A 144,179-nucleotide genomic window follows, 5' to 3' on the forward strand; every position below is an offset into this window, starting at 1 on the left:
CAACAACGATCTGCACGAGCAGATGGCAACGTTTGCAGCAGCATGGACTATCAGCTCAGAGACCATGGCTGCGGTTACCCATGACGCTACATCACAGACAGGAGCGCCTGCGATGGTGTACTCAACGATGAACCTGAGTGCACGAATGGCAAAACATCACTTCTTCGGATGAATCCAGGTTCTGTTTGCAGCATCATGTCGGTCGCATCTGTGTTTGGCTACATTATGGTGAACGCACATTGGAAGCGTGTATTCGTCACTGCCATACTGGCGTATCACCCGGTGTGATGGTATGGGGTGCCATTGGTTACACGTCTCGGCCACCTCTTGTTCGCATTGACGGCACTTTGAACAGTGGACGTTACATTTCAGATGTGTTACGACCCGTTGCTCTACCCTTCATTCGATCCCTGTAAAATCATTCATTTCAGCAGGATAATGCGTGACCGCATGTTGCAGGTTCTGTACGGGCCTTTCTGGATATAGAAAATGTTCGACTGCTGCCCTGGCCAGCACATTCTCCAGATCTCTCACCAATTGAAAACGTCTGGTCAATGGTGGCCGAGCAACAGGCTCGTCACAATATGCCAGTCACTACTCTTGATGAACTGTGGTATCGTGTTGAAGCTGCATGGGCAGCTGTACCTGTACATGCCATCCAAGCTCTGACTCAATGCCCAGGAGTGTCAAGGTCATTATTACGGCCAGAGGTGGTTGTTCTGGGTACTGATTTCTCAGGATCTAAGCACCCAAATTGCATGAAAATGTAATTACATGTCAGTTCTAGTATAATATGTTAGTCCAATGAATACTCGTTTATCATCTGCATTTCTTCTTGTTGTGGCAATGGCCAGTAGTGTATATGTTGGATGACAAAGAGGCACTTTTTTGAATTCACACAGAGGCGTGTAGATTGAACACACTTCAACAAGTTTGTCAGCCAGCTTATATGTCCTCCAAGTGTGTTAGAAGAAACAACAATCTCATACAGATATCATATATTCGAAGATGGCTGAAGCGTTACAAAATCTAAGCAACATAACTATAAACTCATAGAGGTCATCAGGAGTTGTGAAGGAAGTCTTTCCCCAGACAGCCTCTCCTACCTCGATTTGCCAGTATCCTGCTACATGTCCATAGTTGGAAATACTTGTTCCTTCCAGTCAGTCTAGGGTGCCATTGATGTGCAGCAATGGATATACATCTCTCTCCAAGATTTTGTTGAGTTATCAGTATTCAATGCAGAAACATCATGTTCCATTCTTCTTCAAAAGTCCCCAGTGAAGGACTGTTTTATCATCTCACAACATCTTCTCCACTTCCCCACATATTATCTCTTGTTCAGCCAGCAACACTCTGCACAAGGGCTGACTAATTGTTAGATGAATGAAATGAGCGAATGGCATCACTAACCGGGAGGCCCCATCTGGGGGAGTTCAGTCGCCAAGTGCAAGTCTTATTTCAATCTACACCACACTGGGCAACTTGTGGCCAGTGATGAGGATAAAATGATGATGAGGACAACACAACACCCAGTCCAAGAGCAGAGAAATTCTCCAACCCGGCCGGGAATAAAACCCAGCCAAGTAGGCGGACATTGGTAGGTGATCACCAGTGTTAATACAGTATCTTACCATGAAGCCCCATCTGGGGGAGTTCAGTCGCCAAGTGCAAGTCTTATTTCAATCTACACCACACTGGGCAACTTGTGGCCAGTGATGAGGATAAAATGATGATGAGGACAACACAACACCCAGTCCAAGAGCAGAGAAATTCTCCAACCCGGCCGGGAATAAAACCCAGCCAAGTAGGCGGACATTGGTAGGTGATCACCAGTGTTAATACAGTATCTTACCATGAAGCACTTGGTCAGTCTTTTCTCCTCTCTGGATTTGAAAGTGTCTGAAAATAGGTGCAGAACACCTAATACTTGTCAACATTGTTCCTCAATCAGGCCAGATCCTATTGGCAGTTCAATAGTAACTTTCTCCCCTGAGTCATCTGTAGTCATAGTAAAGCAAGATTCTTTGTCAACGACACTAAGCCATCCTTCCTGGGCTGGTTCGCCTGTTGCTATATACATACTTTTTGGGATGAGTTGTGGCTGCTCATGATAGATAGTGAGCCAAAGTTCTCCTTGATCACTTGTAATGCAAATGATTGTTGCTGCCACATATATTTCTTTCATGAGCCTCAGTAGTATTTTGCAATACAAAAAAGTGTCACAGGTTAACTGAGCATCCAAACAGATCACATGAACTCATCTCATTGATGATGGTAGGATAACTATGTCTTCAATGGCAAACAACCACACAGAACAGACTTCATTATGAATGTGTGTTGGAATGGTTGTCAGTCTGGAGCTCTGATCTTCCACAGTCTACGACTGCCTGTGATACTTGCAAGAAATCCCATCTGAGAATAACATTCTGCTAAAATAATGGTGATGCTGAGTTGCAGATAGGCACAACAGAAAGACTGTCACACAGTAAGCTTTCGGCTAACAAGGCCTTTGTCAAAAAAGACAACAAGCGCGCGCACGCGTGCACACACACACACACACACACACACACACACACACAACTAGTACACGTACGACCACATTCTCTGGCAGCTGAAGCCAGACTACTAACAGCAGTGAATGATGGGAGAGGCAGCTGGGTGGGGGTAAGGAAGAGGGTGGGTCAGGTAAGGGGAGGGATAGCAGCGTAACAGGGGAATGGTAAAGTGCTGCTGCAGGAGTATGCAGGGGTGAGGTGGAGAGAGGGTAGAACAGTTAGATCCAGTTGGGGGGTGAGACGGTGGTTGGCGGAGAGTGGGGGAGGGGGGGGGGGGGAGCAGAAAAGTATGGAAGTGCAGGGTCCAGCAATAAAACATCACTCATTCCTCATTTTAACGATTTGTCACAGAAAAACTAAATATGATGGAGAAAAATTACTTTTATTTATGAAAAATACATACTTTGCCATTTTGGAGTATTCGGTTTTAAAAATTATATCTACTAAATGACATCCTCCTTTGTTGGCACAGTGATGAAGTCTGTCCCAAAAGTTCTCGATACAGCTTCATGTCATTTTTCTTGGATTGGCTGCCACTTCTTGGGTAATGGCCTCTTTAAGTGCTTGCAGTGTTGTGGGACGATGTTTGTACACTTATCCCCAAAGAAAAATTCACAAGGTGATAAATCAGGCGACCTTGAGGGCCACATGATGTCTCCTCCTAAAGCAACAAGATGACCAGGAACCAATTCATGCAACACTTCCATAGAACGCCGAGAGGTGTGGGATGTTGTTCCATTTTGCTGGAAACACACTTCTTGATCTTGATGATCTGCAATAAACTGGTTTAGCCTAGGTTGGAGGCAGTTGTCCAGCATGTGACTATAACGGTTTAAGTAACTGTTACCATGTGGCCATTTTCTTCAAAAAAGTATTATCCCCACACAAAACATTCAGCAATGGCACACCAAACTGTCACATGAGGGCTGTTTAGTGGCCGCTGATGAGGGTCTTCAGCAGCCCAGTAGTGGAAATTCTGTTTGTTTACAGTTCCTGATAAGTGGAAATGGGCCTCATCTGAAAAAAATAAATGAAGTGTCAGGTGGAATGTTTTGAAGAATTTCTTCACATGCAGCTCTGTGAGTTTCAAAATCTCTTTCGCTTAGTTCCTGGGTAACCATCATTTCGAAGGGGTGCATATGAAGTTCTCTATGAAGAATTCTTCTTACACTCCTATCAGATAATCCCAGGGCAGCTGCATGTTTAAGTGGTGGTGGTGGTGGTTAGTGTTTAACGTCCCGTCGACAACGAGATCATTAGAGACGAAGCGCAAGCTCGGGTTAGGGAAGGATTGGGAAGGAAATCGGCCGTGCCCTTTCAAAGTAACCACCCCGGCATTTGCCTGAAACGATTTAGGGAAATCACGGAAAACCCAAATCAGGATGGCCGGAGACGGGATTGAACTGTCGTCCTCCCGAATGCGAGTCCAGTGTGCTAACCACTGCGCCACCTCGCTCGGTTGTTTAAGTGCTGAATGAATTGGTGATTGTTACACAGACACTCTCACACGCACATTTTCCGGCATTGTTGCAGTCCAAGGATGGCCAATAGGTTTTCTTTTCAGTGCTGAACCAGTCTTTCAAAAGTTTGACACCCACAGTTGAATCGTTTTTCTATCCAGGACACGATCATGTTGACTAAGTTCAAATTGTCTCCAAAATGCTCACTGAGTACTAATCACAGAACCACCATTACGAATAAAATCCTCCACAAAAAACGCTTGATGCTCACCAAGCCACAGTATGGTGCATACTGAAAATGGCATGTACGCTGCTTTCAAACAAAATACACTCCACATCAGTATCCTCACTACAACTCACACGCTGGCTACATCAAATGCAGGAGGTTTTATTGCTGGACCCTGTAAAAAGACTGGATGCGTTGGTGGAATAGAGGGCTGTGTAGTGCTGGAATGGGAACAGGGAAGAAGCTAGATGGGTAACGACAATGACTAACAAAGGTTGAGGCCTGCACGGTTATGGGAACATAGGTTATGGGAACATAAGATATATGGCAGAGAGAGTTCCCACCTGCGCAATTCAGAAAAGCTTTTCTGAATTCAATGTTTGTTAGTCATTGTCCTTACCTATGTATCTTCTTCCCTGTTCCCATTCCAGCACGAAACAGCCCTCTATTCCACCAATGCACCCAGTCTCTTTACTTCTGTCCTTTTCTGCTGCCCCCCATCCTCTCTCCCCTACCCCCAGTCTAACATCCTGACTGCACTTAGCTGCCCTACCCTCTCTCCTCCTCATCCCTGCATGCTCCCACAGCAGCACTTTACCATCCCCCACCCTTACCCTGCTATCTCTCGCCCTCCCCACCCTTGCCTCTTCCTTATCCCCACCCAATTGCCTCTCCCATAATGCACTGCTGTTCATAGTCTGGCTCCAGCTGCCAGAGGCCATGGTCTTGTGTGAGTTGTGTCTTCATGAATGTGTGTGTGTGTGTGTGTGTGTGTGTGTGTGTGTGTGTGTGTGTGTGTGTGTGCTGTTGTTTTTTGACAAAGGCTTTGTTAGCTGAAAGCTTATTGTGTGACAGTGTTTTTGTTGCTCCTATCTGCAACTCAGCATCTCCAGTATATAGCGAGTAGCAACTATCCTTATCATAACATTGTCACATTCCATCCTGGATGTTCCTGTTGGCTGGATGTTTTTCCCATTTACAACCTTCAGCACAATCCCTTTCATATCATGTAACATAGCCTGCTTTAGCTAACATCGATAAACGTTTGACATTACAGAAAAGGAAGCCCAAGAGACAACTAGATTGTGGACAGGTTGGCTGTTGATGATGACATCAAAAAGATTTCCTGGCATCTTGGTGACTTTTGTTCATGGAGCATTTTCATCTGTGGCAGCTTCACATCCATAGATGGTCACCTCACCCTGATTTCAGTGGCTAGGTGACGTGCTGGTACCTCTGTATGGTGGTATGGAATGGCTATAGCATGCCAGAGTATGGCAAATGGCTTCATCCAACAGCTGACTATAATTGTCCAAAGTTAACCGGTGTGGATACAGCTGATGTAATGGTTGATGTTGTGTGGTATAACAGGCAATGAACACATGTCTTCTCTCTCTCCAGTAGTGTACATTTTGTTGGATTCTGTACAATTCAGTTTCACATTGTGGCATAGGACCAAAACATTCTGTGTGTAGGACTGTGTCATTTACCAATGACACTGGGCACTGTTCTTCAGTTGTTCTGCTAAGTGGGCTTGGTGCTGATTGTCATCAAACTTTTCTTCTGCTTGGCCTGGTATTTGTTGCAGTGATTGAGCTTCTCTTTTTTGTTCTAAAATCACTGCTGGGCTGTGCCATCCAAGTAAAAGTACACATTTGCCAAACACATCATGTCATCCCATCCGTTGTATTTGGCAACTTGGTCAAGACAGAACCATTGTCTCTGCAATACAGTGATGGATGTCTAATTTGCAGCTGACTTACTGCTGTTTTAGAATCCACTTGTCTCCTGAACATACTGATATTAAGAATAATGTACTTTTTGTACTTCAGTTCCTGTCCATGTAGGTTATCGCTTTTACATTATGTAGTTGGAGCCGTGGCGATGTAGATACTTTGAAATACCTGGCATCCCCACCAAAGAATGTCCCATTGAAACCACACTCAAGTTCATGTCTGAAAGGGCCATCAATGAGATACAACACTTAGCACTGAAAGCATGTTTGATAGACCACCACCTCATACTCATCACAGAACTGAACTGCTGGGCTGAGGATGCAGCTATTTAGACAAACATAAAATATCCCAGGATGCTAGTGTCCATACAAAAATCAAATGTTGCAGGATATACAAACATTATGTACTTCAAGAACCTCCTAGGAATGGCAAATACAGAATCAAAAAATAATTGCTGGTGGTTGGGTTTATACTACCAACCCTCATCACACCAACCAATTGTGCTAACAACTCCACCACACTGCATGCACCATTGGTTGCAGCACTATTCCAAGATTCCTCATTTAAAACTTGTTCTTGAAACTTTTGCAAGTAAATTTTTATGGTATAGTGTCCACCTATCTTCAAATATCTGCCAGTTCAGTTGTTTTAGCATCTCTGTGGTTCTCTTCCAGAGGTCAAACAAATGATCATTTGTGCTGTGCTTCTTTGTAACTGTTCAGTATCCCCTGCTAGACCTATTGCACTTGAACAATATTCTGGGATGGGTTGCACAAGTTCTTTGTGAGCTATCTATTCTGCAGACTGATTCCATTTCCCAAGTATTCTGCTTTACTTATGACTGAGCCTGATGTGATTGTAAATGATTAATGGAAAATCTCATATAAAGATATGAAACAAATACTAACAAAGAGATAGAGGGGCTGGCCAGTACTTACCTCAGCTCAGTACAGCCGATAGATACACAAAAAACAGAACCAAAATTTACATTCCTAGCTTTCGGAACAAATGTTCCTTCATCAGGGAGGAGAGAGGGGAAAGAAAGGGAAGAAGGGAAAGTAGATTCAGTTACTCACAACCCAGGTTATGAAGCAACAGGGAAAGGAAAACAGGGAGGGTAGCAAGGATGGAGGCATGGTTGTCAGAGGGAAGCCAAAGATATTCTACTGTAAGTACCGTGCCAGCTTCAAACCAAAGAGGATGCATACAGAAGTAAAGAGGTATATACTATAAAGATAAACACAACTATGTAGGATGAAAAGATGCGTGAATGGCTAAAGAGGAAAGGGAAAGAGGAGAAGACTGAAGAGTAAATGGGAGTGAGGTGGTTTAACGTAGGTTCAGTCCAGGGGGATGGCGGGATGAAAGGATGTGTAGGAGTGCAAGTTCCCATCTCCGCAGTTCAGAGGGCTGGTGTTGGGTGGGAGAAGCCAAATGGCACATACAGTGTAGCAGGTTCCTAGGTCCCTAGAATTATGCTGGAGGGCATGCTCCGCTACTGGGTAATGGACATCTCCTAGGCGGACAGTTCGTCTGTGTCCATTCATGCGCTCAGCCAGTTTAGTTGTTGTCTTACCGATGTAAAAGGCTGTGCAGTGCAGGCATGTCAGTTGATAAATGACATGTGTAGTTTCACATGTGGCCCTGCCTTGAATTTTGTATGTTTTACCAGTAGCGGGGCTGTAGTAGGTGGTTGTGGGGGGATGCATGGGGCACGTTTTGCAGCGGGGTCGGTTACAGGGGTAGGAACCGCTGGGTAGAGAAGGTAGTCTGGGAATATTGTAGGGTTTAACAAGGATGTTACAGAGGTTAGGGGGGCGACAAAAGGCAACTCTGGGTGGTGTGGGGAGAATTTTGTCAAGGGATGATCTCATTTCAGGGGTTGACTTGAGAAAGTCATATCCCTGGCGGAGTAGTTTGTTGATGTTTTCGAGGCCAGGATAATATTGGGTGACAAGGGGGATGCTTCTGTGTGGTCTGGGGATAGGAACATTGTTGTTGGACGGGGAGGAATGTATTGCTCGGGAGATCTGTTTGTGGACAAGGTCTGCAGGATAGTTGTGAGAGAGGAAAGCACTGGTTAGGTTATTGGTGTAATTGTTGAGGGATTCGTCACTGGAGCAGATACGTTTGCCACGAATACCTAGGCTGTAGGGAAGGGAGCGTTTGATGTGGAATGGATGGCAGCTATCAAAGTGAAGGTACTGTTGTTTGTTTGTGGGTTTGATATGGACAGAGGTGTGGATGTGAGCTTCAACAAGATGAAGGTCAACATCCAGGAAGGTGGCTTGGGTTTTGGAGAAGGACCAGGTGAAATTCAGATTAGAAAAGGAGTTGAGGTTATGGAGGAAATTAAGGAGTGTTTCTTCACCATGAGTCCAGACCACGAAGATGTCATCTATAAACCTATACCAGGCCAGGGGAAGCAGCTGTTGGGTCTTCAGGAAAGCCTCCTCCATGCAGCCCATGAAGAGGTTGGCATAGGACGGAGCCATCCTGGTTCCCATGGCCGTTCCCCTGATTTGTTTGTAGGTCTGGCCTTCAAAAGTGAAGTAATTATGGGTGAGGATGAAGTTGGTAAGTGTGATAGGGAACGAGGTTTTTGGAAGATCTTTGGGTGGGTGTTGGGAGAGGTAGTGCTCAAGGGCAGAGAGACCATGGGTATGTGGGATGTTTGTGTAAAGGGATGTAGCATCTATGGTGACAAGAAAGGTTTCAGGTGGGAGAGGAGTGGGAATGGATTTGAGGTGTTCTAGGAAGATATATGTAGATATATAGAAGATTCCTATGAAGGATAATATATAGAAGACCACTCCCAGTACTTACCGCAACCTACATACTTCTGAATCTCCTTATTGTATTCATCTCTTGGTCTCCCTCTACAATTTTTATCCTCTACGCTGCCTCCAATGCTAAATTTGTGATCCCTTGATGCCTCAGAACATGTCCTACCAACCGGTCTCTTCTTCTTGTCAAGTTGTGCCACAAACTCCTCTTCTCCCCAATTCTATTCAGTACCTCCTCATTAGTTATGTGATCTACCCATCTAATCTTCAGCATTCTTCTGTGGCACCACATTTCGAAAGATTCTATTCTCTTCTTCTCCAAACTATTTATCGTCCATGTTTCATTTCCATACATGGCTACTCTCCATACAAGTAGTAACCAAGTAATACACAAACCTGATCCAAGTAACACAAATATCGCTTTATTCATAAATATCTGAACAGTAATGGAAATAAGCCTCTTGTGACTCCACATATAACAATACAAATGAACCACAGAGAAGGAGCAACATACATGATACACAGAACAACTGGTATGAGCAGTGGAAACTAAAAGAACATAATGATGGTGAGTCAGCAATGCTCAACACATGCTTCGGCATGAGTCACTGGTGTGGCAGAGACCATACCATGTGTATGCTTCCTACAGGCAGCCTCTAGGGCTGATCCATGCTGATTTAAGTTCGCATGCGTGGTGACACTGCACTTGGCACAGTCACACGCAGTAGCAGTAGGATATGGCACACTGTATGAAGGGGGCACACAGGCAATGGAGGAGATGCTGGTAGCCTGAGGAGAGACACATCCGTCTGATATGGAGTTGTGGCAGCTGGTGCTGACTCTGGGGGCATGATGATGTGCTGGGTGAGCACTGGAGCACAGGGTTGGAATGCATAGGGGGTGTGGGCATGCCAGAGGGTGGTGAGGCCATGAGGAGCCTGATGACACATCTGGGGAGGAGAGTGCCATTTCCATCTCTGCATCATCACCAGCAGACAGGTCCCAGTGCAGAGGAGATGGGGCTAGCTCCACCAGCAACAATGGCAGAGGCAATGATGATGATGGGGGGGGGGGGGGGGGGGGTTGGTGCAGGTGGCCCAAACAGAACAGCAGGAAACAAACCTGACCCCCAGAGATGCAGTGGCACCCAACACTGGGAAGCTGGGATGAAGCTGGGACCCCAGGGTGGTGCACATGGAGGAAGCAGCCAATGGGATGTGGGCCCCTCCACAGCAGGCGATGACAGGCTCGAGGCGGAGGCTGCATCCGCGGACTGGTACCTTCTGGCAGTGAGCAGGGGCACAGCTAATCAAAGTTGTGCATCATCAGCCCATCGGCTGTACAGATGTCACAAAGATAGGATACCCAGCAGTGGACAATAGTAGTTGGTATCCATTTGGGCCGGCAACCAAACCCTCACACCCACACCGATGATCCTGTGCGAAGTGACGAAGTGACCCAACAAACCCGATCATGGCAGGTACAGTGCAAGATACAGTAGGTGCAGGAGCATTCATGGCTGCCAGCCATGAAGCAACTCAGCTTGGCTCCACTCCCCCGTAGGTGTGAAGTGACAGGTGCTCAGAAAAATGAGAAGGACATCGTCTGGCAAAGAGTCCCACATCAGATGTTTTCATTTGGAAGTTGAACATATGCACTAGTTATTCCACCTCACCGTTTGATTGAGAATGGCAGAGCTGTAACATGACAAATGCCATGATGGGAACAAAACAATTGAAAGATGTGAGAAACGAACTGGGGTCCATTATCAGAGACTTAGATACAGGGAAACCTCTCAGTAGAAAAAACCTTCAAAAGTGTATGAACTGTGGCCTCAGCCAATGTCAAAGCATACTGGAGAATGTAAGGAAACTGGGAATATGCATCCACAACCAAGAGTCAATAGGAATTGAAGAAGGGACCTGCAAAGTGTACATGAATACATTCTGTTAGCAGGGTGCCCTTTTCCTCCAATCCACTTCACCCAATTCGTCAGTCTTGATTCAAAACCATATCCCTCTCCACTCTTCCCTCATCCCTCCTCCAAACATCTACCCACACAAATCCCTTCCTCCCACCAACTTTAAATGCTACATTCCCATGATACACTTATCCCATGGTACCTCATCTATGTACCTATTTTGATCACTCAACACATCAGCTTTTCCATTTTGCCTTACGCAACTGTCTCTCTGCTTTTATATATTCATGTCTGTAACTCATTTATCTGTGTCTACCTTTTAATGAATCACCAAATCATCTTTTTACATTTTAACTTATGCAACTGACAACCTGACTTTTTATTGCACAAAATGTATCCAGCTTTTATATTATGTCTTCAAAATTGAAGCGTGGCAAATTGCACCCCCTGACAGCACATCCCTGCCCATACAGGACAGAGAGGATGAAATAACAAAAAGGAAACTGTCAGATTAAAGCTTCCTACTTTGTAAGAAATGCATTCATGCCTTACCATTTGGGCAGGTACTGTGTTCATATAGTTTTGTCTTTGTGATGCCGGTGTCCCTTCTGTTACCACTATACATAAAGCAATGGTATAGATCATTTTCTACATGGATGCATCTGATCCAGTTGTAGATCATCCCTTCCTTTGGGTTCACCTACCTCTTCATTTTCCTACAATTGTAATATGGTACAGACCATTATTTCCATGGATCCACCTGTGGATCCACCTGACCACGGATTAGACCATCCTCTTTCTACAGGTCCACCTATCCCTTACTCTGCAACACCTAATAGCTGGTTAAAGTCAGTAGGCTAATGGAAAACTTGGTCAGGCAAATTTGTAAGAACAAGAGTGTTAAGCTGTGCATACAGTTTCAAAGATTTTAGATAGGATGGACCTAATTTTATGTAAGTGGATGGAGTTCATGGTCAGGCCAGGGAAGGTGATTAAAGTTTCATTGGGAGAGGATGTGAAAGGAGTGGAGGTGTATTGTTGTGGGAATGTGAAATTATAGTTGTGGTAGAGTACTGGAATCAGTGAGCAGGGGGGGAACTAGGGGGTGGGTAGTGTCAAGTTTATGGATATGTAGGATATTCAGAAGTGTTCAAGGTGGAAGCGTAGGCTGAGAAATTTTATAGGTTGGTAGAGGATGTGGGTGGGGAAGGGTAAGCAGATCCAAAAGGCTAGGTGAAGTTCATGGCATTGAGGATCTGTAGGTTATGATAAAAGGGGGGTGGAGCAGAAGTCCATGCCACATTGGCACAGCAGAGGACGGTCCGAATCAGGGCTTTATAGATGTGGAGAATTGTGGAACTGTGCAGTCCTCATGTTTGGCTGGTTGGTGGGTCTAGTACTAGTACTAGTCTATTGTGGACTTTTTGTTGAATGGTTAGTAGACGGGGCTTCTACATTAGTCAGCAATCAAATATTAGTCTGAGGTATATAGTGTGTTAGTTAACTGGATAGGATGGTCATAAATGGTAAGGCAGTGGTGATGGGGGAGCAGGGGGGGGGGGGGGGGGGTGGTTTGGGTGGTTCAACCTGTAATTATTGCCTTGGTTTTGCTTTTGGCAGGGTTGATTTTGGGGAGCCACTGGTTCCACCAGGAAGTGAAGTGATTCAGGTGCAACTGGAGGGATTGTTGGGATTTCTGGAGGATAGGTAGAGGAAGGCAGTGTCATTGGCATACTGGATGAGATGACCAGGAGGAAGGGGCTTTGACATATCGGCACTGTTGAGGAAATACAGGTGAGGTGAGAGGACAGAACATTGGGGCATACCTATAGTGGGCTGCTAGGTATTGGAGTTGGTGTTGTTGATAGCGACATAAGATGGGCAGTTAGAGAGAAAGCATGTGATGAGGTGGACATAATTTTTGGGAGTTGCATAGATATGGAGCTTAAAGAGGAGCCCAGAATGCCATATATGGTCATAAGCTTTCTCAAAATCTAGGGAGACAAAAATGATGGATTTCCAGTTGTTGATTTGGTGGGACAGGATATGAGTAAGGCACAGGAGCTGATAATCAGAGGAAAAATTGAGATGGAAGCCACATTGATGGACAGGAATGGGTAGCCATTGTTGTAGGAATTAATCGATACGTCAGGATAGGGTAGACTCAAAGATATTGTTAAACACAGAAGTGAGTCTGATGAAATGGTAGGTGAAAATGTCAGTAGCAGGTTTATTAGGTTTGAGGAAGAAGAGGATTTGAGAGGTTTTCCATGGCTCAGGATAGAAACTCGTGTGTAGGATTATATTGTAAATGGTGGGTAGGATTTCCAGGAACGACAGAGAACAGTCTTTCAGGTTTTCCATGGGTTATGCAGTTGAGCTGTGCTGCAGTTGTGATGTAGTATACAGTGAACGCCTTGTGTTATTATGAGAGAACTGAGTTCTGTCTGTGGGAGATTGTTAAGGTACTGGAAGCTAGGAGTGAGGGATGGGAGGGCATACTGGTAAGCTCATGGATTGTCAGGAATAAGGAGTAATTGAAGGGGGGGAGGGGTCTTCAGGGAGTCTTCTGTGATGGTGAAGGTGTCAGAAGAGAGGTGAGATGCAAAGTGTGGTCTGACGCCATATTTGTTTACAAATGTAACAGTATACATGTGATGTGTTACGACAGCGAAAGGAACCTGTGACCACTGGAGGCAGTGCCACTAAGTTCCTCCAAAAAATCATAACACAACACACACACAAATGTCATACTAACTAATGTAAATCCACCCAATGATGGAGGTTTAAACCTTTGAAATGCATCATGGAAATAAATAGAACGGTGACTGGTAGCAGTAATCTTGTTGTTTCGTTTAGTATTAACTTTTCAAAAATTGAATAACTTTAGGAATTCAAGTGTATAAGAGAACAAATCATTTATCCTATTATTTTCTGCATCCACATTAAATTTTGCTCTTTGTTGAATGTTAGTTTTAGTCTAGTTACCCCTAATGCATTAATATTTACTTCACAGTTTTGTCTTAGTATAAGTATTTTTTCTTTAATATTGCTAAATAGTATTTGTACAAAATGCAACAGCATAATTACATCTGACAAAATCTAATTTTTTTGTTGTGAAAAGTGACCTTTTTCAATTTTTTTCAAGATGAGTTAGTGTTAGCTTTTGCCTAAGAGAATGCCAAGTATTCTTCTCAGTTAACTTCAAATCAGTTAAGGAGTCTTTTTGACTTGCTTATCTTGCAATTTTCTCATGAAATAATTTACATATGTGATTAGGGAACATTGGATTCTGAAGCTGATACACTGAAAAATGTTGTAGGAAATACACTGGGAGCTGTGTCCACTCCTAAAAAATCGCCAAGACCATCAGCAGTATGAAGAACCATCAGACACCACCCTCCAATTCAGCTCATGCCAGACGCCTCTTTTTACCAGCCTTCAACTATTCAGACCACAGAAACCTACGATAATATTTTGAAAACACCTGTTTTACTTATGTTCTACTTTTTAAATTTGTAAACATCATGCATGCCTCCATTTGGACCATGTATATTCTCAAATTTACGATCTTATCCTTTTTTTGATCTTATTTGAAATGTCTTAAACTCTGACTATATAGTAGTATACGTCGTGCTAACACAGTTATCCCTTCGATTAAAAAACAAATTTCATAAAATTATTGTACTACAAAAAGATATTTTTTTTTGTTATATGAATATATGTTATAATTTTTCTATTGTGCTGTTGAGTAAATGTCTTTCCCCCCCCTCGATTTAATGTTCTAAGTTTCAATCTTAGTTCGAATATATCTTTACTGATGTACTTTGGAAAGATGTTTACTGGGTGCAGTTTGCTTGCATGTTGTGCGTGTGGTGGGAAGGAAGGAAGAAGAAATGTAAAGTTTCTGGAGTTGCATACAAATGAAATGTATTTCACTGAGTGAACATTGTAATTTATGGTAGCAAGGCATCTAGGACTATTAAATATGAAAATTACATATGAGTCAGTTTTGTCATCTACATTATTCTACAAACCTGTCGACCTATAGGGCCTCCAGACCTACAAGAGAAATGGCTTCCAGGCAGAAGAAATTCAAGCAATGGATTTAAGGAGATCCTCAAGAAACGAGATGAGTATTTTTTCTTTAAAACTACCACTAGACCTATCAAACAATATTGTAACTCCATGAACAATTATTACAATTAACAGTCATCCAATGTGTGTAACAGAGGAGGTCATTAAAGTCTGTACAAGACTTTTTTAAAGGGAGAAGTTTGACAACTCATTATAAATATAATCAATGAATCTGAGTAGATGACAGGATAAAGGAAGCTATTAAAGGACAGAACATAGTAAATAAAAACAAAGATGTGGATGAACACGCACAAACCCATGGGATCAAACCAGTAGATGTTCAGAAAGTGTCCACATTAGAATAGGCTTGTAGGGACAAGAAACTTAGGGTTAAAAAGGTTTTGAAGGAAGGAAAGGAAAGATGTTGGGAAATATTCACCCAAAGCCTAGAGGAGGAGAGAAGTGGAAACAAGAAAATGCTATATGGATTGGTAAAAAGCAAAAGATCAGATAGAAAATGCATTAACATGATAGAAAGAAAAAATCTGAGTATAGTCCAGGATGCAGAAGGGATCAGAGAAGAGATGAAAAAATACGTCGACACATTACTGATTGGGGCAGAGATAATAGAAGAGAAACAGTAAATAAAATATTTACCCGAACCTTAAATGATAAAACCACCTTACAATGCCTTGAAGCAAATGAAAGGAAACATGTCAACTGGGTCAGATGAACCATGGTGCAGGGAAACAGTAGCACAACATAGACAACATATTTATTCATTTTTCATTATTAGATGGACATTTTGTTAGAAAAGGGTGTATGGCCTTTCAGACCACGATTCACAGATGTTAACACTAAAGATTTTTGTACTCAAACAAATGTTATATACAGTTACAGACTATGTAGAAAAGCTAATCCAATGGCAATAGAGAGTGTTTTAAACCTCATTAAGGAATAAGAGCAGCAGGACATTTACAGTGCCAATAACATACGTGGATCATTCAATAACTAAAGAGACAAATTGGTCTGGGGAAAAACTGTTAGTAGCGCAAGTTTTGTACCTCTATTGCTTTAAGTTGGCATCACTGTGCTAAGCCCTGATCAACTGATGTATCAACATTGTTACGTTAATAACCTCAAAAATACATTTCAAGATGACAAGTCCGCTTGAAACGTTCACATTAGTTCAAAAATGTTCAGCTATTTGTTTTTTACTCACTGAGTGTGAGAAATCAGTGACTGTATATGTAGAATGTCTAAAGTTTATGGTGAAGGTTGTATGAATTTTGCAAATTTTTACAAGTGGGTAGAGCAGTTCAAAAATGGTCACGACTCAGTGACTGCGAACACTGTTCTGGCCGACCAGTTGCAGTTTCAACTCCCCCACTTGAAAGTCAGATTGATGACATTATTTATGCTGACTTCCATGTGAATGTGGAAATAATAGTTGATAAGGTTCAAGTTAGTACTGGTTCAGTTGGTAACATTATTTCTAACAAGCTGAAGTACTGTAAAAAACGTGTAAGATGAGTCCCAAAGGAGTTGACACAGCTACACAAGGAATCTGGGTTGAGAGTGTGCACAGAGCCAAAGGAAAGAGAATGTGAGAACTTCCTCAACAAAATTTTAACTTGTTATGAAACTTTGGTTCACTATTATGAGCCAGAATCAAAAAGACAAAGCATGGAGTGGAAACACAGATGAACCAGGGTGAAGGGAAACAGTAGCACACACATAGACAACATATGTATTCATTGTTCATTACTAGATGGGCATTTTGTTAGAAAAGGGTTTATGGTCTTTCAGACCATGATGCACAGATTTTAACACTAAAGGTTTTTGTACTCAAACAAATTTTATATACAGTTAAAAAAAATTCAAATCCCAAGCCTCAGCAGGAAAAGTCATGTTGACAGTGTTCAGGGAGGCTGAAGGACCAGTTTGTTGTGATTATCTCTGAGAGCTTTTAAACAAGTTGAAGGCATCCATGAGAGAGAGGTGTGACTCCCCTGCAAGACAACGCACATCCTCATATTGCTCAACTAACCCATGAAACCGTCGACAAAGTAGGCTAGGAAGTACTGCCTCATCCTACTTACAGTCCTGATTTAGTGCCTAGTGATTTCCACTTGTTCGGTGCACTGAAGGAGGCATTACATGGGAGGAAATTCCAGGACAATGAGGACATGAAAAAGTTTGTGGGAAATTGGTTCAAACATCAAGATAAAGAGTTATTTGCACCCAGAATAAGAAAGCTTGTGGCCCATTGGAATGAGTGTATAAATGTTCAAGGGGATTATGTTGAAATGTAGAAAAAGTATTGTTTTGTAAAAAATCAATGGTTTTTTCTCCAGACCAATTCATCTCTTTACTTATTGAATGACCCTCGTAGATAACAAATATAATGCTTTCCTTAACACATTTCTCATGCTCTTTGAGAGTTGCTTTCCATTAGAACATTTTAAACAGGGCACTAGCAGTAAAAGGCAGCACATGTGGCTGACTAGTGGGATAAGGATATCATGTAGAACAAAGTGGGAATTTTATCAAACTGTTAGAAGTAGTCACAATTAAGCTACAGTGGCCCATTACAAACAGTACTGTAAGGTGCTGAGAAATGTTATTAGGAAGGCAAAGAGTATGTGGTATGCAAAGAAAATAGTAAATTCACAGGATAAAATTACAACCATATGGTCAGTTGTGAAGGGAGTGTCTGGTACGCAGCACAAGGTCGATGATATAAAGTCAGTTCATGGTAAAAATATTTCTTTTACTGATAAATCAGATATATGTACAGCATTTAACGATCATTTTCTAAGCATTGCTGGTGAATTAAATAAAAATTTAGTTTCTACAGGGAATCATATAACTCCCTTGGCAAATATCTTTCTGAGATTGATGTCTAAAATGTCTGTGATACAGACAAGGGGGAGATTGAGTCAATAATTAAATCACTGAAGACTAAGGACCCTCATGGTTATGATGGAATGCCTAGCAGAATATTAAAGTACTGTGCTGCACATGTTAGCTCAGTATTTAGCCATATTTGTAATGTTTCCTTTAAGAATGGTCAGTCTCCTGAACGATTAAAGTACTCAGTAGTAAAGTCATCTTATAAAAATGGAGAAAGAGATAATGTAGACAATTTTAGACCTATTTTTATGCCATCAGTGTTTGACAAAGTTATTGAAAAGGCTGTGTACATGAGGATAATTAATAATTTTATTTAACATAATTTGCTATCAAATGTACAATTCAGTTTTAGAAGAAATCCTATATTCTCTTTTCTCTGTGAAGTATTGGATGGATTAAACAAAAGGTTTCAAATGCTAGGCATCCTTTTTTGATTTAACTAAGGTGTTTGGTTGTGCTGATCACAAAATATTGCTCCAGAATTTGATCCATGTGGAATACGGGGAATAGCTCACAATTGGTTCACCTCTTACTTTAATAACAGACAGAAAAACATCATTCTCCACATAATGGCTATAATGTGAGGTTTGAGTGGGGTACGGTTAAATGGGGGAGGGGGAGGGGTTGCCATAGGGATCGTTGCTGGGGTCACTTCTGTTCCTTATTTATACAAATGATATGCCCTCTAGTATTTCAGATGATTCTAAAATATTTCTATTTGCTGATAACACTAGCTTAGTAGTAAAGGATGTTGTGTGCAAGATTGGCTTGGTTTCAAATAGTGCAGTTCATGACAAGTTCATGGCTTGTAGAAAATAAACTCAACTAAATCACAATAAAACTCAGTTTTTACACTCAATTCAACATAACCTGATATTTTAATTTTACAGAATGGGCATATTATTAGTGAAATTGAATAGTTCAGATTTCTAGGTGTTCAGGTATATAGTGAACTGTCGTGGAAAGCCCACATTCAGGATCTTGTTCAGAGACTTAATTCTGCCATTTTTACTATTCGAATGTTGTCTGAAATAAGTGATAGTTCAACACAAAAAGTGTTCTTCATTTTCATTCACTTGTGACATATGGTATTATATTTTGGCATAACTCTTCCCATTCTCAGAGGATATTTTTGGCTCAGAAACAGACAGTTCATCCTGTAAGTGGTGTAAGTTCATGAACTTCTTGTTGACACCTGTTCATTAATCTAGGTAATCTGACAGTGGCCTCTCAATATATACATTCTTTACTATCATTTCTTGTTAACAATATCACCTTATTCCCATGAATTAGCAGATGTCACTCAGTTAATATGAGGCAGAAATCCAATTTGCATTTGGATCGCACTTCCTTGATTCTTGTGCAGAAAACCGTGCAGTATACCGCTGCATCCATAATCAGTAAACTACCACAAGAATTCAAAAATAGTAGCAGTAATCCATTAACTTTCAAATTGAAACTGAAGAGTTTCCTTGTGTGTCACTCCTTCTATTCTATCAAGGAGTTCTGTGAAAAATTAAGCTGATTCCTGTGTTAGATTGTTCATTGTGTTTACATAAACTTATGGATTGTTTTTTTAAGTTCATAAACATTTTATTAGATCTGTTATTACTCTTATGTTGTATTTTCATGTGCTGACACTTTCCATGCCCTTGGAGATTTACTCCTCAATTTGGTCCTGCAGAGCTAGATGTGAAAAGTAAAAAACATGATCAAGGTAGCAGGCATCCAAGGAATACAGTAACTACCTCTAACAGTGGGAGTCATTTGGAAGGAAATAAAGTCTCAAATGACTGGAACAAGGGGCTTGTAAAACCACTGTTCACAAAAGGAAGAAGGAAAAGTGTTTTAATTACAGAGGAATCACCCTGTTATGACACTGTCTTAAGATAGTGGAAAAAATGATTGAAAAAAGATTAATTTTGTTGTTAGAAAACCAATTTGAAGAGGAACAACATGGATTCAGAACTACAGGAACAACAGACCTCATATTTGTACTGAGACAGTTAATGGAAAAGTATTGGGAAAAGAGTAAAGAGCCCTGGATTTGGAAGAAGCATATGACAGTGTGTTAAGGTGTTAAATTTGGGAGTGTTTAGAAAAACTAATGGTTCCAAGTTCCTAACAAGGGAGATGAAACTGCTATATGAAGGCAAAAAAGTTGTGTGCAGTGGGTACTGACAGAGCAAACTGGTTCAGGTCAGAGAGAGGAGTGCAACAGGCTAATGTACTTTCCCATTACTTTAATCCTCTTATGGATGTGATTATAAAGGAAATTGAGGAGATAGGAAATGGTGTTGTTGGTGTTTTACACTTTGCTGATGATGTAGCTATTTGGGGAGAAACAGGACTAGAGGTACCAGTACAGGGAAGATGATATGAATGGAACTCCAAGTTTAAAGAGTAGCAGCTGACAGAAAGCAAGAGCAAACATCTAGCAATGATTATGCACTGGACATATGCCCAGGCAGCCTGATTCTGGATGGAGAGAAAATTGTATGGGTGGAAGCTTTCGATTACCTGTGTGACAGAATATCAATGAATGGAAATGGTGTATTAGAGGTACAAAACAAAGTAAGAAAGGTATCTAATTTTTTCAGTAACTGGGGAACCTTGTGGGGGACAAGGGAGTTTCTGCAAGAGAAAATGTTTGAAACATACCTCCTGCCAATTGTGCCACACAACTTGAGCATGCTGCAAAGTTAGCAAGACAGATTTGAGCAATTTACAAGTATGTGAAATGCAATTTCTGTGATCAGCCTTGCAGAAGATTAGGAGAGACAAAATTAGGAATGAAGACCTCTTTCAGTGAGAGACTGAGAACTGCATGGTTCAAGTGGTTAGGACATGTGAAGAGGATGAAGGATAACCACCTGCCAAAAATACCTAGATAGAAATGTGCAAGGGAAAAGACCAATAGGGTGACCCAGAAAAAGTTGGCTGGATCAGATTAAGAAACATCTGAAGACTAGAGGAGGAAACTGGGAAACAATATCAAGACAACAAGTGTATCAAGATAGAGTAAAATGGAAGCAAATTGTTCCTAAATACCCTATCCTACCCACTAGAAGGGTAAAAAGAAGTAGAAGGATCTGAGTAGTGATTCTGTAGAGAAGTAGTAGAAAAGTGTAGTTTTAAGACTTTTCTAATAAATTTGCTTTAACTGTTCCGATATATTTTATTTATGGTCTCATAGAAGTTACTTTCCAGTAATCCCTTATGTAATTCATATTTACAACCAGGATAATACAAGATTAAAACTTCATTATAATGGACCTGTTGCTCCAGATTATCTTTCATTTTCTATTACTGTGTTTGTCATATGGTCTGTATATAACATTAAGCAAGTCTTTAAAAGTATATAGAAAGTGCATAGTGCTGTGATGGTGAAACTGGCTTGTTTGAAAGACCCAGTCAATTTCCCCTCCCAATCTGCACTTGTGCTCCATCTCTGAAGACCTCATTATCAGCAGTATCAACAGGATACTGCTTCTCGCCTTACAGAATGTAAAGTCTGTGGTAGAGCCATGGGTGTCCAGCAGAAATTTGTCAAATGTGGGACAAGATTCTAAAATTGCCATTGTTTATATAACCGATTTAGTGAGTTTGAAGATGTGTCTTTACTGCAAAAATTAAGTTTGACAGAAAGTACACAAAACTTATTGTATCTCAAGTGCTGAGATTGATTCACACAATATGTTTTTGAAGGTGGACTACTGTTGTATCTGAAAAGTAAGCACATTTCATTATGTGACTCTTCAAGCTTTCCTGGCAGATGTGGTGTAAATAGTCTTCACATGTTTGCCACTGGATCACGTTGTGCAAATTCCACAATATTTCCTTGGAGCAACTGCCCGACATCTTCAGGTGGTTCAACCTTGCTGGTGGCTAGGTACGACTGACTTCAGTTGTACCTAGCCACCAGCAAGGTTAAACCACCTGAAGATGTCGCATACTTGCTCCGAGGAAATATTGTGCAATTTGCACAACATGATCCAGTAGCAAACCCGTGAAGACTATTTACCACATTTCATTAGTTTATGCAAAGTACACAAAAGCATATACAGTACTTGAGCTAGTGGTGAGAGGAAATCAAATTAGTTCCATGATGACTGGTGAAATAGTTTTAAGATTTCATGACACATAGTTCTGGGTACACTTACTGTTAGTCAGTATCCTCAACAGGTTGATGCTATTTTGCTTATGCTGTATACACTTATCAAAGTACATCTTTTTACATTATCAGTATCATTAAAGAAGGCACTTCTTTCAGATAATAATCTGAAATTACTTTCTCATCTGCTTATGTCCGATACATCATTTGAGCTAGGAAATGAAAGTTATGAATATTCAAAAAGACATTTTTATTCATATACCGGTCCAAATAGCCCGCCCAGTTGGCCGTGCAGTCTAACGCATGGCCTTCCAGGTGGGAAGGAGCGCCAGACCCCGGCACGAATCTGCCTGGCGGATTTGTGTCGAGGCCCGGTGAGCCGGCAAGTCTGTGGATGGTTTTTAGGCAGTTTTCCATCTGCCTTGGCAAATGTGGACTGGTTCCCCTCATTCTGCCTCAGCTACAATATGTCAGCAATTGCTGCGAAAACAAGTTCTTCACATTCTCATACACTACCATAACAAACTTGTCTGGTGTGAGATGTTCCCCGGGGGGTCCACCGGGGGCTGAACCATACAATAACCCTGGGTTTGACGTGGGGCGGCGGAGGGGTGAAGTGGACTGCCGTAGCCATCGTGGGGTTGCAGACCACTGCGGCTGCGGCAGGGACGGAGTCTCTCCATCACTTCTAGGTCCCTGGTTAAAATAACATAACATAACTGATCCAAATAATGTTACCTGAAATATTAAAAATATGAATGACCCAGAAAACACTGTTAAACATTAACAAGAAATGTGGGAAAGGTTCCTTTGATTAATATTTTTAAAAATTGATAGGGGAAAAATGCTTATTCAACTATGCTGCCAAACTTCATTTGCTTACAAAACTACTCATCTGATCTTTTTACTGTTGACTGAAATATTGTAAGTTAAATATATATGTTATTTAACAGGATAAGGCTATATCATGATAGTCCTCCTGTCTACAATTTTGACACTTTACCGCTCTGACTGTGTACAAGAATGACATATGTTAAACATTTAGCAAATTTTCAGATTTTCAATGCTTTAACATGTTCCTAAGTTTCCTTCACACTACAATAACAACAAAAAACTGAACACCCATAATTAAGACCTACTTTGTCAGTGGTCTTACAACACCATATGCTCGAGCAATGCAGACAAAGACCGTTGAGCCTACATCTGTGTATACAAGGATTCAACATAGATGAGCAGTATATAGCTCTTTATAAGCACAATAACTAACAACTCATGGCTTATTGGTGAATTATTTATTTTCACGGTAGATCTAAGCATCTGAAACTTGGGAGCAGCAAAAGTACTGGGTGGAGGGTGTAATGCAATAGATCAAGATGAATGAATAATGGGACACAACACATTTGATTTATAAACTAAATGATAAACTCTTTGTAACACATTTTTATTTCCAAGTAGCTTATAAGTGACATTTTATGAACACAGCACAAAAAGGACTAGGTTCAGCATAATGTAGATTCGGATAGATACAACTGAAATGGATCCTCCTGATCTAGTATGAATGTCGTAAAGCAAGAGTCTGTTGTGATGAGGATCATGATGAAGTCATGATGTAGATAAAGACAGTAGTCTGCCATGACATAGGTCGTGACAGTAGGTGATGGATACAGGTTCACATAGAAGAATACCAGTTGTAGAAACACCAAATTGGGGGAAGGCCAGCGTCACAGGAGGCAAAGCCTTTGAGGGTGATAGCTAACTGATTAGTGCAGATTGTTCTGTGTATTTTTTATGGATGCCCACTGAGATGCCAAGAATGGTGAAGGCCATTGTCAAAGGAGGGAAAGGCTCCAATGGTGATAACTGGCAAGTTAGCATGACATGCCTAGTGTGAACTCTAGAAGAGCAGGCTGCTGGGTGCAACCAGAGATGCTCCCATGGATGGGCTACTGCTCACAGCTGGCATAAAGTGTGGAGTATGAGCCTGAGCTCATGCTGCCTGCTTGTTGAAAGTAGTGTCTTAAACAGGCAGCAGGTGGAAGGACGTGTGTGCAGCATTTGATGAGCATGTGCCCCGCAGGTGTAACATAGTGCAGTAATGGCAAAGCCATTATTGCCGGTGTGCACACTGATTGTCACTGAGGTTGGCACCTCTGGTGATGCCTTGAGTGGTTAATGTGTTAATAGCTGTGCTTATTTTTGTGGCCTGTGTGGTGCCAAACATGCTGTGTAATTGTGTTGCTCAGCATTTGTCCTGTCTCTAGTGCAGAATCACCTGAGGCTCTGGAGCAGACTACATGCTGATCACAAGTGTTGTGCCAGTAAAAGAGCAGGAGGAGATTCGTGTTTTATGTCCCATCGACAATGAGACCATTACAGATGGGCCACTAACACAAGTGGCCAGCTGTAGCTGGATGTATGGCATTCCTTCCTGCTTAAGGAAAAGCTGGTGATGCCATCTTGAAATTAGCCACAGATCTTACGTCCCCTCCACCATGGGGGGAGGTGGAGGGGGGGGGGGGAGAAGGGACTGCCAACCCAATGATGAGGAATGAGGAGCAGTGTTGATAGGCATCCACAAGAAAGCATTGCCTGCCCACATCAATGTGGTGGATGGCAAAGTGTGTGGGGTCCTCTTCATGGCTGTAACCCTTTTCCTGAAATCTGGGTTCCAGAGTTATGAAGTGGTTGTGGTTGTAGAGGAACCAGGTGTGGCTACAGAGGATATTGGTAAGATGCCTGAAATGAGAACAAAAATGCAGGAGTGTGGTTGCAGTGATGAGAATATGACATGCTGTGCCATCCTTGTGAGGAAGGCTGGCCACGGCTGCATCATTTTAATGAAGGCACGATGCTGTGGGAAGAACATTGGATGCAGCTGGAGGAGGTGACAGGAGAATGATGGTGCTGGCAAGCTGGGTCTACCTGTGGTGTTCTGTGCATCTTTTATGGACTGTATGAACTGCCTGTCCAACATATGAGAGGCCACATTGACATGCATGCACTCCGTCTTTAGGCCACAAGCGGCCCATCGGGACCATCCAGCCGCCGTGTCATCCTCTCCCAGTCGTTACGATGGTTTTCTTTGATCGGAGAAACTACTATTTGGTCGAGTAGCTCCTCAATTGGCATCATGAGGCTGAGTGCTCCCCAAAAAATTGCAACATCATCACATGGTGGCCCGGATGGTCACCCATCCAAGTGCCGGCCACGCCCAACAGCACTTAACTTCGGTGATCTGACAGGAACTGGATTATCCACTGCGACAAGGCCGTTACCCACATTCACATGGATTCTTGTAAGGTCCATCCTTCCAGAGCATCAAATCATTTTTAGTGTAAACCAACAGTGCACTGTCTTTGGTGGAGGATGAAAAATCACATTTACTTAGTACTTGCTGAAGATTCGTCCTATTTTGAGGATAAGCTTCCCACATATGGCAGGAAAGCCATGTATTTAAATCTTTCAGTACATTGCTTATGGCCACCTTTGGTTTCATTCATAGTGCCTTGTGTGTTTGCTGTGGCAAATCTCCTTTGGCTTCAAAACACTCTCTTTAAGTATAGGAGTTTGTCCTGCAGACTGTTCTCATCAGAACAATGTATGCATTGTGAACTAAAGTTCTGAGAACACTCATTGTCTGCAGAGGATGGTGGCAGCTATTTGCATGTAAATATAAATCTGTATGCATCAGATTCCAATACACTTATGTCCCAAGGTGCCATCATCTTTGTACTGAAGGAAAACATTCAAAAATGGAAGGCATCCCTCCTTTTTAATTTCCATTGTAAACTGGATTTGTGCATGGATAGAATTAAGATGTTTTAAAAATTCTTGTAATGTGTCTTCACCATGGGGTCACACTACAAATGTGCCATCAAATTTGTCCAAAATATTGAGGGCTTTAAATAGCCTTTTCCTCAGTATCTTCCCTAAATAAATCAGCCACCAAAGGAATAAGGGACTATGCATGGTGATACCACCATTCTGTTCAAAAATTCATTATTAAATAAAAAGTATGTTGAGGTCATTACATGTCTAAACAAAGCTTAAATACCTTTATCAGTACTTCTGTGATAATGATTCTAAAAGAAGAATCTTTGTGAACAAAAACATCACATCGCAGCTGACTAATAAATCAGAACTGTTCAGTTTCAATGATTTTAGCTTGCCATTGAATTCCCAGAGTTCTGCGAGTGATTATTACATATTTCCATAAGAGGCCTTTATAACAGCGCCAATGTTACTCACTACTGGATGCGTAGGAACTTCTTTCTTATGGATGAAAATGAATGTGTGTTTGCATTGTTAGTCTTGTGCACTGTCTTAGGGGGAGAAGCACTGGAAGCTCTTGAGCAGACTGGATACTGTTCACTGGTATTGTGCCAGAAGTTGAAGTGGCTGGCCTATGACGGGATATATGCCACATTGATTGTTTGTCATATAAATACATGTTGTATGCTTAATCTTTTTTATAATTTGAAGTAGAACAAAACACATGAAATGACAGTATACAAGGTGTGATTGGAAAGTTTTAAGAACGGATCTGCTACTGCTTACAGGTTTGGCGGGCAGGTACACGGAGGGTGGGGAGTGAGTCATTGCCTTGTCCTTGAAACGCCCTCTGACAGGAAACTGTATTTCCATTATTCAGTTCACTGTGGCAGCTGTTAAGGTGTGGGTCTGTTAGGGCTTGTTGCCAGATAGTGTCTGCATGAAAATGGACATAAAAATGGAGCAACGAGTTTGTGTGAAATTTTGTTTTAAAACTGGGAAGTCAGCTTCTGAAACTTACAAACTATTAAAAACAGATTTTGGAGATAATTGTATGAGCCCATCAAATGTTTTTGTCTATTTCAACAGATTTAAAAATGGCTGTGAATCATTTGAAGATGAACCACAGTCTGGTCGTCCTTCCACCTCAAAAACGAATGAAAATGTTGTAAAAGTTCGCCACTTAGTGCACTATGATCATAGACTTACAATTAGGGAGTTGGCTGATGAACTTAATTTAAGTTTCTATGGAGTTCAGTCAATTTTAACTGAAGATCTGAACATGCATCAAGCATCCACAAAATTCGTTTCAAAAGTGTTGTCAAGTGACTAGAGACAATACCGACTTGAAGTGTGCCAAGAACTGATTAATCAGACTAAAAACGACGCAGATTTGTTAAATAGGGTAATTACAGATGATGAATCATGGGCATATGGATATGATCCTGAAACCAAAGTGCAGTCTTCGCAGTGGAAGACTCTAGGTTCACCACGACCATAAAAAGCACGACAAAGTCAGTCGACAGTGAAGACAATGTTGGTGATTTTTTTTTTTTTTTTTTTTTATTCACTGGTATTGTGCATCATGAATTTACCCCTGGAGGACAGACAATTAACCAGCAATACTACAGATGTGTCCTTGAGTGTTTGCACGAAAAGGTGCGGAAAGCCTACATTGTGGAAAGACAGGAGTTGGGTGCTACACCATGACAATGCTCTGGCTCATCATGCCTTCTCCATCATTGAATTTTTGACCAAATTCAAAATTCCTGTGCTTCCACAACTGCCATATTCCACTAATTTGGCCCCTGCGGACTTCTACCTGTTTCCTAAACCGAAATTTTCACTGAAAGGGAAGTGATTTGACTCGATTGAAGACATCCAGGCAAATACAGAGAGCGTCCTTAACACACTTCAGGAAAAAAAATTCCAGGAATGTTTCCAAAAGTGGAAACACCATTGGAGTCAGTGTGTTTAGTCAGAAGGGGACTATTTTGAAGGAGATGCATCACAGTAGCATGTAAGTACCACCATTGTAAAGTTACAAGCCCATTCTTAAAACTTTCCAGTCATACCTCGTATGATTGGAATTTCAGATACAAATGTTAGAAAAATGAAAGCTTAAATAATTATATCCCTAATTAAGAATTTATAATTTTAGTTGTTAGAAAAACAATGTAAGAATTGATGAAATGCAAACTTATTAGATCTCACTAACATTCTATTATTTTAATTGTTAGTGATACACACAATGTGAGTTTTGGTTTGAAGAAATGCAAACTTACTAGATCTTATTATGGAAATTTTAATTTTTTATTACTATTTGTAATTATAAGAAAATTTAAATGTTTTTGTCAATAAAGCATGTACTTATTCACAGTGTTAAAATATTTTTATACTTCTGAGAGTGCATCTACCAACCAGTACCAGTATTTGCAGAAGAGTACAAGTCAATATAGGGCAGTGAATATCAGGTTGCATCTGTGTAATCTTTGTTTCACAGAAATGTGCTTAAAATTTTATGAAATGAGCAAGTGAACTTATTTGAGATGTATAAGTTTTTATTTAAAAATTATCCAGTCACAAGTGACAAGTAGAGTGGTGGCAAAATTCAACAGGAATGGCTTCAGACCTATCTTATTGCAACAAACAGATACAAACAACTAATTTTCTCAACAACTGGATATACAAGTTAGTATTATTTTACTGGCTGCTTGAAGAGACTAACATTGCACAAAGTTTAATAATAATTTTGGAGCAACAGCAATTAATATGCTGATTTCATCCGTATTGTAAGCAGGGGATGTTACAAAAGACAAGTAAATTACATAGCCTCTCCAGCCTTTTTGCTTATTTCCTCCATTGTCATGTCTTGCTCCACTTCTCTGTCAGCAGAAACCAGTAAAAATCAAAAGATTTTGGTCAAATAGGATATGTGCTTCAGAATCTGCTATCCAATCTCAGAGATCCTACAATACCATAGCAAAATAGCAGCAAGAATTTTATATTTTATTGTTGAATGTTAGTGAACTGTGTAGATGGCAGCTGCCTGAACTGAGAGCACTGCTGCCACACAAACCACATTAGCAATAGATCTCTGTTCAGAAGCAGAAGTTTCCTTAGGATGCTACTTGGACAAAATGACATTGTGACAACAGAATGCAGTTACATAGTCCAGGGAAAGGGTTGTTCTTATAGACAGAATATAGAAACATGAGAATAGAACTCCTGTACCTCTCCTGGTTGATTTTTAAACCATCTCTTTCTCCTGGTCAGTTTTTGCACCACCTCTTTGCCTTTGCCTCTGGCCAGGGGTCTATCCTCCTACCCATTTGATGCATCTACTCTCATGAGTCAGTTCTCTAGCTGTTTGAGGTAAGTTTAAGAAAAGATGTTCTGTACAATCTCATGCAAATATTTCTCCCTAGCCTCTATTTAATAACATGAATGTATAGCTGGCAAGTGGAAACCTCCTCCTATTAGTATAGCATGATTGGGAAGTTTACCTGCAATATTCTTCAGGTTTCTCTGAATCATTCTGCCACTGTAACTGCTGAGACATATGTCTACAAAAACCCATATGTAATGTTTATCCTCACATTATTTGCATTCAAAAATTTGTAATAACTTCCCCACTTACTACTAAGTTTCCTACATCAAAAAATACATACCTTTGGTGTACAGCATAGCTTTGCAATACATTTTTCAATTAGAGTTTAAGATTTCACTATTATTTATTTCTGGTTTCTGTCAGCTTTCTATTCCTAATCTATATGGTTATTATTACTGTCAATAAATAGGAGTATTTATAATACCTTACCACAGACGCTCTTGCAGTTAAGTAATGCAATGCAAAAATTTCCTCTTTCTGATCTGTAAGGAGAAACCTTTTCATTTGCATGTAATTTTGGCTCACCTACACCTTTCTTTGATTACAAAAGTTCATCATTGACATGTTGACTGCTGCACACACAGTGATGGACTTTTCATCAGCGGGCTAGGCCAGGCTATGGCAACAGGCACGGAGCAGTACTGTGGCAGCTGGAGATTCCTCTAGACCAAAAAAGCAACCATGTGTAGACAACACACACTTTTGTATCTGAATAATCAGTTCCTTATCTAGTAAAGAGGGCCTTACAATTCTCCACATGATTTTAGATTGTCACAGAACTATCTGAGATTCTAATGTAAACCCTACATTAGGCTCAAAGCCAGTGGACCACAATAAAGTCTGAGTGTGATACTGCAATTTGAAGGTGGTGCTTCCATCTGTATGCAATGCTAGCTGCCTTGACTTATTAAGCCAGTGGTATAAAGGTATCAAGAATTGTCCTTGAATGCAGGTTGCAGGGGTCATGTGTGTCAACATGAGGTACTATGTCCAGTTGGTTGCACCGAGTGTATTCAATAGCTACCAACAGAGCCCCCCTCCCCTTATCATCTGAGGTGGGGTCTCTTAGCAGACAAGTGTCCACTGTCCTTCCTCTTCAACCAGTCAAATATTTTTCGGAAGTGCTCCTTTAGCCAACTAAAATTATAGATCCTCAGTGCTTGTCCAAACTTTACATGAAATTCACCCACAGGCCCTACAGACAAAGAATTTTGTGCTCAGTCTGATGTGCTTCTGTCAGTGAGCAGCTGTGGGTTTTCTCAGCCAACAATACCATACAACATTTATACCTTATATCTTTTGCTAAGGAATATGGGACATTAGTGCCACCAGTACCCTCATTTGCTTTCCACCCAGATATTTGTGAAGTTAGCATAGTCCAACATTTCCAGGAATGCTGAAGGTGCCATAGCTTTTGCCACTGTAACTTACGGGTATCTTGAACATGTTTATCTTGATCATCCCTGCTTTTAGTTGTTTCCAAACAGTGGACAACTATCCTTGTGTTAGCACATCAAAAGTACAGTATCTATCCATTCCTCACTGTTCAGAACCATGTGATTACATGAGATTTTGTGCTAATCAAAGCAATTAGAGAGTAACAGAGAAACTTCAAAAGCTCTACTTTGTGGTCCAGATGGGCCAGTTGGGGCCAATCAACTGCTGTGTCACCTTCTGCAAGCACCATCATTTGGATTGAGTATTGAGGGGCACAGGGTTACCACACTGCTCTCTTGGCTGTTGTTGGCTTTCTTGACCTCAAGCCACTACTTTCAGTAAAGTAGCTTCTCAAATGGTATCATGGGGCTGAGTGTACCCTGTTCTATTCCTCCCACCAAGGACAAATCCCTGACAGTACCAGGAATTGAATCCAGATCCCCTGCATACAGCCAGACAAGTTGATCACTGAACTATGGAGTCATTCAGAGAAACTACAAGGAGACTGTTATAAGTAGAGATCAGACTGCAGGCCTGTTGCACTGTATGCAGTGCAAAGGTACACTGCTAAAATCATGATCTACAAAGAATTAATACAAGAAAATGGAAATGAACCATGATGCTTCTAGACAGCAGTAATGATAACACATTAAGTTCTTCTTTGAGAACTGAACCTGAAGTTACTGAGAATGACACTGACACTACTGCATTGCACACTGACTGTGCAGCTCTGTAGGTTTCAGAAAAAAACTAGGTAAGAGTTTTTTGTTGCTTGCAGTATTTTTGGGGTGAATATAGGCAACTATCTTGAAGGAGTTTCATCGAATTTACAAAATTTCAGGTGAAATTTCAGTTAATGTGCAGTGTTGCTTATGTTACATTGCACACTAAAAGTCTGATTGTGTGCCCTCTGGTATGAGAAGGTGAATATTCTTAAACAAAAGGACTGAATGAATAGTATGTATGTAACTCTTTGAGCCGAGAGAACTAAAGTAAAAGAAATGAAGATTCTTGCAACCATCATTTCTACATCTACATCTGCATCTATCCTCTGAAAACCACTGTTGGAGGGTAAAATTCATTCTACCATTCCTGTATGGAGCATGGGAGGAATGCTTATCTGAATGCCTCTGCATGTGTAGTAATTATTCTAATCTTATCCTCATGGTCCCTGTGTGAGCAACACATAGGGGGTTGTAGTATAGGCCTAGAGTAATCATTTAAAGATGGTTCTTGAAACTTTGTTAATAGACTTTCTCAGTGTAGTTTATGCCTGTCTTCGAGAGTCCTCCAGTTCAATTCCTTCAGTATCTCTGTGACACTCTCCCACAGATTAAATAAATCTATCATTCATGCTGCCCTTCTCTGTATACATTCAGTACCCCTGTTAGTCCTATCTGGTATGGGTTCCAGAATCAGTTGCACCAGTGATTTATAAGTAATCTCTTTTGTAGACTGATTGCACTTCCCCAGTTTTCTACCAATAAATTAAAGTCTACCACCCACTTTTTTCATGACTGAACCTATGTGCTCATTCCATTTCATATCCTTACGAAGTGTTATACCCAGGTATTAATATGAGTTGGCTGATTCCAACAGTGTCTTGTCGATATTTTAGTCATAGGATGCTACATTTTTTTCATGTTGTGAGGTATAAAATTTTAGATTTCTGAACATTTAGACAAGTTGCCAATCTCTGCACCCCATTTAAATCTTATCAAAATATTTATGCAGCTGCTTTCAGATAGTACTTGATTACAGATAACTGCATCATTTGCAAAAAGCATGATTTTTACTATTAATATTGTCTGCAAGGTCATTAATATACAACATGAACAGCAAGGGTCACAACACACTTCCCTGGGGCACATCTGAAGTTACTTCTACATCTGATGATGACTCTCCATTTCACTAAATTCCAATTACTCTGCTTCATCACATAAGACAACACACTCAACTTAAATATAATTAGCCTTTTTTTTTACCTCTAAAGCAGATTCATTTCCTGGATTTATCTTAGATGTCATTTTGTACTGCGTGCTGAGCATTTTTTATCTTTGGAGATGACTTTTGTTTTCTTAGAAATTTTGTAATGTACGTGAACTCTTGACCACCACTGTTTCTTGATATTATATGTAGTCTTCTCTTGGCTGTATAAAATATTTTTAGCTCTTAAACCCAAGGTTTGGACACAGTTAAAATACTTACCTGGCTGATTATTTACCATATCAACTTTAAGTCCTCATATAACTTTAAGCTATGCATACACACACACACACACACACACACACACACACACACACACACACACATATATATATATATATATATATATATATATATATATATATATATATACAGTTCATTTTTTATACTTGCCATTTTAGCATCATAACTTGTTTGGCAAACAAGCTGATCAATATATTAATACTGATTCTGTTTGTTTCAACAGTGAATTGTAGGGAAAATGTGGTTAGCTATAATGCTTTGGATGTTTCACAAACTCAGTTACTTCATAAGCTAAGTCAACAAATAAGACTTCGCTCATTAAGTATGAGGGCCATTTGGAAAGTAAGGAACAATAGGTCACAAAATGGAAATCACAGCGAAAATCAAAACTGTTTTATTTGCAATGGTTAGCTACACTTTCCAGCTACTTCTCTACACAGTCGCCACTCAGACTTAGACATCTGTTGTAGCATTGTACCAGCTTTTCAATTCCCTCATTATAGAAGATAGTCACCAGTGCTTTTTGACAATTTTCTACTCTGGACTGCAGCTCGTTGTCTGTGTCAAAATATTGTCTTCATAGCCAGTGGTTCATTAAAGCAGATATGCACCTCAGGGGTAGCCAATCTGTGCAAAGCTTCATCAGATTGTTCCTTACTTTCTGAATAACCTTCGTATTTTTAAGGCCTTATATAGACTTCTATGACAAATATGACTACATGATCTTTTAGATGTGTGAGTCCTCTACTGCTTATGACAGTATTGTGGGTGATCAAACACTTCCCATCGAAAACGCTGCAGGAGCATCTTCATTGCCCCTACAGAGTACGGCCGAGAATTGTCATATAGAGATGTGTGAGTCCTCTACTGCTTATGACAGTATTGTGGGTGATCAAACACTTCCCATCGAAAACGCTGCAGGAGCATCTTCATTGCCCCTACAGAGTACGGCCGAGAATTGTCATATAGAATGAACCGCATGACAGTTATGTTATGTGGATGGCATAGCTTCAGGTGAAATCTTTCACCAGGCCCTCATACATGGCAGGAGACACTAATTTCTAGCCATATTTATGTTCTCACTGTGAGTTCAGAATGGAAAAGAGTGACACGAAGCAATCGATGGGTGTACTAGACACAGTGTCCAATGCATCTGTGCTAAGCTTTATCAGATTTTCACTGTATTTTCCATTTCGTTACCAATTTTTCCTTACTTTCCGAATAACCTTCATTATTTTTAAGGCCTTATATAGACTTGTATGACAAATATGACTACATGATCTTTTAGATGTGTGAATTCTCTTCTGCTGATGACAGTATTAAGTTATCTTCCAGTTTTATTTAACTAAGAAATAGTTTACAAAATTGATACTGAATTTTCTTAACATTTATTGTAGACTCTTGCCTGATATAAACTACAATATTTGCCAGATACAAATTATCATGGCACTTGCAACTAGTAATAGAGGAATTCATCAATCCACAGTTGAACGATGGCATTCTAGAGGAGAGTGATAGTGCATGGGGAGCAGCCATTGTTATCATGCCAAAGAAATCTGATGATGACGGGGGTGAAGAAATATATGTTTTGTTGCAATTACCAACAACTGAATGCAAGAATAGTGGCAGGTGCATATCCTACATTGAATATAATGGAAACATTGGACAACCTAGGTCAATTTAAATACTTCTCCATGATGAATTTAAAAAGTGAATATCGACAGTTGAAAGTTGTTCCAGAAGACTGGGTGAAGACTGTGTATACCAGTCCATGGGGTCACTATCAGTGTTGACAGATGTTTGGACTTAAGGATACACCAGCTATCTTTCAAAGATTATCAGACAGAGTGCTAAGGTGATTAAAGCCTTGTCAGTGTATGATCTATTTAGATAATATTATTATGTTTTTTAAAGATTTAGAGGAACACACACAATGGCTGGAAGAAGTTTTTAAGAGATTTTGTTTGGCATATTTAAGTTATATGTAGAAGAGTGTCATTTCATGTCCACAAAGTTAAACCATGTAGGTCAAGCGATTAGCCAAGACAGTGTGAAGACTGACATAAGATTAATATGGGCTGTCCATCATTTCTTATGTCTGCAAATAATGAAACAACTCAAATCATTTTAGGTCAAGGGATTTTCTGAAATCTTTAAACTGTTAATTTCCTTGTTAAAAAAGGTCTGAAATTCTAATGGACAACCAAATGCCAAACTGCATTCAAGAAATTGAAAGAGATGCTAACAACTAGCCTGGTATTAACATTTCCAATTTATGGAAACAAATTTAGCCTATCCTGTGATGCAAGTAACAGATAATTCAATGTATTCTGAGTCTGGACATAAATGGCAAGGAAAATCCAGTAGCATATGCATCAAGGCAGCTGAATAAAGCTAAACAGAATTACTCAACCACAGAGAAAGATATGTTGAGTGTCATATATGGTATTACCTATTACTGTTGTCATCTGTACAGTAGGGAATTCAAAGTTATAAGAGATCAGGCAGCATTAAAGCAAACCACAACAGGCATACATTTTCAGGAAAATCTATGTGTTTCTCCATTTACTTGTCAATAGTTATAAACATGTTTGCCCTAATAATTAAATTTAATTAAAATTAGTAAGTAGTCAAATAACATGAAATTCACTAAAACTTCTTGCAAATACAGATGGTTCTTCAAAATTGTATTATCTCTCAAATGTCATATAAAAATACGATCAGTGATAAAAAACAAGAAAAGAAAAAAAATTGCAGCAGGAGCCAAGCCGTCACCTAACAAATGTTTGTCTTACTATGCTCGAACCCTTATCGCTTGACCTCCATAAAAGCTGACCAATGGCCTTCACTCCTTTCGTGACAACACCACCGTACCTAACATGAATAAAAGTCTAATTCTTTGAGGGATGTCTTACTAGTGGTCTGCTGCTTGATTCCAGTCACCATCACCACTATCAGTGCACATTGAGGAAAAGGACCTTCTTACAGTTGTTTCTTCCCTCACTGACGAGGTTCGCCTACCAGCCCCAACAATGTTAACATGCTTCTCTTTTTCAGAAAAGAATTTATTGTTGTTGCAAGTCTGTGTATTTTATGTACTGTACATCTGCTACCATCAGTTATTTTGCTGTTCAAATACTATATCTCATCTACTGCTTTTAGTGTCTCTTCTCTAACCTAATTTCCTTATAGCTATAGAATTAAAATGCCTGATTTATTTTGTCTGTATCCAATATCCTTGTTTCACTTTTCTTGATATTCATCCTATTATCTATTTTAAAAATGATACCCAGTCTAAACATCCTGTGAATGTTGAAGTTCTTTTTATTACTGTGCGTGTTAATATAAATTGGAGGGAAATTTCATTTTATGCAAGACACAATAATTTTATAGTTTTTCCTTCACTCATACATGTTTCACCATTATTTGTGCTATCTTCAGTGGGTTTATTTGTTTATTTCCTTTCTGAAAAATTGGTGTTTCGTGTTAACCTTTACAGAAACTTCTGATACAAAATATTTACATTTGTAAAATGAGCTCTTATTATCAAGTATTTTAAAGTAGTGCACATACAGTACTGAGGTGAGACACATATAAATCAGCCAAGGCATTCTATACTGTTATTTTACAACAAGACTAAATGTTCTAGTTTTATAGTAAATTTTGAAATCAAGTAGGTGTATGCATTTCTTTACACACCACACATGAAACTGTTGGTTGTTTATGCTGGTAATTTTAGATCGGCTACACAATTTACAGCTTGTCATCTGCAAACAAACATCCTGCAAGACAAATGGACACCACACAACCATAACCATAACAACATGTAATGGTGGCAGAAACTCTATGCTTGGTGAACAAAAGCATATATAATGACAGCAGCAAAAGAAATAAGCATACTACTTTGGCACAAATACAGGAAAACACACCACAACATCAAAAAAATGTAAGCAATATGCTAAAGAATCTGATATATAACAATTCTCAGTTTTAAATGCATAAAAACAGAAAATAAACAAAATATTTTGCTGTTTACAGATGACAAGCTGTAAATTGTGCAGTGGATCTAAAGCTACCAGCATGAACAACCAGTAGCTTTGTGTGAAGTGTGTAAAAATATATATAGATTCACTTCATTTTGAAATTTAGTATAAGAATAGAACCTTTAGACATACCATAAATGAACACCATAGATTGACTCAACTCACCAATACATATCTCAGCTGTGTACTGTGTACAGATTAATGTAAAATATTTGATACTAGTCACTCATGTTACAAATGTAAATATTTTATACAAGTTTCTTTAGAGGTTAACATGTAACAAAAGTTTTGCAGAAAGAAAATGAACAATAAACCCATAGGAGATAGCAATAAAGTGTTGAAACAAGTCTGGGTGAAAGCAAAAACTATAGAATGGGTTCCCATCTAAGATGGAATTCCTCTCCAGTTTCACTAAGCAGTTTGTTTGTTCTATTGATTTTCCAACCATTTTACCATCTCTGACAGTACTACAATGTCATTGGAAAATCTCAAAGTTTTTATTTCTTCTAACTGAAAAAAATTCTTATTCCAGATTTCCCCCTGATGTCTTGTAGTGTTTGCTCAATGCACAGATTGAATAACATGGGAGATAGGCTACAAAAGTATGACTTTTAATATGTCTGTTCATCCTAAATATGTAATGATGAGCTTTATGTAGTTTAACATCCATATGTACCAAACTTTTAAAGTGTTTTAAATGTCAGGATTGTGAACATGTTGCACTAGCATGGAAGGGTCAGACAAATTGTGGTGAAGCCACCCACGAATTTGGCAGTACACACAAATTTCCACTATAATCTATAAATTTTGGGGAGTCACCCAGTCTGGAGGTGAGATTTTTCTATTTACTTGGAGGAGAAGACAACTCAGGAAATTAGTGTGACCAAATGAGCACCATGTAGTGAAGCAGAAAAGACTTAAAAGGCACACCAGACACATATCTTTACAACATCAAATGCTGACACAGGAAGTTAGCAAGCTGACAGACTGAGACCAGTGATGGAGAAGAAAATGCACTTGATGAGGCACAAAGCAAATTACTTCCTTGAAGCAAATGCCAAAGGTCACAAACAGTGTACTGCAAACCGCTCCTAAGGAATGAACAAAGACTGAATAATCATCATATATACAATAGTTAAATATCCATCCCATCTTTAAAAGTTATGAATGGTGCAAAAAGCAGTACATCTAAAAGACTGAACCCACAGGTACGAAATTTCTCATTCCAATTTTGTCTGACAACTGAACAGGTGCTGTGGAATATAAAGTTTGTCTCTTGGACCACTGAGCTCTTCATTCAACCCATCACCTGGTTTAGGTTCCCAAACACAGTGGAAGGATAAAGTGAAAGACAAAGGAAAAGCTCTCCACTATGATGGCTCCCATACTGCAGTGGAACAGAAATGATTCAGGTCCCATGTAGAGGGACTGAAACTCCTAGCTAAGCTTGTGTTTCCAAGAAACAATTTTTAGCTCACTGACATGCCTTGCTAAAGGGATTTCCACCCACAACAGTAATGGCCTTACTGGTGAAAGGGCCAAAGAGGGGGAGGGGGGGTGGTTGTGTTTGTGAGTAACACATATCACTCCTCTAATAAACTGATAGTTACTGACCTCTAAGCAGTTACTGTTGAAAACCATGGGGCTCTTTACTTACCGCTATAAGAGACACAGGATTACAAAGCTCTCAAAGATAATACAACTCCCCCAATCATTCATCATATGTTATGGAGTTCATCCTCTACCTGTCCAAGGGTTTTGGTTTTAGAAGGTCTCATAATGTACCAGAAGCTGCGTATCCTCAATAATGTCAACCACATATATTTGTCCTTTTTGAATGACTCCAGCCTAATGGCCTGACATCTAGATTAGATAAATGTAGTTTCCTTGAGGCAAAAGTGCTGCATATAGGCAATATATTAAGCAAAGAAGCTCACTAGTCTATGCTGGTACATATAGATACTGTAGATGGTCTACCACCTCTCAAAACTGTCAAAGAATTGGAATAATTTCCAGGCAGATTCAATTACTACACAAAATTCATCCTCAATGAAGCTGACATTGTGCATCCAATTAACTATCTGTGGGAGAAAGGTGTCAAATGTTGTTAGTCAGCAGCCTGCCAGACATCTTTTCTGCATCTAAAGCAGTGACTGAAATCTGTGACACTGGTACAGTCTTGACATATTAAAATGCCAGCAGTTAAATTGTTAGCTAAGTTGCTATAAGGGGCTCAGGTAAACTACTCCAGATAGAGAAAAAAGTCTTAGCTGTAGTTTATTGAGTCAGGAAATACCATGTATATATCTTTACAGTGCCCATTTTCTACTGACCAGAAACTGCTAAACATGTTATTCAGTTGGAAAGACTGGGCAGCACTTACAACAGTCACCTTATGCCTCACCAATTACCATTATGATATTTACTAAAGACTCATCTATCAGTATGCCAGTGCTAGATACCAATGTGTTCAGATGATGAATTCAACATGAATGAGGCCACATATTTGTCACAGACAAATTTCCAATCACTGACCATAAACTAGCCCAATAATGCATTGGATACATCTTTGGCCATGTATTGTTCAGTTTCTCCATCAAAGGCACAGTGGAATGTCACACATTTAGGCACTAACTCATCACAATGTGTGTAGGTGAGGTACTGACACTGACATTGAATGGATGTTGTGGACCTGCTATGCATTCACAAAATACCCTGTCCTAAACCTGAGTACCCTTTGCAACCTGTTCAAGGGTGGAATGAGACTGCTGATTATAATAACAGTGCCAAGATGTACTACAATTCAGGCAATTTCAGTTATCTTTACACTTGGGAGAACATTCAACACAATAACATCTGACAACTAGCATTAATTTATTAGCACACTGTTCAGGTACTCCTGTCAGTGCAAAGGCACCCAACATCCAAACACTTCTCCTTCCTTTGCAGTTTGTATAGTATCTAATTCCAAGATGAAATGGTGGTTCACAAGATTTCAGATAAAATCTTGATGAAAATGTTCTTTACATGGCTTTACAATCACTTTTTTCTGTTTGCAACACTTCAATTGTAACAAATAGATAGGAAATGTATACCTTTGGCACAACAGGCAACTTTTCGAACTAAAGGATAGTTACACTGTGGGAAGAATTTGTAGAAGTGAATCATTCAAAGAGATGAGTAGAGAAGAAAATATTTTTATAAAATCTGCCTCATAATTAATATCCCATCCTCATGTTTGTATGTGGTTGCTCTCTTGATTCAGAGCTCTCTTCCTCCCTTCTCTGTCTGCCATCACCATTTTATAAATTAACCTACACATCCAATACATCAAAATTGATCTGTTGCTGTTGTATCCACCCACTTTGCTTCCTTTCAGGCTTGTATTGTAAGTAACATTTAACTACTGTATCTCAGTAACATGTATATACACTATACATTTATTTACATCTAATTGCATTTACATTGCAAAATAATTTATTGTTTAATAAGACAGTTAATTACATAAATGAAACACACATTGCAGCTGTTTCTCAATATATTTGCTTTCAGTAAGAATGTTAGCTATGTAACAGTGATATTTAAATAAAATGAAAAATATGATGCAAAAGCTGAATGATTGTAGATGATATGTTAGTGATTCGATGAACAGTTTCCACCAAGCTACTTCTTGCCAGTGACATCATCATATTGTTTCTTAAATAGCATAACGTGTTGACGATAATTTTCTTCATATGACTTCACTGCTGTCTTTGCTCGTTTGAACCATGCATCAACATTAGGATATTTCTTGATGTTAAAACCAACAGCCTGTAAACAGTAAACTCAAATTAATTAGTTAATGCATTTGTATAACTAAAAAAGGATACCTTGCAGATATACTAATGAGCAATAAACTAAATTTCAAAAATTTCTGCTCAGATTTATGTTTTGAACAGACTGCTTTACAGTTTTTAGACTAAATATAATTATTATTTCTGTATACCATTTGGCACATAGAAAATTTGAAAACATTATTGCACAAACAGAATATTGTTTATGTAACCTGGCACTTCTCATGCCAACAGTAGCATTCTGAGATGATTTTAGTGTACATGTAGAGGACAGAAGGACAAAAGGGAGAGTTCCTTGAATTTAGTAAACACTTATGAGCTACTTCCAACAACTGGTGATCCCTATCTGAAACCATTATCACAAACATAGATAGCAGGAATTTACAAATTAAGTGTAGCTATTCAAAGTTAGCAGATTACAGTGCACTAATTATGGAACTACACACAAAGGCTATGAGCAATCAGCAGTGAAATATACAGCAATCAAATTATGAGTTCCACAGAAGAGTTGTTACAAAGGGAAAACTAGTTGCACTCAGCACTGCACAGTCTGAGATTGACTGTGGACAGAAAATTGAAGAAATGGTACCTAATGAAACATTAAATTGCTGTTCCAGAGACTTGAAAACCTAGTTAATGATGTGTTTGCACTGATACCTAAAAAAGTCATATGGTCAAATAAAAAGAAAGACAGAAAATTATCAAAGAAAATATGGGATGACTATAATTAAAGTGCAACTGCTCACATAGGTCCGGTGTGGGCTGTAATTATCATATGACAATGAAATTAGGTAGACATCTACTGTGTTCGAGTGGAACCAACTGCAGATCTGGCACTGTGCACTGTCTGTATGACAGTATGACATCTATACTCTCAGTTGACAAGCCATAGTGTGAGTGAACAACATGGCTGATGAGAAGAGGGACTGTGCACTGTTAGTGAAACTACACACATCAAAAAGTTTTGCATCACCCTGGTTCCCAGAACTCCTGAAGGTAGACATTGACTGTCGATATTGTATCACAGACACAGTCCCTTTGACTGTCCAGAGATGTCACTAAAACCACCCAAAGATGTAAACAACCATGCATGAGCAGCGGCTATTAGACGGAGGGGGTCTGACAGCTGATCAGTTCCAGTCATTCCACCAGGAAGGAAGTACACGGCTCCTGTTGTCTGTAGTTCAACCATGCCTAGATAGTCAATACTGTGGTTTGATCATGTCTGCACTGTTACTTTGTGCAACGAAATGCGCTCAACAAGGGAAGTGTTCAGTTATCTCATAGTGAATCAAAGCGATGTTGTTCGGACGTGGAGATGATACATAGAGACAGGTACTATCGATGACATGCCTTGCTCAGGCCACCCAAGAGCTACTACTGCAGTGGATGACCACTACCTATGGATTATGGCTTGAATGAACCGCGACAGCAATGCTACCACGGTGAATAACACTTTTCGTGCAGCCACAGGACATCAAGTTACGACTCAAACTGTGCGAAATAGGCTGCATGATGCACAACTTCACTCCCTATGTCCACGGCAAGGTCCATCTTTGCAACCATGCTGAATGGACCACTCAGGATTGGCATGATGTTCTCTTCACCCATGAGTGTCACATATGCCTTGAACCAGGCAATCATCGAAGACACGTTTGGAGGCAACCTGCTCAGGCTGAACGCCTTAGACATGCTGTCCAGAGAGTGCAGCAAGGTCAAGGTTCCCTCTTGTTTTGGGATGGCATTATGTGGGACCGACGTATGCCGCTGGTGGTCATGGAAGGCACCGTAATGGCTGTACGACACATAAATGCCATACTCCAACCAACAATGCATTCATATCAGCAGCATATTGCCATGGCATTTGTCTTCATGGATGACAATTCACACCCCCATTGTGTACATCTTAAGAATGACTTCCTTCAGGATAACAACATCACTCGACTAGAGTAGCCAGCATGTTCTTCAGACTTGAACCCTATCGAACATGCCTGGGATGGATTGAAAAGGGCTGTTTATGGAACAACATGACCCACCAACCACTTTGAGGGATCTATGCTGAATTGCCATTGAGGAGTGGGACAATCTGGACCAACATTGCCTTGATGAACTTGTGGATAGTATGCCATGACGAATACAGGCATGCATCAACGCAAGAGGACGTGCTGCTGGGTATTACAGGTACCAGTGTGTACAGCAGTCTGGACCACCACCTCTGAAGGTCTCACTGTATGGTAGTATAACATGCAATGTGTGGTTTTCATGAGCAATAAAAAGGGCAGAAATGAAGTTTATGTTGATCTTGAATCCAATTTTCTGTACAGGTTGCGGACCTCTCAGAACCAAGGCAACACAAAACTTTTTTTGATGTGTGTATTTTATGTGAACAGCAGTAGTTGCATTACTAGATTGAGAAAGATCACCAAATGAAATGTATGAAGAGAAACATGATTTCATTATTGGGTTTAAACCAGACAATAATGAAATTTGAGAACACAGGTGAGCGTAGTGTAGAGGAAGGCACTCTATCCCAGTGGAAGTTATGGACAAGGCTGCTGTTGCTGTAACTGATCATACAGTAGGTGCTGCAGGCACTACTAGTGTTCAAGCAGTGTCAGGAGGTTGTCCATCCAATGGTCAACAGTACAGAAAGTTTTCTGGTCTATTTTACACTGGTACCCATACAAAATCCAGACAGTCCGGCAACTGAAAACTCAGGACTCTTAGCAGCATTCTGAATTTCCTCTTTGGTTGCCACTTTAACAATATGGATCTTCATTATATTAACATTAATTATTATAGACGTAATATTTCTTTAAAAATACTGAAACTATAAAGATATATCTAAAAACAAAGATGATGTGACTTACCAAACGAAAGCACTGGCACGTTGATAGACACACAAACAAACACAAACATACACACAAAATTCTACCTTTCGCAACCAACGGTTGCTTCGTCAGGAAAGAGGGAAGGAGAGGGAAAGATGAAAGGATGTGGGTTTTAAGGGAGAGGGTAAGGAGTCATTCCAATCCCGGGAGCGGAAAGACTTACCTTAGGGGGAAAAAAGGACGGGTATACACTCGCACACACACATATCCATCCACACATATACAGGTGTCTGTATATGTGTGGATGGATATGTGTGTGTGTGCGAGTGTATACCCGTCCTTTCTTGAACCAAGTGTTGGCGATGATTAAGTGGTGCTCTGTGCAAAATTCTACCAGGCGGCTTCCTCTTTCATTTCTTAGCCCCAACCCATATTCACCTACTATGTTTCCTTCTCCCCCTTTCCCTACTACCGAATTCCAGTCACCCATGACTATTAAATTTTCGTCTCCCTTCACTATCTGAATAATTTCTTTTTTTTCGTCATACATTTCTTCAATTTCTTCATCATATGCAGAGCTAGTTGGCATATAAACTTGTACTACTGTAGTAGGGGTGGGTTTTGTGTCTATCTTGGCCACAATAATGTGTTCATTATGCTGTTTGTAGTAGCTTACCCGCATTCCTATTTTTTTATTCATTATTAAACCTACTCCTGCATTACCTCTATTTGACTTTTTATTTATAACCCTGTATTTGCCTGACCAAAAGTCTTGTTCCTCCTGCCACCAAACTTCACTAATTCCCACTATATCTAGTTTTAACCTATCCATTTCCCTTTTTAAATTTTCTAACCTACCTGCCCGATTAAGGGATCTGACATTCCACGCTCCGATCCGTAGAACGCCAGTTTTCTTTCTCCTGATAACGACATCCTCCTGAGTAGTCCCTGCCCGGAGATCCGAATGGGGGACTATTTTACCTCCAGAATATTTTACCCAAGAGGACGCCATCATCATTAACCACACAGTAAAGCTGCATGCCCTCGGGAAAAATTATGGCTGTAGTTTCCCCTTGCTTTCAACCGTTCGCAGTACCAGCACAGCAAGGCTGTTTTGGTTACTGTTACAAGGCCAGATCAGTCAATCATCCAGACTGTTGCCCCTGCAACTACTGAAAAGGCTGCTGCCCCTCTTCAGGAACCACACATTTGTCTGACCTCTCAACAGATACCCCTCCATTGTGGTTGCACCTACGGTATGGCTATTCATTTAGCCAATTTCCATAACATGGTAGAAACATCAACATTTGATTAGTTTCCAGATAACTTACACTTTTGTGGGTGGTGTTGTTTAGTTAGCTATTTTTGCAGTTTTCATCATCAAGGCTTACTTCAGTCGAAACTCTTATTGTAACATAAAGTTCACACCAAAACCAATTTTTCTGCACTACTCAATTAATTTCTAATTGTATTATTGAAATTGTTTATTTAACAATGTGAAACTTTAGTAGCCATTTTTGCAAAGCTATATAAGCACTGGACCTGAAGCCATTTTTAAAGTCAGTCTGTTCTGAGAGTGGAATCTGTGTCAGTCACAACAGCAATAAGGTAATGATGCAATGACATGTTGTTATGAATAAGAAGACAGACAGTGACAGGGATAATAAACAATGACTGCTGATTAACTGTAATATAAAAGTGCTGCATGTATTGTTCATTGGAGTGAGACTGCTGTTGGTTGGTTAGGTTATAATGCATAGTGACTATTGATGTGTTATTAGAATGTGCTGTATGTGCATGCTTTGTAAACTAGATCTACCTGCATAATTAAGACACAGACTGGCCATAATTATTTTAGTGAAGGGTCTGACATATATGGAAGTAAAACTGGTAGAACCAAATGTGTGTGTGTTGATCACATTATTGGATACAGACAGTGCTGTACCCAACCATAATTACAGCCAATTTCTCACCATGACTGCTGCCACCAAGGAATTACAAGCTGATTTTTGACCAGGTATGTTGCAAACTGTCCTCAGATACAGAAGAAGAGCTTAGATCATGCATAGCTACAAAAATACTAGCACCAATGATCCACATAACAATCCTCCATTACCAGTCATCTTTATCTGTACCAGTATTACATATCATACTCTGAGTACAGACATAACGGCCAATATGAAAATAGTGATGATCACTGTCAAAACCTCTACTGATTCTGTAAACATAAATCACGTAAAGCCAGTTTGCATTCTTCACGCTTGATGCCTTAAGTGCTAAGGATAGAGGTATGAAGGTGGGTTTGTTATTTCTGCTCTCTCAGAGCTTGTGATGCAACACCACGCAAGTGCCTAATAAATGAAACATAATGCATAGTGCTGGATGGAGAGCCATCCACCAACACAGAAGTAATATCTGGTGTGGTTCAGGGATTTGTAACAGGACAGTCCTGTTCAGGTAATAATACTTGCAGTCCCAGACTCCTTGCAGATGATTGGTTGTCTGTAAGGATGAATCATTTAATAAGAGTTGTGGCATTGTACAGTTATTTCTTGAGAAAATATCAGCTGGATGTAAAAGCTGCCATCTATCTATAAATGTGGAGAAATGTAAACTTCTGCAGTTTACAAAATATAAAAATTGTAGCAGCCTTATATTATGTGATTAATGAATGTCATTTAGTCTGACATATTATAAAAGTAGCTGGGAATAGCAATATATAAAGGTATTATCAAAACCAGTAAATAAATTTAGTTTTTGTTAGACGTGGGATTACTTGTAAGATACTGAAAAAAGAACAGTTTGTCTATAAACAAGGTTTATTATAGAACAGTTATATGCCTTATACAGAATACTGCTCAAGTGTGCAGTATCTACTTTAGTTCAGATTAAAAGGTGACCTCAAACATATACAATGTAGGATGGGGCAAATAGTCACAGACATGTTTGAATAGTGTGAGAGAACAGAAATATTGACAAATTGCAGCTGAGAGATGTTAGAAGAATGTACAGTGAGTATCAAGAAAACCTCCTTACAAATTCAAAGAATGAGGTTTTGGGATGGAAACTATGAATACTGAATGTACGGTTCTTGGGTCTGACACTAGATCACTTTTTGTGGATTTGATAGTATTTATCTGAGGCAACTCGTTGACATACTTAGATGGTTGCTGCTGATTAACCATCAAGGGAATATAGTGGAATTTATATAGTGTGCTCCAGCAACTGTTCTAAGAGCAGTATATTCAACAGAAGTGTCACAAAATAAAAATTTTCTTCAGCTCCCTCTGCATTTATCTACTAGAGGTATGCTGACAAAACAGGAGTAATAACGGCTTGATCAGAGGTACACAAGCAGCTGTTCTGGCACTAGTCATAGTATTATTCATCTGAAGATCACGTTTGCAAGAACAGCAGTAATAGAGTGTGCACTGAAAGTTGCCTTCAAAGCATTGTGGCACATGATACAGCAATATTGAAACTGCATGCATTGCCATAGCCCAAGGGTGGTACTGAAATGAAATGATTGCATGGCATTGTTGGCCAGTATGTCCCAGTTAGGTTCGGCTGTCAAGTGTAAGTCTTATTTCAGTCGGCACCACAATGGGTGACTTGCGGCCAATGATGAGGATTAATTGATGATGAGGACAACACAACACCCAGTCCCTGAATGGAGAAAATCTCCGACCTGGCTGGGAATTGAACCTGGGCCCAATGCATGGGAGGCAAGCATGTAACCACCCAGCTAAGCAGGCAAATTAAGGGTGGTACTTATCATGTACGAATCCTTTTACTAAAGAAGAGGCATAAAGGACATCAATAGATGTTGTGTGATGCCTTCACATAGCAATTCAACTTGCACAGTGACTCATATTACTACAGACCAGACAACTCAGTATGAGTAATGCATCCCATTGGCCATTGCTTGACAAGCATCAGCTGGAGACCAGAATCATACTTGCTAGGGTGTGTGGGTTGAAATCCTTTAACCTAGAGTGTCCCATGAATGTTTAATTGGATGTAAGTTTGGAAAGCAAGATAGTCAGTCTAGATACATGATGTCTTCATGGATACAGGTGCTTTTCCTTTGGGTCGATGCTGTGTTATCTGTCAGGAAAAACGTGCTGTGGCTCACATGCTCATAATGTGATTTTGAAGCTGTCATATCTGTCCATATGACTTAAATACTGGTATGCCAAACACAAACAATATACAGTCACAACCAGTTGATCAAGACATCTGCGCACACATACTGTTGTCTGCACTCATAAGTCTGGCTTCAGCTGCCAGAGACTCTGGTGATGTGTGTGAGAGTTGTGTCTGCATTTATGTGTATGTGTGTTTTTTGTCTGTTTTTGACAAAGGCCTTGTTGGTTGAAAGGTCATTAAGTGACAGTATTTTTGTTGTGCTTATCTGTGACTCAGCAGCTCCAGTATATGGTGAGTAGCAATTAACCTTTTCATAATATTGTTACATTCCATCCTGGTTTTTCCATTGTTTGATATAGTAATGGTAGATGTTTGTAGGAGAAGTGGCTTATCATCCATATGAGATAGCTGAGTGTATTATGTGAAATGTTAACACTATTGTATGTGTAAGAGCAGTGCAATACATGTTATGGCATGTAGTTTCTTTAGCAACCTGTCAGTATTTAGATTTCACCTTAGTTTACAATCGCTGTGATTATAAAAGAATTCATTTAAATGATAAAATCTATAACACATAGTATTATTCACAATGTTTTCACAAACAGTACTTACATCTGCAGTACTAACTGATGTCAAAATTGCATAATCAGCAATGGTCATTGATGTACCAGCTACCCACTGCTGTCCCTCAAGAAATGTATTCAAGAATTCATAGGCTGTCTCCAATTCCTTTAGTTTCACAGGATCAAATAGTTTTGCTCCCCAGAACATTACAGGATACTGTTAACAAAATGATTTGTATTATTCCAAATGAAGAATAATTTAAATTAGAGACAAATACACTATAAAAACTCTACACCATCATCATCATCATCATCATCATCATAAGTCATTTGTCATCTTACTGGGGTCATTCTGTTAGTTTTCAACACTTTATTTCTAATGTACTAAAACAATAAATATAATAACTTTTGAACTGATTATGTGACTTAGTTGTTAAATTTGTTCAGTTTTCTTTCTGATGGGTTGATTATACATTATTACGATCTTCAAATCAAGTTTGATTCCTTCTTTCGCTACTATGCTCTTCCATTAGTTGTACTTGTTTGACTGAAGCAGAGGAAAATAGTGCAGTGCCATCAGCAAACTGAAGGTGATTCAAGTATACTGCTTTGAAATGTATTTGTTTTTTGTTTTTTTTTTTCAATTTATGGGTGTGAAGACATCCCCTAGGTCTATTGACAATATGTTTCATTATATGGAATATCCTCATCTGACTATTCCATCTTCTGAATTTCCTATTATAATTATGAAATCTGATGGAAACCATAACAGCACTGATCAGTTTTGGGGTAATTGTGTACCTCCAACAACATTGTGTACATAATTTTATAAACTCCTTTTGTATCACTTTGCCTTCAGCTTTAATCATTTCTAGTGAAACACCATCCTCTTGAGGCACCTTCATCTCATGATATCTCCAATAGTTTTCTACATTTCACTTTAATTACTAATTGCCTTTGTCCCTTGATTACCTCTTGAGCTTTAAAAACATTTACAGAAATCTTCAAATTCTTGTTCAGATTTCCCTCTGTTGGTGGCTTCTGTGACATTTCCCACATTAACTCTTTGAACATGATGTCTATCCAAAATAGTTTTCTGTTTTTAGTTTTAATTCTCTAAATGTTTTCAGTTGGTCCTCTAATCAAAGTTGCCTTACACCTTTTCATACCATCTTGAAGATACTATACAATTTTTTTAAATTTAATTCTCCATATTCTATGTCAGTATTATCACTTGTGTGTAATTCTTGTCACCTCTTTAATAGGTACCTTGTTACATTTGAGATTTTCTTTTGTTTAACCTTCTTGCTACTTGCCAACTCTTTTGCTATGTGCCTAAGTAACTCTGTTAAATAATATCACATATGTCTCTATTATCTTTTAAATTATGAGACAAAACTGATGGCCACTACTTAAAGAGGCAATATTTGTAGTACTGCTGATAGACACATACAAAAGTAAAGGTGATAACAGTACACTAGCTTTTAGAATTATTAGTGCTGCCCTCAGGGAGGGGAGGGGGTGGTTTGGGCAAGATAAATAAGGGAACACATGCCAATGAGAGCAAGGAGCAAAAGAACACACCCATAGTGAAAAGGAAGATAGGCCAATAAACTGCATTTTCCAAGATGATGGAGTTGTCATTTAATGTAGTCTAATATATCTCCCTATTTTTATTGTAAATTTTCATAATCTACATTTCCCATTTTCTGCCTGATGATATATTTTCTATCCAGCTTTTTATGTAATTTCATTGTGCATCTAACTAGTCTATGATCATTTGGAAATTGAAATAGTTTCAGTTGACTTGAGTGGACTACGTTACATTATTTTTGTAATAATCAGTCAATGATTCAGGACATATCTTTTTGGCATTCTTAAAGATGCTGTACTAAACCTACATAAAAAACTGCAGAAAAGTGAATCACCTTTAAGTAGAGCCCTCTTCACTTCTCTTGGTGTTTTCAAAAGTTTTTGAGGGATTGTTCTAGAATATTGACTCATGTTTCTGAGCATAACTTGTTAATTGCTTCTCTCTTTGGTTTCTGTGAAGAATTCTCTATGGAGGAAGTCATATAGTAACTAACATACAAAGTCCGGGTAGAGATAAACAAGAAAAAGTATCCTGTTAGGATGCTCTGTGATTTTGCCAAAGCCATTGATTGCAAGGAGCACAAAATTCTATTTGGAAACAGTAAAATATTGTGTTATCAAAGGCATCCTTCTAGCATCAAGAAGTATTACCTTCAATGTAGAAAGCAGAAGGCTGTATTTGTAGACTGTCACATACATGGAACTGACAGCAGAAAAGGAAACAAAAATATACATTGGACCACATGGGACAGTACTGAGTACACTCTTTTACTTAATCTTTACAATCAGTCATCCAGTGATTTTAAAAAAATGTCCAACTGTAATGTTTGTTGGTAGCATAAGCATGTGACTCAGAGATCCATACTGAAACTTAGCTCTCAAGTGCTAGTCCCATAATGACTCGCAATGTGTAATTCTAAACATGCAAAAATTGATCTGCAAACACCAGAAATAGACACTAATGTCCATATATTAAATGATACACCATAAGTAATGTTTCTTTGATGTCCAGTTGGATAACAAGGGAAAATAGTCAACACATAGAAAAACTAATCAAGAAGCCCAGTTCACCAAGTTTCTCTGTTGTGGAAGTAGTCTATCTCTCACTCAATTGATGTAAAGGCAAGGGTGTTGGTCCATTTTGTATATTTTAATTTTTTGTTGTCCCATGGAAGTATTTTCTGGTGCAGTGCACCTCCAGCAAATACAGTATGTATTCATCAGAAGTGAACAGTGAGAATATTGTGTAAAGTGGACAAATGTTCATCTTGCAGAGATCATTTCAATGATATTGGTATTCGTACATTCACTTCCCAGTACATTTACTTTGCAATAGTTTCTGCTGTTGAAAATAAAAATAAGTTTCAACCAAAATGTGATTTCACCGTTAGAATAGAAGACACAGTACAGCAGTGGTATTCTAGTGTAAAAGAATCCAGCAAACTATTATCTAACATAAAGCATGAAGCCAAGTATCCCCACCAATTCAAAATAAATTTAAAAATGTGCCTCATAAATGAAAATTCTTATTAACTACTCTTCTCATTGATAGTACCTAAACAGAAGCTTTTAGAAATGTTTGCATTCCTAAGGTCACTATTATTTCTGTTTTAACCTAAGACACTCTTTCTCATACCAGCCTGTAAGTCTTTCCTGACTCAGGGTTCTGGGTGATTTTTCCATAACTCTCTCAATTTTCTAAATGTCACCAGTCCTTTTCCTTTATCCATCGTCCTTCTCATTCAACCCTTCTGCCAAAACAAGGAGCCACTGGCTCCAAAAGCTTGCACATTTCCTTAACTTCTGTATGTTTCTGCTCCTCATTGTAAATGTGGTGAAGGGAAGTCCTGGGAGAAATACAAAAAGTGGAAGGAGTAAAGGTAACAACTCACTGTTTAGTTAAGGGGTGAGCAGTCAAAAATCACATGAAAAAGATGGGAAACTTTCAACCAATATCTTCCGTTGGAGTTAACTAAATCAGAAAACTCTCTCTCTCTCTCTCTCTCTCTCTCTCTCTCTCTCTCTCTCTCTCTCTCTCTGACACACACACAGACTACGAGGTGCATTCAAGTTCTAAGGCCTCCAATTTTTTTTCTCCAGACTGGAAAGAGATAGAAACATGCGCATTGTTTTAAAATGAGGTCGTGTTCATTGTCAATACATCCCAGAGATGGCAGCACCATACAGCAGATCGAATTTTACAGCCAGCGGCGAGAATGAGAACTGTTTTAAATACTTAAAATGGCGACGTTTTCCTTACTTGAACAGCGTGCAATCATTTGTTTTCTGAATTTGCATGGTGTGAAACCAATTGAAATTCATCGACAGTTGAAGGAGACATGTGGTGATGGAGTTATGGATGTGTCAAAAGTGTGTTCGTGGGTGCGACAGTTTAATGAAGGCAGAACATCGTGTGACAACAAACCGAAACAACCTCGGGCTCACACAAACCGGTCTGACGAAATGATCGAGAAAGTGCAGAGAATTGTTTTGGGGGATTGCCGAATGACTGTTGAACAGATCGCCTCCAGAGTTGGCATTTCTGAGGATTCTGTGCACACAATCCTGCATGACGACCTGAAAATGCGAAAAGTGTCATCCAGGTGGGTGCCATGAATGCTGACGGATGACCACATGGCTGCCTGTGTGGCATGTTGCCAAGAAATGTTGATGCGCAATGACAGCATGAATGGGACTTTCTTTTCATCGGTTGTGACAATGGATGAGATATGGATGCCATTTTTCAATCCCAAAACAAAGCGCCAGTCAGCTCAATGGAAGCACACAGATTCACCGCCACCAAAAACATTTCGGGTAACCGCCAATGCTGAAAAAATGATGGTGTCCATGTTCTAGGACAGCGAGGGCGTAATCCTTACCCATTGCGTTCCAAAGGGCACTACGGTAACAGGTGCATCCTACGAAAATGTTTTGAAGAACAAATTCCTTCCTGCACTGCAACAAAAACGTCCGGGAAGGGCTGCGTGTGTGCTGCTTCACCAAGACAACGCACCCGCACATCGAGCTAACGTTACGCAACTGTTTCTTCATGATAACAACTTTGAAGCAATTCCTCATGCTCCCTACTCACCTGACCTGGCTCCTAGTGACTTTTGCCTTTTTCCAACAATGAAAGACACTCTCCATGGCCGCACATTCACCAGCCGTGCTGCTATTGCCTCAGCGATTTTCCAGTGGTCAAAACAGACTCCTAAAGAAGCCTTCGCTGCTTCCATGGAATCATGGCGTCAGTGTTGTGAAAAATGTGTACATCTGCAGGGCGATTACATCGAGAAGTAACACCAGTTTCATTGATTTCGGGTGAGTAGTTAATTAGAAAAAAAATCGGAGGCCTTAGAACTTGAATGCACCTTGTACATTGCACTGATAATGCAGCTTGACTGCAGTGAGGCATTGTTTCTGGTGGAATGCGTGAGAGGAGAAAAGAGGTGGGGGAAGGGGGAGGGGCACAAGGGTGGTGACAAAGATAGCTGATGGATGAGAGAGTGAGATAGCCGGAAGATGGATAGAAATGTGGCATGGTGAACTCGCTCTGGCACAGGCATGAAGGGAGCTGTGTGTGGCACATAGAAAGTATAGAAATGTAGCTCTGCATGTGTGTGTGTGTGTGGTTTTTTTTCTGCATCAGTTAGCACTAAAGAAGGGGTTTTCTTCTGGAGGTTGAAGTGCCTATGTTTACTTACAAATATGTTGTTTTTGGATGGGCTCCAACTTGAGCAAACACAATTTTTTCTTATTTTACCAAGCCATATTTCATTGTAGTTACAGCATTGTCAGTGGATTTCATTTTCTTTCTATTAACAGAGAAATTGTTCTTTGAAGCAGGAGACTGTCTGATAGCTTAGCAACATTTTTGACCTTGTTTATGTGCTTCTTGATTGCTTGATACCTCAAATATGAGGGGTGCTCATAAGTCATATGTTTGAAAAAAATTAATCCTGCTTTTCTGTTTGGGTCCATATGACCCAAAATGGTTATACATTTCATTTCTTATTATTTAAGTATCAAAATAACTTTATGAAATTTGGTGATTTTGTCTGAAAGTGCAAGGACACTATGTAGTTAAATAAGATTTAAAATATTTTAAGTCATCTGGTCATAAACCTAAAGAGTTATATATGTAATGTTTGGGTCAATAAGACACAATATTAAAATGGCTATTCTAAAGTTAAATACTTTCTGGTTGCCTTATATTTTTATAGTAGTAATGACTTTCATTGTTCATACTTAGTCTCAACATTCAACAAGCTAACAAAGGCGCTGCATCTACTACAATGGACTTGTTATTATGACTTTTCAACTCATCGAATTATCCATTGTTTCTGCTCAGGTTGTGTTCTCTATTGTTTGTGATCAGTCTGAATTGTGACATCGTGGCGATTACATCATTGACTGATGCTGAGTTGGAAGAATTAGTAAATAGCTCAACAGACAAAGGATCACTTTCCAAGTTCGAAGATCATGTCAGTAATGCATCTGAAAGTGAGTGTTCTGATGACATTGACGAAAGTCCACAGCCTATTCAAAGTAGTGTACAGGCTCTATTTCTAAAAACAGGAATACAGAATGGCAGTTGCAACCACTAGCACAACGCGACTGCCTACCTGCTTTGAATGTCATCAGGAGTACCCCAGGAGTTATCCAGGTATGCAAGCAGTAGAATAAATGATGTAAAAAGTTCATTTGAAGTATTATTTTCTACAGCACTTCAGAGTGAAATAACAGATATGTCAAATATTGAGGGGCAATGAGTTTATGGTAAACAGTCAACAAACATTGATGATTCCCTTTTTCACGCATACTTTTAGGATTCCTATTCCTTGCAGGTGTGTATCATCACTTGAGGCATCCACAAAAAGTTTGTGGGATAAGGATACTGGGCAGAACGTATTTGAAGCCACCATGTCCCTACAAACATTCTGTAAAATATCACACATCTTGCGATTTGATAAGAAATCTGCAAGAGAGGGAAGATGACATACTGAAAAACTCACTGCAATTCACAGTGTCTGGCAGAAGTGGTTAGAAGTCTTTCCTAAACTGTACAATCCAGGGGAAAATTTCATCATCAACGAGCAGCTGATAGCATTTAGAGGCTGCTGTCCATTCAAGCAGTAAATCCCAAGCAAATGGGCAAAATATGGGAAAAGGATATGGACTTTGTGTGACAGCAAATCTTCATATGTACTGAAAGCCCAAATTTATACAGGAAAGGAGAGTGGAGTGGCACCAGAAAAAAATCAGGGAATGAGAGTAGTTGCTGATCTTATCTCTGATTTGCAAGGTCAAAATGTAACATGTGACAATTTTTCACATCATACAAGTTGGGACGACAGTTGCTTCTGAAAAGGAAACTGACAATGTTAGCAACCATACATAAAAATAAGCCAGAGCTTCTACAAAATATGGCCAACAAGGAATTTCACAAATGACACTATGGCACTCAATTATATTCCTAAGAGAAATAAGAAAGTTGTACTAATGAGCACTCTCCACCATGGTGGGCAAATAAGCGACAGGGCTGATAACAAGCCAGAAATGATTTTAGATTATAATTCAACCAAAGAGGCTGTAGACACTTTCAATCAGCTAAAAGGTACATATACATGCAAATGAAAAATCAATAGATGGTCCATTATAGTTTTCTACAATATTCTTGATGTTGCTGCTGATAATGCATGTCTCTTGTGGATTTCAATTGACCCTAACTGGAGTGCTTGAAAACTGACTAGAAGGAGAATATTTTTGGAGGTAGGTGGAAAGTTATTGATTCCAGAGCACATTGCATTGAGGAAGCATTGTCCAAGAACAGAAGGTTCTTTGAGAATGGTCAGGAGCATCCAGAATCCTGAAGGAATGGCAGATGTGTCTAAATCAGTAACAACAAGAAACTCTACTAAATCTGCACACTGTAAGTTCTGTCCTTCAAGCAATAACAATAAAAATAACATGTTGTGCGGAAAGTGTAATAAACATGTATGCAAAACACGTCCCCTACTTGTGTCCAAACTGCAGTGAATAAGAAGGAAAGAAAGTGATATGGGCCAACAGGAAGATGGTTGTTGAGAATGATTTTTTGGTGGAATGTCTGTTGATCCTAATATACCTTGCATGAATATTAAAATAATAGATTTTCTTAGTGACATTCTGTGTATTATTATTATTCTTTCCTTTCTCAGATGTTAAAAATGGCAAGTGACACGGACCTTGATCAAGCATGACTTCCTTTTAACTGTACGGTATATGTTACATTGCATTTAGGAACTTTCAGGTAATTGAACATGTATCAATAATTACAGATTTCTGTAGTTGTATACATATGTTTTGATGTAGCTGTATTGTGTTGATGTACTGGTGGATATTGTGTGGTATGACTCCAGTAGTTGATAGTATAGTTCGTATAACGTCAACTTTATCCTGATGCCACATGTCCTTGACTTCCTCAGCCAGTTGGATGTATTTTTCAATTTTTTATCCTATTATCTTCTGTATATTTGTTGTATTGGGTATGGATATTTCAATTATTGGTGAGTATGATGTTTCATCTGCTATAATGGTTCTGTTCCAGTATAATTTATATTCATCATTCACCAGTACAGTGTTGCATACTTGTATGTGGGAACATGTTGTTTTATTAGTTTATGTTGTATGGCAAGCTGTTGATGTATTATTTTTGCTACATTGTCATGTCTTCTGGGGTATTCTGTATTTGCTAGTATTGTACATCCGCTTGTGATGTGATTTACTGTTTCTATTTGTGGTTTGCAAAGTCTGCATTTATCTGTTGTGGTATTGGGATCTTTAATAATATGCTTGCTGTAATATCTGGTGTTTATTGTTTGATCCTGTATTACAATCATGAATCCTTCTGTCTCACTGTGTATATTGCCTTTTCTTAGCCATGTGTTGGATGCATCTTGATCAATGTGTGGCTGTGTTAGATGATACGTGTGCTTGCCATGTAGTGTTTTCTTTTTCCAATTTACTTTCTTCGTATCTGTTGATGTTATGTGATCTAAAGGGTTGTAGAAGTGGTTATGAACTTGCAGTGGTGTAGCCAATGTATTTATATGAGTGATTGCTTTGTGTGTTTTGCTAGTTTCTGCTCATTCTATAAAGAATTTTCTTAAATTGTCTACCTGTCCATAATGTAGGTTTTTTATGTCAATACTGTCCATGTTCTAGGACAGCGAGGGCGTAATCCTTACCCATTGCGTTCCAAAGGGCACTACGGTAACAGGTGCATCCTACGAAAATGTTTTGAAGAACAAATTCCTTCCTGCACTGCAACAAAAACGTCCGGGAAGGGCTGCGTGTGTGCTGCTTCACCAAGACAACGCACCCGCACATCGAGCTAACGTTACGCAACTGTTTCTTCATGATAACAACTTTGAAGCAATTCCTCATGCTCCCTACTCACCTGACCTGGCTCCTAGTGACTTTTGCCTTTTTCCAACAATGAAAGACACTCTCCATGGCCGCACATTCACCAGCCGTGCTGCTATTGCCTCAGCGATTTTCCAGTGGTCAAAACAGACTCCTAAAGAAGCCTTCGCTGCTTCCATGGAATCATGGCGTCAGCGTTGTGAAAAATGTGTACATCTGCAGGGCGATTACATCGAGAAGTAACACCAGTTTCATTGATTTCGGGTGAGTAGTTAATTAGAAAAAAAATCGGAGGCCTTAGAACTTGAATGCACCTTGTACATTGCACTGATAATGCAGCTTGACTGCAGTGAGGCATTGTTTCTGGTGGAATGCGTGAGAGGAGAAAAGAGGTGGGGGAAGGGGGAGGGGCACAAGGGTGGTGACAAAGATAGCTGATGGATGAGAGAGTGAGATAGCCGGAAGATGGATAGAAATGTGGCATGGTGAACTCGCTCTGGCACAGGCATGAAGGGAGCTGTGTGTGGCACATAGAAAGTATAGAAATGTAGCTCTGCATGTGTGTGTGTGTGGTTTTTTTTCTGCATCAGTTAGCACTAAAGAAGGGGTTTTCTTCTGGAGGTTGAAGTGCCTATGTTTACTTACAAATATGTTGTTTTTGGATGGGCTCCAACTTGAGCAAACACAATTTTTTCTTATTTTACCAAGCCATATTTCATTGTAGTTACAGCATTGTCAGTGGATTTCATTTTCTTTCTATTAACAGAGAAATTGTTCTTTGAAGCAGGAGACTGTCTGATAGCTTAGCAACAGTTTTGACCTTGTTTATGTGCTTCTTGATTGCTTGATACCTCAAATATGAGGGGTGCTCATAAGTCATATGTTTGAAAAAAATTAATCCTGCTTTTCTGTTTGGGTCCATATGACCCAAAATGGTTATACATTTCATTTCTTATTATTTAAGTATCAAAATAACTTTATGAAATTTGGTGATTTTGTCTGAAAGTGCAAGGACACTATGTAGTTAAATAAGATTTAAAATATTTTAAGTCATCTGGTCATAAACCTAAAGAGTTATATATGTAATGTTTGGGTCAATAAGACACAATATTAAAATGGCTATTCTAAAGTTAAATACTTTCTGGTTGCCTTATATTTTTATAGTAGTAATGACTTTCATTGTTCATACTTAGTCTCAACATTCAACAAGCTAACAAAGGCGCTGCATCTACTACAATGGACTTGTTATTATGACTTTTCAACTCATCGAATTATCCATTGTTTCTGCTCAGGTTGTGTTCTCTATTGTTTGTGATCAGTCTGAATTGTGACATCGTGGCGATTACATCATTGACTGATGCTGAGTTGGAAGAATTAGTAAATAGCTCAACAGACAAAGGATCACTTTCCAAGTTCGAAGATCATGTCAGTAATGCATCTGAAAGTGAGTGTTCTGATGACATTGACGAAAGTCCACAGCCTATTCAAAGTAGTGTACAGGCTCTATTTCTAAAAACAGGAATACAGAATGGCAGTTGCAACCACTAGCACAACGCGACTGCCTACCTGCTTTGAATGTCATCAGGAGTACCCCAGGAGTTATCCAGGTATGCAAGCAGTAGAATAAATGATGTAAAAAGTTCATTTGAAGTATTATTTTCTACAGCACTTCAGAGTGAAATAACAGATATGTCAAATATTGAGGGGCAATGAGTTTATGGTAAACAGTCAACAAACATTGATGATTCCCTTTTTCACGCATACTTTTAGGATTCCTATTCCTTGCAGGTGTGTATCATCACTTGAGGCATCCACAAAAAGTTTGTGGGATAAGGATACTGGGCAGAACGTATTTGAAGCCACCATGTCCCTACAAACATTCTGTAAAATATCACACATCTTGCGATTTGATAAGAAATCTGCAAGAGAGGGAAGATGACATACTGAAAAACTCACTGCAATTCACAGTGTCTGGCAGAAGTGGTTAGAAGTCTTTCCTAAACTGTACAATCCAGGGGAAAATTTCATCATCAACGAGCAGCTGATAGCATTTAGAGGCTGCTGTCCATTCAAGCAGTAAATCCCAAGCAAATGGGCAAAATATGGGAAAAGGATATGGACTTTGTGTGACAGCAAATCTTCATATGTACTGAAAGCCCAAATTTATACAGGAAAGGAGAGTGGAGTGGCACCAGAAAAAAATCAGGGAATGAGAGTAGTTGCTGATCTTATCTCTGATTTGCAAGGTCAAAATGTAACATGTGACAATTTTTCACATCATACAAGTTGGGACAGTTGCTTCTGAAAAGGAAACTGACAATGTTAGCAACCATACATAAAAATAAGCCAGAGCTTCTACAAAATATGGCCAACAAGGAATTTCACAAATGACACTATGGCACTCAATTATATTCCTAAGAGAAATAAGAAAGTTGTACTAATGAGCACTCTCCACCATGGTGGGCAAATAAGCGACAGGGCTGATAACAAGCCAGAAATGATTTTAGATTATAATTCAACCAAAGAGGCTGTAGACACTTTCAATCAGCTAAAAGGTACATATACATGCAAATGAAAAATCTATAGATGGTCCATTATAGTTTTCTACAATATTCTTGATGTTGCTGCTGATAATGCATGTCTCTTGTGGATTTCAATTGACCCTAACTGGAGTGCTTGAAAACTGACTAGAAGGAGAATATTTTTGGAGGTAGGTGGAAAGTTATTGATTCCAGAGCACATTGCATTGAGGAAGCATTGTCCAAGAACAGAAGGTTCTTTGAGAATGGTCAGGAGCATCCAGAATCCTGAAGGAATGGCAGATGTGTCTAAATCAGTAACAACAAGAAACTCTACTAAATCTGCACACTGTAAGTTCTGTCCTTCAAGCAATAACAATAAAAATAACATGTTGTGCGGAAAGTGTAATAAACATGTATGCAAAACACGTCCCCTACTTGTGTCCAAACTGCAGTGAATAAGAAGGAAAGAAAGTGATATGGGCCAACAGGAAGATGGTTGTTGAGAATGATTTTTTGGTGGAATGTCTGTTGATCCTAATATACCTTGCATGAATATTAAAATAATAGATTTTCTTAGTGACATTCTGTGTATTATTATTATTCTTTCCTTTCTCAGATGTTAAAAATGGCAAGTGACACGGACCTTGATCAAGCATGACTTCCTTTTAACTGTACGGTATATGTTACATTGCATTTAGGAACTTTCAGGTAATTGAACATGTATCAATAATTACAGATTTCTGTAGTTGTATACATATGTTTTGATGTAGCTGTATTGTGTTGATGTACTGGTGGATATTGTGTGGTATGACTCCAGTAGTTGATAGTATAGTTCGTATAACGTCAACTTTATCCTGATGCCACATGTCCTTGACTTCCTCAGCCAGTTGGATGTATTTTTCAATTTTTTATCCTATTATCTTCTGTATATTTGTTGTATTGGGTATGGATATTTCAATTATTGGTGAGTATGATGTTTCATCTGCTATAATGGTTCTGTTCCAGTATAATTTATATTCATCATTCACCAGTACAGTGTTGCATACTTGTATGTGGGAACATGTTGTTTTATTAGTTTATGTTGTATGGCAAGCTGTTGATGTATTATTTTTGCTACATTGTCATGTCTTCTGGGGTATTCTGTATTTGCTAGTATTGTACATCCGCTTGTGATGTGATTTACTGTTTCTATTTGTGGTTTGCAAAGTCTGCATTTATCTGTTGTGGTATTGGGATCTTTAATAATATGCTTGCTGTAATATCTGGTGTTTATTGTTTGATCCTGTATTACAATCATGAATCCTTCTGTCTCACTGTGTATATTGCCTTTTCTTAGCCATGTGTTGGATGCATCTTGATCAATGTGTGGCTGTGTTAGATGATACGTGTGCTTGCCATGTAGTGTTTTCTTTTTCCAATTTACTTTCTTCGTATCTGTTGATGTTATGTGATCTAAAGGGTTGTAGAAGTGGTTATGAACTTGCAGTGGTGTAGCCAATGTATTTATATGAGTGATTGCTTTGTGTGTTTTGCTAGTTTCTGCTCATTCTATAAAGAATTTTCTTAAATTGTCTACCTGTCCATAATGTAGGTTTTTTATGTCAATACTGTCCATGTTCTAGGACAGCGAGGGCGTAATCCTTACCCATTGCGTTCCAAAGGGCACTACGGTAACAGGTGCATCCTACGAAAATGTTTTGAAGAACAAATTCCTTCCTGCACTGCAACAAAAACGTCCGGGAAGGGCTGCGTGTGTGCTGCTTCACCAAGACAACGCACCCGCACATCGAGCTAACGTTACGCAACTGTTTCTTCATGATAACAACTTTGAAGCAATTCCTCATGCTCCCTACTCACCTGACCTGGCTCCTAGTGACTTTTGCCTTTTTCCAACAATGAAAGACACTCTCCATGGCCGCACATTCACCAGCCGTGCTGCTATTGCCTCAGCGATTTTCCAGTGGTCAAAACAGACTCCTAAAGAAGCCTTCGCTGCTTCCATGGAATCATGGCGTCAGCGTTGTGAAAAATGTGTACATCTGCAGGGCGATTACATCGAGAAGTAACACCAGTTTCATTGATTTCGGGTGAGTAGTTAATTAGAAAAAAAATCGGAGGCCTTAGAACTTGAATGCACCTTGTACATTGCACTGATAATGCAGCTTGACTGCAGTGAGGCATTGTTTCTGGTGGAATGCGTGAGAGGAGAAAAGAGGTGGGGGAAGGGGGAGGGGCACAAGGGTGGTGACAAAGATAGCTGATGGATGAGAGAGTGAGATAGCCGGAAGATGGATAGAAATGTGGCATGGTGAACTCGCTCTGGCACAGGCATGAAGGGAGCTGTGTGTGGCACATAGAAAGTATAGAAATGTAGCTCTGCATGTGTGTGTGTGTGGTTTTTTTTCTGCATCAGTTAGCACTAAAGAAGGGGTTTTCTTCTGGAGGTTGAAGTGCCTATGTTTACTTACAAATATGTTGTTTTTGGATGGGCTCCAACTTGAGCAAACACAATTTTTTCTTATTTTACCAAGCCATATTTCATTGTAGTTACAGCATTGTCAGTGGATTTCATTTTCTTTCTATTAACAGAGAAATTGTTCTTTGAAGCAGGAGACTGTCTGATAGCTTAGCAACAGTTTTGACCTTGTTTATGTGCTTCTTGATTGCTTGATACCTCAAATATGAGGGGTGCTCATAAGTCATATGTTTGAAAAAAATTAATCCTGCTTTTCTGTTTGGGTCCATATGACCCAAAATGGTTATACATTTCATTTCTTATTATTTAAGTATCAAAATAACTTTATGAAATTTGGTGATTTTGTCTGAAAGTGCAAGGACACTATGTAGTTAAATAAGATTTAAAATATTTTAAGTCATCTGGTCATAAACCTAAAGAGTTATATATGTAATGTTTGGGTCAATAAGACACAATATTAAAATGGCTATTCTAAAGTTAAATACTTTCTGGTTGCCTTATATTTTTATAGTAGTAATGACTTTCATTGTTCATACTTAGTCTCAACATTCAACAAGCTAACAAAGGCGCTGCATCTACTACAATGGACTTGTTATTATGACTTTTCAACTCATCGAATTATCCATTGTTTCTGCTCAGGTTGTGTTCTCTATTGTTTGTGATCAGTCTGAATTGTGACATCGTGGCGATTACATCATTGACTGATGCTGAGTTGGAAGAATTAGTAAATAGCTCAACAGACAAAGGATCACTTTCCAAGTTCGAAGATCATGTCAGTAATGCATCTGAAAGTGAGTGTTCTGATGACATTGACGAAAGTCCACAGCCTATTCAAAGTAGTGTACAGGCTCTATTTCTAAAAACAGGAATACAGAATGGCAGTTGCAACCACTAGCACAACGCGACTGCCTACCTGCTTTGAATGTCATCAGGAGTACCCCAGGAGTTATCCAGGTATGCAAGCAGTAGAATAAATGATGTAAAAAGTTCATTTGAAGTATTATTTTCTACAGCACTTCAGAGTGAAATAACAGATATGTCAAATATTGAGGGGCAATGAGTTTATGGTAAACAGTCAACAAACATTGATGATTCCCTTTTTCACGCATACTTTTAGGATTCCTATTCCTTGCAGGTGTGTATCATCACTTGAGGCATCCACAAAAAGTTTGTGGGATAAGGATACTGGGCAGAACGTATTTGAAGCCACCATGTCCCTACAAACATTCTGTAAAATATCACACATCTTGCGATTTGATAAGAAATCTGCAAGAGAGGGAAGATGACATACTGAAAAACTCACTGCAATTCACAGTGTCTGGCAGAAGTGGTTAGAAGTCTTTCCTAAACTGTACAATCCAGGGGAAAATTTCATCATCAACGAGCAGCTGATAGCATTTAGAGGCTGCTGTCCATTCAAGCAGTAAATCCCAAGCAAATGGGCAAAATATGGGAAAAGGATATGGACTTTGTGTGACAGCAAATCTTCATATGTACTGAAAGCCCAAATTTATACAGGAAAGGAGAGTGGAGTGGCACCAGAAAAAAATCAGGGAATGAGAGTAGTTGCTGATCTTATCTCTGATTTGCAAGGTCAAAATGTAACATGTGACAATTTTTCACATCATACAAGTTGGGACAGTTGCTTCTGAAAAGGAAACTGACAATGTTAGCAACCATACATAAAAATAAGCCAGAGCTTCTACAAAATATGGCCAACAAGGAATTTCACAAATGACACTATGGCACTCAATTATATTCCTAAGAGAAATAAGAAAGTTGTACTAATGAGCACTCTCCACCATGGTGGGCAAATAAGCGACAGGGCTGATAACAAGCCAGAAATGATTTTAGATTATAATTCAACCAAAGAGGCTGTAGACACTTTCAATCAGCTAAAAGGTACATATACATGCAAATGAAAAATCTATAGATGGTCCATTATAGTTTTCTACAATATTCTTGATGTTGCTGCTGATAATGCATGTCTCTTGTGGATTTCAATTGACCCTAACTGGAGTGCTTGAAAACTGACTAGAAGGAGAATATTTTTGGAGGTAGGTGGAAAGTTATTGATTCCAGAGCACATTGCATTGAGGAAGCATTGTCCAAGAACAGAAGGTTCTTTGAGAATGGTCAGGAGCATCCAGAATCCTGAAGGAATGGCAGATGTGTCTAAATCAGTAACAACAAGAAACTCTACTAAATCTGCACACTGTAAGTTCTGTCCTTCAAGCAATAACAATAAAAATAACATGTTGTGCGGAAAGTGTAATAAACATGTATGCAAAACACGTCCCCTACTTGTGTCCAAACTGCAGTGAATAAGAAGGAAAGAAAGTGATATGGGCCAACAGGAAGATGGTTGTTGAGAATGATTTTTTGGTGGAATGTCTGTTGATCCTAATATACCTTGCATGAATATTAAAATAATAGATTTTCTTAGTGACATTCTGTGTATTATTATTATTCTTTCCTTTCTCAGATGTTAAAAATGGCAAGTGACACGGACCTTGATCAAGCATGACTTCCTTTTAACTGTACGGTATATGTTACATTGCATTTAGGAACTTTCAGGTAATTGAACATGTATCAATAATTACAGATTTCTGTAGTTGTATACATATGTTTTGATGTAGCTGTATTGTGTTGATGTACTGGTGGATATTGTGTGGTATGACTCCAGTAGTTGATAGTATAGTTCGTATAACGTCAACTTTATCCTGATGCCACATGTCCTTGACTTCCTCAGCCAGTTGGATGTATTTTTCAATTTTTTATCCTATTATCTTCTGTATATTTGTTGTATTGGGTATGGATATTTCAATTATTGGTGAGTATGATGTTTCATCTGCTATAATGGTTCTGTTCCAGTATAATTTATATTCATCATTCACCAGTACAGTGTTGCATACTTGTATGTGGGAACATGTTGTTTTATTAGTTTATGTTGTATGGCAAGCTGTTGATGTATTATTTTTGCTACATTGTCATGTCTTCTGGGGTATTCTGTATTTGCTAGTATTGTACATCCGCTTGTGATGTGATTTACTGTTTCTATTTGTGGTTTGCAAAGTCTGCATTTATCTGTTGTGGTATTGGGATCTTTAATAATATGCTTGCTGTAATATCTGGTGTTTATTGTTTGATCCTGTATTACAATCATGAATCCTTCTGTCTCACTGTGTATATTGCCTTTTCTTAGCCATGTGTTGGATGCATCTTGATCAATGTGTGGCTGTGTTAGATGATACGTGTGCTTGCCATGTAGTGTTTTCTTTTTCCAATTTACTTTCTTCGTATCTGTTGATGTTATGTGATCTAAAGGGTTGTAGAAGTGGTTATGAACTTGCAGTGGTGTAGCCAATGTATTTATATGAGTGATTGCTTTGTGTGTTTTGCTAGTTTCTGCTCATTCTATAAAGAATTTTCTTAAATTGTCTACCTGTCCATAATGTAGGTTTTTTATGTCAATAAATCCCCTTCCTCCTTCCTTTCTGCTTAATGTGAATTCATCTGTTGCTGAATGTATGTGATGTATTCTATATTTATGGCACTGTGATCGAGTAAGTGTATTGAGTACTTCTAGGTCTGTGTTACTCCATTTGATTACTCCAAATGAGTAGGTCAACGTTGGTATAGCATAGGTATTTATAGCTTTTGTCTTGTTTCTTGCTGTCAATTCTGTTTTCAGTATTTTTGTTAGTCTTTGTCTATATTTTTCTTTTAGTTCTTCTTTAATATTTGTATTATCTATTCCTATTTTTTGTCTGTATCCTAGATATTTATAGGCATCTGTTTTTTCCATCGCTTCTATGCAGTCATTGTGATTATCCAATATGTAATCTTCTTGTTTAGTGTGTTTTCCCTTGACTATGCTATTTTCTTACATTTGTCTGCTCCAAAAGCCATATTTATATCATTGCTGAATACTTCTGTTATCTTTAGTAATTGGTTGAGTTGTTGATTTGTTGCTGCCAGTAGTTTTAGATCATCCATGTATAGCAAATGTGTGATTTTGTGTTGGTATGTTCCAGTAATATTGTATCCATAATTTGTATTATTTAGCATGTTGGATAGTGTGTTCAGAGCAAGGCAGAACCAGAAAGGACTTAATGAGTCTCCTTGGTATATTCCACGCTTAATCTGTATTGGCTGTGATGTGATATAATTTGTTTGGATATTAAGTGTGGTTTTGCAATTTTTCATTACTATGTTTAGGAACTGTATCAATTTAGGATCTACTTTGTATATTTCCAATATTTGTAGTAACCATGAGTGGGGTACACTATCAAAAGCTTTTTGGTAATCAATGTATGTGTAGTGTAGCGACCTTTGTTTAGTTTCAGCTTGATATGTCACCTCTGCATCTATTATCAGTTGCTCTTTACATCCTCATGCTGCTTTGCAACAGCCTTTTTGTTCTTCATTTATAATTTTGTTCTGTGTTGTATGTGTTATTAATTTCTGTGTAATGACTGAAGTTAATATTTTGTATATTGTTGGTAGGCATGTTATGGGGCGATATTTAGCTGGGTTTGCTTTGTCTGCTTGATCTTTAGGTTTCAGATAAGTTATTCCATGTGTAAGTGTATCAGGGAATGTGTATGGGTCTGCAATGTAACAATTAAATAATTTAGTTGGATGTGAATGTGTTGAGGTGAACTTCTTTAGCCAGAAATTTGCTATTTTATCTTTTCCAGGGGCTTTCCAATTGTGCGTAGAATTAATTGCTCGGGTGACTTCATGTTGCAAAATTATCACTTCAGGCATTTGTGGTATCATCTTGTATGTGTCTGTTTCTGCTTGTATCCACTGTGCATGCCTGTTATGTTGTACCAGGTTTGACCATATGTCGCTCCAGAAGTGTTCCATGTCTGTTATGTTTGGTGGATTGTCTATTTTAATGTGTGTGTTATCTATTGTCTGATAAAATTTCTTTTGGTTTGTGTTGAATGTTTGGTTTTGTTTCCTTCTATTTTCACTTTTTTTGTATCTTCTAAGTTGTTTGGCCAATACTTGTAATTTCTGTTTCTTTTCATCTAATTGCTCTATCGCTTTTTGTTGTGAGATTTTACCTAACCTTTTTTGTTTTTTTTCTGACATTTCATTTCTTATAAATTGTGTTAGCTGTCAGATGTATTTTCTCAGCTTTTCTATTCTGATCTGTAGCCTGTGTTGCCATGCTGGTTTTGTGGGTTTCTTCTGTGTGTTGGTTGGTTCTCATCTCTGCCTAGTGTGTATATTTAGTGTAGTGAGTGCTTCTATATAAACCAGTAGTTGTAACTTTTCCATAGTTGTATTTTCATTTATTTTGTTGTGTATGATTGTGTTGATAGTTTTTATTGTTGTTTCGACTTGTGGGTTATATGGTGGTCTATGCAAGAATGGCCTAATGTCTGTATTTGTGTCTTTGTATTCTATATATGTCAGCTGAAATTTCTCTTCTGTATCTAACATGTGCGTCACTTCGTGTTCTTTTTGTGCTTGTACTGGTGGCTGTCTTAAGATTTCATTTTCCTCTGATTGTTTAATTGATGCGTGTTGGTCTTTGTTTGTTTGCTCTGGGATGTTTGAGTCCATTACTGTATTTTCTTCTTTTTCTGATTGCACATTATTTTGTTCCAGTATTTGTTGTACTTGTTGTTTGATGTTTTCTAATTCTGACTGGGGTATCCGGTTATTTTTGATTATTACACTGATCTGATCAGCTAGTTGCTGTTCTGTTAAAAATTTTAATTCTGGGTATCTGGTAATAAATGTTGTGTATACTTGTGATCTGTATCCAGTTGTGTTGGTTCCTAGGTTTGTTGCTTGGTAATAACAGAACATGAGGTGTTGATTAACTTCATCTGACCATCTCATCCTCTGTCTTTTTTTTCCTTCTAGGGTGGTTGCAGGAAGCATATCCTGCAAAACACCTCTATTAGGATTTAAATCATTTTCCAGTTGGCTAGCAGTGTCGTTACCATTGTGGGCGGGCATAGGGTTCAAGCGTCATCCCCGACCATGACGGCACTTGTCCGAGGCTTCTTTAGTTCTGTCCTGAACCAAGTAATCACCCTAAAAGGGGGGTTAGCCCTATTAGTGGTTTGTTCTCTTCGTCGCCTTTTACAACTGGCAGAATATACCGGAGGCCTATTCTTTTCCCGGGCCTCCACAGGGTTTATTATTATTATTATTATTACTATTATTATTATTATTGCTTTGATCATTAACAACATACTGTAATATAACAACAATGCCTTTGGCATATAACAGTACGGAAAATACATGTGAGTAGAAGTTTTTTTCAGCTTTTTATTATGTCGGGTCGTATTGACCCAAACAGTACATTTGTTTAGTAAATGTGAAGAGAACAGCAGAGTTAAATACTCAATGGATTTCTTGTTGAGCTGAACACATTTGTGGCATCTTTCTTCCAGCATCATTAACCCACCTAAAAGTCTTATAGAAACAAGATTTTATTCTCAACTTTCCTTTGCATTTGGAGATCAGTTATTGCTTGAATTTGTTGAGAAGTTGTACTTTGCCATTATGATTTTATCATGTTGTAAGTAATCAATAAGCAGGATTCCATCTCTATCCCAAGAGGCACATGAGAGCATCTCGCCTACTGATCTTAGTGTTCTGAACTTCTTTGGATGTTGTTAGCCACTGTGTCTCTCCATTATACAGGCTTTCTTTGGTCTCTGGATCATTCTTGTATATCCAAGTTTCATCCACTGTGATGAGAAAATCCAAAAACCCCACAGGATCCCGGTAAAACTTGACAACATGGACTGTGAAGCAACCATTCATTCAAGCTTTTGGTCTGTATTGAAACATTGTGGAACCCATTTGGCTGAGAGCTTTCTCATATCCAAAATGTCACAAATAATATGACCCCCATATTCTCAGGATATTCCCAGGGTCTCTTCTATCTTTTTAGCCATTATCCTTTGGACATCCAGGATCACAGAATTAACAGCATCTACAGTTTCCAGAACTGTGACTTGAGTTGGCCTTCCAGGATGCTTATCCTCTTCACTTTTCAAATGCCCTGTTTTATAAGTAGCAACCCAATTCTTGATAGCAGAGTAAGAAGGGCAGTTGCTGCCCAATGTACCAGACATATCATCATAAATTTGTTTGGCCATATCCCCTTTTAAATAAGATGATCACAGCATGACTCTCTTTCACTGTGAATTCTCTATTTTCTTGCAACATATTTATTTCAAACCTGCACAGGAAGAGAGAGAGAGAGAGAGAGAGGGGGGGGGGGGGGGGGGGGGATCGTTACTGCTATGCAATTACTGTCACATGTAATGTAAAAAACAACATTTAACACAAAAACATTGGAATGAGCCTATACCTATTTTAGCTAGGAAAAGCCAAAGACTTATCAGCACCCACTCATAATCTCTGTGTGTTCTGAGAGTAAATCATCATCAGTGTACTCATTGCTGAGTGTCATGATCCCATTATCCAAGTGTCTCCATCTTGGGTGGTTACCCACTTTCTCTTAGATTCTGCTGAAGATGTAGATTGAAGAGCTTCTTGATATGATCCATCATCCCGCTCTTCCCTTCACTCTTGTGTTGTCAGTCTTTCCTTCCATAAGTATTTTTTCTAGACTTTCTGCATTTCATCTCAGAGTATAGCCAAAGGACTGGAGAATATTTTGGTTCAATGAGTGGAAAGCCACCAGGAGATTAAGTTACTTGCTAGTGTACATATTAGTTCTTATTTTTTTCTGTTTTATATGCAGCATCCTGCACCAGCACCAAAGCTAAAATCTGTCAATATGCTGCTTGTCTTTGCCCTTGAGGGTACACTTTTCATATCCATAAAAAAAGACAGAAAAAAACAAGTATTTTGACAAGCTGGATCTTTGTAATGTTCCTTGTCACTGTCCTGCCAGATATCGGAGAACTTCTTCATAGCCCTCACCCTAGCATAATCAACCGTCTTTATCATCATTGCAATTTCCTGTATGGTAGGTGGCTGTTGCAAAACAGCTCGAAGACTGTCCAGCATCCAAATCCTTTAACTAACCTGTAAGTTGAAGAGGGGCAGCAGCCTTTTCAGTAGTTGCAGGGGCAACAGTCTGGATGATTGACTGACCTGGCCTTGCAACATTAACCAAAACAGCCTTTCTGTGCTGGTACTGCGAACGGCTGAAAGCAAGGGGAAACTACAGCCGTAATTTTTCCCGATGGCATGCAGCTTTACTGTATGGACAAATGATGATGGCGTCCTCTTGGGTAAAATATCCCAGAGGTAAAATAGTCCCCCATTCGGATCTACGGCGGGGACTACTCAAGAGGACATCATTATCAGGAACAAGAAAACTGGCGTTCTACGGATCGGAGTGTGGAATGTCAGATCCCTTAATGGTTAAAGTTAGATATAGTGGGAATTAGTGAAGTTCGATGGCAGGAGGAACAAGACTTTTGGTCAGGTGAATACAGGGTTATAAATACAAAATCAAATAGGGATAATGCAGGAGTAGGTTTAATAATGAATAAAAAAATAGGAATGCGGGTAAGCTACTACAAACAGCGTAGTGAATGCATTATTGTGGCCAAGATAGACACAAAGCCCATGCCTACTACAGTAGTACAAGTTTATATGCCAACTAGCACTGCAGATGATGAAGAAATTGATGAAATGTATGATGAGATAAAAGAAATTATTCAGGTAGTGAAGGGAGACGAAAATTTAATAGTCATGGGTGACTGGAATTCGAGAGTAGGAAAAGGGAGAGAAGGAAACATAGTAGGTGAATATGGATTGGGGTTAAGAAATGAAAGAGGAAGCCGCCTGGTAGAGTTTTGCACAGAGCATAACTTAATCATAACTAACACTTGGTTCAAGAATCATGAAAGAAGGTTGTATACATGGAAGAATCCTGGAGATACTAGAAGTTATCAGATAGATTATATAATGGTAAGACAGAGATTTAGGAACCAGATTTTAAATTGTAAGACATTTCCAAGGGCAGATGTGGACTCTGACCACAATCTATTGGTTATGAACTGTAGATTAAAACTGAAGAAGCTGCAAAAAGGTGGGAATTTAAGGATATGGGACCTGGATAAACTGATTAAACCAGAGGTTGTACAGAGTTTCAGGGAGAGCATAAGGGAACAATTGACAGGAATGGGGGAAAGAAGTACAGTAGAAGAAGAATGGGGAGCTCTGAGGGATGAAGTAGTGAAGGCAGCAGAGAATCAAGTAGGTAAAAAGATGAGGGCTAGTAGAACTCCTTGGGTAACAGAAGAAATATTGAATTTAATTGATGAAAGGAGAAAATATAAAAATGCAGTAAATGAAGCAGGCAAAAAGGAATACAGATGTCTCAAAAATGAGATCGACAGGAAGTGCAAAATGGCTAAGCAGGGATGGCTAGAGGACAAATGTAAGGATGTAGAGGCTTATCTCACTAGGGGTAATATAGATACTGCCTACAGGAAAATTAAAGAGACCTTTGGAGAAAAGAGAACCACTTGCATGAATATCAAGAGCTCAGATGAAAACCCAGTTCTAAGCAAAGAAGGGAAAGCAGAAAGGTGGAAGGAGTATATAGAGGGTCTATACAAGGGCGATGTACTTGGGGACAATATTATGGAAATGGAAGAGGATGTAGATGAAGATGGAATGGGAGATACGATACTGCGTGAAGAGTTCAACAGAGCACTGAAAGACCTGAGTCGAAACAAGGCCCCAGGAGTAGACAACATTCCATTAGAATTACTGATGGCCTTGAGAGAGCCAGTCCTGACAAAACTCTACCATCTGGTGAGCAAGATGTATGAGACAGGCAAAATACCTTCAGACTTCAAGAAGAATATAATAATTCCAATCCCAAAGAAAGCAGGTGTTGACAGATGTGAAAATTATCGAACTATCAGTTTAATAAGTCACGGCTGCAAAATACTAATGCGAATTCTTTACAGACGAATGGAAAAACTGGTAGAAGCCGACCTCGGGGAAGATCAGTTTGGATTCCGTAGAAATACTGGAACATATGAGGCAATACTGACCTTATGACTTATCTTAGAAGAAAGATTAAGGAACAGCAAACCTACGTTTCTTGCATTTGTAGACTTAGAGAAAGCTTTTGACAATGTTGACTGGAATACTCTCTTTCAAATTCTAAAGGTGGCAGGGGTAAAATACAGGGAGTAAAAGGCTATTTACAATAATTTGTACAGAAAGCAGATGGCAGTTATAAGAGCGAGGGGTATGGAAGGGAAGCAGTGGTTGGGAAGGGAGTGAGACAGGGTTGTAGCCTCTCCCTGATGTTATTCAATCTGTATATTGAGCAAGCACTAAAGAAAACAAAAGAAAAATTCGGAGTAGGTATTAAAATCCATGTAGAAGAAATAAAAACTTTGAGGTTTGCCGATGACATTGTAATTCTATCAGAGACAGCAAAGGGCTTGGAAGAGCAGTTGAATGGAATGGACAGTGTCTTGAAAGGAGGATATAAGATGAACAGCAACAAAAGCAAAATGAGGATAATGGAATGTAGTCGAATTAAGTCGGGTGATGCTGAGAGAATTAGATTAGGAAATGAGACACTTGAAGTAGTAAAGGAGTTTTGCTATTTGGGGAGCAAAATAACTGATGATGGTCGAAGTAGAGAAGACATAAAATGTAGACTGGCAATGGCGAGGAAAGAGTTTCTGAAGAAGAGAAATTTGTTAACATCGAGTATAGATTTAAGTGTCAGGAAGTCGTTTCTGAAAGTATTTGTATGGAGTGTAGCCATGTATGGAAGTGAAACGTGGATGATAAATAGTTTGGACAAGAAGAGAATAGAAGCTTTTGAAATGTGGTGCTACAGGAGAATGCTGAAGATTAGATGGGTAGATCACATAACTAATGATGAAGTATTGAATAAAATTGGGGAGAAGATGAGTATGTGGCACAACTTGACAAAAAGAAGGGACCGGTTAGTAGGACATGTTCTGAGGCATCAAGGGATCACAAATTTAGCATTGGAGGGCAGCGTGGAGGGTAAAAATCGTAGAGGGAGACAAAGAGATGAATACACTAAGCAGATTCAGAAGGATGTGGGTTGCAGCAAGTACTGGGAGATGAAGAAACTTGCACAGGATAGGGTAGCATGGAGAGCTGCATCAAACCAGTCTCAGGACTGAAGACCACAACGAACAAAGTTGTAATCATGCTCCTCAATAATTATCTTGGATTTGGACATGATGAGATTGATGTCTAATCCCCATGATAGACTAACCCCCTTTACTTCTGTCAGTAGCCTAGTAAGTTCACCTTCGCTGCTTACTAAAGGCATGGTGTCATATGCAAATCAGAGTTTGTTAACATTTCTTCCACCAACTGACACATTTTAGAGCTTCCCTAATGAGTTTCTGGCATATATGTTGTACTGTTAGGTGATATGACACTTTTAGATACTTTGGAGAAATCAAATGTTTCAGCACTGGAGCACTGGTCTTCACAGTTGTGAGGCTATCAGTGTATAGAATTCTGACCAGTGCTATCAAGTGCAGTGGGACATTGAATATTCTTAGATGTCTTTGTCACCTTTATGTGTGTATATGAGAGAGAAAGTAAGTCACGAAATTAACAGACTCAGACCCTTGCTTTAGAAATGTCATACACAACAATGAGCAGACCTACTAAAATCATTGTAACAATGAGAGGAATTCATTGCCACTAATACAATAACTGTAGAATTATTATTATGGAAATTCATATTGCCAAATATTATACTGTTATTGACATATACAGTTTTACTACTGCTCTTACATAATATGCAGAAAAACGTCCATAAAGTGTTGACACATTAAAGAAGAGTCGCTGGTTCACTAGAGCCCGTTTCTTAGCATCTTTAGGATACAGAGAGTCATCTTTTGCATACTGATCCACCAAGTATGCAATAATAACATGGCTGTTAAAGTAATGGAGTGTTATTAGAATTATTTTAATAACATAGAAAAAGTTAAATATTCATCAAAATCACACAAAAAATAGACAAAATGGGTGACAGAACGAGACTGAATGAACAGTTCATTTCAATTTTATTTTAAACAGCACATAAAAAAATCCTTATCATTCTAGGTACATCTCAAGTAACTAAAGTATGATATTATTCAGAAGAGGGGAGCAAACAGTACATTGCATAAAATAGATAATCACACTTCTTACAGTGGTCTCTCTAAGGATTTTGGAATACTTACATACTTCTCAGTACACTTTCTTCTGAAAATTCTTTGTTGCCAACAACAAATATCAGTTTTAGCTAAACTATGATTTACAAATTATAATACCAACCAAAAAAATGATTTTCTTACAGGCTTCACCATTTGTGTAAGATTTAGACTGGAGTTATTAACTCTGCTGCAAAGGTGTTCAACAAGCTCTCAACTCACATGAAGCAAGAAACTGGGAGTCAATATAACACGTATCATTAGCCACTTGGTATAAAAATTATATGATTATCTGCATTCAAGGAGTAAAATTTCGAGGTAGCTACATGGCAAGTCGCAATGTTTATTCTAAAGTAGTAGTCTTTTTTAAACATACCTTTGCAGTTAAAATACAGTGTTTATTTTCATTGAAAAATACCAGTACAATCCAGTAAATATTATGCTATCAATTGATAAAAAATAATATTTATTTAATACAAGTTAGGAAGCAGATGCTTTAACAAAAATAGTGGCTTTCTCTCTAATTTACTAGGTTACATTTAGCTGATGTGATCAAATTCACATATAGTATTAATGCAGTGTACAGATTAAGTTTCTATGAACTTTGTACAGTAGGAACCAACTGAATGAGGCAGTGTAGTTGTTAAGACACTGACTCCATATGTGGGAGGATAGAGTTTGGTCTGACTCGGCATCCTGATTTAGGTTTCCTGAATCATTTTGGACAAATATAATTATTATTTCAGTAAGGTATCAGCTGACCACTTGTTCTATCCTCATATATATACTTATATATTCTGTAAGTTGATGATACCTCCCAAGGGGATCACAACACTTCGGTGAGTTCATATTTGGCTACCATGGGGGCCCAGCTTTTGCAGCACGTCTTCTCTTTCTGCGCTACATGTCTACCTTCTTGCTATTCTTTTTTCCCTTGGGAAACATGTCTTGCATTTTTTCAGGAATGTGTGTTGCAGCTTGATAGCCCAGCATTGTAACCTGTTTTTCTTTCTTTCTTCATTCTCCATCTCCTCTCCTTCCTTCCTTTTGGCATTTGAGGTTTCTCTTCGTTTCTTCTTCCTCCCTGTGAGCTGGCTGCTACGTCTGATGTGTAACAGGTGACTGTGTGTGATGTGTGATTTCCAGCCCAGGTTGCACATACCCCCTGGTACAGGTCAGGCCGAGGGAGGGGTGATAGCCTGTGCTGTTACCTTCCCAACTGCCAATTGGTCCCTCTGTCAGGAGTTCGAAAAGTGTGACCTTCTGAGGTGTAACAATCAACTAAGACTTGTGAGTCCCTCTCTGAGGGAGGCCCCCAGTTGGAAGGAGCTTGCCATCAGAGATGCTGGCAATCATGGTAGCTATTTTTGCAATGAGCCAATAACAATCTCAGTCTATGTCTGCTAAATTTAAACAGAATGAGGCTAAAGATCCAAAGACTCTCCCAGCTGCATGTTGCTTCCTCACAGTATCACGTACTGAAGATAGTCCTTATCTGTAGTTAATACGTTTATTACTCAGGAAGGTGTTGATGCAGTTGCAGGCTGTGTGAAATCCTGTTCTCACTTAGGTAATGGGACTTTGCTTCTAGAGACCAATTGTGATTCTGAAGCCCAACAGCTTCACTTGTCCATGGCTATCTGGTTCGTGTAGAGGCCCAGCAAACACTGATTTCTTCACATGGTGTTATTTACACTTGGCTGCTTGATGGTCTGACAGAGGGAGAAATCCAAACTTACTCTTTGATCAGTGTGTCACTGTGCTCCATGGAAAATGTTAATGCAACCTTGGTTCCTACATGCACTGTTTTTCGTATGATTGATCGAGTAGTGCTTTCATCAGAGAGCAAAGCAGGCTATGAAGTTATCACAGTCTGATTATACTTTCCAAACTTGAGTTTCCCACCAGAGTCAGCGTTACTACCACACTCATGTGTCCTGTCAAAACATGGTCAAATTTGTTACTTGTGGTAGGGACACTCTCGAGGGTGAGGGCCCACTTCCTACTCCCTGCTGTATCAATTGTAATGGTGACCATACCACCTCATCCGTTGAATGTCCCATATGTCTTAATGAACGAGCCATCTATGAGATCTGGATGAAGGAAAAAGTACCTTACCCTGTCACTAGCAAGTTATTGCTATTCGAAATACCTGCATTTTTATCATCCGGCAATTTTAGTACTGTTCTTGCTATGCCTTGCCTGCTGAAGGATGTGGTCAGCCAGGTTTACAACTTCCATTTCAGCACTGCAGTTGTCAAATCACTCAGTATCATGGTAGCATCCCCACCTCCTTCTGCAGCTGCACAAAAAGCCACCAAATCTTTGCCCCCAGTAGCAAAAACAGCTGCTACACAACTGGAAGGACAGAAAGGATAAAAGGAATGCTCCTGCAATGACTTTTTACATCCCTCCAGCCAAAAACTATCTGAATCTTTGTCTGCCAACCAGGAAGGCCTTAAGAAATCGAATAAAGTCAAATGGTCATCTCCTTCCTTGACTCAGAGATCCTTTTCAACGGTGTCACCGCATGATACCCTCACCCGGCTGCTCTCCATTTTGCCAGTAAGCACTGCCTATCATTTTTCTTCCCTGGAATCCGCAGTCTGACCCAGAGAGAAAGCCAATGCCTCTGCAAATTTCTTGGAACAGGGTCCTCCAGCCTCTGAATCCTGTAGCAATGCATCTTCGAAGGCTGGCTCTTGGCAGCCCTTTCCTTTGTTCCCTTCTCCCCATTCCCCTTTGTGACTCCTCTCCAATGGAATGTTTGTGGCATTATATCCAACAAGGAGGAATTATGGCTGCTCTTGGAATCACAGCATCTGGTTGTTTTCTGTCTCCAAGGAACAAAATCACATCTTCGCAACCACTTTGATCTCCCATGTTTCTTTCCAGTTTGCTTTGACCTTCCTCCCAATGACAACATTCCATCTCATGGGGGAGTTATGCTGCTCATCCAGGATGATCTCCATAGCCAAACCATCTCACTGAACACTGACTGCAAACTGTTGCAGTCTGCATTTTCCTTTCTTGCTTCAACTTTTTTCTTTGAAATGTCTACATCCCTCTGTCATTCACTGTCACTAGAGCAGAGTTCCTCCAGATTATTGGTCGACTTCCTCAACCCTTTTTTGCCCCCTGGTGACTTTAACATGCACCATCCCCTCTGGGGCTCTTCAAGATCCTGTTTGAGAGGTGCCTTCTTGGCTGACCTTTCTAATCAACTCAACCTCATCTGTCTTAGCACTGGAGCTCCCACATTCTCTCCAGACTCCATGTACACTTATTCCAATCTGGACCTCTCATTCTGCCCTGCCCAGCTTGCCTGTCATCTCAAGTGGCCCATTCTCTCTGACACGTACTCAAGTGACCATTTGCCATGTGCTCTCCATTTGCTGACTCCTACCACACCTATGTACAAATCAAACCGACAGCTTTCTAAGGCCAACTAGGGCTTCACTCCTGTCTCGCGACCTTCAATGAATAACAAAATGGTTCAAATAGCTCTGAGCACTATGGGACTTAACTTCTGAGGTCATCAGTCCCCTAGAACATAGAACTACTTAAACCTAACTAACCTAAGGACATCACACACATCCATGCCTGAGGCAGGATTCGAACCTGCGACCGTAGCAGTCATGTGGTTCCAGACTGTAGCACCTAGAACCGCTTGGCCACACTGTCCGGCTCAACGAACAACATTCTCCCAGCATTCATGACTAGGTAGAGTACCTTATGAACATTATCCTTAATGCCGCGGAGCATTCCATACCTGGCACTTCATCTTTACCGCCCCTTGTCCCGCTCCCCTGGTGGACTAAGGAGTTCCGTGATGCGATTTGCATGTGGAGATGTGCTCTCTGCATTTTTTATTGTCATCCTATGATAGCAAACTGTATTTGATGAGTTGCGTGGACAGTGTCATCACATTCTTTGGGATAACGAAGAAGCTAGCTGGATTTCATTTACTAATTCCTTTAACAGTTTCACTCTCTCTTCTATCATGTGGGGCAATCTCCATTGGCTATCTGTGATCAATTTCATTCTCTGATTTCTGGCCTGACCATAGCGGATAATGACATTGTGGACACTATTGCTTTCTCAAACACCTTAGACCGCTATTTTGCGGAGATTTCAAGCTCCACACACTAACACCTCACCTTCCTTCCTCAGAAACATGTGCAGGGGGCTCAGGTGATACCATTCTCCTCCCAGAATCGTGAATGTACAAAGCTGCCTTTACTTTGAGGGAGTTAGTCATTGTCTCCTTCTTGTTGTACCTACAGTAGAAGCACCTTTTTGCCACCATCCCTGACAATCAGACTCAACCAAAGACCAATGCTGAATCCTGCCTGACTCAGTTCACTACTTCATCCAACTGTGATCCACCCCCACTGCCCCCTAAATGCTGCCATTAACTTTCCACATTTCTTAAACTCAAACCTTGCCTCATCATCAATCCCTAAATCCCTTGACATGCAAGCTAACCTTACACTGTTCTGAACCACAGAGATTACTTGGCAGAAGGACTCCGCCAGCTGTCATTAAGCCATCTACAAATCCTGCCATAGTGAGCTCATTTGAGAAGTCCAGCGGGATCTTCAGTCTTTCCTCAAATCCTAAGGCCCATCCCAGGACCTCTCCCAGGAGTACATCTCTCTCCTCACTCCTATCAGTCCCCTCACTCCTTTTACACGCTTCTTAAAGTCCATACATGCAACCACCCAGGATGCCCCATGGCAGCTGGTTACTGTGCCTCAAATGAGAGAATTTCTTCAGCCTGTCATCCACAACCTACTCTCCTACATAAAAGATACCAACCATTCCCTCCACTGACTCTCCACAGTTCCTGTTCCTTTACCACAAGCTGCCCTACTTGTCATTATTGATGCCACCTCTCTTTACACTAACATCCCTAATGACCATTGCCTTGCTGCTGTTGAATATTACCTCTCACAGTGCCCAATGGATTCCAAACCTACAACTTCTTTCCTAGCCATGATCAACTACCATATATCATCACCCTAATTACTTTTACCTTGACAGCATCACCTACAATGAAATCCAGGGTACAGCAATGGACACCCGTATGGCATCATCCTATGCCAACCTATTCATGGGCCATCTAGAGGAATCCTTTCTAACCACCCAGAACCTGAAACCCTCACATGGTTCAGATTCATTGATGACACCTTTGTGATCTGAATTGAGGGTATGGACACCATATCCACAGTCTTCCAGAACCTCAATGCCTTCTCCCCAATATGCTTCACCTGGTCCTCTTTAACCCAACAAGCCATCTTCCTTGATGTTGATTTCTACCCCAAAGACAGTTACATCAGTACCTCTGTCCATATCAAACCTACCAACCACCAGTAATACCTCCACTTCAACAGCTTTCACCCATTCCATACCAAGATGCCCCTTCCATGCAGCCATGGTCATTGCATCTGCAGTGACAATCAGTCCCATCTTAAATACATTGAAGGTCTCACTGGGACCTTCACAGACCGTAATTACCCTGACAAACTTGTAGAGAAACAGATCCCCCATGTCCAATGCTTTATATCTCCAGCCACCACCCCCACTTCCCAAAGTACCACTGTCTGCCCATAGATAGTGGGAATTCCCATCATGACTCAGCACCACCCAGGACTGGAGCAACTAAATCACATTCTCCACCAGGGTTTCAACTAACTCTGAAATGAGGAATGTTCTACTCAGTATCCTTCCCACCCCTCCCACAGTGGTATTGTGTTGCCTACTGAACCTACACAATATCCTTGTACAACCCTACCCTGCTTCCAGACCCCTTGCCTCATGGCTCATATCCTTGTAATAGAAGTAGATGCAAGACCTGTCACTTACATCCTCACACCAGCACCTACTCCAGTCTTGTCACAAGCATCACGTATCCTACCTGTACCTGTGAGATGAGTCATGTGATCGACAAGCTAAGCTGCAACCACTGTACTGAATTCCATCTGGGCAGGACAACCAACAAACTGTCTGTCTGCATGAATGGCCACCAACATACTGTGGTCAAGAAACAGCTGGACCACCTAGTTGCTAAGCACGTTGGCCAACCCAGTGTTCTCCATTTTAATGACTGCTTCACAGCCTGCACCATCTGGATCCTTCATATCAACACCAACTTTCCTGAACTTCAAGGTGGAAACTCTCCCTGCAGTATATCCTACGTCCCTACAACCTTCCTGGCCTCAACTTTTGTTAGTATTGTCATACACCCACCTATCCCATTCCTGTTCACACTCTGGCACTACACAGTCCTCTATTCCATCTGCATATCAGTTTTGTGACAAAGCTGCCTGACTTATGACTGTGGACCATTATGGAACTCAACCTCCAGGTATTGAATGTACCTCACAATCCACCAACCTATGAAGGGAGGGTCAGAGCAATGTCAAATGTTGATGTCACTTTACCAAATATGCAGCAGCATGCTGCGTGAAAGGCTGGAAGGATGCGAGTGGAATGACATTGAGTGACCACAATATCATACACTATACCATCACTGGAATGGAAATCCAAGACTCCACAGAAAACACGCTTAAAAGGCCCAAATAAAAGCTCGAGGACACTAACTGGGAAGAACTAAGAAGAATTTTTCAGTGTCCAGGAAGTATATCACTGGGTGATAACGTAGACGTTAAAGCCCAAGAATTGACACTGGCTCTACATAGAGTGATGGAGGCATCGATAACTGTCAGCAGAGGTCTTCTAAAGGAGTACTTTGCATCTGGACCGAGGTGCTGCATAAATTAAGATGCTAAACATGAAGAGTCAGAGAGCTATAACAGAACACCATAACCCAAGAAGAAAAAGTCCAAAGGTTGCATAGATACACATATGTCAAACAAGATTTTAAGGAATATTTGTGGAAAACAAAAAATGGAGTGATGGAAGCAATTTGTGGAGGCTAACTTAGAAATCGATCCCTGGGTGTACAATATAACATAGTCTGGGAGAAAGTACAATCACCAACAGTCTCATCCATGCTCAGAAGGAATGATGGGCTGATATCAGAAAGTTGGGAAGTCAGCTGCCCTGCTAGGGGAAACACTACTTCCTGATGATGAAGAAGAAGGCAATAGCTTAAGTTACAGAAAATGTTGTGGGAAGAACATAGAAACAATAAACTTGTGTACCCCTTTGCACAAGAAAAAATTAGATAAATAATTTTAAGACTGAAAAAGGCAAAATTTCCAGGACCAGACAGCATCCCTGCCGAAGTAATACTAGTCTTATGTGACCAATTAGATAGTTACCTCTGTGATATGACAATGAGTGTCTCTGGCAAGGAAGGGTCCCTACACCATGGAAGAATGCTGAAGTGGTAATGATTAGTAAAGGGAAAAATAAGGATCCAATGAAATCCGAATCCTACATACCAATTTGTCTTTTGAATGTTCTTGGCAAGATATTTGAAAAACTATTATGCGAAAGATTACACTACGGGTCTAGAAGAGGCAAGTGAACTGAAGACAGAATTAGTAAGTCAATTTCACTAGTGACAGGCACTCATTCTACGTGTGCTCTAGAGATAACCTACAATGGTCGTCCTTCTTTGGTCGCCCTAGAGATTTGGAGTGTCCAGAAGCACCGTATAATTGCCTGAGAGATTACTGCCACAGATGATATGCTTCTTTAGCATGCCCAGGAAAGAAAGTAACGATGACAATAACAAAAGGCTGCCCATAGGATCAGTGTGCGGTCCAGAGTTTTGGGATGTAGCACTGGAGTCTACACTGCAGAAGTTACATGACAGCTGTAACATAAGTGGACTGATGGCATTAGCAGATGACGTGCTGTTCATTGTAAGTGGTGACTCTGCAAGAATCATAGAAGACAAATGTAATGCGGCGCTCCACGAACTTGGAGGCTGGTGTTAAAGTGTTAAATTGTCACTAGTACCACATAAAATAACGTAACTCTTGCTGAAAGGGAACTTAATAAGAAACCCTAAAATAAAATTAAATGATGTAACCGCTAGGAGAAGTGCAGCAATGAGATATCTAGGGGTATTTCTGGATGAACATTGTAACTTTGCACATCTTGTAGAAGAAGCAGGCAGAAAAGTTACAAACATGATGAATAAAATTATATCCATTGCAAATACGCAATTTCGGCTACCCTTGAAGACAGAGTATACCACCAGACCTGTATATGTTAGCATCAGTCATGGGGTATGGTGAGAGCGTTTGGGCTCATAGATTGCAGCTAGTGAAGCCAGCCTCAGTAGTGAGAATAGTTGAATGAGGTGTGCTACTAAGATTAACGGCCGCCTACTGCAAAAGACGCTTTGTTAGTAATTCTGGGAATATGCCCACTGGACTTGGAAATTAGGAAAAGGGGAGCCTTCAACTGGCTAAAGAATGGTAATCAAATGGAAGTATGAAGGGTGCTTTGAACTGAGGCCAGTTCGAAAAAGGCAATTAAAGATTACGAATTACAACTGTGGCAGGGATGAATGGGACACTTCAGGCACAGGCAGGAGAATTTAAAATTTCTCCCTAACTTCAGGGTGAAATTAAAAGCGATATTTCTTAATCCATAGAGTGTTTGATACATTACCTGACTGCCCATGGCCCTTAAGCCATGTATCTATCGAAAATCATAAGACAAATGAATGATAGCTGTGCCTGCGCCAGTGTTGGGACACCAGAACACACACTGTGGAACTGCATTCTCTATGAAGATGCAAAGGGTATTAAGGATGTTGGATCCCATAGCAGCACCAAGGAGGGAGTCGACCTGATGCATCTTGGATGATATTGCAGCCGCAGTATCCAGGAAAGCCAAGGAAGACTTCACGAGGCGTCCAACCACAAGTTATCATACTGCCATCCGGCTAGACACATACTCTGCAGATAGAGGGAAGATAATTGATGTCGGCGACCACCGACTTAAATACTGTCCCAAGAATGAATACTGTATCATGGAAGTGTGGACTTTAAGAAGTAACAGTGATGGTGGTTTGCCTGCAGTAGTGGAAGCGGTGCTGACATGCTGCCTGAATCCCACGGAATCCGGCAGACTATGGTAGTTGACTGGGACAGTATGAAAGCAGATCCAGTAGTGGAGACAACCATCTATAAGCTAAATGCACCAAAATAAATGAACAAACAGAGAAAAAATTTTGTAGTCAGAATGAAATTTTCACTCTGCAGCCGCGAGTGCACAGATATGAGACTTCCTGGCAGATTAAAACTGTGTGCCGCATTGAGACTCGAACTTGGGACCTTTTCCTTTAGTGGACAAGTACTCTACCAACTGAGCTATCCCAGCACGACTCACGACCCATCATCAGGCCTTCAATTCTGCCAGTACTTTGTCTCCTACCTTTCAAATTTCACAGAAGCTCTTCTGTGAACCTTGCAGAACTAGCACTTCTGGAAGAAAGGATATTGCGGGGGCATTGCTTAGCCAAAGCATTGGGGGGTGTTTCCAGACTGAAATTGTCACTCTGAAGCTGAGTGTGTGCTGATGTGAAACTTCCTGGCAGATTAAAACTGCCTGCCACACTGAGACTCGAACTCGGGACCTTTTCCTTTAGCAGGCAAGTACTCTACCAACTGACCTATCCAAGCACGACTCACGACCCATCATCAGAGCTCCAGTTCCGCCAGCACCTTGTCTCCTACCTTCCAAACTGCACAGAAGCTCTTCTGCAAACCTTGCACTCCCCTAAGAAAGGATACTGCAGAGACACAGCTTAGCCACAGCCTGGAGGATGTTTCCAAATTGGAATTTTTACTCTGTAGCGGAGTGTGCACTGATATGAAACTTCCTGACAGATTGAAACTGTGAGCCAGACTGAAACTCGAACTCGGGACTTTGCCTTTCAGAGGGCAAGTGCTCTACCAATTGAGCTACCCAAGCAAGTTTCATATCTGTACACACTCCACAGAAGAATGAAAGTTTCATTCTGGAAACATCCCCTAGGCTATGACTAAGCCATGTGCACACAATATCCTTTCTTCCAGGAGTGCTAGTTCTGCAAGGTTTGCAGGAGAGCTTCTGTGAAGTTTCGAAGGTAGAAGACGAGGTACTGGCAGAACTGAAGCTGTGTTGGCGTGTCGTGTGTCGTGCTTGGGTAGCTCGGTTGGTAGAGCACTTGTCTGCAAAATGCAAAGGTCCTGAGTTTGAGTCTCGGTCTGACACACAGTTTTAATTTGCAAGGAAGTTTCAAATTCTGTAGTGCTTGTAGTAGATTAGTAACTAGGTAATTGGTTAAGGGTTTTAACATAGTTTTGTAGTAGTAGAAGTAGTATTTTTTAAACTAATTTGTTACCATCCAAGGAAATGTGATTTGTATGACCTATTTTAGCTTTTCAGATAATAGGCTGTAATTATGAAGAATAAATAAATAACTAATACACACCCACAGTCTTTTTACTTCTCTCCTTTTCCATCTGATGAAGCTCTAGCATACTTCTTTGCTTTGTACATATACAACTCCATACACAGTCAGCCTATCTGAAATGGGGCATGGACAGTGGTATGGTACCATTATTGATCTCTTGGGGTTACCCAGTGATCTCTGTAGTGGACACTCACACTTATGACATACACTGGAGTGGACTCTAGTAGTCATCACTGGTAGGAGTGGACATATAATTTTTGAAATAGCAACCATACAAGAGCACTTCATGTGACACTGCAGTCAGCTCAGGGTGCACTAGCTAACTGATATTCGCTCACTATCTGAGCTCACCTTGGCCTAAGTAATCACCCAAGACTGCCACCATTGCCAACTAAACCTCCCAGTCAGCCCAGCTCCTGACTCTATTTCCCAGACTTCCACATGCTGCTCACCAGCAATCTTCTACTTTGTGCCCAGCTTGGTTTAGGTGTGACTTCTGCACACACCAACATCCATCATGACAAGACCACAACTGCCAATGGACTTTATGGCACTTATAGAGTCTGAGCCACTGCTAACAATTGTGAAAGTTGACACGTCGCTGGAGGAAGATATCCCTGAGGTCCTGCCATTGTCACTAGTTGTTAACGAGCCATTGGCTGGGATGCCCGTCTCCTCTGCTCCCTGCATAGTTGTTCATGAATCCAACCTAGGCACCCCTGTTCCTATGGATGAGTAAAACGAGAAGGTATTTAATACCATATCACTCCAATAATGTGGAGAGGAACACAAAGAATGACCACAATATTATCTGTATGGCTCTCAGTTCTGCCTTTGGCAACCAAACGTTTAGGAGACATGGCAGACATATCACGCAGAGATGACTATTAGCCCTCTATGAGAAACAAGTACCATGCACAGTGGGTAATCCTACAGATCATATTTCACTACTGAAGCTACTGTTACACCAATTCTCAAATACAGATTTGACCTTGCTTTCTGTACCTGGACTTTGATTTGGATCACTGTGTGGTGTTGTGTAAGACAAATCTGATTTTCATTCATCAGAGCTGAGTTGGACTTGTGACAGTCATTTGTTATCAGTCAGAGAGAGAAGTCTGATTGTGGGATGTGGTTCAAGGCCACCCGCATGGCAGCCGGTGAGGCCGGCGGCGGAAGATGGTGAGCATTTGGTCAGCGGCAGATCGCTCCACGTGGACCACTCAGTTTCAAGCGGCTGGCAGTTCCGTGACTTCATGAGGGTTTACCCCATTCCAGCACACGGCTTGAAGACAATGCTTAATCCACGCTTGCATTGACTGCACACAAATGCAAACTAGTACAACAAAGTACGATACGGGAAATGAAAGGGGAATTGAGACGAATCATCCACAATGCTGATACGATTTATACGAATTTTACATCAAAAGATATTAAGTAAACAAGTCTGCAACATGTTTTGTTTATGTTTTGAATCAGTGTAGGTACAGAGTAAAGTGGGCACTCGTTTTAAAGATCTTGTCGAAACGCAACAATTGACAGACATGTATAATTTGCAGCATTAATACATCACTGGTAAAAAACCAATTATATTAATTTGCTTCTAATAATTAATTAAAACAAATAATACAAGACAGATACACGAACAACAAGGTAGTGTATGGTAGCGGGTGTCATTATACACATTTCAATATGATTCGTTTATGATATTTGCAATTACTATGATGTGTTGCCCTTTTAATTAATAAATCTTGCATAGTTTTGGCGATTTTTGTTTAACCTTTGGATACATGTAAATTATGATCAGCATTCAGAAAGAACGCTTAGAATCCATGCAGAAGAATAATATTGTTTAGTGGCGCAAATGGGCAAAAACTATTTTTGCACTCTGCAAAGATAATTGCAAAACATTAAAACATTAATTCTGGGCAAACTATTGCAGCTACAAATTTCTGTAACATGTGTTTAGTGATGGGAATTTGAGGAGGCATATAATGGTGCAAACATAATTAAGATTGCTCTTCTATGTAAAATATTTTGCAAAGAAGTGGTGATCAATGGAAAGCAGTTAGGTGACGTAGCTTGAGTAATTTCGGATTGAGGGTATTTAATCGGAGCTGAGACAAACCTCCAGGTCAGAGCCCTGTGCACCCTGCGCACCTTTGCTGACGTCGGACCTGTGTTGCTTGACACGACAGTATGGTGACGCTTTTACGATTCCAGAAGTGTTGAACTTAGCTGAATTTCGCGTGTGCAACCAAATGGGAGATATAATTATCACAAAGAATCTGGACTTAGGATATTTTCAATGTAGAGTACAGTAGGGACTGGGTTTTTTCATGCGATGTGTCTTTTGGTGATTGTTTTTGTAAGCAAATGGAACTTTGCTCCAAAATCGTACCTGTGGGACTCTGTTTACATTCGATTGCTGAAGCGCTACTGTAGGACTCTATTTTTGAGGATTTCGAATTGTGTTTTGGGATACCAACGGGACTTAGTTTCCACGTTAGACTCTAATTATTTTCACCAGGTTTAGGTGGTGGATTCTGAAACAGTACCATTGGACTTTAACGGTGTTTAAACGAGTCGCATCTTTGAATATTTTGTGGCATCTGACACTTATGCTTTTGGGCCAATGTCAAGTGAATTTTAAATCATCGGCATTAGGCCATGTTTGAGTGAACTGATCGTTTGCTAAATTTCAATCGACGTTATTCAGCATTCAGCAATTTTTATTGAAATAAGCTTGTTCAGTATCACTATTAGAAGATCGAGCAATAGTTGAAATGGCACGTATCAGTTTGGAAGATACCACAAGTGAAGGTAACACATTCGTTTGATTCGTCATTCGACTTCAGTCTCATTTGCTTACAAAAACAATCACCAAAAGACACAACACATGAAAAAACCCTGTCTCCAGGACCTATTGAAATAAGCTTGTTCAGTATCACTATTAGAAGATTGAGCAATAGTTAAAATGGCACGTATCAGTTTGGAAGATACCACCAGTGAACGTAACACATGCGTTCGATTCATCATTTGACTTCAGTCTCCAAGACTTGTACATTTGTACTTGTCAGACAGCAGAGATCATACCTGAGTTGCACGACAAGAGTCAGAGAGCAAAAGCATTTACAGCCCCATTCCCACTCCGCCAACTATCTCAGTTGGGGGCTCATCCCATACTGAAGCATTTGCAACCCTAGTCCCATTCCACCGACCATCGTAGACTCAAGCTACTTCTGATCTTAACATTCACTTTTGATTGTATTTTTGGTTATCAATGTATAGTCGCTCTTTGTGGCCGAGCGGTTCTAGGTGCTTCAGTCTGGAACCGCGCTGCTGCTATGGTCGCAGGTTCGATTCCTGCCTTGGGCATGGATGTGTATGATGTCCTTAGGTTAGTTAGGTTTAAGTAGTTCTAAGTCTAGGGGACTGATGACTTCAGATGTTAAGTCCTATAGTGCTCAGAGCCATTTAAACCATTTTTTTATAGTCGCTCTTGGATTCCATGTCATAAATGTTTTATAGCTGCTATTTGCCTAGTTATCATAGGACTATGACACATAAATAATCATTTTGTTACTTACCATATACCCTCATCTATAACTCAAAGTGTTGTCTGTAATGACTAGTACTATTAATCACATAGCTAATATGAAGGAAGACCTGAGCGGACTGGCAGTTGTCGCAAATGGTAAATAAATGTAATTTTTTTCTTGCAAATAGGTGGAAAGACCATTTCTTATTCAGTTATATGACCGGTAAATAAATACTGAAAATATAATACTTGTAAAATGTCTACGAATATGTGTCCAGAGTGACATAAATTAGAATGTCTAGCTGCAGGAAAAGCACATATGGGACACTGATTCAGTGGAAAAATCCTAAGAAAATGAAATCCACACATCAAAGAGGTAGCTTATTTAAAATAGCCCTGCTTAACCAATTCCTCAGTATTGCTCAGCAGTCTTGAACTTTACCAGGCAAGATTAGATGAGGGGATACAGGAGATCCAAAGAAGAGTCATGATTTTGTCGACGGTTCATTTAGTCAGCACAAAAGTATCATGATGAAGCTCACCAAACTCAAGTGGTAGCACTAGAAGAGCGGTGTTTTATATTGTAGAAAAGTATATGAGTAAAATTCCAATAACATTTGTTTGTGATTATGAATGATAGTTACAGTGGTGACATATACCAGAATAACAGTGTTATTTATCTACAAATCCTTGGTAAAAGCCTTCTGATATGGTCTGACTCATACAGTTTACTGGCTCATTTTGACTACTTTCCAGTCACATCACCACAACAAGTTAATAGCTATCAGTATGTCAAAGGTAGTTTGTTAATAATTAAATTTTGCTAGAAGTGTGCTCTATCTCTATATACATTCTCACATAACATGATAAGTTGTCTTTATTGGTTAATTCAAACATAGAATTCAAACAAGAGACAAGCCTGGCAACTTTTCTCCCACTGGTATGAATCATATGAAATTAAGATCATTGCAATTTGGCATTGAAATTTACAACACCCATTTTGCTGTATTTCCACATACTGTAATATTTTACACATGCACAAGCAAATACAGAATATCTCAGTGAAGTGCAAATTATCTCACCTCTCTGAAAGACAGAAACCATTATCATTTAGTGTTGGGACTGTATGTTGAGGATTCATTTTCAAAAACTCTGGTTTCAGATGGTCACCTGCTCGAAGATTGGTGAACTTTATGTTCAGCTTCACACCTATATCCTGAGCCACCATTTGAACTGTCATGCAAGGAGCACTGCCTGGCCAGTAGTAAAAGTCCATGGATGCCATTGTGAGTCTGTAAAAGTGAAAAAAAGACTTCAAAGAACATACAACTATGACGAAGCTGCTAATAGTTTTCGTACTGGGAAGACATGTGTGAGATCATTTTGGAGAGTGGACTTCTTCATAAATTGAATCTTTTCTAGAAAATTGTTGCAGGAGTATTTTTCATCCCAAAAAATTAGAGTGTTTTCATGCATCGCTCATTTATTCATTGTGTTCCATAGGTTCAATAAAGAATGATAACCTTCAGGGATGGGGTCACTCTTTGCTGCTTTGGATCACGTTCAGATTCCATCATATTGTTTCAAACGGTCCCTAGTGGTTCCATCCTTTACACAAGGGCAAAGGTTTTGGTCATACTACACTCCAGAGGACAATCAATTTGAATAGATGGCAGGTTCATCGTGTCCTTAGAGAATGGATGAATCATCCAGAGTGTGTCATCAATGTTAACATTTTCCAACACAATCGGCCCATTGTTCATTGCACTCTAAACCGTCATTTTCATCTGTGAAATATGTGTGAGAATCAAAGCCCCAAGGGAAGGGATGGTTTATTAACATCTTTGATGCCACCCCCTGAGGCCTTTTTGTGTTGATTCTGAGTGGTGGTGTGTCTGAAATGTTTTTCTCCTCTCCCTCCCCCCCCCCCTCCCCCCCCCCCCTCCTCCCATTAAGAAAACCACGTGATTTCAAAACTGGGCATCACGGTTCTGACCTCCATCACAAAGGAATCAAGAGAAGGTGTGAAATATAGGTAAGAAAGATTGTGACAACTTTCCCATCAAGTGACATAGCCACAGTGCTGTTGGACAAACTTTGGTGAAATTTGATGCTATGTGAGATTAGTAACCCACCTCACATGAAATTCTGATCTCTGGTGTCTTTTCCTGTATGTGTCAACACACTGCTGTCCAAAGCATTGTCAAGCTGGAGGGTGACGTTGTATGGCACCACACCTTTGCACGATTGTGGAGAAAGGTTGTAGACACCTTTGATACAAATTTCAACCTTCCGCATTGCAATGGGAGACAAGTATGGGGTTTCTATAAACTGACACTTTAATTCTGTTGCACATTGTATATGATCAAACAATTTGTGGCAGTGGCTAATAAAGTATATTTTTAATTCACTTGTGAATGGCTTAGAATTACCAATTTCATGTTTTGTATTACTTGGTAGTTTGTTGAATATCTTTGTACCAGACTACTTAATTCCACTTTGAAACCAACATAATTAGCTGAAGATCACATGAAACTTCTTTGTCTCTTATTCTAATTGTAGGAATTACATTTTGGCCAAAACTGATGTTTATTATCAGTTTCAGTAATAGAAAGTTATAAGGAGTAAAACTTCTGGGAAGTGGGTGTAAGAATTCCAAGATAGTTAAAGAGACCTCTGCAAGATGTCCACTTATCTACTTTACACAATATTCTCATAATTGCTCATTTCTGTTGAATAAACACTATTCTTGCTTTATGTTCCCTACACCAGAAGACAATTCCATAAGACAATGTGGAGTAAAAATAAACATAGTGAGCCAAAACCTTCATCTTCACATCAATACAATGAGAGATAATTCTTAGTGTAAAAGATGCTGAACTGAGTTTCTTCTTTAGTTTCCATTTTAGCTTTTCCTCCATTTGGACTCTTAAGAAAATTTACACAAAATTGTAATGTGGCTCATCAACAATTCTAATCTGAAATTCTTTTTTAGCTTTAGTAAATGGTATAGTACATGATGATACAAATTTTCAGTGAATTATCTGACAGTGAAAAAATTTACGGTACTGGTATTCAGTAAGTATTTATTTTTTGAACCACACTGACATGTTGATCAATTTGCACTTCAAAATAGCACATTGTTGGTTAAAAAATAGATGCCCAGTAGCATATGAGGGGGTACCCCAAAAAAATGGAATTACTTATAAAAACAAATTATTTTCAAATTGTGTACAAAACAACTTTATCCTTTTCAAAATACTCTCCATTACAACTAATAGATTTGTCCCGGATCTTGGGCATATCTTCCTCAATCGACTTCGAAGCTCTTGCTCGAGCGCAAACAAATGGTGACTCCTTGGCGAGCCTTTTATCTGAGAATAATCACTCTCTGCGCCTGGCGCACAAGATGATCACCGGCACATGCTCGGAGCTATGATGTGACACTTCCACTGGCGTGCCACGCCCCCTCATCCCCTCCTCTTTGCATGGCTCGGTGTTTGACGCACTGCACAGTCTCGGCCACCCGAGCATTTGCGCAACTACGCACATCATCGCCAAGCGTTTCGTAGGGCCTTCGCTTCGTAAAGACTGTCGCGACTGGTGTCGCACTTGTTTTTCGTGCCAGTGGTCCAAAGTCAGACGCCACTCCACACCCCCCCTCAGGCGTCTTCCACTCTCCTTCTGGAAGACTCCATCATATCCACATCGACATTGTCGGCCCCCTTCCCCAGGTGGATGGTTACCGATACTTGCTTACTTTTATCGACAGAACAACTAGATGGGTCAGGGAACCCCTCTGGCCGATATTTCGGCCGAAACAGTCGCCAACGCTGTCCTCTCCACATGGGTCACACGTTTTGGCTGCCCCAAAACCATTACTACATACCAAGGTCGTCAATTCAAGGCTGTCCTCTTCACAAAAATGTGCAAGCTCTTCGGCGTTGGCCGCATTCGCACGTCAGCCTACCACCCCAAATCAAATGGCTTAGTGGAGCGATGGCACCGCACATTAAAGACGGCGCTAATGTGCCACGAGGAACGGTGGTTACATGCCCTCCCGTGGGTACTGCTAGGCCTCCGTTCTGTATATAAAGTTGGCCTGCAGTGCTCAGTGGCTGAACTGCTCTATGGCGAGCCGTTGACCCTACCAGCCGAGTTTGTCGAGCCTTCACCACTCCAAGATACCATCGAATACCCAGTGCTAATCTAGAACATACAGCAGACGATACGAGCACAGAGAGCACCCACTCCGAAAGCACATACTCCGCCTAAAACATTTGTGCACGCCGATGCTTAGGGACGATACAGTGCACATCGCTCTGCAACCCCCATACACAGGCCCTTACAGGGTACTTAGGCACTCGTTGAATACATTTGACATCTGTATCAAAGGCAAACCCTCGATAGTGTCAGTGTCTCGACTAAAGCCGCCGTGGGTCACTGCAGACAACACCTCCAGCGACTCGATGCCACCGACCACGACGGACGATGACCTCCACACCGCCGCCTCCTCAAGGGACGACACGCCGGCCATGCCCCCTTCCCCAACGCCAGGAACCCTCACTGGGCAGAGACCAGGGTCCACACCCTTCACCCCACCCTCTCCTGCTACGCCCGTCACACACTTCTCACCAGACATTCAACAACCCACTACCATCCCCATCGACATCTCACACTTTGCACCATCTGACATCTGTATAACTACCACAAATGATTTTCTCTTAAACATCCACGCTCCCCCCCCCCCCCCCCCCCCTTCCGCCAATGATGAGACACCAACTTTCCGTTCTCCACTCCTCACCAATCCCCAATTCCTTAGATCCTTCCTTCCCACATTCAACCTTTCATTGAAGCCATGGGGACACTGTACGTGTTGTACCCCGTGTCTCCGTCTATTCTCCCCACCCCCTCTGTCATCACCTCACGAACCGGTCGCCACATACTCCCACTGGTGTGGCACCATGATTACATTTTTCCATCCAAACGGCTCGAAGCCCGGCCCCGGCCCGCCCATTTCCCCCTCCGGACGAAGACAGCGCAACACGTGCACCATCCCCCCACAAGAGCCAGAGCCTCGTGCTCCGCACTGCAAGGGGAGGGGGGGGGGGGCTCTGTGGCAACACTGATTGATGTGCCATAACATCTCTGGCGCACAAAAATTCTTCGGGCCAAGGCAGCCATTATGTTCTGTCTATGTGATACTTTCGATGTGTAATGACGTATATCTGAAGTGTGACAATAAATATGCTCATTGTTTTAACAAGTGGATCAACGGGTTGTTATTTATACCGATAAGGACCCAAAATTCCACAGGCTGATTTCCAAAACAACTCAGTTTTTTAATCACAAATACGGAAGAACGAAAAGAGGAGCTTCAAATCTTAGTGAAATGAGTATATAAAGAACCAATTACAAAAAGGTTATGTGCATGCCTTATTCTATGTACAGTAGTATAAGCTTTAAACGTACATCAGTGATCAAATTTGTGCTAATAACTGTATGTTTCAACATTTAAACCATTTATATACACATGTGGCGTCTCTGGTGCAGAGTGCTCTATCTTTGGCACCTTCCTTTTTTGGACTGGTTGTTCTTGTGTAAACTTTCAGCATGTAGATGTGTAACAGCCATTCTTTGTTATATGTACAAGTGACCAGTAAATGTGTATTCAATATTAAGTGTGTTATCTCTCAACTAATCTTCCGTGATAATCACAGTGGTGGCCCTGGCACGATCATCGTCTCGTGTTATTTGTGCTTGTTTTCGTCATTCTCAAACATCATGTACCAGACTGCATTTTTTCCACCACAATGGATGTACCAATGTCTTTCAGTGCAAGGGTAATGGGTCCCATCAACTATGCCGCTTGCGACCATGAGTGGACAAGTGTACCACCTGCTTCGAACTCGGTTAAAAGTAAATAGTTATCTATCCCTGGCCACGCCAGCAGCCACCTAACCTTACCCAGTTCAACATGGCCACCGCCTGGTGTGGCAGCACAACAGCCACAACATGGACAGTGCCTGCCACCTAACCACAATGTGGACGACCTTCCAGTTAAAGACACTGTGGTTTATCCTTCACATACGTCATTACCTTTGGGATGGCTTGACGTGCCAACAAAGTTCCAGGACTGTGAATCGAACATTTCTATACATGGTGTAGCACATTTTAATTTACGTAGTATCACAGCACCTCCCCCCGCACACTGTTTCAGTGACGACGGTTGTCTTGACTGCATTGGTTTCTGTGACTGTCACATCGTGGTTGCACCACGACCGCCTTCCGCTCACTTCCGTAACAGCACCAGCCATTCCACCCATGCTGGTTACCGGGTCCGCCATCCCATTACTCCACCATAACTGCCCCCCCTCTCTCTGTTGCATTGGTCCTGGCTGCTACACCTGCACTGTGTTCTTTGTCAGACTTGCCAATTGGACACACCTTGCCAGTTTATACGCCCACTCCCTCCATATCATGTGCTGCATATGGCCACTACCCCACCCAGACCTCAGGCAATGCACCGTTCACCACTACTGCACTCCCAGTGTCAGAGGCATCCTGCTCTGCCCGCATCAATCATCTGCCAGAGCTTCCTCAACATGTGTTACCAGGCAGGTTCCCTAAGCTTCCTGCATTGCAAAAAGACAACCCAAAAACTTGGTTCGCCTTCGTAGACCACCACCTGGACATCCACAGCATTTCCAATGACGGCGCAAGTTTTGTCTGCCTGGTGAGCCATCTCCATGCACATACGGACTCATCAGCGACTTGCTCCTCTCCACCTCGCACAAATATTCGATGGCTAAATCACTGCTTATTGAATGCCTTTCCTGCCTTCCAGCAGTGGCTATCCATCACATCATCCAAGAGGAGCATCTCAATTACCGCACTCCTTCACAATTTTGGCAGCACCTATGTGCATTAATCGACGACCAAGCATTGTTTGACACTGCCCTTTGGACGTTGTGGATGGTCAAAATGCCTTTGGATCTGCAGCTTCATCTACTGTCTCACATCACTGATCCACTCAAGGTTTGGTTACACAAGGCGGATCAGGCTTATGCCACCATTCGTCAACGATGCTGCCTGTCACTACCGACATCTTGTCCACCCTCAATTGGCTCACCTGTGCCTCTGGTTCCGCACTCTGCTGGCAGATGCTGGTGCGCTCACCTCGGCGCCTCAGATGCCCTTCAGGAGCTGCCACCTAGCAGCCTACAGGATCTACTGTCAGTGGGCTCCTGACAGCCTCCGACCTCGCCCGAGCAGTGGCCCAATCGGCTACTGGCCCCACTGCAGTCAGCTGCAACCCCCACCTACACTGCATCGTCCTCCAAACTGGCCTACCCACTGTGCTGGTTCCACGCTACTTACGGGGATGCCACTCGCAACTGCCGTGCGCCCTGCACCTATCCAAACAAGACTAGCAGGCACGTTTAAGTCCCACATCCCACCATGTACCTTCACGGTGCCTATCTTCTGACGCTGCACCACTCACTTCAGCGACTTCACGCCTCTATGCCACAGATGTCTCGACTGGCATCTGCGTTCTCGTCAACACTGGTGGCTGACGTTAACATCATACCAGCCAAGCACGATGTCGACGCGCTGTCCCCCTCTACCCTCACCTTGATCGCCGCCATCCATTCTCCTATTGCATTCCAAGCCTCCATCAAGATGTCACTCCACCTCTCACCAGTTCACGCCTTACCTTGGACCTTCCACACTGCCGATGTCGATAAACCTGTGACTGGGTTGGACTTTCTACACCATTACGAACTTTCACCAGACCTGCAGGCCACTGCACTCCACCACGTGTCTGGCTCTACAGTTCCATGCACACCTGAGTTCAGCACCACTCCACTCTCTGCTTCCTTGGCTACACTTTCCATGTGTAGGGACCGACGACCGTCGCAGTCTGGTCCCTTTAATCCCACAAACCAACCAACCTTTCCATGTGTGGTTCCCTGGTCAAGTGCACAACCACACAGCTCTCTGATTTGTTGTATGTGCACTCCCAGATTGATGAACTCTGCACCCAGAAAGATGACTTAATTGCCATCACCTCTGACAAATTGTCACATGCACAGCATACCATACATCGCCTATCTGCAGGCCCACAGTGAGGCGGCCCTGCACATGCCTCTACAGCGTCTTCTCGCCAACCTGCTCCAATGTCGAGCATTCCACTGACTGTTGTTTTCTTCACATCACTGCGGATGAATCTCCAAGATGCTCCTGTGTGCGCCCCTCCAGATTCTTCACTCTGCTTCACTCCTGCATTGCGCCTTCTGTTGCCAACTGAAGCTGACGCCCTGCCTATGTCACCCTGATTCATCAAGGAGAGTGAACTAATGTTGCCTGTGGGTACCTTCTTGGTCCCTCATGTTGACTTCCCTACGCGATTATTGGCTATCAATAATGGCACTTGCTATAAGATATGCACCACTGATGGCCGACCTGTTCGTTATAAGGCCAGGCGCCTTAACACTTCCAAACTTTTGCACACTATGGAGAGCATTCGGGCATCCTCCATTCCCCCGATAGCAACTGGTCTTCCCATGTTCACCTTGTTCCCAAAAACGACAGCTCCTTATGCATGTGTGGGGACTACAAGTCCCTTAATGCCAGCACCATTATCAATAACTACCCCATACCACACATCCAAGATTTCACACAGTTGCTTCATGGTTCTACCTTTTTCTCTGTATTAGATTGTTCCAAAGCATATCACCAGATTCCTGTGCGTTCACCGGATATTCTGAAGATGGCCATCACCACACCCTTCAGCCTATTTGAATACTGTTACATGCCTTATGGATTGAAAAATGTTGCGCTCCCTCTGTATTTTGCTTACGCTTACTTAGACATCATCCTTACCTTTTCCTCCTCTGCTGAGGAGCATCAAGTTCACCTCGCTTCAGTCCGTTTGGACCTCACTGCCAATGGCTTCGTGATCAACCATGATAAATCTTAACTATGTTCCGCATCTGTTACCTTCATTGGCCATTCCATCTCTGCCGACGGCCTCCAACTGACGAGTTCTTGTGTCGAATTCCCTCTGCCTGACAGCTCTATCATTTTCTGAGTATGGCAAACTTTTACCACCGACATATTCCTGAAACTGCCTTCGTTCAAATGGCCCTCACTAACGCTCTCTCTGCCAAGCACATTACTGGAAAATGGAAGTTGGAGTGGACCCAGCCTATGTTTGACGCTTTTGGTAACCTTAAAACTGCCCTAGCCAAATCCATAACACTCACCCACCCTGACCCTGAGGCCCGTGTCTCAATCATGACTAATGCCACTGTCTCAGCTGTGGGTGCTTTTTTTACAGCAGCACACTGCCAACTCCACCCAGCCCCTCCGCTTCTTTTCCAAGAAACTGACTAAGAGCCTGTTCAAGTGGTCAGCATTTGACCGTGAGCTGCTCACAGTGTATGAGGCTATTAAACATTTTCATTGTGACCTTGAGGAGTGACCCTATATCGATCACAAACCACTCGTGGATGCTGCTTCTAATCCTGTTGAAGACCTTCCACCCAGGCATTTCCGCCATTTGAACTACATCTGTCAGCACTCTTCTGACGCATGATATATCTGTGACATGGAGAACATTGTGGCAGACTACCTTTTCTGCATCTGCGTGTTAACCGCATCACTGGACCTAGAGGAGCTCGCCTGACTACAAGCTGATGACGACAATATACAGCAACTAAGATCAGACAATGGCTCATCGCTCTCTGTCCAGCCCCATATACTGTTACCTGATTCAGCAATCCCTGTCCTTTGTGACACATCTATAGGCGCACTTCGCCCCCTGGTCCCCACCACCCTTTGTCACTGGGTCTTTACCACCTTGCATGGCTTAGCTTACTCTGGGACACAGGCCATGACGTGGCCTGGTGTGAAGCACGACTGTTGCACTTGGAGCCATGCATGCGTTCCATGCCAGTGCAGCAAGGTTGGCAGGCGAGCCCAACCTCCTCTGGACATGTTTAACATCCTGAACGGGCATTTTCAACATGTCCATATTGACGTCATTGGTCCCCTTCCTCTGTCTGAGGGCTACAGATATATCCTATCAGTTCTCGACCGTGTGACCCGTTGGGTTGAGGTGGTCCCCCCTTACTGACATCACGGCCGAGACTGTCGTCCATCCCTTCAGCAATTTGGGTTGCTCACTTTGGCTGTCCCCTATCTCTCACCAATTTGAGTCCACCCTGTTCACACGACTCTGTGTACTCTGTGGCATCGCCAAGTTTCATACCACACCTTACCACCAGCAGGCGAACGGCCTCTTTGAGTGGTGGCACCGAAGACTACCCTAATGTGCCACGGGGGCCTATGGTCAGAAGCATACCCTTAGGAACTTTCAAGCACCTAAAACAAATAAGGTAGTTCTAATTAAACACATATTTTCAGTGGACAAGTATTTGTTCCACATATTTACGTGATGTTGTTGATCAGCTTTAACATCAAACTGTCTAAGTTACCATGTAGTATTGTATGAAAGCTATGAGAGAAGACATTATAGAGCAGAAAGATCTTGGGTCTCTTATAGCACTGCTGCTGATAAATAGCTTATAACACCATTTCCGTCTATTAAACAAATGAAACTCCAGGTAAGAATATCAACAATATAGGAAAAGAGAGATTACTACTTACTGTAAAGAAGACACATTAAGTTGCAGACAGGAACAATTAAAAGACACTTGCATAAAGCTTTTGGGCACAGCCTTCATCAGCAAAAAAGAAACACATGCCACCCATACAAACAAGCAAGCACATCTCATGCACACAGGACCGGGCATTCTGAGCTGAGGTGCTGGAGTTGGTGCTCATGTGTGCAAGATGTGTACTTTCTTATTTATGTTGATTCCAATTCCTTCAGATATATTCCAAATTTAACACTGTTTCAAGAAATTTTTATTAATTTACGTCTTTTGAACAAGATTTTTTGTTATGAGATCTCAGGCTCTGGATACAAGATTTTTTGTATTTTTAAACTATGTTCAGTGTAAAGCGTGCAGTAATTACTGATGCCATTGGTTAGTTCACACTATTATCACACACGTGTGGTTTAGTTAGTCACCTTATTTGTTTTTTGTACATAAGCTTTTAAAACTATAAAATAATAAATAAAATGACAAAGCATATGAATTATAAAATAAAGTTAATACATGTTGTTAATCCATCTGACATGTAATCCATCATACTAGATTAGTATGTCATACACTGAAACCAGCTCCACTACGCCTATTTATAGATTCATGTAGGACAGTATAAAAAAATTATTCACAAAATAATAAAATACAGGTCACTTACGTTAAAAAACACAAGAAATTAATTACAAACTGATGTTATTTTGTTTGACTTTTTTGTCGATTTCTTAGTGAGGTTTTGTACTGGGTTGTACATGTATGGGTGGTTTTTAAACACTGAAATTTCTCATATGTTTCCTATCAAAGCCCACCAAAATACTCCCAGAAACAATTTTTTTTCCGTTGAAATATTTGGTTAAAACATAACCTTACAGCAATAATATACCTCTTTAGACACTGAAACATCAGAGAAAGAGTAATGAGACTACTGAGTTTCTGAAGACTTATGGTATAATTACAATCTCATTTTTCTTACAATACGTTTTTGAACAGCAATATTTCCTAACTTGCAACATTTTGGGATAAGGTAAAGTGCTCTTTTTATTGGGAACTTTAAAATGCAGCATATTATTTCTGTGACATACACTTACTAGTCAGGTCAAAATGTTGTGTGTGCGTGTGGTCTTATAAATCCGAATATTTATTCCAATACAACATTTGTGTAAAAATTTTTGTATCGTGGTAATCAACGAAATGTTAATTTTATTTTAACCTAGAAGAACAAGAAAAATACATTTTGAAGGTTGCTCTTCCAATTTCATGTAACTATTGTGATAGACTAGAGAGTAAAGGGACAAAAATGCGTTTGTGTTAGGAGTGATACTGAAGCAAGTGCGTTGTTGCACCTTGTTTCACCATGTTCCATTTAGTGCACTTTCGCACTGACACCTGTTTCTGAGACAGGCATTATGCACTGCCCCCTCTCCCCCCCCCCCCCCCCCCCCTCCCCGCGTGCTCCAAATAACATTTTCACAAAAGCATGTACATTTTTACAAGTACGAAGCAAACACACAGAACATTATCAAGCCCTATATTCCCTACCTAAGAAAGGAACAATATACTTTGCAGAAGCCACCACAATCAGAGAAGCACAAAAAAAAGTTAAAAGAAAACCAGCTTCCTGCCTTCTGCCTGCGAAAGGAAGGCTTTCCTCAACTGTGAATATGCGTTATTGGCAAAGTGTCATTTCTACAGTTGTATTTCATCCTAGTAGCAAAGTCAATTACGGAACAGTTGTGTATTGTCAAAATCGTTCAGGTGGCGACATTGCGTTTGAATCACACAAGGACTGCTGATATTTTTAAAAACATCAGGAATCCGATATATCGATTTTCATGAAAATATCGCTACTAGCCCTCGATGTCTCGGAAGAAGCTTCGATATATTTCGTTAAATCAATGTAGTACATTGATTATGTACCATCTTATGAAAATATCGGCGCGCATTGTAAATATACGTCCGAGTTTAGAGCTATATATTTATGTATTGCATTATTATTATATATTCCTTACATCAAACAGCTAGCAGCCTGTTTATCCCCCTTAGAGCAAGGTTTTCAAGGAAACCGATGCACGTTCACGCTTAGTGATAACCACTTTGCTAACAGTGGTAACTGCATCAAAGTGGCACAATAAAAGTTGTCCGATGTATATGTCGTTTGGTTTCGCCACGTACCGGATTTACCCAGAACACCTCATGTCGACTTCCCTGTTTTATCATTTCTGTAAATTCTGGCGACCTAGCAGTCGTAACATCAAAATGGCATGAATGTTGCAGTTTCTGCCAGTAGCTCCAAGTGCGGATTGCATCAGCATTTCCCCTCACACGTCTCGCTCCATCGCTAAGACCAATCCTGTCATTTAGATTTTTGTTCATCATTTTCAGCAACTGTTTCTGGTCGTCCTTCAGCGTTGGTAGCTTCCATCTGTAGGACAATTTTCGCATTTTGAAGCCTTCGTGCAGGATTGTGTACACAGATCAAACGGAATATCAGCTTAGGAGGCGGTTTGTATCACATTCATTCGGCGATCCTCCAAAGCAACTTTCTCCACTTGCTAAATCATGTCGTCACACTGGGTGGTGCGACCTCGAGATTGTCTTGGTTTGTTGTCACGTGACGTTCTGCTTTCTTTGAACTATCACATTCGTCAACACACATTAGACACATCCATTTATCACCCAACTGGTGGGAAATTTCAGTCGGTGTCACACTACACAAATGGAGAAAAAGAATTATTACATACTTTTCTTGTAATGAAAACGTTACCATCTTCGACAGAAAAACCAGTCATCACTCTCGCCACTGTCCCTAGTTTCCTTCCCTGCTCACTGATCCTTGTCCTCTGCCGCTCCTCCACCACCATATTGCCCTGTCAGGGCTCTCTTCCCCTTCTAATTCCCTCCATACACTCCCTAAGTCTTGGTTCGGAACTGGATCCCACTCCACTCTTCCCCCATCCATCATCGAAACATTCGCCCAAACACACCCTCTCTCACATACTACCTTTAAATGCTACGTTCTCACGATACCCTTCCCCCTGGCATTCTATACCCACTCATCTTCAGTCATCTATGTATCTCTTTTAACTAGTCACTCATCGACCTTCCTGATTAATTTCCTGCCACTGTCTATCGTTTTTTTATCTTTGTGTACGACTCTCATTTTCCATTCATGCGTATCCATATTTAAATTCATCACTGAATCAATCTTCTAGGTTTTAACTGATGTAACTGGCGTTCTGTCTTGTCAAATGCCATGTCCAACTTGTTTTTTTAATTTTTGTCTCATGTGGCTGAAGAGCGGAAAATTGTATCCACTAACAGCCTCCCCTCCCCCCCCCCCCCTGCCCATATGGCGACAATAAGGGAAAAAAAATCTCGCCACTGTTACTAGAGTTTTGTGTGCCATACAGTGCTGCAATCTGCGCCACGCATTCACAAAGAGTGTGTACGTATTGTAAAACAAACCACATGTTTCTATCTGAAAAAAATCAGAGGTTTTATAACTGGAATGCAAATCGTATATGTTCTGTACCCGTTAGTCATATTTGGTACTGGTTCCACGCACTTGAGGAGATTCGAAAATGGGATGCACAAATTATTTGTAAGCCATCTCCTTTGCAGACTGACTGTATTTTCCCTCTATCCTGCCAATGCACCGATGACTCCAACATGCTTTACGTATGACTGAGGCTATGGGACCATTCCACTTCATGTTTCTACGAATTATTAAGCTCATGTGTTTATATAAGTTGACTGATTACAATTGTGAATACACTGATATTTCTGTCCTAGAATACTTTGATTTTACATTCTGAAAAGCCTCAGTTTTGAATTTCTGGCCATTTGAAATAAACTGGTAGTCTCTGCGTCACGTTGAAGTCATATCAAGATCTGACAGAATTTTTTTGCTGTATTATTCAGATACGAGGGTAAGTCCATTATTATCCGCAATTTAGTTATATTTTTGTTTATTTTGGTAGAACTGTCGTTTTACGTTGATAAGCATGCTTATTTGTTGTTAATCTTTGCAATTTTCAAGCTGCTTGGTTAGTTTCGTTACCGCTGTCGTGCTGTTAATCATGACTACTCCTCTGTCTATTTGCACCAAAGAAGAGCATCGTTCAGTGATGCGTTTTTTGTGGTCGGAAGGCGTATCAGGGGCCGAAATTTATCGCAGACTTTCGGTAGAGTATGGGAACAGTGTTTTGCCACAACGGAGTGTCTACGAATGGATTGAAAAATTCCGAAATGGTCGCACAAGTGTTAGGCACGATGAAGGAGCCGGACGACCGTTTACCGCCACAAATGAAGACACCATTGAGCGTTCACGTGAAATGATTCTCTTCGACAGACGATTAGCATTGACGAATTGGCACATCGTCTCCAAATTAGTTACGGTTCTGCCTACGAAATCATCCACAACAGACATGGGTTTCATAAAGTTTGTGCAAGATGTGTCCCAAAACAACTCACACAGTTGTATAAACAAACACGCTTGAACATCTGCAAAAAAAAACATTTGGATTGCTATGGTAACGAAGGGGACAACTTCTTGTACAGGATATTTACTGGTGACGAAGCATGGATCCATCATTACGAGCCGGTGAGTAAACGGCAGAGTATGGAACGGAAACATCCAAATTCGCTGTGCAAAAGGCTCAAATGGCTCTGGGCACTATGGGACTTAACATCTGAGGTCATCAGTCCCCTAGAACTTAGAACTACTTTAAACATAACTAACCTAAGGACATCACACACATCCATGCCCAAGGCAGGATTCGAACCTGCGACCGTAGCGGTCGCGCGGTTCCAGACTAAAGCGCCTAGAACCGCTCGGCCACATCGACCGGCCAAATTCACTGTGCAAGAAAAAGTTCAAGACCCAACTGTCAGCAGGAAAACTGATGCTTACGGTTTTTGGGATGCACAAGGTCCAGTACTGGAACATTATGGGGAAAGGGGCACAACAATAAACAGTGTACGTTACAGTGAGATGCTTCCGCCAGGCCGAAGCCTGTAATTTGAAGCAAACGCCGAGGATTGCTGTCAAATGTGTTGTTGTTGCACGACAACGCCCGTCCGCATACTGCTGCCCACACTGCTGAAACGCTCCAGGAACTCAAATTTGAAGTACTAGATCATCCTCCATATAGTCCCGATCTTGCCACTTCCGAAAAATGGCCCTGAGCACTATGGGACTTAACATCTGAGGTCATCAGTCCCCTAGAACTTAGAACTACTTAAACCTAACTAACCTAAGGACATCACACACATCCATGCCCGAGACAGGATTCGAACCTGCGACCGTAGCGATCACGCGGTTCCAGACTGAAGCACCTAGAACCGCACGGCCACACAGGTCGGCCGCCACTTCCGACTGTCACTTGTTTGGCCCACTCAAACAGGCATTAAGGGGCCGTCGATTTGCCTCGGACGAAGCAGTGAAAGAAGCGGTGCATTCCTGGCTCGTAGCTCAACCGAGAACCTTCTTTTACGAGGGCATCAGGAAGCTTGTACAACAATGGACCAAGTGCCTTGAAACGCAAGGAGACTATGTCGAAAAGTAATGTTCTTGTAAGTTTCCTATTTGATTGTTGTTGTTGTTGTGGTCTTCAGTCCTGAGACTGATTTGATGCAGCTCTCCATGCTACTCTATCCTGTGCAAGCTTCTTCATCTCCCAGTAACTACTGCAACCTACATCCTTCTGAATCTGCTTAGTGTATTCATCTCTTGGTCTCCCTCTACGATTTTTACCCTCCACGCTGCCCTCCAATACTAAATTGGTGATCCCTTGATGCCTCAGAACATGTCCTACCAACCGATTCCTTCTTCTGGTCAAGTTGTGCCACAAACTTCTCTTCTCCCCAATCCTATTCAATACTTCCTCATTAGTTATGTGATCGACCCATCTATTCTTCAGCATTCTTCTGTAGCACCACATTTCGAAAGCTTCGATTCTCTTCTTGTCCAAACTATTTATCGTCCATGTTTCACTTCCATACATGGCTACATTCCATACAAATACTTTCAGAAAAGACTTCCTGACACTTAAATCTATACTCGATGTTAACAAATTTCTCTTCTTCAGAAACGCTTTCCTTGCCATTGCCAGTCTACATTTTATATCCTCTCTACTTCGATCATCATAAGTTATTTTGCTTCCCAAATAGCAAAACTCCTTTACTACTTTAAGTGTCTCATTTCCTAATCTAATTCCCTCAGCATCACCCGACTTAATTCGACTGCATTCCATTATCCTCGTTTTGCTTTTGTTGATGTTCATCTTATATACTCCTCTCAAGACACTGTCCATTCCATTCAACTGCTCTTCCAAGTCCTTTGCTGTCTCTGACAGAATTACAATGTCATCGGCAAACCTCAAAGTTTTTATTTCTTCTCCATGGATTTTAATACCTACTTCGAACTTTTCTTTTGTTTCCTTTACTGCTTGCTCAATATACAGATTGAATAACATCGGGGAGAGGTTACAACCCTGTCTTACTCCCTTCCCAACCACTGCTTCCCTTTCATGTCGCTCGACTCTTATAACTGCCATCTGGTTTCTGTACAAATTGTAAATAGCCTTTCGCTCCCTGTATTTTACCCCTGCCACCTTTAGAATTTGAAAGAGAGTATTCCAGTCAACATTGTCAAAAGCTTTCTTTAAGTCTACAAATGCTAGAAACGTAGGTCTGCATTTCCTTAATCTTTCTTCTAAGATAAGTCGTAAGGTCAGTATTGCCTCACGTGTTCCAATATTTCTACGGAATCCGAACTGATCTTCCCCGAGGTCGGCTTCTACTAGTTTTTCCATTCGTCTGTAAGGAATTCGTGTTAGTATTTTGCAGCTGTGGCTTATTAAACTGATTGTTCGGTAATTTTCACATGTGTCAACACCTGCTTTCTTTGGGATTGGAATTATTATTTGATTACAATAAAATTTGATAACTACTTTGCGGATAATAATTGACTTACCCTCGTAGTATTTCATTAGATTACATTAGATTTACTTTTACGTCCAACTTACCTATAGTGAGGGGGTCCTCATGCATGTAGAATATGTCGAGAACCACAACATACAATCGACATTTACAAAGTAGAAAAGATATGTCAATGTACCTCCCATAGACCCCAAGTGAAACGGCGTGCGGAATAAGTCAGAACCGAGCGGTCTTGGGCGCTGCAGTCATGGACTGTGCAGCTGGTCCCGGTGGAGGTTCGAGTCCTCCCTCGGGCTTGGGTGTGTGTGTTTGTCCTTAGGATAATTTAGGTTAAGTAGTGTGTAAACTTAGGGACTGATGACCTTAGCAGTTAAGTCCCATAAGATTTCACACACATTTGAACATTTTTGAATAAGTCAAAACATCTTAAACATATTTTCAGTTAAAAGTTAGCAATCAGTTAGTCACAAAACATGTAAAATGTACAATACATTGAGGTGCATATCATAATTCTTAGGCTATTGTAGCCACGCATCATCGAAGAGGTAAATCAGTCTACATCACTTGTTTTCATTCAACACATTACTGCGCTGGAGATGAACATAAGTCAGATTACACATCATACTCAGATTATTTCATATTATGAATACAGGGGTTGGACAAAAATATAGAAACACCGTGAGAAACGAATACTTGAGCGTAACTGGAGATGCTAGCCATGTCTGCAGTTGGCACTGTTCTATTTTATCGCGAACGGCACCTTTGCAATGCCCTGAATACTTTGCAATTATCAGTGGTGGTTAGAATAATGTTCTGTGTACTTGGGAGTGCGCTATGTCGGAGCTAAGTGGATTCCAACGTGGGCAAATTAGTGGAGCTTGTGTGGTGGATGCTTCTGTAACCACGATAACGAAGTGTTTGGTGTTTCAAGAACCACCAAGAGCAGATTTATATCGCATACAGGAAAGCTGAAAAACCAGAATAGCAGGGCGGGCTGAAATTCTTCCCCTAACAGGAAAACGTGCTGCCGAAGCCATAAGCCATGAATCTTAGACAATAGACCAATGGAGGAAACCTACTTGTCGAATGAGGCTTGTTTCTCACTTTCTTCAACTTCTGGTAGAGTTTACGTATGGAGTACGCCGTTTCAATCCTGCGATGCAAACTGCTTGCTGCCAAGAATGAAACTTGGTAGAGATTCGGTGATGATTTGAGCAGCCTTGTCATGGTATTCCATGAGGCCCAGGGTTACTATGCAAGGTCACATTACTACTAACAATTACGTGATCATTTTGGCTAATCAGATTCGTCCCATGGTACAACAGTTGTTCCCCATGCAGTGTTCCAAGACGACAGGACCCTGTTCACACAGCTCGCATCGTCCAGGGCTGGTTGTTTGAGCACAAGGATGAACTGTCCCATCTTCCATGCCCCCATGGTCACGAGATCTCAATATTATTGAGCCTTTGTGTTCTACTTTGGCGAGAAGGGTGTGTGGTCGTAATCCACCACCATCATAATTACACTATGTGATCAAAAGTATCCGGACACCTCGCTGAAAATGATTTACAAGTTCGTGGCGCCCTCCATCGGTAATGCTGGAATTCAATATGATGTTGGCCCACCCTTAGCCTTCATAACGGCGTCCACTCTCGTAGGCATACGTTCAATCAGATGCTGGAAGGTTTCTTGGGGAATGGTAGCCCATTCTTCACCGAGCGCTGCGCAGAGAAGAGGTATCGATGTGAGGCCTTTCACAAAGCTGGCGTTCCAAAATATCCCAAAGTTGTTCTATAGGATTCAGGTCAGGACTCTGTGCAGGACAGTCCATTACAGGGTTGTTATTGCCGTGTAACCACTCTGCCACAGGCAGTGCATTATTAACATGTACTCGATCGTGTTGAAAGATGCAATCACCATCCCTGAATTACTCTTCAACAGTGGAAAGCAAGAAAGTGCTTAAAACATCAATGTAGGCCTGCGCTGTGATAATGCTACGCAAAACAGCAAGGGGTGCAAGCCCCCTCCATGAAAAACACGACCACACCATGACACCATCGCCTCTGAATTTTACTGTTGGCACTACACACGCTGGCAGGTGATGTTCACCAAACATTCGCCATACCCACGCCCTGCCATCGGATCGCCACATTGTGTACTGTGATTCGTCACTCCACATAACGTTCTTCCACCGTTCAATCGTCCAATGTTTACGCTCCTTACACCAAGCAAGGCGTCGTTTGGCATTTACTGGCGTGATGTGTGGCTTATGAGCAGTGGCTCGACCATGAAATCCAAGTTTTCTCACCTCCCACCTCACTGTCATAATATTTACAATGGATCCTGATGCAGTTTGGAATTCCTGTGTGATGGTTTGGATAGATATCTGCCTATTACACATGACGACCCTCTTCAACTGTCGGCTGTCTCTGTCAGTCAACAGACGAGGTCGGTCTGTACGCTTTCGTGCTGTACGTGTCCCTTGACCTTTCCACTTCACTATCACATATGAAACAGTGGACCTAGGGATGTTAAGGAGTGTGGAACTCTCGCGTAACGCGTATGACACAAGTAATATCCCAATCAACTGACCACGTTCGAAGTCCGTGAGTTCCGTGGAGCGCCCCATTCTGCTCTCTGACGATGTCTAATAACTACTGAAGTCGCTGATATGGAGTACCTGGAAGTAAGTGGCAACACAATGCACCTAATATGATAAATGTATATTTTTGGGGGTGTCTGGATACTTTTGACCACATAGTGTATCTATTTTGCAGGAATAATGGTATAATATTCCATTGAAAACCATACAGGATCTGTATTTATCCATTCCGAGACGACTGGAAGCTGTTTAGAATGCCAAAGATTTTCCTACTCCTTGTGAAGTATGGCAATACGTTATCTTTTGGTATTCTCATACTTTTGTCCACCCATTGCATATAAATCTGTCGGTTCTACTAAATTCATTAGTAGAGTGGAAGAAGTTGGCAACCAATAAATCCTTTAGGCTTCACTGAAACTGAACTTTACTAGTAGTTAAACTTGGCTGCTAGCAAGTTACTGAACATGTTTTCCTAAATAACACACGCTTTTCTGGACCAAAGGAAGTGATTTTAGATCTTTGTGAAGTTTAGTGTTGTTTCTACTACCGATTCCACGAACTGAGCTGTTGGTTTTAAAAAAAGAGATTTAGTACTTTCGATAAATTTCAGTAAGGAATAAATATATTGGGGAGCAGTAGTTAGTATTCCTGTTTCCTAGAAAAGGGCCCTGCAGGACGTTTCTGCGTCCGCTGCACAAAGCAAGTACGCTAGCGTTTTTATTTTTATATCCCTTGTGTCTGACAGCATTCCCATCGCAAATAAAAATTTGTTCAGACGATTCAGCTGTTGAGTGTTGTCCTTCTCCAAGGTGAAATTTTAGAAGCTGTACTCCTAAGAGCTTAACATTGCCAATCTCTTCTATTTGCTTATCGTCATATTTTAGGTATATGCTGGAGGGGGGGGGGGGGGAGGGGGGGAAGTGGACTTCTCACAAGTTCTGGGCCAAGTTTTGAATTGTATATACTATGTATTTTCAAAGTTTAGTCACAATGAACCGACTAGGAACCATTCATTAACGTTCTTGAAAATTTCAGTAATGGTCTTTCTAAAACTCAACTTTACATTCTATATATTGTGATGTTTATATAGCCTAGAAACGAAAAAAATTTGGCATCTAATAATGTTACTGATGATAGATAGTTGATTGTTGTTGTTGTTGTTGTGGTCTTCAGTCCTGAGACTGGTTTGATGCAGCTCTCCATGCTACTCTATCCTGTGCAAGCTTCTTCATCTCCCAGTAACTACTGCAACCTACATCCTTCTGAATCTGCTTAGTGTATTCATCTCTTGGTCTCCCCCTACGATTTTTACCCTCCACGCTGCCCTCCAATACTAAATTGGTGATCCCTTGATGCCTCAGAACATGTCCTACCAACCGATCCCTTCTTCTGGTCAAGTTGTGCCACAAACTCCTCTTCTCCCCAATCCTATTCAGTACCTCCTCATTAGTTATGTGATCGACCCATCTAATCTTCAGCATTCTTCTGTAGCACCACATTTCGAAAGCTTCTATTCTCTTCTTGTCCAAACTATTTACCGTCCATGTTTCACTTCCATACATGGCTACACTCCATACAAATACTTTCAGAAATGACTTCCTGACACTTAAATCTATACTCGATGTTAACAAATTTCTCTTCTTCAGAAACTCTTTCCTTGCCATTGCCAGTCTACATTTTATATCCTCTCTACTTCGACCATCATCAGTTATTTTGCTCCCCAAATAGCAAAACTCCTTTACTACTTTAAATGTCTCATTTCCTAATCTAATACCCTCAACATCACCCGACTTAATTCGACTACATTCCATTATCCTTGTTTTGCTTTTGTTGATGTTCATCTTATATCCTTCCTTCAAGACACCATCCATTCCGTTCAATTGCTCTTCCAAGTCCTTTGCTGTCTCTGACCGAATTACAATGTCATCGGCGAACCTCAAAGTTTTTATTTCTTCTCCATGGATTTTAATACCTACTCCAAATTTTTCTTTTGTTTCCTTTACTGCTTGTTCAATATACAGATTGAATAACATCGGGGAGAGGCTACAACCCTGTCTTACTCCCTTCCCAACCACTGCGTCCCTTTCATGTCCCTCGACTCTTATAACTGCCATCTGGTTTCTGCTGATATTCACAATAAAAAGTAAAGATCTCAAGATGGACGTGGAATACCACAGTTGGATGATTCCTGACAACTTATACAGGACTCTTTCCTACTGACACTCTTTGTTTCGTGGCACAGGGATACAGCCTGAACCATTTTGCATCATTTCCTGTTATGCTACAGAATTCTGATTTACTTAAGAGGCTATTATGTCTTATACAGTCAAATGCTTTTGACATGTCACAGAATATACGAATAACTTGTAAGTTATTGTCCAAAGAATTAAGTATATTCTCCCTGTATGTGTTATTACCCTTCGAATTGTCAGAACCCTTTAGAATTCCAAACTGTGGCTTTTACAATATATTATTGGAAGTGAGGTGGTTAAGGAACCGCTTATGTATTACCGCTTTCCAAAATTTTATACAGTGCTGGCAAAAGAGAAATTGGACGGAAGATTGGCGGTATTTCCTTGTCTCCTTTCCTATACAGACGCTTAACTTCAGCATATTTCAGCCAAACAGGAAAAACGATAAATTTCTGGTTACATAAATAACTGAATGTGTTACTAAATTCTGAAGAATATTTTTAATTCACTTTGTTGATATTTTATCGTAACCACCACACTTATTTGATTTTAACTATTTATGGTGAACCTTACTTGCAACGGTGTAGTAAAGATCATATTCATATTGCTGGAGTTATCTGTAATGGTTGGTCTGCGATATTCCGTGGAAACATCTACAAACAACTCCATCTTTTCAGTAACAGTTGTGAAATGCTTTTTAAACTGTTTTGCATTGTTGCATACTTCTGTTATCAATGTATCATCTGCTCTTAGTACTATGCGTCCCTCTTCATCTCCGATTCTACCAGCCACCGCTTTTACCATTCCCTACATTGTTTGAATTTTGTTACATGATGTGACTATTTTATTCTCACCATGCATTTGCTTTAATGTCTGTGTTTTCGTGTTCAATATTTTGTAGAATTTGCCCCTAATGAGCTATAGCATTTATATCAGAATTATTTCGGATTTGGATTGACAGATACAGCTTCCTCTTTGTCATACAAGATAAATATATTCCTTGAGTAATCGGTGGCTTCTTAGTAGACTTTGGTCTAATCTGGGTGACTTTTGGCGCAAAAAAGCTTTCAAATAAAGTAAGAACATTATTAATGAAAGTACTGTACTTTAGATTCAAGTCATTAGCATTGTATACGTCACACTAGCTCCTTTTTTAGTGGAATTTTCTAAAATAATTTTTGACTTAGGTCTTTACTACCCTTTTGAACTCTGATATAGCAGATTTTGTATTCTGATCAGTAACATTAACGACAGGAACTGTATGTCATGATCTGAGAAGCAATTGAATATTATTTCTGTAATGTAATTTTGTTCATTAGCCCATTATATATGGATATCATCAATGGCTGGTTTTGAGCGATTATCTAACCTAGTTGAAAAGTTTACCGTAGAAATAAGATTGAATGATAAAGTTACTGACGGAAATAAATTCTAAGTGGAAGAGTTTTAAGAAAATCGATATTAAACCCACCAGAAAGTACGATTTTTTTTACTGTACATTGGGCTCTTGAGCTTCGAGGTGATTGAAGAACAGATTAAAATTACCTGTTGGCGCCCTATACACTTACCATTATAAAGGATTCATCATAGATTTATTGCAGACAACTACACCTACTGCAAAAAATCTTAGGTAACTATTAACTTCCAAGCTATTAATATACAATAAGAACAACAAAGCTCCCAACACACTTCCCTAGTGTGCACATGAAGTTACTTCTACATTTGGCGACGACTCTCCATCCAAGACAACATCCTGCGTCCTTCATACCAAGAAATCCTCAATTCAATCACAAATTTCTCTTGATACACCATAAGTTCGTACTGTCGATAGTAGGCTTAGGTGTGATACTGAGTTAAATGATTTTCGGATGTCAAGAAATATTGCATCTACCTGCCGGCTTTGAGCCATGGCATTCAGGATGCTATTTGACAAAAGTGCAAGTTGGGTTTCACATAATTGATGTTAACGGAATCCAAGATGTTTGATTTGGAGGAGGTTTTTCTGTTCGAGGCATGTCATTATGTTTAGGGTCAGAATACGTTCTAAAATTCTACAACAAATGGATGTCAAGAACACTGTACGGTAGTTTTTCAGATCACTTCTGCTATCCTTGTAAACGAGTGTTACATGTACTTTTTTCCAATCATAGGGCATAGTTTTTTGCTCAGGTGATAATGGTACGAGGGTCACTCCAAAAGAAATGCACACTATTTTTGTAAAAATACAGTTTTCATTCTGCATATGTGAAAATTTTACAGTGTGTAGATACATCCTTCCCGTTTGTTTTCAAACTTAGTTCAACCTGTTCCCGTGAGTGGCGCCATCACAGGATGTCTTCAAGATGGCTGCTGCGCTTGACGTTCGTCAGAAGCAACGTTCTGTCATAGACTTCCTGTGCTGTGAAAACTAGACAGTGGGAAATATCCACAAGAGGTTGAAAAAGGTGTATGGAGATGCTGCTGTCAATAGTAGTACAGTTAGTCGGTGGGAAAGCAGGTTACATGATGAAAGCAGGCACAGCAATATTGAGGATTGTCTTCGCAGCAGCAGGCTCGTACTGCACACACTCCAGACAATGTGCAGAGAGTTAACGAATTGGTGACTGCTGACAGACGCATCACAGTGAACGAATTGTCACACTTCGTTGGGACAGAGGATGGTAGTGTTTGCAGAATACTGAAAGTGTTGGCGTTAAAAAAGGTTTGTGCCAGGTAGGTTCCCAGGATGTTGACAATGGCTCACAAAGGAACAAGAAAAACGGTATGCAGCGAACTTTTGGAACAGTAAGAGAATGATGGAGATGAATTTCTTTGAAGAATTTTGACAGGTGATGAAACATGGCTCCATCATTTTTCACCAGAGACGAAGAGGCACTCAATGGAGTGGCATCAATGCAAACTCACCCAAGAAAAAAAAATTCATAAACACACATCTTCTGCTTGAAAAGTTATGGCTACCGTGTTTTTCGGTTCCGAAGGACTCTTGCATTTGGAAATCATGCCAAGTGGAACCACCATAAATTCTGATGCATATGTGACGATACTGAAGAAACTTCAAGCTCGACTGAGTCATGTTCGACCACATCGGCAAAAGCAGGATGTTTTGCTGTTGCACGACAATGCACGGCCACATGTCAGTCAAAAACCCATGGAAGTAATCACAAAACTCGGATGGACAACACTGAAACACCCGCATTACATCCTGATCTGGCTCCATGTGACTATCATCTCTTTGGGAAACTGAAAGACTCTCTTCGTGGAACAAAGTTAGAAGATGATGACTCCCTTGTGCACGCCGCCAAACAGTGGCTCCAACAGGCTGGTCCAGAATTTTACCGTGCGGGTATACAGGCGCTGGTTCCAAGATGGCGTAAGGCAGTTGAGAGGGATGAAAATTATGTGGAGAAATGAAAATATTGTTCCTAAATCTTTCAAACATGTAGAATAAAAGACAGATTAAAAAAAATAGTGTGCATTTCTTTTGGAGCGACCCTCGTATATTGTAGTTAAAACGAGGGCTAACTGAAATCCAAATTCTTTGTAGAATAACACAGGGATTTCATCGGGTCCTGGAGCCTTGTTCAGTTCTACTATTTTAGCTATTTTCGACGCCACTGATACTAATGTCTACAGCACTCTCGGCAGCGATGCGTGAAGTACAATGTGGCAGTACTTCTGCGTCTCCCTTAGCATAGGAATATTTAAAACCAGTGATCAGCATTTCACATCTTGCTTTGATATCGCCATTGTGTCACTTGACATAGAGTCAGAATGTCTTTGGCTTTTGTAAGAGATCCTTTGCTAATATTCTGTCATGGTAGTTGTCTATGGCTTCAGGCATTGCCCTCTTGACGGCGAAACGATTTTCATTCAGTACCTCCTGATCTATAGCACTTTGTTTTGCACGTATTGCGCTGTAGTGTCTGTTTTTCTAGAAGCTGCTTTGTAAGGACTGTATACCGTTTAGGGTCCGTCTCATCACAAACCATTCTTCTAGGTACTTATCTGTCAAGTGCATGGTCAATTATTCTTCAAAACCTATCCACTGTTCTTCTACATGCTCTTCTCTACAGCTGAATGTTTGGAGTCACTCAGTGAGATAGAACGGTACTGTTCTTGGTGAGCACATAAAACCTTCTACTGGGTTAACTGCTGTTTATACTTTGATAATGGTTGCTGCTCATGGGCACTGATAGCAGTTTCGTCTTCAAAGACGTCTGGTCTATTTGATGCATTAGGGGTAATATGTTTTTATCGTGAGTGGGCATCCGAAGTCTCTGTTGTAAAACAGTTTTCAGAGAACGCATTTACTAATGTTTCGTAGAAGGTCTTTTCACGCCCAGCACTTACAAAACTGCAATCATCCCAAGCGATTGTTGGATGATAAAGGACTTCTGAGTGTATGTGTGTTTAATGTTTTCAGTTGTATTACATACAAATAAATCATTGAAAAGTGTGCATTTTGATCCATTGTAAAGTCGTGTTGATTTGAATAAACGAATTAACAGATTAAGCAGCGCTAATGATTAAACAAAAAATGAGAAGACTTTGGCAGGAGGGGGAGGGAGAGGAGTGCGGAAATGGCAATGTCGAAGTTGTCGTCGATACCTTTTACCGCTGTTCCTATCCCATTCACAGTATAATGCTTTCAACTATGTCTTTTCTATCCTAAAGCGAACCAAGCAAATATGGTGTTTTTACGAGACGACTTTAGACATGTCTCGTTTTCATTAGTACTAGCGATGAAAGAAGACTGTCAGTTCAGCATATTCTCCTTAATAAAGGCATGTTTCTCTCTACGTTTACGATGTGAATGATTGCTTACCTAATTGGAGGAACGGCTGCTGCAACTGCTGCTTGGGCGCGAGTGTTAACTGATCAGTCACTCTTCTCTGCACTCATTTTAAGTTCACCTACTATCAGTTTGCGAATGTATGATACCGCGTTATCATTGCGTCATTGTTATGAAGCTGAGGTGTGTCATTCGACTGATAGCCAACGGAGTAAACACGTAATTTTTACACAGAAAGAGATAAGATTTGTGGAACTGTCACCAACCACTACCTGGCGACGGTGCGTTATCTAAAACCAGCTGACATCTAAGTGTGCCGCCGCTTGTGGAGAAGATTGGTTGTTTTGGGGAAGGAGACCAGACAGCGAGGTCATCGGTCTCATCGTATTAGGGAAGGAGTCGGCCGTGCCCTTTGAAAGGAACCATCCCGGCATTTGCCTGGAGCGATTTAGGGAAATCACGGAGAACCTAAATCAGGATGGCCGGACGCGGGATTGAACAGTCGTCCTCCCGAATGCGAGTCCAGTGTGCTAGCCACTGCGCCACCGCGCTCGGTGTGTGGAGAAGACGTTGACGTGTTATTTGTCGTAATGGAGTTTCTGCGATCCACAGCCTATCCATTAAAGCTCGTTTACGATCACTCACAACATTTCACTAATTTGGAAAATTGGAGCCCTTCTCTGACAAGTCGGGTGGAAGATCAATAATTTAATGGTGGATAACCAAGAACGCACAATTCTAAAATAATGATGGACGCAACTTATGTTTGCATTGGGTACTGGCACTGATGAAATTTCTGCAGATTTGCTGAAAAATTTGGGCAACAACAAAAAAGAACAATTATTCAGTGTAATGCAAATGCAAATGAGCGTTTGGCGTCATTGGCCAGGAGGCCCCTTGCGGAGCAGGTCCGGCCGCCTTGGTGCAGGTCTTATTACATTCGATACCACATTGGGTGACCTGCGCGTCGGATGGGGATGAAATGATGATGAAGACAACACCCAGTCCCTGAGCGGAGAAAATCCCCGACCCAGCCGGGAATCGAACCCGGGCCCATAGGACGAGAATCCGTCGCACTGACCACTCAGCTATCGGGGCGGACATTCAGTGCAATAAATGACTGCTGCGAAAGAGGAATCGGGCCACAGGACTTCACACAGTGTAGAACTGTTACCATATCTAAAATGGGAAATGCAGGTGATTGCACCACTTATAAAACACTAACAATGTAAGCACATGCCTCCAGTACAGTCATTAACACATTTAAAAGGAGGATAAAAGGAAAAGTAGATAAGTATATTGAAGAAGACCAATTTGGATTTAGATAAGGCAGAGGAACAAGAGATGCAATTTTAGACTTGTGCGAGCTATTGGAGAAGATTATGGATATAAACAGAAGAACTTACCTTACCTTCATTGATTTAGAAAATCTTTTGACAATGTGAACTTGCAGCTACTCTTTAAACTACGAAAATCATGGGACTTGACTGGAAGGACAAACGAACGATTAATCAACTGCTCCAGACCAGAGAACAACAATGAACATCAATAAGGAAGAGGCCAGGATTAGAAAAGGAGTTAAACAACGTTTTTCTCTATGGGAATAAAAGTCAATGATGATAGTTTTGTTATATTTGTTGTGACATCGTGATAGTTGTAAACCCAGAATAAAACATTAATCGAATGTTGCAAGTCCTGTCAGACATTCTTAAAATATGGAAATTAAAAGAGAAGAAACGGAAGAGAAAAATAATGGTAATACGGAAAAATATGGAAGAAATTAAAACCAGTATAAAAACTGATAATGTCAGAACTGATTGGGTGAAACAGTTTAATTATCTCGGAAGTGCGATCACAGAGGAGAATACAATGAGATGACAAAACTCACGGGACACCTCCTAACCTCGTGTCGGACCTCCTTTTGCCCGTCGTAGTGCAGAAAATCGACGTGTCATGGACTCAGTAAGTCGTTGGAAGTCTCCTGAAGAAATGTTGAGCCATTCTGCCTCTATATGCTATCCTTAGTTCTGTGTTCCACTGCTCACGTAGAACTAATAGGCGTGCAAAAACAAACCTGAGACGGAACTGAGCTGTACTGAATGCAAGTTCGAAAGAGTAAGATTGGCATTATGTTGCTAACAGCAAGTACTGTTAATGAATGGAACAGGTTTGTTTCCAAACAAGACATAGCAGACATCATTTATATTGGCAGTGTTGTTCTGATGTATTCAGTACATCCGAAATACTGAATTGTGTGTAATTTGCACCTATATCTATTAATTTTTTGCCTGGTTCTTTGAAAACTTCACCAGAAACAGCATTACGAGGACTCATCTCCTTGCCACACATTGAAACACACTTCTATGGTCGGCCAAGGTGGCCGAGCGGTTCTAGGCGCTACAGTCTGGAACCGCGCGACCGCTACCGTCGCAGGTTTGAATCCTGCCTCGGGCATGGATGTGTCTGATGTCCTTAGGTTAGGTTTAAGTAGTTCTAAGTTCTAGGGGACTGATGACCTCAGATGTTAAGTCCCATAGTGCTCAGAGCCATTTGAACAATACTCCCATGTTACACTGTTATTCATTACTTCCAGTCTCCCTGAAAGAGCTGTGTCAGTGAGGGTTTTCTTACAGATGTGTTGCTTTAAATGAGTGGTTCCTGACTGGAAACACGATAATGCAAAGCAGTATATGTGCAATACGTACCTGCTGGACTTGATGTTTCCATCCACAACCAATCAAAATTTATTCTACACTTCACTGATTAAAACCCCCCTATTTACTTACTCAGTGTGTATGCATTGGTTTCAGTCTTACTCCTCACTGCATTGGCTTCCTCATGCCGCAAGATTATTTTACATAAATGAGAAGACATTGCTGAATGTAGCCAAGCACTATAGATATGTTGAATTTCTCTGGAATGAAACATTATCTAGGGCTGATGAACGAAACTTCTGACTTCTACTTGAATAGGGCATTGCAACAACTGAATAGTGTAGGATTTTGTACACTAATTGACCTCTCGATTATGTCCCATAAACGTTCGATGGGATTCATGTTGGGCAATCTGGGTGCCCAAATCATTCGCACAATTGTCGAGAAAGTTCTTCAGGCCAGCGCGAACAGCTGTGACCCGGCGACATGGTGCATTGTCATCCATAAAAAATCCATCGTTGTTCGGTAACATGAAATTCATGAACGGCTGCAAATGGTCTCTAGGCAGCCGAACGTAACCATTTCGGGTCCATGGCTTCGCGGAGTCTGCGCCACACTCTAAACCTACCATCAGCTCTTACCAATTGAAATCGGGACTCACGTGACCAGGCCACGATCGTCCAGTCATCTAGGGTCCCATGGATATGGTCACGAGTCAAGGAGAGGCGCTGCAGGGAATGTCGTGCTGTTAGCAAAGGCACTCGAGTCGGTCGTCTGCTGCCGTAGTCCATTAACGCCAAATTTCGCCACACTGTGCTAACTGATTCATTCGTCGTACATGCCACATTGATTTCTGCGGTTATTTCACGCAGTGTTGCTTGTCTGTTAGCACTGACAACTCTTCGAAAACGCCGCTCCTCTCGGTCCTTAAGTGAAGGCCCGTGGTGAGTGGTAATGCCTGAAATTTGGTATTCTCGGCGCACTCTTGACACTAAGAATCTCGGAATATTGAATGCCCTAACGACTGCCGAAAGTGAATGTCCCGTGCGGCTAGCTCCAACTATCATTCCCCTTTCAAAGTCTGTTAATTCCATTCGTGCGGCCATCATCACGTCGGACACCTTTTACGTGAATCACCCGAGTGCAAACGACAGCTCCGCCAATGTGCCCTTTTATACCCTGTGTAATCCCATGACTATTGTCACCTCAGTGTATACATTAAGGGAAGTGAAGAGATGGACTGCATTGGCAAGAGACTAAGAGAAGCATTTTAACTAGTAAACATATCAACATAGACGCCAGAAAATCCTTTGCAAAAATCTTTTGTATTGAATACACTTGAGAGGTGGCACGCCACTCTCACACACTAACAACACTGTCACTTTTTATGCTTTCATTGATATTCGTAGGAAGTCTGTAGCGTAGATCTTCAGTATGTGTAAGATTTTCTTTTCGTTCGCTGTATTACAGCAATTGCATGCATAGATGGGCCAAATGCTAGAGCTGCAGCTTATGCAACTTTTGGTAATTCGGTAGACAGAGAAAGGACAACTGAACAGCGATCCTCTCACAACACTGATTTAATTGAGACAGATAGGATAGTGCCTTACAGGATTGATCAGGGTAATTTTTCGGTGTCAAACATGGAACAAGAAAGTACAGTTGGGGATTCTGAGAGCGAGTCTTTAGGATGTAATTTGTTACAACAGTCAGCTGCACCCACAGCTGTTAATCAAACTGGGACAGTCTCTACTCCTTCCAGCAGTAACGCCAAGGGTGAGCACAAAGATCTTTTGCAGATACTATTATCAGAGTTTAAAAGCATTAAGGAAGGCAATAAAAGTTTTAGAGAAGAGATGAAAGAACGTGTTAGGGAAGAGATTAAGCGCTTCAAGGATAAGAAGACACAATTTAGGCAAGATGCACGTGAGCAGTTCAACCCTTTAATACATAATCTACAGTAGAGAGTTGAACATATTCAAACGGCCGAAATCTTACGGTTAAAAAAGCAGGACAGCCAGTTTGGAACTCAGATACAAGGCCTTCGAGAGCAATGTGCATCATTTAAGCCTAAAGAAATAGTTATCTTAGAATAGTTAAATACAGTTACCAAATAGGCAGACGAACTTTCTGTAACCGTGACCCAAAATACAAGCAGTAGACAAAAATTCTGATGTTACACAACCTATTCTCTTTGCAGAGTCGGATTAATATCTTTCTCTACATCGTTTCAAAGAGGAAAAGATGATCGTTAATGAACGGCACTAGTCTGATGTAAGGAAACTACATGACCGGCTGTCCGCATTGAACGGAAAATCAGTCACCGGCATACTTCGCTCGCCGAGCGGTTCTAGGCGCTACAGTCTGGAACCGTGCGATCGCTACGGTCGCAGGTTCGAATCCTGCCTCGGGCATGGATGTGTGTAATGTCCTTAGGTTAGTTAGGTTTAAGTAGTTCTAAGTTCTAGGGGACTGATGACCTCAGAAGTTAAGTCCCATAGTGCTCAGAGCTATTTGAAATAATTATTTGAACCATACTTCGCGTTTTAGTACTCCTGGCGAACTTTCTTATTTGTTCCATGTAGGTGCACTGACACGCGAACACAGTGCATTACGCAGACAAAATCGCGCGGATGCCTCACATAGCGCGAAAAATAATTTGCCCTTTCGCTACGCTGACTCATTTGATTACAAATACTTTCTTACAGTTCGAAAGTTTAAAGTTTTTCGAAATTCTGCCAATGACACACACCCCAAAGAGTGGCTCCATCAATTCCAATATCATCTCCATCCTTCATGACCAATTGGTCATAAACATGAATACATGTGTGGTGATTTGGAATCTGAACCAGCTGCAAGCAATCTCACAAGAATGCCAAACAGAAGCTGAATTTTATCACGTATTTTTGTCGGAATACTGGTCTGAAGCAACACAAGGCAAGAAGCAAAACAGTATCATTATCCTAAAGAATTTTGAACAATCAGACTGTTCCAGCCGGGCAAACTATTTTCAGCACATGATAACGCAAGAATCGCTTCGTATCGAGTCCATACAGTCCCTCTGAATTAATAAGAATTTGAAACTTCCTGGCAGGTTAAAACTGTGTGCCGGATCGAGACTCGAACTTAATAAGAATTTGTTTGACTAAACTATCGACACGCTTGTGGCACATTATTTTGGCAGGACGCTGTCAAGATGACAGCGAGGATTTTCAAAATTTACTGCAAAAACTCGAAGTTGATAGCGAGCAATTTTACTCGCTAAATAAATGCAGAGGCGGTAACGGATAAATTTTCTAATCACAATGAAACAGGTCAGATGATGGGTATTCTGAGAAACGGGACAATTATGAACAGAATAATGATTTTTCTAATAATCGTGATCAAAATTATTAAACCATTGGCATTCAAGAGATCAGTCGTACAATCGCAGCCATTTCACTCAGAGGTCGTGATTTTAGTAACCAAAGAAGTTACGGCAATAATGGTGATTGTAGCAGAAATCATTATAAAGAAAGAAATAACAGTTTGGCGTGAAAGACGAAACTTACATTCCAATCGAAAAACTGAGAATGCTGATTTCAGATCAGATGACTGTCATTACAACCAAACACGAGACAGTTCGCGTGATCGTCACAGTTATTGTGGAAGAAATAATCAGTAGAGGAGCGATCGTGGAAATTTCAGTCGTGAACGATAAGCTGAAGAAGTTGAGATTAGAGCACATGACACTAATGATAATGTTAGACGTGACGAGCCATCACAGTTATGACTGATGGCACAAACGGCAAACAATTCCTTTGTCGATACAGAGAATTCCTCCAGTCGTACCAAAAAGCATACATTGTGAACCCATTAGTGAACAAAATGAACAATGTGAGATTATTAGTAACCAAGATGAGGAATAGATGTTAGATGAAACCGTCCATAATCCTGTTATAAAGGCTGTTGAAGACCAAGCACTAAACGTAAGTGAAAGCAGTGTTTTTGACTGGATAACTAAGTACATGCCTTGTTAAATAATAGTGAATGTGAAACAGAAGTACATCTACAAGTAGTAGGGAACATAACTAATGATACTGTAGTGGATTTTGCTGACACTTCCTTAGGAAAAACATTTTCTGACATGGATTCAGAGCAGAGGCGAATAAATTTTGTCCAGTTTGATGATATCAGGGGCACCTTGTTGGAAGAGAAGAAAGACAATCAGAATATCTTAATCCGTCGTATAGTGTCAGTTTATGTTGGACAGGTTTCCTTATTAGCGGTAGTCCTTTTTCGTTTATCAATGAGTAGCTTTCAGTAAATGTCAGGGAACAACTGTTTGTCCAACATTTCCACTGCAACGAACCAAAATTAAGGGTGTAATTACTACTAAAACTGTAGAGGTCAGAAACCAAACACGTTTGGATTTCATTTGCCAAGGTCATCACTTCTCTGCTAACTTCTTAACTGTGCCACTTCTTACTACACGAATCTACATCTACATAAACCGACAAGGCACTTAATGGAGTGTGGCGGAGGGTACTTTTTGCACCACTAACTGACCCCTCCAACCCTCTTCCACTCAAGAATAGCGCGTGGGAAGAATGATTGTCGGTAAGCCTTTGTATTGTCTTCAATTTCTCGAATTTTCGAATTTTCTCCTCATGGCCATTACGCGTGACGAATGTAGGGGGAAGTAATGTGTTGTCCGACTATTACCGGAAAATCTTCTCTCGAAATTTCAATAACAAAACTCCCCGTGATGTACAACGCCTCTCTTGTAACGTCTGCCAATGGATTTCGTTGAGCTCGTCCGTAACGCTCTCGTGCCGACTAAGCGATCCCGTGGCGACATGTGCCGTTCTTCGTTGTATCTTCTCTGTCTCTTCTATCAGTCCTGTCTGGCAAGTATCCTAGATAGATGACCAATACTCAAGAATGGGTCGAACAACCGCCTTACAAGCCACTACCTTCTTGGATGAGTTAAATACCCTTAAGATTCTTCCTATGAAGCCGAGTCTGGCATCCGCTTTTCCCACTATTTTATGTGGTCATTACACTTACGATCGCTCCGGATAGTTACTCATGGATATTTTACGGCAGATACTGTTTCCAGAGGTTTGTCATCAATAGTTTTGCTATACATTAGTGGATTTCTTTTCCTATGTATGCGCAATATGTTAGTTTATTTACGTGCTGGGTCAACTGCCAGAGCCTGCACCATTCACCAGTTCTCTGGAGGTCATTCTGCAAATCATTACTATCTTTTGGCGTGGCTATTTTCTTATACACAACCGCATCATCTGCGAGCAGCGTTAGAGAACGTCTGACGCTTTCTACTAGATCAATTATACAGGGTGTTACAAAAAGGTACGGCCAAACTTTCAGGTAACATTCCACATTTCTCACACACAAATAAAGAAAAGATGTTATGTGGACATGTGTCCGGAAACGCTTAATTTCCATGTTAGAGCTCATTTTAGTTTCGTCAGTATGTACTGTACTTCCTCGATTCACCGCCAGTTGGCCCAATTGAAGGAAGGTAATGTTGACTTCGGTGCTTGTGTTGACATGCGACTCATTGCTCTACACTACTAGCATCAAGCACATCAGTACGTAGCATCAACAGGTTAGTGTTCATCACGAACGTGGTTTTGCAGTCAGTGCAATGTTTACAAATGCGGAGTTGGCAGATGCCCATTTGATGTATGGATTAGCACGGAGCAATAGCCATGGCGCGGTACGTTTGTATCGAGACAGATTTCCAGAACGAAGGTGTCCCGACAGGAAGACGTTCGAAGCAATTGATCGGCGTCTTAGGGAGCACGGAACATTCCAGCCTACGACTCGCGACTGGGGAAGACCTAGAACAACGACGACACCTGCAATGGACGAGGCAGTTCTTCGTGCAGTTGACGATAACCCTAATGTCAGCGTCAGAGAAGTTGCTGCTGTACAAGGTAACGTTGACCACGTCACTGTATGGAGAGTGCTACGGGAGAACCAGTTGTTTCCGTACCATGTACAGCGTGCAGGCACTATCAGCAGCTGATTGGCCTCCACGGGTACATTTCTGCGAATGGTTCATCCGACAACGTGTCAATCCTCATTTCAGTGCAAATGTTCTCTTTACGGATGAGGCTTCATTCCAACGTGATCAAATTGTAAATTTTCACAATCAACATGTGTGGGCTGACGAGGATCCGCACGCAATTGTGCAATCACGTCATCAACACAGATTTTCTGTGAACGTCTGGGCAGGCATTGTTGGTGATGTCTTGATTGGGCCCCATGTTCTTCCACCTACGCTCAATGGAGCACGTTATCACGATTTCATACGGGATACTCTACCTGTGCTGCTAGAACATGTGCCTTTACAAGTACGACACAACATATGGTTCATACACGATGGAGCTCATGCACATTTCAGTCGAAGTGTTGGTACGCTTCTCAACAACAGATTCGGTGACCGATGGATTGGTAGAGGCAGACCAATTCCATGGCCTCCACGCTCTCCTGACCTCAACCCTCTTGACTTTCATTTATGGGGGCATTTGAAAGCTCTTGTCTACGCAACCCCGGTACCAAATATGGAGACTCTTCGTGCTCGTATTGTGGACGGCTTTGATACAATACGCCATTCTCCAGGGCTGCATCAGGCATCATGGATTACATGCGACGGAGGCTTGATGCATGTATGTATCCTCGCTAACGGAGGACATTTTGAACATTTCCTGTAACAAAGTGTTTGAAGTCACGCTGGTACGTTCTGTTGCTGTGTGTTTCCATTCCATGATTAATGTGATTTGAAGAGAAGTAATAAAATGAGCTCTAACATGGAAAGTAAGCGTTTCCGAACACATGTCCATATAACATATTTTCTTTCTTTGTGTGTGAGGAATGTTTCCTGAAAGTTTGGCGGTACCTTTGTGTAACACCATGTATACGAGGTGGAACTTAAGTAGTGCAACTATTTATTCACAACCGATACAAAAGAGTTACATGTTTGCACCTATTACTGTCCTTCAAAGTAGTCACCAGCGTTGTATAAAACCCGTTGCCAGCGATGTGGAAGGCGTAGTATACCGTTAACAGAGACTGTTCTGTTGATGGTGCGAATGGAGTGGTCTACGGCCTGTCGAATCTCTGGAACATTTCTGAAGCGAATGCCACGAAGTGGTTCCTTCATCTTCGGAATCAAATCAAAGTCACAAGGACTTAAGTCCGGGGAGTATGGTGGGTGGTACAGCACTTCCCAGCCTCATCGACCGAACAGAGCAGCCACAGCTTGCGCTGTAGGCGGCCGAGCATTGTCGTGCAAAATGATGGGTGGATTCTTCAGCAAAGCTGGTCGCAGGTGATGCTCCAAAAACGAACAGTAAAACTGTGCATTGACAGTCTGCCGTGGAGGAACATAACGCGTTAGGATAACACCATCACAGTCGTACACGAGACTCACCATAACTTTCACCATACTCTGATGCACTTTCGACTTTCGCGGCGACCCGTACAGACGCCATTCGTTGGATTTGCGTTTCAGTTTTGGTCGTACAGTGTGGCCCATGTGTCATCCAGTGTTACGATACGGCGTAAGAAAGCCTCTCCTTCGCGCTCATTGCGCTCCAAGTGCGTCTGAGCAGCGTCTTAACGCATCCATTTCTGCATTTCCGCCAAGTCATGCGAAACCCATCGTGATGCAATTTTTCGCATGCCCAGACTTCCTTCAGGATGCGAAGCACAGTCGTATGCGCTAAACCGGTTTCGTGGGCGAGCTCACGAATCGTACGGCGTCGATCGCTGTCCACTAACGCGGCAACAGCATGCAGGGACGACTGCCCGATGCATGTTTGCCACAGATTGCCGACCTTTGTTGAAGACTTTAGTCAACGTGCCACTGTTCTGTACGGCAATGCCGATTCTCCGCATGCCTCTTGAAGACCTTGATGACACTGTGATGCTGTATGACCTCTGGCACATTCAATCTTGATCCAACTCCGTTGTTCCTGTTTCAAAAACATAGTGACACCGTTACGTTAAACCGCTCGCTCACAATTGACCGTGTTCCCCTCGATTGTGGGCACGCCGGTGACGTGGGACTGGTAGTCCATTTGCTCGGAGGAAAGGTAGGTATGTCAGCAACGTGTGCTATCAGCGACACTAGTAGATTCCATAGCATAAGTGTCTCCACAACAGTGTTGCCACTATTTAAGTTCCAAACTACGTGTATTTTAAACAGGAATGGTCCTATCACACTTCCTTGGAGTACACCAGAAATTACCGTTAGAGGTCGATTTTGTTCCGTTAAGAGCGACGTGTTGAGTTCTATCCACAAGGAAATCTTGAATCCAGTCTCAAATCTGCTCCAATACTCAAAACAGGAGATTTTCCCTCTCCAAGAACGTCATAATTCTTGAGCATAAAACACGTTCAATAATTCTATGACAGACTGACGTCAACAATATAGGTCTATAATTGTGTGCATTTGTCCTACGGTCCTTCTTAAAAACGGGAATGACCTGCGCTTTCTTCCAGACGCTAGGTACCCTTCGTTATTCAAGCGATCTACGATAAATTACTGCTAGAAGGGAAGCAAGTTCTTTCGCATAATGTTTGTAGAATATTATACGTATCTCATCTGGTCCTGACTCTTTTTTGACTACTAAGCGATAATAGTTGTTCTTCTATTTCGCGATCGGTTATCTCAATACCTGCCATTTCGACGTTCCTACGACGATTGAAAGGTGGGAACGTGCTACGATCTTCCGCGGTGAAACAATTTTGGAAGACCTAATTCAGTATTTCTGCCTTCTCTCTGTCATCTTCCGTTTCGATGCCAATATGGTCACTGAATGAATCTGAGGTGAAGTTCTCTTCGTTTTCGTATCTGTTTTCAAACACGGCTATTATACCGTGGTGAGGCCTTTCCCATCCCTTAAGACCTTACTCTGAACATATTTGTCTGTGGCACATTGCACGATTTCTTTGAATTTTTTCCATTTGTTTTCCACATGCTCGTTATCATCCCTGAATATACGATGCTGACTGCTCAGATACTCTGAAATTAGTGTCCTGTCGCTCTTGCTAAGCAAAAATATCTTACTACCTTTCTCAACATTCCTTGTCAGACTCGTTGTCATGGATCCTGTCACAGCCTTATGATCACTGTTACCTTCCTCTTCGTTAACTGATTCGATAGTTTCAGGCCAGTTTGTTGCCAGGAGGTCTAAGTCATTACCCTCACGAGTTGGTTTTCCGACTCTGTGCTCAAAGTATTTTTCGGACAATACATCTTCTATACCTGGCAAGTTGAAACCACCCCCTGTTACAACGGTATGATCAGGTAAATTACTAACGATATTCTGCAAGTTCTGTCTGAAGCGCTCTACCACTACAGCTCCAGACTCAGGAGTTCTATAAAAGGATCCGATTACCATTTTTGACCGGTCTTTGGTACTTACCTTCACCCAGGTTAATTCACAATCGGAATCCGTGATAACCTTGCTAGATTTTACCTAATTCTTTACTGAAATAAACACACCGCCACCATTGGCGACTAACCTATCTTACGACAAAAATTCCAATTTGAACTTGGGATTTCGTTGTCATTAACGTTCGGTTTCAACCGGCTTTCTGTTCCTAATACTGTCTGTGCTTTATAACCTTCAGTAAGCAGTACTAATTCCGGAACCTTTCCCTGGATGCTCCTGCAGTTTCCTAAAATCGTATTAATCTTCTCTATCTCTGATCTGCGACGACGATCGTTCTCTGGCTAATTTATCAGGCAAATCGTCTTTGATCCGAATGGAGGGTTTCTCTAACCTAAAAAAGCCCCATGTGCACGCCACACGTACCCTGCTACCCTAGTAGCCGCTTCCTGCTTGTAGTGCACCCTTGACCTATTAAGGGGAACCTTACAGTTCTGTACCCGATAGCGGATCTCGAGAAATTCGCATCCGATACCGTAGCAGAATCGTCTGAGCCTCTGGTTTGGACCTTCCATTCTGCTCCAAACCAGAGGACCGCGACCAACACTGGGAACGATGCTACAAATAGACGGCTTGCGATGCTAGTTGCCTTCACTAAATCAGCCGTCCGCTTAAAGAAGCCGATGATGCCCTCAGAATCCAAGCGCCAGGCGTCATTCGTGCCAACGTGTGCCACTATATGCAGCCGGTTGCACTCAGTGCGCTAGATAGTTGCTGGCAGGGCCTCTTCCACATTACAGACGAGAGCCTCTGGCAAACATAACGAGGTACTCTTTCCCGCCTTGCCTGCTATTTCCTTGAGGGTCTCCGTCACCTGCCTAACGTTGGAGCTCCCAATGACAAAGTACCTACCCCCTGCACTTTTCGGGACTGGGCGAGAAATCGGCCGCTGGCTAACAGGAGAGGCATCCGGCGCTGGGTCAGAGTTATTGTCAGCACTGGGTAGCACCCCATACCTGTTGCTAAGGGGTAGGAACCCAGCCATGTGGCATGCTCCCTCTTTCGCCTTCCGTTCAGCGACACGCCAACCCGCCACTGCCTGCCACCCGCCCTTGAGTGAGAACGGACCGATCAAATGTTGCATATCAGAAGATGCAGTGACACCCAGGTCATCAGGGGATTCCGAAGCACCAGAGATGTGGCAGGTTTCGTCCCCAGCGCACTGATGCTGCCGCAACTTTGAACATAAGCCAGAAGCACGTCGACAGTAGCAACTGCTGCTTCCAGCCGTTTATGGACAGCAGCCAATTCTCCTTGTGTCCACTCCCAACAAGCACAGTTCCTAGGCATATTGTAGTTTGTAAAAATAGATATAAGATCTCAAATGGCGCTACTGAGTTTGGAACATACGCAAAATATAAAGAGGAGAATAAAGAAACACTAAAAACTGCTCTGCAGAGTTCTCACTATGCCCTGAGACGGCAAACTCTTAATCAGAAATAATTTTCTCTACTGAAAGTGATGTATCTACAGTTACCTGTTACTAGAAACTCTGCTTACCGAAACCTTACACAAGGACATGCACACAAAAACAAAAATTTACAATATGATATTGGGTGTCGATTTGTTGACTAAATACAAGGCCAGACTGAATTTAAATGTTCTCAGGCGAAAGCTGTACTTGATGGCAAGTCAATATATTTGCAATTCGAGGACTCTGTTACAAGACAGGAAGAAAATATCAACTGTTCGAAATTTTTATCTTCATCAAAATCACAACCTTCCACTGAAGCTATTGGTCATAAATGATGTACTTCTCAGGAAATGGAACAGCCTTTTGATGTGTCTGAAATTATACTTGATAAAGTAGACAGTGTAGAGGATACTTCTGAAGTAGATAGGCAAGAGTTATTCGATATCTTCCAGTCACATTCAAAATCTTTGTCAACAAACCTGGTACCATACGACATTTTCTGTATGAATTTAAAGTCAAGGGACATACAAAGTTTTTTGTTCCACCTCACGCTATTCCACTGGTATACAGGGAAAGAGTAAAGAATGAGATACAGTCCATATTAGCTCAAGGTCTCATTGTACCTGCCATGCTTTTACAACATTGCACTTCATGTTATAGAAAAACGAGATGAGTCAATACGTTTGGTGTTAGATTCCAGAGAAATCAATACCATTGCTCTTCCTGAAACAGACCATCCTCAAACATTGGAGGAATTGTTACAGAAATTTCATGGTGTAAAGATGTTATGTACTTTAGATCTCAGATCCAACTTTCGGCAAGTATGACTGGACTCTGCTTGTAAGAAATATACAGCTTTTCTTCGCTTTGGTACCTATTACCAACTTTGTAAATTGCCCTTTGGATTTAAAATTTCATCTTCTGGCTTTATTCGTGGATTAAACTCTATTATTACCAATGTTGATGATATCCCCATTTCGGAAAAGTCATGCTTAGAATATAACAGTCTTCTTAATTCACTGCTACAAAGTATTTGCTGAGTTTGGCATCACAGTTAATTTGGGAAATTCACAGCTTGGCAAATCTCAAATTAAATTTCTTGATCTGAAAAAATACCTGTACCTACAATTAAACATCAACTCAGAAGGTTCTTAGGACTCTTTAATTTCTACCATTGCTTCATTAATCTGAAGAACTTGACCACTTACAGATTGTGTGCGTTGACTGGTAAGAATATTGCGTGGCACTGGGACAATATAGCTTAAGATGAATTTCAAAGTTTGAAGGGGCCACTTCTTGTTGTACCTATATTATATCACACAGATCTGTCATGTGACTTTTGTATTTTTACTAACAGCTCCAAATTTGGACTTGACATGCACGTTTCTCATCAGTGTGGAATATGATATCATTACACAAAGGACTATTGCACTTGCCAGTCACATTTTATCTAAATCGGAACATAATTACTCTTTGACCGAAATTGAGGCTTTAGCAGTGTTCTCGACTGTTGATAAATTCCTTTACTTCTTGTATGGCAGCCACACCAAGGTATTTACTTATCACCATGTCCTTCAGTTTCTGATGACTGCTAAGTTAAATCATGATTGTCTCAAACGTTGGGCCTTTGCCGGAGTTCCATTTTGCCATTGTTTTCATTCCAGGAACACAAAACACAGTAGCTGACACTTTGTCTCATTCAGCTGTTGCTCTTGTCAAAACAACTGAAGAATATTGTCAGAAAAATAGCCTCAGTATCTCACTCAGACGGTTGCAATTGGTTATTACATTTCACTAACATTTGCTGACCTCGCTAAGGAAGAAGATAAGGATCCTGTACAGAGGGAATCAAAGATAAATAGGTTGACAGAGACAGTACAGCTGTGAGACAATTTTATCTGATGCAGAACAATATTCTTTTCAAATGTAAGAATCTTAAGAGTGAATTATGGGTAGTATGCGTTCCTGATGACTTGATGAACAAACCTGTGTGGTATATACACCTTAATTACGCCCATTTTTGGGCCCAAATCGATTTTTACAAGTTTTGTGGTCCATGTTCTTTTTTACAATTTGGAGAAAAGAAAGTGTAGCTATGTCCAAAGGCAAAACCTCCTACTATATCCCACTCTGCTCCACTGTTTGCCATAATCCCTAGTAAATTAAAACAACTTGCAGCTGTGGATTTATTTGGATCCCTTCCCAGAATAAAAAAAAGTTTTTGTGGCAGTAGAACTTACATCAAAATATGTGTCATTTACCCCAATACTTAGAGCAACAGCAAAGACTGTGTCTACATAATTTGGTAAACAGTTTTTGGAGAAAGTTGGTCACACAGAAAAAGTAATATCTGATAGTGGACCTCCGTTCTGATCCCAGCATTGGTTGCGTACATAACGTCAGAAGAAAATTAAGCCTGCCTTTATCTCCTTGTAACATGCATCTTCAGACCCTTGTGAACACCTAGTGAAGGAGCTTGGGAAACTCTTTTGATTGCATTGTCACTGCAACCACAACGCTTCGGATACATATATCCATTTGTTTCAGTTGGTACTGAATGAGTTACCAAATAATTCTATACGTTTGTCCTCTCTTCTGGTTTTAATGAACAAGCAGTCACCTGACAGAATCAGAGAAATTGTACCATTACCCAAACAGAGAAGCCTACATCATCATGAGGTGATTCATTTAGTCTCAGCCAAGATTAAGGGAGCTGCAGAAAATAGGAAGAAATTGCAATGATGCAAGAATATCGAACGATTTTATACAAGAAAAAAAAAGGTTTCCGGTGAATGGTTCAAATGGCTCTGAGCACTATGGGACTTAACAGCTATGGTCATCAGTCCCCTAGAACTTAGAACTACTTAAACCTAACTAACCTAAGGACATCACACAACACCCAGCCATCACGAGGCAGAGAAAATCCCTGACCCCGCCGGGAATCGAACTCGGGAACCCGGGCGTGGGAAGCGAGAACGCTACCGCACGACCACGAGATGTGGGCTTTCCGGTGAAGTCTCACCACCTTTTCCGCAAGGGAAAATGACTGTATCATAAGTTATTTCTTCTATGTAATGGAACATTTCTCATACGTCACATTATTCACGAAAATGCTGTGGAAGTAGAAATGATGAGTATAGTCGCTAGCAAGTGATGTCTCCTCGAGCTGGATGTTAACTATTTCTCTCTTATTTCATGGTGCACTTCACTTCTTTTACTGTCCTATTCAGGTAATATGTGTAAATAACTTTCTCTTTCTATCCTGGTGTAAGTATAGTGAAGTAAGTTTTGAGACTGGTTGGTCTTTCACTGGAAGAAACTATTTTTCTAACTGGTGTTAAATGTAATTTGCTATGAACTTTTGGTAATTTGTGAATGATGTTTCAGAAGTCTTTTTGAGATGTTTGAAAATAGTTACATGAAGCTAACAATCTTCAGCTATTGACTGCAGTATGGAGAAATGACCTTTCAGCTTCAAATTGCACGAAACTGGACACAGTGCAAAGATTGACAGATAAGGGTTATAGTATGACATTTATGTGAAAAATACTGAGAGCAAAAGGTTAAAAGTGATGTGCTTGTGATGTAGCTGTACTTGTGTGACGAAATAAGATGTTCATATTACGCAATAAGTTAAATGGTACTTATGCAGTGCAGTACTGAAGGGATTGTATGTAGTGAACTCTAATGAGATGTTCTTAAGAATAAGTATTTCAGGAAGCCAATGAGCAGTAGATGATGATGTCATTTCAGTAGTGGTGATGTATGTCATTGTTTTTATGGATTATTTTTTCAGGTAGCCAATGAGGGGTAAGGAAAGATTTTTGTCTCGGTAATGACGTTTTATGCGCTTTAATATTGTTTAATATTAACAATTTTCTGTTCAAATCTGTTGAGAAAACCTATGAGGGCTAGCTCATGCAATAGGAGGAAAAAAATCACAGAAAAATGTCACATACCTCAATGTTTAGTGAGACACACACATATCACAGTAGCACCAATATGGTAGCATGAACATATTCCTGGGTCAGACTCAGGGAGAATAGTACTTTGCATTCAGTTTCTTCACTGAAAATCCACAGAGCTCAAAAAAAGTATGTTATCCAGGCAGACTCTGGGAGGATGATGTGTCTTGTCACAACATCCACTGACAACCCAGAATCATTGCTGTAGAACTGCAATAATGAACAATGTTTCCATTGATCCATCTTTCATTAGCTGAGACGTGGTGTGACACTCAACATAGTGCCACAGCAAGTTTCATGAAGCCATCCAGCATAATTCTTTCCATTAAGCTTAGTGTGTGCACGTTAATAAGATCATAACTCACGTGTGTCCAGAAAACATGAAACAAAATTATAAATGAATGCGAAGCAAGTTTACATACATTTTAGTGCCAAAATGAATTGTCCTGAAAGAAATGATAATTTTCTGTACATGTGCCTTATTCAATGGCAACAGCCTTGCCGCTGTGGATACACTGGTTCCCGTGAAATCCCCGAAGATCAGCGCTGTCGGGTGTGGTCAGCACTTGGATGAGTGACCATCCAGGCCTCCATGGGCTGTTGCCATTTTTCGGGGTGCACTCAGCCTCGTGATGCCTATTGAGGAGCTACTCGACCGAATAGTAGCGGTTTCGGTCAGGAATTCCATCATAATGACTGGGAGAGCGGTGCGCCGACCACACACCCCTCCTATCCACATCCTCCACTGAGGATGACACGGCGGTCGGATGGTCCCGCTGGGCCACTTGTGGCCTGTAGACAGAGTGGTTACATGTGCCTATTCAAAAATCCTTATCTGATATATATATACAGTAGAAATGATTATCTTATAACATGGGCATCATATAAATTGCTTACAAGGCTTCACAGTAACGTTCTAGTGTCATTCAAGCAACTGCTTAGACAAGTAAACAGTTAATCATCAATCTAGTATCAAATCTCAATCTTGAATATGTATCTCCATTTTTGAGATACCTCACATAAATGAAAAGACTTGGATACGGTTTCTTAAGTTACATGCATTTATCTATCTGGTCAGAATGGTAATTACCACATATCTCATGTACAATAAAATCAGGAATATGTATGATGACCATCAAAATAGCTAATTATTGAATACACACTCTTAGAATAGAAAATCTTACTAGAGTACAAGTAATGCCATTCATGGACCAGTCAACAGCTTATACTATTGGAGCAAAAAAGTGCATCATCTTAGGATGTGTCAAATTCACTGGTATCATTACCACCACAAAACAGTTGTCATTCCTGGTGATAAAAGAGTAACATGTTAATCATATTTTCAATAACAAGCTACAAGTTCCCGAAAATTCAAAGATCGGGTGTCAAGCATGTAGTAGCTCTATTATCTTTTGAGTAAATTCCTCATAAAGACATACATACAAAGCACAGTTTCGAAAGAAAATGTTGATGTCAAATGTATTTTGGTTCTTGTTTCCACGGCTACACAGTGCACCTGTCTTCTTCTTCAGTAGCTCTACAGCCCTTGGTGAGCCTTGGCTTCTTCAACAATCTTCCTCCACACTTCTCGGTTATTTGCTGCTCTTTTCCACCCCCGGACTCCCATATTGCTGATATCCATTATTACCTCATCGATTCATCTTTTTCTAGGTCTCCCTTTTCGCCTAACTGAATGGATCATACCTTTCATCATTTTCTTTGGAATTCTATCCTCTGCCATTCTCTCCAAGTGTCCTAGCCATCGTATTCGCTGTGATTTAACAAATTTTACTATGTCCCTGCCTTGTATTAACTCCTGTAATTCAGTATTGTAGCGTATTCTCCAGCCTTCTTCCTCCCTTATTGGCCCATAGATTTTGCGTAGTATTTTCCGCTCAATGCTTCTTAGAGCATTTTTATCGTGTTCTGTCAACGTCCATACCTCTGAGCCGTATGTGATAACTGGGCGGACTAGGGAATTATATATTAGCAATTTAGTTTTTCTTGTAACAAGGCTACTTTTGAAAAGCTGCATATTTGCAAAGTAAGCTCTGTTTCCTGCTTGTATTCTTTCCCTTATAGCCTTTCCAATACTGTTATCATTTGTTATTAGGGCTCCCAAGTAGTTAAAAGAGGACACTCCATTGAAGCATTTCACATTGATGTTTAGGTTTTTAGGGGTTCTTCTGGCCTCACATTGTGACATTACCATATATTTTGTTTTGTTTACATTTACTATGAGGCCAATTTTTAAGACTTCTGTTTCCATTGCCCGGTATGTTTCTAGGAGTGTATTGGTATTTCTTCCTACTATAGCAATGTCATCAGCGTATGCACATATCTGGCTAGTTTTCATAAATATGGTGCCTCTTTTGTTGATTTTATTTACTGCACTATGCAGGGCAATGTTGAATAGGACAGTGGAGAGACTATCCCCTTGCTTCACACCTTTATTAAAGTCAAAGCTTTCACTTGTTCTGCTAAGGACCTTTACTTTTGCTCTTGTCTCTGTCATTGTCATTCTGATTAGTCTTATTAATGTAGCACATATACCAACTTCTTTCAGTACTCTGTATAGTTCTTGCCGATTTATGCTGTCAAAGGCTTGTTTGAAATCGATGAATAAGAAATGCAGATCTATATCATATTCATAGAACTTTTCCATCATTTGCCTTATCATAAATATTTGATCAGTTGTTCCTCTGCCCGGTCGAAAGCCACACTGATATTCCCCTAGTATGCCTTCTGCACACTTCTGTATCCTTTCGTTTAATATACTTGTGAAGATCTTATAAGCTGTACTTAGGAGTGTTACACCTCTATAGTTTTCACATGCTGTTCTGTCCCCTTTCTTATAAATGGGGACTATTATTCCGATTTTCCAATTATCTGGCATAGTTTCTGTTTCCCATATATCTGATATTAATGTGTGCAGTTCCTTTATTACAGCCTCACCACCAGTTTTTATTAATTCAGCAATTATGCTGTCTTCCCCAGGGGCTCGATTGTTTTTTGAGTTGTGCACAGCCTGGGAGACCTCTTGTAGTGTTGGTTTTCTTGCCTCATTGGCAACGGGAAGAGAGGATATACTGAAGGGCAAGTTCCCATCTCCGGAGTTCTGATAGGTTGGTGTTAGTGGGAAGTATCCAGATAACCCAGACGGTGTAACACTGTGCGAAGATGTGCTGGCCGTTCACCAAGGCATGTTTAGCCACAGAGTGATCCTCATTACCAACAAACACCGTCTGGCTGTGTACATTCAAGCGAATGGACAGTTTGTTGCTGGTCATTCCCACATAGAAAGCTTCACAGTGTAGGCAGGTCAGTTGGTAAATCACATGGATGCTTACACACATGGCTCTGCCTTTGATCGTGTACACCTTCCGTCCACCTAACCTTTGTAACCTCTTGGTTCATCCCTATGAAATCCCCAAACCACCTTCCCTACCCTCTGGCTCCTACCCTTGTAACTGCCCCCGGTGTAAAACCTGTCCCATGCAACCTCCCACCACCACCTACTCCAGTCCTGTGACCTGGAAGGTGTACACAATCAAAGGCAGAGCCACGTGTCAAACCACCCATGTGATTTACCAACTGACCTGCCTACACTGTGCAGCTTTCTATGTGGGAATGACCAGCAACAAACTGTCCATTCGCATGAATGGACACAGGCAGACAGTGTTTGTAGGTAATGAGGATCACCCTGTGACTAAACATGCCTTGGTGCACAGCCAGCACATCTTGGCACAGTGTTACACCGTCCGGGTTATCTGGATACTTCCCACTAACACCAACCTATTAGAACTCCGGAGATGGGAACTTGCCCTTCAGTATATTCTCTCTTCCCATTACCCACCAGGCCTCAACCTCTGCTAATTTCAAGTTGCCGCCGCTCATACCTCACCTGTCATTCAACAACATCTTTGCTTCTGTACTTCCACTTCGACTGACATCTCTGCACAAACTCTTTGCCTTTACAAATGTCTGCTTGTGTCTGTATATGTGCGGATGGATATGTGTGTGTATGCGAGTGTATACCTGTCCTTTTTTCCCCCTAAGGTAAGTCTTTCCGCTCCCAGGATTGGAATGACTCCTTACCCTCTCCCTTAAAACCCACATCCTTTCGACTTTCCCTCTGTTTCCCTCTTTCCTGATGAAGCAACTGTGGGTTGCGAAAGCTTGAATTTTGTGTGTGTGTTTGTGTTTATTTGTGTGTCTATCAACATACAAACGCTTTCGTTTGGTAAGTTACATCATCTTTGTTTATATATATATTTGTAACTTCGTAGCTTCCCACTGTCAGGCTATCGTGTATGGTTGAAGTTTACTATAGAAATGGTCTTATCTTATAGTTGAAACAAGCGTCAAGGGTGACAAATTGTACACAGGAGGGTTATTAAAAAATATTTTGCTCACTTGTCTGTGTGTGAGAACTTTATGGAAAGGTGTATTGTTGTTATGGCTTAATGAAGCACAGTTCAACTTTGATCTTACTTCTCATTTATCAGTCGTTAGGATTAGTTCTCCATTTCCATTTACTTTCTTGACTCTGTTGACTTGCCCCAATTGAATCGCTCTGTCAGGAGGGTCAATAGGGAGCTAGATCAGCTGCTTCGGGCAGCTACTTTGTCAAGCGTAGGTTTGGTTCCTGTTGTTGGTATTGGTAGGTGGGACTTCACAAGACATGGGCTACATCTCAATAGGAAAGGGAAGGGTAAGCTGACTGGGATGATAGCAAAATCTTTAAAGGGGGGCACAGAAACTCATGGGATTACTTTTTTAGGCTAAGATCAGTACCCAGTCATCCTACAATGATTGAAATTAAGCTTAATGAAAAGTTCAGACAGGCAGGTACTAGTGATGTGAAAATATCACAAGATTCTCATAACAGTACAGTGAAAAATAATGTTAATATGTGACAAGATTCACATAAAAGTACAATAAAAAATAATGTTAATATATTGCATCAGAATATCAGGGGATTAAAAAACAAAGTAGATGAGCTTCTTGTTTCAATTCAATTCAATTTATTATCATCCATTTTATCATATACCCCGATATAGGAATTGTCATATAGAAGGAAAGAAAGAGAGATAGAGAGAGAGAGAGAGAGCATGATTTCTATTTTTAACAATTAGGGGAAATAACATTTTGTTAGTTACACTTTGCATATTTTGTCTTCTTTTTACATGAAAGACGAGAAAAAAATTTACAAGGTTTATACAAAGAAAAATTCATTAAGGGGAATAACATTTTCTCAATTACACTTTAATATTTTTCTTAGTTAAACTTCACATATTTTGTCTTCTATTTACATGCAAGTTGGAAAAAACGAAGGATTATGCAGAAAAATCAAAAGGTTATCACATATCGTACTGCCTCAGTGCGAAACACAACTTACCCTTTATCACCAACGACTGGCTCTGCTGAGAATAAAATTAATTGTTGGAAAGGCGGGTGCCAGGTTGAGATTCATTGGGAGAGTCCTTAGAAAAAGTAGTCCATCAACAAAGGAGGTGGCTTACAAAACACTCATCAGTGTGGGATCCGTACCAGGTCGTGTTGACGGAGGAGATAGAGAAGATCCAAAGAAGAGCGGCGCGTTTCGTCACACGGTTATTTGGTAAGCGTGATAGCGTTACAGAGATGTTTAGCAAACTCAAGTGGCAGACTTGCAAGAGAGGCGCTCTGCATAGCGCTGTAGCTTGCTGTCCAGGTTTCGAGAGGGTGCGTTTCCGGATGAGGTGTCGAATATATTACTTCCCCTTACTCATACCTCCCGAGGAGATCGCAGATGTAAAATTAGAGAGATTCGAGCGCTCACGGAGGGTTTCCGGCAGTCTTTCTTCCCGCAAACCATACGCGACTGGTACAGGAAAGGGATGTAATGACAGTGGCACGTAAAGTGCCCTCCGCCACACGCCGTTGGGTGACTTGCGGAGTATAAATGTGGATGTAGATGTAGATGTTGGAAGAACACGAAAGCTTCTCAGTCGGAACGAATCATGCATGAAAGAAGATAGACGAGTAACGAAACGTTATCTTTTTTCTGAGTCCATTGAGGATAACACATTGGAGAAACACAAAATCTTCCTTATCCGCTTTAATCAGGAACAAACTGCGTGTGGGAACGCTACATATGTGAATAAGAAAACTTTTCAGACAGTAATGGAACCGTACTTGCAGTCTCACAGAATATTCGTCACTCAGTTAATGGATACGTATGATATGCAATAGCCCTGCCTCAGAGCATCATGGTATGTGGAATCGTACCATACAGTGCCTTCACTTTTCTAGCGTCAGGTGGTATGTACGTAAGAAGATGGGTGGTGAGGGGATGGACAATGGCAAGGGGCAGTTTACCACGTGTGGATCAGCCCAAGACATGGTAAAGGTATATAGCCACAGTAAGTTTCATTATGGGTGACATGAAGCAGACATGTGAAGTACAACATACGTTTTTGTAGGGAGACTCAGAAGTCGGAAGAGTGGCCCTATGTGGCGTTCATCCTGGCGTCGCCAGATAGGGTAGGAAACAGTAGGAGCATATGGCATCAGACAGCGGCAATGGCGCCAAGTTCTGGCTGTTTCAAAAGGATTCATATGATATGTCAAGGCTACATCTTCTACATGAATGAAGATACTGGGTGGTTACAATTAAACTGCAGTTACTCACAGACGTCCAGTGTGGGCTGTAATTATCGTATGATACGATATTCTAGTGAGTTAGTGTAGAACCAACTTATACCGAAAAAAATAAGTTCTAATTTTAGCCACCAGGTGCAAATCTGGCACTGTGAATGCGAGAAGACGTGTAGAAATGTTCTCATATACAGGGTGTACATAAAGTCTGGGAACACTTTCAATTATTTATTGCACATGAACCAAACATTGTACATATATCATACATATGTCATTTTGAAGAGAAACCCTGAAAGTTTTTTTTTTTTTGTCATGTGTACCGCCATAGCGTAGTTTGGTAATTTGCCGTTACTCAGTGCAAGTCGCAAACATGGCGAGTTCAGGAGCGGAGCGAACTTTCTGTGTCTTGGAGTTCGACAAAAAACAAGTGTGCTACAGCTGTTCAACGGATGTTTAGAACCAAGTACGGTAAGAAGCCACCAACAAGGAAGGCCATTTACCACTGGTACAACAGATTTGATACTACGGGGTGCTTGTGCCTGGCAAAGAGAAGCGGAAGTCCCAGTGTGAGTGAAGTGAAGGTGGAGCGCGTAAGAGAAACATTCATGAGTCCAAAGAAATTGGTGCGTCGTGCATCCCGTGAACCCGAAATGGCTCAATGACAGTGTGGAAAGTCCTGCGACAGAAGCTGCTTATGAAACCATTCAAATTGGAGCTAGTGCAGAAGCTCAATTACGACGACAAAGACAAGCGTTTTGAGCTTTGTTCACAGTTGCAACAATTTAATGAGGATGGAGATGGCATTGTTGATAGCTTAATTTTTAGGGACGAACGTTAACAGGCATAATTGTCGAATCTGAGATACAAAGCATCCACACAAATGCACTGTATTTGAGCGTTATTCTCCAAAGGTAGATGTTTTTTGTGCCTTGTCACGTCGAAACTGTATGGCCATTCTTCTTCGCCAGAGCAGTCACTGGATATTCCTACTTGGACATGTTGCAGCAATGGCTGATGCCTCAAATGCAATCGGACTCCTCGTTCATCTTTCAGCAGGATAGGGCTTCACCCTGTTTTCATTGTGAAGTTCGTGGGTACCTGAACACGGAGCTGTCTCATCGACGGATCAGCTGTGCTACAGAAGGGGACAGCTGTTTCATGAAAAGGCCTCCCCGATCACCAGGTCTCACTCTGTGTGACTTTTTTCTGTGGGGGCACATTATAGATCTAGTGTATGTACCGCCTCTACCACGTAATGTAGCAGAGCTCTGGGACAGCATATGGGAATCGACTTCCATAGTCGAGGATGCCATGCTGGGACGGGTACTGCAAGATTTGGATTACCGTATTGATGTCGAATGTTTGTAAAAAAAAAAAAAATAATAAATAAAAAAATTAGTTCAATATGTATGGCATCTGTACGATTTTAGTTCTTGTGCAATAAATAACTGAAAGTGTTCCTGGACCTTATGTACACCCTGTATAATGGATTAGGAATGGAACATCAACAGAAAGAAGCAAACAAGTGATGAATAAATAATGTGGATTGCTGTTTAACACAGTTTATTCAATATGAGCACCAGAGACATCAGTGAGATGCTGCATCCATAAAACGACATGATGAACAGTTGCTCGTAGCAAATCTGGTGGGATCTGAGCAATGTGGTCCTGGCCTTCAGATCAGTTATAGGCCAAAGATGACTCTGGTAAGTGCATTCTTGTAGATATCCCCAGAGACAAAAGTTGCATGGGTTCAGATCAGGGGAACTTGTTAAACATGCATCTGGAAAAACTCTGGAGTTAACACATTCATGGAAGGATGCATAAGCAGATTTTTCTCAGGTTGAGTGACTTGAGGTGTTACCCCACCTTGCATGGAAACAGTGGTTTCTGCACAGTTGCGCTCTTCCAAAGCAGGAGTCACCTGCTGCATAAGGAGTTCTTGATAAAGTGCAGACGTCACGGTACTCCTGGCAGATTCTCTACTTGTATTAACTTCAAAGCAGAATGGACAGAGAACAAAAATGCTTGTGAATCCACACCTTGCAGTGACATATGAAGAGTGCAATGGTTCTCTGTCCACAACACATGATTTAACAGTATCTCAAATTCGTAAGTTCTGTGTATTCACTGCTCCCTGTAGTGTATAATGTGCCTCATCACTCCATACAATGATGCCTGGGCACATGTCATCACTTGAATCAGTGCCAGAAACCGAAGAGCAAGTTCAGATTGTTGCTGTGGATCATGAGATTTCAGTTGCTGCACCATCTGGACCTTGTATTAGAACCAGTGTAAATAGACAAGAAAATATCGATACTGTTGACCGTGGGATGGGCAATATTCGTGACACTGCAAGAGCACTAGCAGCATCTGGAGAAATGTGCTGCATGGTCAGTTACAACAACAGCAATCTCATAACCAGCTTCCACCAGGATAGGACGCCTTCCTCTTCCAGGGGATACATCAAGCTCATCTATGTTTTTGAATTTCATTATTACCTTCTTTAAACCATTTAATGAAACCAGGGCTCTCCTTAGACCTTTCAGTCGGCGATACTCTCGCAATGCAGCGCACTGCAATTGCTGCCATTTACATAAAATACTTTTACCAACAATGCAGGTTACTCTTTTGTCAATAACCATACTGTTCACTCACGGCATGGCTTATCAAATAACAGTGCGGATGTAGTACCAGCATACAAATAATGTACGATGTCAAATTGGCACCTGTTGGTCATAATTGGAGCTAATTTTTTTCAGCGTAAATTGACATAATTGCAGCCCACACTGGACCTACATGCGCAACTGCACTTTAATTATAGCCTCCTGTAGAAACTGGAGGGTGAATTTTAAGTTTCACATTGGACTACAAAGCTTTCAATTCCAAAACATACGTTTGACTTCACAATCGCAACTAATATCTTTTATATCCATGCACATACACTAAACGTACTTTCTAGAACTACATTTGGGATCAAAGTTTTCATTTAAATTTCGCAAATGTTCATTGTACCCTCCACCAGATGCATGACCAACACCCTGGTGACAATCTAACTCATCTCACATTTTTGTTAGCATGACTGGAATTATTGCTTTCCCTGCTGTTGGTGAGTTGCATTGCAGTCCACCCAAAGTTGTTGAAATGGGAGGTATATAAACAGAGTCTTTCACAAGCCCCCACAAAAAAAGACATACTGTGAGATCAAGCCACCTTAGTGTTCAATAGTGCTAGGCAAGAACTGCATGTACCCTACTGCAATAGCCGACCCTGGGGATGGAGGGCTGGCTATGATGTCACGATGGCAGGCAGCAGAGGTTTCACATGGGGTAGCAGGCTAGTGGAGACCCAGGGAGGTGCAAATTCATATTTTATTTTCTACTCATACATTAGTGCTCATCTGTGTGGGGTAGCAACCATGCAGCAACTTCACTGAAGAAGACCGAGTGGCTGTTGAAATATCAGCTAGTGTTCAGCCAGCTGGTTGCAATATGTGCATACCAACTGTTTTTAACGCCTGAGCTCAGTGCAGGGCGATCCCATTGCGCAAGTCTTACAACAAATACTCAGCACGTGTGGCACATTAAGATAGCCAGGAGTCTTGCTTTGGTAGCCGTCTCTGAGGTGGATAACTGCATCCTGACAGTTATTGGTGCACAGTGCTGAGGCGCGCCCATAGTGATGGCAGAAGATGACTGCCATGTACGAAAGGTGACCTGTTGCTCCCTCAGGCAGTAGTTTGTCACTGATGGGGTGAGCCTAGAAGGTCCACTAAGCTATGGTACTAAGTCTGGAAGGCGGAATTAGTGATGGACGCTGGTACTGCAACAAAGACTCGAACTTGTGCCTGCTGCTTGTGGCTCCATGTCATCTGCTCGCCTAGCGTAGCCCCACACAGCCTGGTAGAACTGCTCGGCTGTGAATGAAACTGCTAAGAAAATAATAGCTATTTACAGAAGATAGCAATGAACATGTTATCCTTCTAGACACATTCTCGGTAACACCAGAGAAATATCGTGATGGAGAAAACCCCTTGCATGTGCTGAGCGTTACCATTGCACTGGCAGGTTTCGCCAAGAAAATTCGGCCCATCTCACAAAAATTCAGTAGCTCTGTTGCTATAACTAACATGACAACACCATGTGATCACAAACTACCAGCGGCTCCTGCAATACTATACCACACATTTTCACAGATTTGCCCATAAAATGGTAGCAGCACTACATGACCAATCGACCAATACGTCACTGAGATGTCCTAATTGAATTTTACCTACTGAAATTGCTGTTTTACTATTTATCTATAATCGACTCAATGAAATTTTGGGTAATGAATGTGTGACCAAGTTAGCTCGACCAGGGAGTGCGTTATCGACAGCCACATAAATCGGCAACTTACAACATGTGCTTAGGTAAATATTGCGTAAGGTTAAAACTACCCTAGGTTTATAACATCATCGATGTAGATGATACAGTCTTGTGAAGTCAAATTGATGATTTTGAAACATGTCATGCAATCAGCTTCGTACTTGTACACACACTAGTAGAGGCAACACTGAGTAATGTTGGGTATGTCTACAACATAATATAACACATTCTGTTGGTGTTAGTAGTGGGCTAAAGAGAGTTCTAGAGCTCTTTTGACACCAAATTCAAATGCTTATTAACGAAACTGAGCAATTAAACCA

General features: G+C 40.8%; 1 protein-coding gene across 1 annotated transcript; it reads right to left on the minus strand.

Moving 5' to 3' along the window:
• Nucleotides 1-40,317: 40,317 nt before the first annotated feature.
• Nucleotides 40,318-100,551, minus strand: LOC124712036 (glutathione S-transferase 1-1-like). Its single transcript, XM_047242327.1, has 5 exons — nt 100,359-100,551; nt 89,229-89,438; nt 73,818-73,959; nt 48,091-48,258; nt 40,318-40,475 (listed from the first exon to the last, which is right to left on the minus strand). The coding sequence occupies exons 2-5, from the start codon at nt 89,429-89,431 to the stop codon at nt 40,329-40,331; spliced, it is 660 nt and encodes a 219-aa protein (XP_047098283.1). The 5' UTR covers nt 89,432-89,438; nt 100,359-100,551; the 3' UTR covers nt 40,318-40,328.
• Nucleotides 100,552-144,179: the final 43,628 nt, after the last annotated feature.

This window comes from Schistocerca piceifrons, chromosome 8, assembly GCF_021461385.2.
Source record: "Schistocerca piceifrons isolate TAMUIC-IGC-003096 chromosome 8, iqSchPice1.1, whole genome shotgun sequence".
Taxonomy (NCBI): Eukaryota; Metazoa; Arthropoda; class Insecta; order Orthoptera; family Acrididae; genus Schistocerca; species Schistocerca piceifrons.

What these genes read in the sequence shown, in the direction of transcription:
- LOC124712036 (XM_047242327.1), bottom strand. Translation starts at nt 89,431, where the DNA reads ATGGCATCCATGGACTTTTACTACTGGCCAGGCAGTGCTCCTTGCATG. An exon ending in GGTTTCTGTCTTTCAGAGAG is followed by an intron (nt 73,960 to 89,228) that starts GTGAGATAATTT and finishes TTACTTTAACAG; the next exon opens with CCATGTTATTATTGCATACT. An exon ending in CATCAGTTAGTACTGCAGAT is followed by an intron (nt 40,476 to 48,090) that starts GTAAGTACTGTT and finishes TACTGTTTACAG; the next exon opens with GCTGTTGGTTTTAACATCAA.